Source organism: Vigna umbellata, chromosome 3, assembly GCF_029865625.1.
Source record: "Vigna umbellata cultivar VRB3 chromosome 3, Vumbellata_1.0, whole genome shotgun sequence".
Taxonomy (NCBI): Eukaryota; Viridiplantae; Streptophyta; class Magnoliopsida; order Fabales; family Fabaceae; genus Vigna; species Vigna umbellata.
In genome coordinates this window covers 9,696,056-9,805,995 of record NC_142167.1, presented here as the reverse complement: position 1 = coordinate 9,805,995, position 109,940 = coordinate 9,696,056, and the positions used below count along the sequence as shown (strand labels likewise).

Below are 109,940 nucleotides of genomic sequence, written 5' to 3'. Positions count from 1 at the left end.
GAGAGAAAAGAATGGAGATATACCCAAGTCGAAATTAGGGTAAATTACCTTTTTGATTTCGGAATATGCTCGGTTGGTGAGAGAAGGGGGGGGGGACCGAGGTAGTTGGACAATTTCAAAAAACTACAGGAGCATTAGGTTTCGGTTTTGCTTTTAACCGAGTTAATTTTGCTTTTATGCTTCGGTTCTTTTGTAACCAAGGCGTATAAATTCGTCAAAATTTCAAAAATGCCACCGCCTCTACATATGCTTCGGTTTTCTAAAAACCGAGACGTATAACCCGTTTTCATATCTCTGATTTGCACTAGTGGAAGAAATTAAGATAATTAATTAAATGTGAGATTGGGACAATCTTCAAATTTTGTGGGAGGGTTTAAGAAGCTATCATGTTGATAATTTAAGTCGTTAGAAATTTCTCTATCGCCTTAGGCATGTATTCACACCAAGACGTCTTCACTTATATTTGTTCACTTTAATGGATTTGGGGATAGTGATTGAGTGGATTTGAGAGAATTTAAAATAAATTTTGTTGTTTATTTGAGTGAATTTCGAGGTAAATGAGAGTGAATTTGGAAGTAAATTTTTTTAATCTGTCACATCAATCAAATCCTACATTAATTCTCACAAATGTTGCTTCCAAATTCATTCTCACTTACTTCCAAATTCAAACAAATAAACAACAACAAAATTTATCTTCAAATCCTCTCAAATTCACTCCATCACTCTCTTCCAAATCCATTCAAGTGAATAAAGGGTTTGTTTTTTTATTTAAAATGAGCATTTCACGTTATGTGTCTTGTAAAGTTGGTTTTATTCTATCTTACAGAAAACCACCCAGATCCACATTTGCCATTTTGTTTCTGTCTAATAGAAAACAAATCCAATTTTTATTTCTGGTAACAAAATAAATCTTATTAAATCATATTTAAATTTTGATTTATCAATTATTTAATCAATTTATATATGTATATATATTTTAAACTTTTATTAATTTTATTTTTGGTGCTAGCAAAAAAGACAATAATATTCCACTTAGAAAAAAATATTAATTAATTAAAATTAAATCTTTTAATTTAAACAATAATAATTTTCTGGCTAACAAATATTAGAACACTCCTTAGTGTGTGACTCTATAAGTTCATTACTAAACCGATAATCAATTTATTCATCAAGGTTGGCGTCTAGCAACACTTCTTAAGTATGAAGTATGAAATATTTTTTATTATAAAACCACTACAAGATTAATATAATATTTTTTTATCTTTAACTCTAGAATATGGTATAAATGTCAAATTCCAATAAGTTAATACATGATGAATGACTTAAGAAATTTCTTTCTTTTTTTTATCGAAGGTCTTTATTTATATAGAGCTAAAACTCATTATCAAGATTGATGGATTCTTCCTTGATTAATTGTAAGACCCATGAAAAATATTTACCTTAATAGTAACAATTTTATTACTAGTAGTAGTAAATTTCTTTGTGAATGAAAAATATAATAAGTTTATAAAATGTGAAGTCATTATTAAAGAATCCATTATGAATCCATTATGTAAGTGGTGAATCCATTATGTAAGTGGTGAAATTAAAATAATAAATAATATTAAAAAAAATGATGAATAGTAAAATTTTTGGACTATAAATAGAAAGCATGGGGAAGGCTGAAAATTTGCACCAAAAATTTAGAAAAAATTTGAGAGAAGAGAATTGGAGGAAATTCTAGTTGCAAAGGGAAATTCTGGAAGTTTTCGGGGAACAATTTCTAAAGCACGAGATTAAGTCTGGAACAGAGGTAGGGGAGCTAATCCTTTCTATATATGATTTTTATACATGTTATGATCATGAATATGAGTTATGAATATGTTAAAGTTTTGATAATGGTAGTTATCTATTCATTTGTATAAATTTAGTTTTCATGATTAGAGTTTTCTTATTTTTGCATTACTGTGGTAAAACCTTCCTTTTAATTGTTTTTACCATTGGATTTAGCTAAAAATTTAATATATGAATCCTAAGACCTATTTCTTCACTTTGACCGTTTGGATCATCAATTAGAAGTCTGTACTTGGAGAAATAAATCCTACATGTTTGAGTAAATTAATTACCCCTGTAGTTCTGTTACTGAGTCCTCTCGGAAAAATATAGATTCTGACATATTTGACCGTTAGATCAACCTGAAAATTTTGATATATGATTCTTAGGATATATTACTACACTTTGACCGATCGGATTTGTAATTGGAAGTCTATGTTTTGAGAAATTAATTTTGAAAGTTTGAAAAATCTGATGAACACTATATTTCTATTCTTAAGTTATCATGGTAAAAACTTCATATATATTTCATTTACCGTTAGATTGAGTCCAAACTTTAGTATGTAGTTCATAAGACATATTAAGTCATTTTGACCGTTCAGATTTGTAATTAGATGTCTGTGCTTAGAGGAATTTGTTCCGCATCTTGAGTATAACCGAAAACCACTTAAAATTTTGTCCCTGAGTTACCTCGGTAAAACTTCAATATCTATCTAGTTAACCGTTGGATCAACCTGAAATTTTAATTTGTAGTTTCTAACACATAGTGAATTACTTTGACCGTTCGGATTTGAAATCGGAGTTACAGATTTAGAGATATTAATTTCGTGTCTTCTCAGGAATCTCAATATTGCTTAAATTTCTATTTTTTTGATATCTATATTGAAATTCGATGTTAATTTTATATGCTGTTGTTTTGAATCTGTAAATAAGAAATTTGTTAAAAACTAGTTGAGGAACACTTTGGCTAAGGAAAGACTTGGTACTTAAGTTGTCCATTGTGACGCACCTCTCTTTCCTAGAAGTCTACTCGACGTGTTTTTAACTTAAATCCTATTGAACAGATTTTGTACTGTTAAATTATTGTGCAATATATCTTGTTGGAATGGAAATGTCTGGTGAATTCATGTTATTGTGGTAGATATGAAATTATGAATTATAATTGTGATGATTGTATTTTATTAGATTGCAATTGAATTTATGCGTCTGAACATGATATGAGTATTATGGGGAGATTTTGTAAGTGTATAATGTGAGTTGAGGAATATGAGTATGGTATGAGTCTCATGGAGAGATTCAGTAATGTTATGGTATTTGTGTATATGTTGATGTTGAGGGTCCCGTAGTTGGAAGGTTATCCTGATACTCTAATAATCATCCAGTTTCAAGTTGAGAAGGATGAATTATGTGGTGAGAGGAGCAGGAGGTCCTGGTCTATGTGCCGATTTTGGACATAGTGAGGGGACTAACCTTGTGAATGGTATGAAGTATTTTGGAAGTGTATTTGTAAGAAGAAGTAGAAGTCATTACAAGTGCATAACCTCCCGTGACCGCTCATCAACTTATCATCCGGATGAGTGTCTTTTAGGTATTGTGGTGTTTATTGGGTATTGTGGGACGAGTGTCCAATAGGAATTGTGGTACGATGGTATGAGGGTGTCTGACATAATTATTATATGATGTTTGTATCGAAGTAATTATGCATGTTTTATAAATGATTTGTTGCATGTTAGCTCACCCTACTTGTTTGTGTTTGTGTATGTGCGATGATCGTATAATTCGTTATACGGGAGCAGATGAAGGAATGTTGTCGGATCCAGTGCCGTTGAAGAAAGAAATAGAAGAATAAATTAGAAGAATTTGAGTTTTAATTATAAATTTGTAGTTGAAATCTGAGTTTCAAAAATATGTATAGATATATATATCAATTATAAATTTTCAAATGTGAGATTACGGGATATTACCGTACATGTAATGTTAATATAAATAAATTATGAAGTATTCAGTGTGAAATTTTGGAGATGTTACATTAATCGCTAATCCCACAAAAATTTAATGATAATCTCAAGTTTCAGGATATTATATATTTCTTCAAAAGGATTTCTTATGGAAAATTCAAAGGTAATATTAATGAATATCAATTATCCTTGAATGAGTTCAATGGTCATATATCTCTATATATACCATTTATATGTGTAATTAAAAAAATGTGATCTTTTAATCTTTATCTAATAAAGACCATTTAACATATGTTAATTTATTTGGGTTAATGATGTCTTATCCTCAATAATTTTATGATAAAAACAATTTACATTAAAATTATATAAGAATTAATTTTTATTATTATAATCTCTATTATAATATTAAGGGTTTAATTTTAATCAAGGACCTTATCATATGAATTCAATAAATATCACAATGAAATGAATAATAACAAACATAATTTTATTATTACTAATTGGACAAAATTGATCTACGACATACCTTAAATCCAACAATAAATGGGTTAAAGTTTAACATTAAGTTATAGTTGAGGATCTAAGGATCAATTCTAACCGACCATATTTTCATTCAAACAAAGTACGTTTCTATTTACTTTATACAAACCTTTTTCTCTCAATTTCATTATGGATTTGTCATCAATTTTGATGAGGTACTTAAGAAAAGTAACTCTTTCAACTTGTGTTATACTATATTGAAATTATGTTATATTTGGATACCTTGTTCTTGCTACGTAAGTTTTTTAAGTGCTTAGAGTTTGAAAATTTTGCTTTGGAAATAGAAATTTTATGTTAAGGAAGCTAGATTAATTATGATAGAGTATTCGAATGTAGAAGTGATATGATCGATAAATGTTGATTTTATGAAGGTTTAATGGACTGATTGAAATTTATATGTTTGACTTGTTTGCGCTGTGTTGGGTATTTTGGATAATTTAAATTTTGATTATTTGAGTCAAATTGGTTCAATCTCCTATTGTGCATGTATCACTTTTGGCACAGAAAATGAAGAGAAAAACTCACTTTAAGATAATTTGATGATCAAATATGTCCTTCTAGGTTTCTGAATTATGCATACTCGTTACGCGAGCAAATCTATCTTATTGAGAAAAATTAGTTTTATAAATAACCTAAGAGCTTAAAGAGAATTGATTATTAGTTTAGTCAAGTTTCGTTGGGCAAGCTCTCTTAGTGTTTGAGTCATTAAGCGACCCTTATTCTCACTAAATGAAACAATTTTTATAAAATCCCCTAATGGTTGTTCTTTGGGTGAGTGATGACCTCCCGATTTGGGAGCAATTACACCAACAAGTGCATTGATTCATTTGTAGTATCAAGTGTTGTATCCATAGGGATTTGATCAATTTTTTTAACAAAACACATGATGTTATTTTGGTTTGTGAAATAAATGTTTGGTTGTAAACTGATGATGATCCAAATTCAAAGTTAAAATCGAATGACTCAATGATATAAAATGTGTTGGGATTAAACTTCACTACATTGTTCCTTTGCATAGTTACTATTTTATTGGATTAACAAGGTCCATTCATTGTTCCTAGAAGTACACTAATGTAATCCTAGACCCATGTCTACAGCTTAGGGCCTAAAAGCATTCCAACATAGGGTGGCTTCTCCACGTCCTAGTGAAAAGGCTTTTGCTTTAAGATCAAAACTCTTTAACCAACTAAAACATATAAATGCATGTTTGTCATTTAACAACATTAGATGATTCAATTGAATGTATAAGACAAATTAGATTTCACCTAACTCGAGTTATATATGCAATGGATGATTGGTCAGTTCACCACACGTGAAATGCAAATTGAATCAATGACTTATGAAAGAACACTTAAAAAAACAATAAAACATCATACCAGTATATAAATTCAAAGAGCTACATCCAATCCCAACACTTCGACGTTCAATAACTCATGATGTTTCTAATAATTAATCCTAGGAGTTGTTGCCCAATCTTATGTCTCCTATAATTCGAAAAGATATTACAAATGAAGAGAGAGAAAGTCTAGAAAAAGACTAAGAATTTGGATATCTAAATAGGGTGGTCTACCCCTTAATTTATAAAGTTTTGGGTCTTTGGTTGTAGCTCCAAACATGGGGGATTATCTTGTGAGCTTTCCTTCCATGCATCCTCACAGCTTAAACCCTTTTTGTGATGTTCAACCCAAAAGCTTTTCTTCAATAATGGGTTTCCTCCATGATTGAGCTCTAGAATTGGGTGGGTGCTTTAGATTACTTTATAGTGAAGTTTTCTTCGCATGGCTCAGGCACCATTTTCTCTACTTGATCTTTGGAAGAAAAATTTGAATCTTCTTAAAACTGTCTTTCAATGCTAAAGCAAAATGTGATCCAGAAATGCACTAATTTACCACACATGTTTATATTCAAATACTTTTAATGAATTTTAGGTAAAATAGAGTAAAATCTTAGCATATGCAATATAATCAATCAATATAAGTGTCACAATGCATGTGAATTATAGGTAAGATAATCACTTATAGTGAGTCAAGATTCACTTGATGTTATGAGGCTTTTAGTCGAGCGAACCAAATGTTGTCTGAGCAAAAGAATATTTTACAAACCTCAAAGAAATGAGTTTTCAAATATTTTTAAATGGTAAAATGATTTATCTTTTACTGATTTTTATATTTAATTATTGTGTTTTAGTTAGATATTATATTAATGCAATTGAAGATTATTTTGATTTATTAGTATTCAAATTGAGATGAAGTAATTTATGTGATGAGTTTTGATTGAGACAAGATGTATATGTGAGATGTGCAATGATTTGAAATTCACATGAGAATGATGAAACTTATACGGATTATGATCACACGTATGAGATAATATGTGAATTGTTGTTTGATTTTGATATCAAGTATCGATATTTATGTTGTATCATAGATCATTTTGTTTCATTGGTGACCTAAGTTACATAAGCTAAGATATCATGTGATTAGAAGTTGAGGAAGGAGTTCTTACATAGCGTGACATGTGTAGATATAAGACTTGAATGTGGGAGACAGCGTGATCTGATCATAGATAGTGCAAGGATAAAGAGATTAAAATAAAACATGAAGAAATAAAAAGAGTAGAATAGGTTTTATGGCTTGTATTTTGGCCTTTAGTAGTATAGGTTTCAAATGGCTTGTATTTTTCCTTTTTACTTTCTTTCTCTTAGTTTGGTTGTAAAGAAGCTTACATATTCTTTTTTTCTTTAAGGTGCAACCAATGTGTGACTTCACATAGTTTGGAGTTAAATGAAAGAAGAATAAATAAGTCTCTTCACCTTTTAGTTGCTTGTAATGCAAGTTATCTCATGTGTTGTTTTAGTTTTGATCTTTGGATGAGTTAGGTAGATTCTACCCTTGAGGTTGTAGAATTAAGAGATGTGGGACTTAAAACAGCCTTAAGAGTTGTTGTCTAGACTCATAGGCCTCGAAGTCCCACATCCTTTAGTTTTCTCTACCTACTTCAGCTCTTAGTGCTATATAAGCAACCTAAGGTCTCCTTTTTACATACACCTTCAAATTTTAATATAAAGAGTCTTTTGCTTTCAATATGTGAGCATATATGATGGTAGAGGATAGGAGGAAGTTGGGATACATGCTCCTGTAAATAGGGGTGAACCTGACCTATCATTTTTACCTTTTCCTTAATCTTCTTTTGACTTAACTGATCATTTTCTTATTCAAGGTAATAATATATATCATTAATCTTTCTTCATCTGATGATTCTTTTGACAAAAATGGCATAGGGTATGTGGATAATGCATTGCCGTCATCAGTATCATTGTTGACATCTTCACTTGATGTTTAGAGATCAATTTGACAATTTGTGAGCAATCAATTAAACATGAATAAGTTGGATAAGAAGACTTAATTCCACACCAAAAACAGTTTTAATTTGAAATATTCTTATGAGAAGTTATATAAATTTTGTGAAATATATATATTTATATATATAAAAGTTCGTTAGAACTTTCTTTCATGGGAATTGATTATATAAGTTTCTTTTCAATCAAAATAATTTTCAAATATGTCTGATGTAACTCTACAATTTTCTAATGATCTTATATAACCATTTTTGAGTTTTTGAGAACATCATGTACATGGGGCTCACATTAAATAATGTTTCTATTGGAAAGTAACTCTTTGAAACTCTTATTGGAAATTATAGCATACCATCTCCAATAGAATAATATGAAAGGAATAACTGATTATATATTACTTAAAATATTAAACAATATAATTACATATTCAATCTTTTATAATTTTTTTAGTTAATTTTAATTATAGAATAGTTTTAGATTAACTAAGGGTAGTAATAATAATTGTTAAAAGAAAAAAATATTTATTTTCAAAACGAAAAAATATCATTAAATAACAACATTTTAAAGAAAAAGAAACAATTATTGATTGATTAATTTAGACATAGTTTTTCGTATATGTCTTATGAGGTCCAGACAACAGACTTTCATGACTAGAAAACCACTATAGTTCTTCCGTTGGTTGGTTGTGTTTTGGAGAAAGAAGGAAATGGAAGGAGGAAGAAGGTGGTGGAGGGGTAATATGGGGGAGAAAGCGGAATGAGATGAAATATTGTAAAAAAAATAAAAAATAAAATACTCCAAAAAAAAGGTAAAAATAAAAATTCAAGTAACTCACGTTAAACTACCAAAAGTTAATTTAATAGATGGTCAACTTTGCACAACTTAAAAAAAAAACTGGTATATCTATACGGATACGATAGTTATATTTGAAAAATAATTAAATTTATAGAATTAATTTGTATTGAATGTGCATGCTCAGTTACTAATTAAAATATTAAAACATTATTAAATTTATAGAGTTAAATTTTCATTTAGTGTGTATAAGTCAACAGAGAGACTAATTAAAGAATATAATAATTATTTGTTGGCTTTTTGTGTGAAACTACTTCCACCATTTGAATATAAATAGATGAATCGTTGTGGTTGAATAACATATTGAGTGAACAACATGGGGTCTTCAAGATGTTTCATTGTCAATATGACATTCTTGTTAGCTCTTTTCATCATGACTTCAGGTGATTAATAATGGTCTTTTCACTTTCTCTTTAGTTTCTCAATTCAAACAAATCATTTTCTTCTACACTACACATTTGATTTCTTACTATGAAATCTTTCACATAGTTTTTGTGTGGAATTAACATTATTGTTTTATTTGAAAAATTAAGTTGGCATTGTTCTTAATTAGATTTTTGTGATGCAGATTTGTGCACGATGAAGACAGAAGCAAGAGGAATCATTTATAGAACACCATGTGATAACGATAGGGAGTGTCAGATTGGGTGTCATAATCAAAATTGTGGTTGTGCAGCGGTATGCATTCAACATGTTTGCCAATGTCCACATCTAATTGCAACCCATACTGATATTGTCAAATCACTCCACCTAGCACCACCACCACACCACCATCAACCACCACACCGAGCACCATCACCACACCACCATGGCCCATCACACCACCACCCACATCACCACCAAGCACCACCACCACACCATGCATCCTCAAATTGAGTCATCTTCTTCGGATGAAATTGATGATCAACTTCCTTTTCACATGTATTCTTAGTTCTTAATAAAATGTGATTGTTTCATGTCTCATTATGTCCTTTTATTATATTAGAGCTCATCATCTTTATTAGATTGAATTGATTGATAGAGACAAATTTCAACTAACAATTTTTGAAAAATGAAAATAATATAATTAAATTTCTATAAATTAAAATTAACTTAAGTTAATTTGTATATAAAACAAAGTAATTTAAAAAAAAAATATTCAAAGTTTTACTTCCAACTTATTTAAAAATTAATTCTAATTTGTGATGAACTTTTTTAGCTGTTTAAAAAGACTTGTATAAACATAATCTAATTCGTTATATTTGCTTAATTATAATTTTGAAATGAAAAGGAGTTTAATGTTGCTTTAATTATTAAAAAATTGTAATTACGGTCATAATAAGAAGTTAAGGTATCAATCAATATTATTAATGTGGAAGCAACTTGATTAAAAGAGAAAGAAGAAGAATCAACTTGTGTCTTTAAAACATATGTTCAAGAGTAACAACAATGATGATAAAATAGAAGTAACACAAAGACATTACTCTAAAGACAAACTAAAGATAATCAAAATTAATGTAAATTGTTATATTAAACACCTTTTAAGTGTCACTTCATATGTAATCAAATAACAATTCATTGATTTAGTAGCAAAAATACAACATATTTAACGATGAAATTTAGAAACATAAATATGAAATATGTGTTTCAAGTCAAGGCAATTTCTTGCATGCTATATTTTTTTCCTACACCGTATCACTTTCGGAATTTGTTTTTCAAAACACTAAACAATATTTGAAATTTTTTTCCGAAAATCAATCACCCCTCCTTTTGTGAAAAACATTTTCAGGAACTTTTGATGGGGTGCAGAAAACTTTAGCTTCAATTCAATATGCCAAAGTTTGAATATATGATCCTGATACCACAAGATGTTGATGAGAATCCATTATGGAATTGCAGGAAAATGTTATTGAATTGTTTCTGAATGAATGAAGGTAATGGTTTATGCATGGTTAGGTAATGGTTTTAGGTTTTAATAATAATAATAATAATTTTATACTTTTAAATAATAACTTTAATTTCATTTTATCACAATTTTTACTATTTATATTTAAATTTATCATATATTATTTCAGTAGTAAAATGATAATAATTTATTTTATCTATTAAAACATTTTTTTAATTTATTATACTCATCATATCATATTTTATCTATTAAATCATACTATATTCCTCTTAATCCAAACAATCATCATGACTAACTTTTATCTATATTTAATTCGATCTCACTCTTCATATTCTCAACACACACTCTCAAACTCTAATCCTTATCTTGTTGTCATACCCTTACAACTATCTGATCTTCCAAATCTCAACATTTCATACTAATGAAACCCTCTTCAAAATCTCCTAACCATCATTGTCATCTCATCTATTAAACTTATCATGATCAATACTTATATAAGACTTGGATAGTATTAAACTTATCATGATCAATACTCGTATATTAATTTGTAAGTCTAAGTGTTAGGTGTTGGATCAAATGTTAGTATGGTAAGACATAATGACTCTCAAAATATGTCAGTTGATATTTTGTTTATTAAATATCTTTGATGAATTAAAGTGAATTCCTGCAAAGTTTTAATTAAAATGCATCTATAATATGAATCACTTTGTGATAAATTACATTGTTTTATTGAGATACATTGAATAATTCTTATATCATTGGATAGAAGTAATCTACTAATAATTTGTTCTGTGTGTGTTTTTATGAAAGTGTAGTTTGAGTGGTAAGTGCTTTACGAAGTAATTGATAGGAAAGCAAAATGTGTTAGTGAAAGAACTACAGTTAGAAGTTTCAATTGTTTTAGACTATATGATATATATATATATTTGGAAACTAAATATTTTAATGGTTATTAATGAATGTATGCTACATAGTATTATATTTGCACTACTATAACTAAATTAAATTGGATTTTACATATACAATTAAAATTAAAGGTTTGATGAAAATTACAAATTTTCTAAGCTCTAAGAACTAAAACGGACAAAAAATCAAATTACAATTTAGTTTTACTATCATGTTCTAATTGAAAATTACAATTATTATTTCATATCTCTCCATTCGTAAACCCCATCTCACATTTATATCTTCTCCTTTCACCAGTTGTAATTTCAGCTTCCACTGTCACCAATGTGGGGTGCGTTCAGAAAGGTTTAGGAGTGGAGCGTACGCACGTCGTGGTGGTCGGAAGTTGAAATAAGCGGTGTTGCGGCGGGCTTATAGGGTGATAGATGCTGCAAAGGTATGTTTTATGACTTGTTATTGTTGATTTTAAAGTGGCTTTGCTTTGGATTCCTTATTTGGTTGAGGATACTCTGTAATATCTTTAGTTGTTTTTCACATTACAATGCTTGTGTGGTTAACTTAGTGATTGCTTGTGTCTGCCATATTCCAATTGGTAACCAAATTGGGCGTTTTTTTGTAGTTGGAAACACTGTGAATCCCTAACTGAAAAAGAAACAATATCAGGCAACCCACATTGAGTGGTTTCCAGTGGCTTCCATTGTTGTTTTTCCTTACAATTTCCCTTATTTGTTGTTATACATTTACCTCAACAGGCTTGTCTGACATCTTGCTTTTGTTATTTATACACTGCTTTCCTGCCCTGTGCAATAGAATTAGAGTTTTTGCCTCTCAAATTTCCACTAGTCCCCCAAACCTGCTTTCCCAGGTTCATTCATTTTGCAATGCCTGTATAGTTCTTGGGCTTACTTCTGTGCGCCGTTTAATACTACCATAATTCCATGACCTTCCCTTGCTGCACTTAGTTAATTATGATCTTATCTTATATCTTATTTGGTTAATTATTGTACTATAGGATACCTAATCCTCCAACGGTCGATCAATAACCCGACGACATACGACCACATGGCGTTGTCGACCGCTTGGTGCACGACGTACGACCACATGGCGTTGTCGACCACTTGATGATCGACAATCGAATGAGTTCCGTACGACAAGTCGTCCATTTATGTCGACATGCGAGATGACCGACATATAGAACACGACATCGTGGTCTATCGGTTACAGATAAACAGTTACATATAATTAGCTAACTAATGCCGCGAATCACGGAAATAGGTGACTCAGTATCAGCACACGATCTAGCAGTTATAACTCCTACACAATCAACTTCAATAACTGACCGGATTATCAGGTAACCGGATCATCAGGTAACGGTTTATTTTACGGTTTTAAATACACACAGCATACCAGAAAAAAGGTACGTTTTTCCCTAAGAAGAATTAAGAAAAGATTTCTTGATCTAATCACCCTCACTGACTTGAGCGTCGGAGTGCCTTTGCAGGTACCCAGCCCACCTTTACCCAAAGAACAGAGCGTAGAAAGAGAGAGGAAATATCATCACAGAGTTCAGAAGAAGAGGCGGTCCGGTTTTATTTGGTTTGTATTTCGGTCTCCACATCTCTACTGAAACATTTTGGCGCCCACCGTGGGGCCGAGACTTAACATCCCAGCGACGACCACCGAAGCTATGGAAGACGCCAACACTCGCGCTTTGATCCAGCAACTGCAAACCCAGATTGAAGCACAAGCACAAACTATACGGGAGCAGCAGGAACTCCAGCGCAAGCAGGCGGAGGAGCTGGCGGCACTGAGGGCGCAACGCCCAGAACAATCTGCCTCTAATCGGCAGGATAATAATGGATCGAGTCACCATGGAAAACCATCAGACCACTTCGATGGGGGGAGGAAAGGGCCTACTTCGATGCGCCTCACCAACTTACTCCCTTTCACGGAGGCCATCCTGCAAGCGCACATGCCAGATAAACCTCCCCCTACGTTAGAACGTTATGATGGCTCCGCCGATCCTGACAATCACCTACGCAACTTTGTAGACGCCATGGCGTTCTACACAGACAATGACCCTGTCATCTGCAGAGCTTTTTCCTTATCTCTCAAGGATGAGGCCTTGGAGTGGTTCCACACTCTTCCACGGAATTCTGTAGACTGTTTTGCGACAGTCGAGACGTTGTTCAGAAAACAATACGCAACCAACAGGAAACCGGAGATGACGGCTGCTGAGTTGGTAAATACCAAGCAGGAGAAGGATGAAACACTGAAAGCGTTCATGCAACGATATAACGAGACGACCCGGCGTGTGAAAGATATCAATCACACTTTCATCATCAGCAATCTACCTTCATGCTTGAGGTCAGGATATTTTGCAGAACAATTATATGCTGACCCTCCCGCATCTATGGAGGAGCTACAATCCACAATTGCAAAATTCATCCGCATCGAGGATCTCCGAAACTGTCGGAAGAAACAACAACAAGATACCACCAGTCACGATGTCAAGAAAACCGCAAAACGATCGACCAACGACTACAAACCAGATCGACCGCCCCGAAAAGAATCAGGGTGGACACCTAAGTACGATCGTTATGCAACCCTCAACGCACCCAGGGCAAAGGTGCTAGAGGAGGCTTTACACGCAGAACTACTAACTGTGCGACGACGAGCTACTCCCAAAAACGCGGACAGCAGTAAGGCCTGCCGTCTCCACATGAATCGTGGGCATGACACAGAAGAGTGTAACTTGGTGAAAGACGAGCTGGAACGACTCATCCGAGCAGGCTACCTCCAGAACTACGTTAAGGACAGAATTTCTACCAGAGCCACAACTCCTCACCGAAAGGATCCATCCAGACGGAGCCCTGAGCGTTCACCTCCCAGGGATGACCGACGCCGCAGGCGATCGCGCAGTCCACCTCGACGGACGGAGAGAGAACGTTCGGTTAGAGGTCGAATTGACACCATATCGGGTGGCTTCGCCGGAGGGGGAGTGTCGTCCTCCGCCAGGAAGCGACATCTTAGACAGCTAAAATCAGTCCATATGGTAGATCGACAGACTCGGTCTATTCCCGATATTACCTTCACCAATGCAGATTTCCACGCGCCCGACCCTGATCACGATGACCCTATGGTCATCACCGCGGAAATAGCTCGATACGACGTCAGTAAGGTACTGGTCGATCAGGGAAGTTCGGTCAACATCTTATATTGGTCCACTTTCAAGAAGATGGACCTATCCGAGGACCTCATCGCCCCTTTTAACGAGCAAATCGTAGGTTTCTCAGGGGAAAGAGTAGACACCAGAGGATACCTTGACCTACGAACTCGGCTGGGAACAAGTCGAGAGGCACCTGAACTCCGAGTTCGATTCCTCTTAGTCGAGGCAAATACGTCGTACAACGCCTTGCTAGGACGACCTTGTCTGAATGCTTTTGGAGCAATCGTATCTACCCCTCACCTCGCCATGAAGTTTCCGACAGAGAGTGGTACTATTTGTACCGTGAGGGCGGATCAACGAACAGCCCGACAATGTTATGCGGCCGGGCTAAAGGTTACCCCCTTCATACCAACTCGAAGGGCGAAAGGAGCTGAGACGGCGGCAGTCGACTTGGACCCCCGGACCAATATAGACGAACGTCTTCACCCGCAAGGCGAGGTCAAGCTCCTTTCATTGGCGGCGGATACATCCAAAACCACCACCATAGGTGGGAATCTCACTCCGAGTGAAGAGCACGATCTAGGATGTATACTCCGGAGCAATGCAGACTTGTTCGCATGGACGGCCGCCGACATGCCTGGAATCCATCCTGGGGTCATGGCTCACAAATTGTCCATCTTCCGCGAGGCACGACCTGTCGCTCAGAAGAAACGACGATTCGGGGAGGAGAAGCGCAAGGCCATTCAAGTCGAAGTCGAAAAGTTGATGACCGCCCGGTTCATCAGGGAGTTGACCTACACTACGTGGTTGTCGAATGTCGTCATGGTCAAGAAGTCGAACGGCCAGTGGAGAATGTGCGTCGACTTCACCGATCTCAACAAAGCGTGTCCCAAAGACTCATATCCTCTACCTAGTATCGATCGTTTGGTAGATGGAGCTTCGGGTCACGTTATACTCAGCTTTCTCGATGCCTATTCGGGATACAACCAAATCCCAATGTATGAACCGGATCAGAACAAGACAGCCTTCATTACCGAACGCGCTAATTACTGTTATGAGGTCATGCCGTTCGGTTTGAAAAATGCCGGGGCCACTTATCAACGCCTCATGGATAAAGTCTTCCATCATCAAATAGGACGATGCATGGACGTGTATGTCGACGACATGGTTATTCGCAGCAATTCTGTGGAACAACACCTGCAGGATTTAAAGGAAGTTTTTGGCCAACTCCGACGGTATAATATGCGCCTTAATCCTTCCAAGTGTACTTTCGGTGTCCCGGCGGGTAAGTTCTTGGGCTTCATGCTTACACGGCGAGGCATCGAAGCTAATCCCGACAAGTGCAGAGCTGTACTCGACATGGTTGCTCCAAAAACTCAAAAGAAGGTGCAACGTCTAGTGGGTCGACTCACAGCCCTGTCCCGATTCATTCCGAAGCTGGCTGAGCACATCAAGCCCATCCTGAAGAATTTGAGGAAGAACACCACACGACACTGGGACGATGATTGTGAAACAGCATTCAACACGGTCAAACGCATTCTCACCAGCCCTCCTATTATGGCTCGACCAGATGATGGGTCCGACTTGCAGCTGTATATCGCAGCATCCCCCCATGCTGTCAGTGCGGCCTTGATACAGGAAGCGCCCTCCCTCAAGCTGATATACTTCATCAGTCGTACGCTGCAAGGGGCTGAAGAACGATATTCTCGGATTAAGAAAATTGCTCTAGCCCTGCTCACAGCTTCTCGCCGACTCCGACCATACTTCCAGAGCCACCAGGTAATAGTCCGCACAGATCACCCTATAGCCAAGATCCTCCGCAAACCAGACTTGGCAGGTCGGATGGTTGCCTGGTCCGTGGAACTGTCAGAATTCGGGATCCGTTATGAGCCGCGCGGGTCCATCAAGGGTCAACATTTAGCAGACTTTGCAGCTGAATTGATACACGCACCAGAGGACTTGACTCCCATGTGGCACCTCAATGTGGATGGTTCCTCCAACAAAAGGGGGGAGGAGCCGGTGTCGTCCTAGAAGGACCAGATGGTTTAGTCATAGAGCAAGCCATCACGTTCAAGTTTCCAACTAGCAACAACCAAGCCGAGTACGAAGCCTTAATAGCTGGCCTATCCCTGGCCAGGGAATTCACGGTAAATCGTCTTGAGTGTCGAATGGATTCAAAGTTGGTAGTCGGCCACGTGAACGGCACTTATCAAGTCAAGGATAATAACTTACTCCGCTATTTCCACAAGGCTCAAACTTTACTCCAAGACTTCGTCGAGGTTAGCGTCACCCATGTACCAAGGGAGCAAAACGCAAGAGCAGACCTCTTGTCTAAGTTAACTCATTCTAAAGAGCGAGCGCAACTATCCTCAATCATTAAGATGACGCTCGACCGTCCAATCGTCGAAACTTTTGTCACCAGCACGTCGGCCCCCATAACAGACTGGCGTCAGCACATCAAGGATCTCATGGCGAAACAAGACCAGGGAGAGAGCATCACTGTGACCGACTCCCGACGCATTGCACGTTTTGTACGCATCGGCGACGACCTATACCGCCGCGGTCACAACACTCCTCTGTTAAAATGCATATCGGAGGAAGAGACAGACTACGTACTACGCGAATTGCACACCGGGATATGTGGATTCCATTCAGGTAAGCGGACCCTACGGGCACGCGTTCTCCGTGCAGGTTATTACTGGCCTACTCTCGACCACGACTGTGAGACATTTGTCAAGAAATGTATCTCATGTCAGGCCCACGGTCACGACATCCATGCACCTCCTGAAGATTTACACAGTATTGTTTCTCCCTGGCCGTTCGCTCAGTGGGGCCTCGATATAGTTGGACCGTTACCGATCGCCAAGGGGCAAAATAAGTTCCTTCTCGTGGCGGTCGACTACTTCACAAAATGGATAGAAGCCGAACCATTGTCCATCATTAGTGCCCAACGAGTGCAGAAGTTCATTTGGCGCCTCATCTGCCGGTTCGGCCTCCCCCAGAAGATCATCACTGACAACGGTCGACAATTCATCGAGCGAAAGCTAGAAGATTTCCTTAGTAATTTGGGCATTAAACATGTCACCTCGTCCGTCGAACATCCTCAAACGAATGGCCAAGCAGAGGCCGCAAACAAAGCCATATTGACGGAGTTAAAGAAGCGACTCGGTGACGCAAAAGGTTTATGGGTGGAAGAACTACCAGAGGTTTTGTGGGCATACAGATGCACTCCTCACGGATCGACAGGAGAAACACCATTCAACCTGACTTACGGCACTGACGCCATGCTCCCAGTCGAGGTTGGCGAACCTTCGTTAAGACGAAATATCACTGATATGACACTTAACGAAGAACAGTTGCGGACGAATCTCGATGTACTTCCTGAGCGTCGAGAAATCGCCACCATCCGTGCAGAAGCACAAAAGCGAATGTTATCTCGCCGATACAACACCAAGGTCAAACCCAGAACCTTCAAAACTGGCGATTTGGTTTGGAGAAAACGAGGAGAAGCTAGGAAGAATCGAGCACATGGCAAGCTAGCCGCCAACTGGGAAGGCCCGTTCCGCATCGCCGAGGACATGGCAAATGGAGCATACCGCCTTCAACTCCTCGACGGACAGGCCATTCCCAACACGTGGAACGCTACCCATCTTAAATATTATTTCAGTTAGCATTCAATTTTTCTGAAACATTACTCATTACAGTTTCAAACAACAAGTATATTTCATTATTATTATCATTTCAGTCATATTTAATTTCTAGCGTGTCGAGTCCCAGGATCATCGTGGATTACCATAAGCATTTCCGAACGCATAGGAATTATTCCCGGGTAACTGTTCTCCCTTGAACACCCAATCCATTCGGGACACACTCCCGCGGGTAACTGTTCTCCCATGAACACCCAGTCCATTCGGGATACACTCCCACGGGTAACTGTTCTCCCTTGAACACCCGATATTCGCCCTCGACCGTGGCGTACGACGCTATGTATGCATTCGACATCGACATGTTAGGTATTATTCAACATCTTTAACATTAGCTAGTTCAGACGAATATTCAACATGCAAACACACATCCCATTTTTTCAACACAAATATATTACAACCAAAGTTTATCATTCCAAAATTCATAGACACCTAATCTATTACAATATTGGTGGGGTTGCCCACAACATCTTGGACCGTCTCGGCAGTTACCTCATCCACAGCGATTGTTTCCACGGGTTCCTCGGCCACAACCCCCTCTTCATCCTCTTCACCCTCCAAGACAGCGTCTTCAGGGATTTCATTCAAGGGCTTCAACTGACCCTCATGTACATCTTTTCGGACATCAAATTCAGTTCCCTTGGTTGATACCTGAAGTAAGTGCCCGACTTGCCTCAAGGCCTTCCTGAAACCCTTGTTATGTTCCTCCATGATCGCATCCTTCAGCTCCTCGACCAACTCATCTTTTTCGGAGGCCTCGGCCTTCAACGCATTCCTCTCACGGGCCACTATCAGCATTGACCTCTTCGCTTGCTCCAGATCCCTTGCCATCTGGTCACGTTCCTGTTGGAAAGCTAAACCGGATTCCCGAGTCTTCTTTAACAATATTTCGCCCTCTTTCAGAAGCTCTTCTGCGCTCCTCTGCCTGGCCTCACAACTAGCATAAGCCTCGGCAAGTTCTTTCATTTGGGCACGAGTTTTCTCTAACTCAGCCCGCATCAGACCCCTATCTGAAGCATAAGTCAGATGCCAAGCCAGCGCCTGCGATCGCGTGGTCATCTCCAGCAAGCTATCAGCAATTTGTTGCTCACTCATGTTTTCTATCACTTTCTTCTCCGAGGTATCCATATTCAGGTCCACCTTATGACTCAGCACGAAAGCGGGATCCCATACTCCAAGTGGGATGGAACGTTCAGTTTCCTCGACCACCTCCTTGCTTTTCTTCGATGCTTCGCGGTTGGTGTCGACTGTCTTTGCTTTCCTTTTACGCATCAGAGGCATCTCCGCTGCTATCGTCTCCTCAGCCGACGCCGACACTACGAATGGTAAGGGACCAGCTGGTGCCGCCTGGGGACGTTGTGGCCCCACCTCATGTCTCGAAGATGATCCCGGATGGCTCACTTCAGCCCTCTCGTTGTCAATAGACTGAAACCAATTGCGGCCACTTCCTTTTCTCCCCATTATCTCTGCAAACAACAAAACCCATCCAAAATGGTCAGCCACGACAAAACAATTTACAAAAATGATAAGCAAGGACACATACCAAACACCCTCGCCCCTGCGTCATCGAACTCGAGGCAATCTATAATCTGACGAGAAGAGAAGGGGCGTGGCAACGAGGTCAACACACTCAAAGCCTCCAACTCTTCAATCGTCATATTATCTTCAGACCACGAGGTAAACCTTAGAGGATTCTGCGTCCAATATAAGGGAAATCTGGGATTCCCCTCACCATCAAAAAAGAACCTTCGACCAACATCAGTGATCGATACCTTAAAAAATTTTTCCTTAAATCCTCTATATGACTGCAGGTACAGCTCTAGTAGCGCGTTACCCGGTTCCGAAATCAATGACACCCATCCCTTAGTAGCCGCCGGTCGACATCTAAAGAAGTACAAAAACAAGCCTACAGTGGGCCTAATATCTAACGCCCGACACACTACAGCAAAAGCCTACACATACCCCCAACTATTGGGATGCAACTGACTCGGCGCGACGTTTAGGGTGCGCAAAACGTCCATTTGGAATGAGGTAAATGGCAATCTCACATACAAATCGCCGAACAGGGCAGCATAACAATAGAAAAATTCATCAACAGCATTTTCCCTACCATAGCATACCCTTTCATCATCTCGGCAAGCTATCAACTTTACACAGGTTTGATACCCTGGGGTTCTCAACAGGCAACTATCCTCAATCCAGTTTGTTATTACCTCCCTACTCCTAAACTGACTCCTAAGTTCTTTCACCTCACGCGCCACCCAGGCATACTCATCTCCACTAATCGGAGACATTATGCGTCCCCCTGGACCTTCACCACACACATTTCCATAAATAAATGCCTCCTCACCAAAGGGTATCGTAGTAATTTCAGGGCATTCCGCCGTAGATGACGGCCCCGGAATATCGCCACCGGTGTTTTGCCCTCTTCCTTACATGGTCAGCACTAAACACACTTAGATGAAGAAAATTTTAGGGTTACCTGGCAAAGTCTCGCAACAACGTAGGCAATGAGGATGGAGGGGACACAATCTCGCTCACGGTGCACACTGTCAAACTCTGTTCCTCTGTAAAAGTGACTAAACCCCCTTCTAAATCGTGTTCAAGAAGCTAAACCGTTTAGTCGCCAGGTGCCGTAGGATTCGTTTCAATCTAACGGCCACTAATTAACGTCTCTTCGCTTCCACTCAGGAGCGGGAAAACCCTAAAATTCGTAAAGCCACACCAGCTGTCACCTACGTCTCCTCATTTCCTCCACGTCTCCTCATTTCCTCCACGTCTCCTCGTTTTCTCAAACAATACTCAAAAGTCCTTCGTAACTTTGTTGCCCATTTACTCGGACTGGGGGGGCATGTACTATAGGATACCTAATCCTCCAACGGTCGATCAATAACCCGACGACATACGACCACATGGCGTTGTCGACCGCTTGGTGCACGACGTACGACCACATGGCGTTGTCGACCACTTGATGATCGACAATCGAATGAGTTCCGTACGACAAGTCGTCCATTTATGTCGACATGCGAGATGACCGACATATAGAACACGACATCGTGGTCTATCGGTTACAGATAAACAGTTACATATAATTAGCTAACTAATGCCGCGAATCACGGAAATAGGTGACTCAGTATCAGCACACGATCTAGCAGTTATAACTCCTACACAATCAACTTCAATAACTGACCGGATTATCAGGTAACCGGATCATCAGGTAACGGTTTATTTTACGGTTTTAAATACACACAGCATACCAGAAAAAAGGTACGTTTTTCCCTAAGAAGAATTAAGAAAAGATTTCTTGATCTAATCACCCTCACTGACTTGAGCGTCGGAGTGCCTTTGCAGGTACCCAGCCCACCTTTACCCAAAGAACAGAGCGTAGAAAGAGAGAGGAAATATCATCACAGAGTTCAGAAGAAGAGGCGGTCCGGTTTTATTTGGTTTGTATTTCGGTCTCCACATCTCTACTGAAACAATTATGTTTTAGATTATTACTATATTGGTGCTACTTAGACCCTCAATTTGTCACTCCTAACATGGTTTGGTCCGTACCATGTAGATTGAGACAAAAAAAAAACTCATAAGACCAAAAAACCTCTTATAAAAGAAACTCACATAATCAAAATATTTATAAAAACCTTGTGTGTTAGGTCAATCCATAAACTTTTTCTTAAAAAAAATATTCATTTTAAATACAAGAAAATATGTAATTTATTGTAAATCTAAGTGTTATAAATCAAATGACATTTGATAGAATAAAAGTTATTGCCAAAAACATTTATAAAAGTTTTCTAAAAATAAAAAAGTAACAGTATTTTTATAAAAATGCTTAACTCATTGCCACATAAAACAGTTTAACAATTAACTTTCTGAGACTATATTTCAGTTTAAGAAAGTTGGATTCTACCTTCTTTAAATTTTCTTTTTAGAAAAATATTCAAAAACCATTTTAAAAAAAATTGTTTACTGAAAATGTTATTTATTTATTAAATACGTATCAGAAAAAGTAACAATAATTCACTTAGACCCTCTTTAAAAAAAAAAAATATTAATAACAGTGATCAATAAATAATTAAGAAAATAATCAAATTATGGTTATAAATATTGAGAAATTTAAAAAAAAAAACGAGACCTTAAAATTTGGTCAAACATTTATTATGTTTCATATATTTCTAATTATAGGTCAAGTGACACCTCTAGTGCTAATCTCTTCTTATAAAGTATAGTTATTGCTATGCACAGTTATATACAATGTATTTATTGGTTAAATATATACTACCACTTGCCTACCTCGGTTAACAAGACCACTGTTATTTCACCTCACTTGACTACCTTTTTATTTTCCTGATGAATACTGCAAGAAAAGATGCCAATAAACAATAAATGCAGGGGGCTTTCGTTTTGTGTTGGTCCAGCATCAGCTATACTGACATTCCTTTTTTAATTTAGGATCCACTTAAACGTGGGTTTAACCGACACTGGGACCGTTTTCTTAACCGACACAAAAAGGATGCTACGCATGGATTAGCATCCGCTTTTGATCCTTTGTGTCCATTTTTGGCGGACCCTAAGTCCCCATTTTCTTGTAGTGAACATATCAGAACCAACATAGTTTTGCTATCTGTGTTACCTTGCTCATGATTATCTAATCAATAGAATGTATATGTATATAACATAAGGATTTCGATTCCAAACATGAAACTGCTTCTCAAATGTAGATGAGGCTTTCCAATTTGTAGTAACTTGTAATTTCTTGTACAATCTCAGGATTTTCAAAGCAAAACTGTTATCATGTAATATACACTACCTTGGTAAAATGTTTGACATTGTTACATCATTAACAGAAGGATCCTTGGATCCTTTTGATGTTGATTCTTCTTCTTTCATCTTTCTTCCAACTGAAAATGCAGGATGATTAGGATTGGGAAGGGCCATTGCGTCACTTGCCATCATGACAACAACTGTGGACATGGTTGGTCTATCAGCTGCATCTTCTTGAACACACAATAAACCAATGTGTATGCATTTCATAACTTCACTGGCTTTGTGTGTCTTTTCCAGCATTGGATCCAACATTTCCAAGCTTTTTCCTTCACACCAAAGTCTCCAACTCTGTATGCAAAGAGAAAATTGAAATGATATTATTTAGAGACAGACACAAAAAAAATGATGTTATACAAATTGTTGTATGTGTATCACACTAAAATGTTTAGAAATTCCAAAGAATATCGCTTTACCAGCATCTATTTCTTAATGGTATGATATCAGAAAACTCACATATACAAGAAGGCTTTGACCATGTTCTGAAAGATGGAATCCACTGTTCCTTTTCCCACGTATGATTTCTAGTAGAAGAACTCCAAAAGCGAAAACATCAGATTTCACTGAATACAATCCTTCCATAGCATATTCTGGAGCCATGTATCCACTGTTCAAAATAAAAAAGGATTTAGTACAGCAAATTTGTTTAATTGATTACATACTAGTGTGTCATGATATAGAATAGTTGCCACCAACACATACTAGGTGCCCATAACTCTCTGTGTATTTTCTTGACTCTGGCCTTTTTCAAATGTTCTTGCCAATCCAAAATCTGATATTTTTGGATTCATCTCTTGATCCAGAAGTACATTGCTGGCTTTTAGGTCTCTGTGTATTATTCTAAGTCTGGAGTCTTCATGTAGATACAGAAGTCCTTTTGCAATTCCATTGATAATGCTCAGTCTTAACTTCCAATCTAGTTGCTTTCTTTTTTCCTCATCTGGCATGCAAGTGACAGAGGAAAAGGTTGTTAGCACAGTACATATGGAATAGAAAGCCATAACCAACTTGTCTATGGAAATTGTGTGATTCAGAAACTACTTTTAGACTTGTAGAAGCAATGAGGAAAATAGAAAGTGAAGGCATTTAGCAAAACATACTAAACAGGTGAGAGGCAAGGCTAGAATTTGGCATGTACTCGTACACAAGCAGCTTTTCATTTTCCTCAATGCAGCATCCCAAGAGTCTCACAAGGTTCCTATGTTGCAGTTTGGCTATGAAGATCACTTCATTCTTAAACTCCTCCAAACCTTGATTAGATGCTTTAGAGAGTCTTTTGACAGCAACTTCTGTTCCATCTTCCAAATTACCCTGAAAGAGAATGATGGTGAAAGGAAGAAAGAAACTGTCAAATAAGTAGGCCAAGAAAGAGTCAAAGAAAAACTGTGAATAGCTTGAAAGAAAATCCAAAATTCAGTGCACCTTGTAAACAGGACCAAATCCACCTTCTCCTAATTTAGACAACTCTGAAAAGTAATTAGTGCTCTGTTGAATCTAGATTAAAGGGATTATTGGAAGGTCTGCATTCAGTGCTTCTTCTCTTTGAACATGGCCATGAAAAGATCTTGGGGTGTTCACTGACATCAATCCATCTACGAAGGAAACTAGTCAGTTTTTATTTTGCTTTATTTCCTCAGATGAATGCTTCAGCATGTGAATGTAATGGTAATCACCTTTATTTGTCAAATACTTTCTCCTCAAGTAATAGACAGAGCAACTTAGAAAAACTAGTGCCACCAATACACTCACAATGATTATGATCAATGTTTTTGAGCTAATTGAACCTCCCTTATTAGCTGCAACAACAAAAAAAAATATGAACATGCAAATTCTTTTCTCTGATGTGTGTCTATATATATATATATATATGCATTCCAAAAACACATTTGAAATTTAAGAATGTTTCAACTGTTGTATGGATTCAAGATGAATGAAGGACACTTCTGATAATTCTTTTTGGATATTGTTTTCTATCATCAAAATCCAAGAAAATAAAAAATAAATTTATTAGAATTTAATTTTAATGCATTCATGGTCTCAGCTTTAACGTCTTCAATTAACTACAGATGATCGTCTACAATAAATTGATTTTAAAAGCATATTTATAATATTTGTTTATCAATTAAATTTTGTAGATTGCATAATTTAAATTATTTTAATTATATGACTCTATAGGCTTGTAATTTAAATAATGTGATGATAACATTATTTTAATTAAATGTTATCATTAATTACTAATTAAACATAAATATTTTGTTTCTAATTATTTATATTATTTTTCCATGCTCATGTCCAGCTTTTGAAAAATAATTTCCAATATATTTTTTGTGCATTCGTAGGGTGATTTGACATTTTAGAAAAAATAGAGAAAAAAACAATCTGATGCGAATACTTTTCAGATAGAAAGTGTCAACAAGAATTATTTGCAGTTTAAAAAGTGAAGCTGTCTTTTCACAAAAAAATTAAACTCAAGCTTTCCTTATCAAACACAGGTGTTTTTCTAAGTCATACATGTTCCAGAGTCAAGTCTGTTGAACACTTATTGTCATTATTACAAACTTAATCAAGAGTTTACCGTGATTGTTACACATATAGCAACTGCTTTATTATTACTGATTTTGAACCAACCAAGTAATCAAAGTTGAAAACATGATTGACCATGTTTTCATCAGGACAATTGCACACTTATCTTGATAGTTACACATACCAACTGTTTTATTGCTACTGTTTGAACAAAGAAAGAAAACAAAACTGAAAAACTGATTTTTTGACTAGGTTTAGTGCACAATCTTTAAACTACATTGACCATTAAATCTAAGCATGTTTAGTTTGATAAAAAGTTTATCTAAACAAACTCTTGATGATGAGTGTACCTGAATTAGGCAAAGGAGAAGAAGTTTGATCTATAATCTGGTAGAACATGAAATCATCATACTTTATAAGGCAACTTGGAGCCAAAACCTGCCATGCTCTCTTTGCAGCACAACACTGAGGAATTTTTTCAATCATGGCCTCCAAACACTGGCTGCACTCATCATTGGTGAGGTCCCTACTGCACTGCACCAACCCATACCTTTCCTCACCATCACTCAGATTGAACCTTCCGATTGCATACAACTTGTTAGTCTCCACAGTGGCTTCTCTCTTCAGGCTTTGCATGTAGCTCTCAGCTTGTTGAATCTCTTGTGGGTCAGTGGTGTTCTTGGAGTTCTCCACAATTTCCCATGATGGGGTTGTGGTGAGGTTCCCAAAGAAGTTGTGGTTTGAGTACCTGAGAATGCAGTAGCTGTACCATATCACAGCAGAGGATCTGTTAGGGCATTGCTGGAGAATATTTGAGGCTGCAGTGAAGAATCAAGGATCACGTAGTTCTGGCTGAAAGATTGCTTGTTCAAAATGGATGTTTTTAATGTTGAAAGATTGTTTATTCAAAATGGATGTTTTTAGTTTTTGAAGGTTTTTTCATTTTTGGTATTTTTTATAAAAGAAAGTGGAAATGTTTTTAGCACAAGGACGATGCGAGTGATCACGCGTGTGCTTAACCTTTAAAACATATTTTTGGTATTTTTTATAAAAGAAAGAGAAAAGGTTTGTAGCACAAGGACGATGCGAGTGATCACGCGTGTGCTTAACCTTTAAAACATATTTTTGGTATTTTTTATAAAAGAAAGAGAAAAGGTTTTTAGCACAAGGACGATGCGAGTGATCACACGTGTACTTAACCTTTAAAACAATTTTTGTTATTTTTTATAAGAAAAAGGTTTCTAGCACAAGGACGACGCGAGCGGTCACACGTGTGCTTAACCTTTAAAACATATTTTTGGTATTTTTTATAAAAGAAAGAGAAAAGATTTTTAGCACAAGGACGATAAGAGCAATCACACGTGTGCTTAACCCTTAAAAAATATTTTGGTATTTTGAGAAAAGGTTTTTAGCACAAGGACGATGCGAGCGATCACACGTGTGCTTAACCTTTAAAACATATTTTGGTATTTTTATTTGAAAGAGAAAAGGTTTCTAGCACAAGGACGACGCGACCGGTCACACGTGTGCTTAACCTTTAAAACATATTTTTGGTTATTTTTAAGTATTTTCACAATATAAAAATATAATAATAATAGGTATATAAAAGTCTAATAGTACATTTAAAATGGGGTGAAACCTATAGCTATGGGGGTTGCACAAAAAGAAAACTAGGCAAGCATATAAACATAAAAAGAATAGGGGTGCACCAAGTAAACAAAGCAAAAAAGGAAAAAAACCAATGAGTGAAGGTGTATGGCCTAAAATCGAATGGTGCATCAGGAAAAACTAAGCCCACTATGAATGGGGTGTTTGGAGAAAAAGGTCCAAAGCCTAAACTCTTTTATTAGAGTTTTCAGAAGTGAAAATGGGCTTAAGGCCCAACAAAAAAACGAAGGAGTGTGTGAATGGAATCAGTGTTTCAAACAAAAATGAGCAAGGCTGCCCAAGAGATAGGCCCAAAGCCTTCTTCACGCACATTAGGGGTCTGCTCAAACTTTCTTCATTCTTCCATCTCACTCGACAACCACGAGACTCAAGTCTCTCTACTCCCAACTAGGAACCCTAATGAAGGGTCGTCTTCCCTACGCGCACACTGCCGCCTCTGTCAAACCGACCACCGCGTGTTGCCGCCCTGAGTAGATGAATCTTCTGTTGATTATGAAATCCTATGTGGGTTAAAAAAATCATCATATTTTCTACATTATATATATATATATATATATATATATATATATATATATATATATATATATATATATATATATATATATATATATATAAAGAATGTGTTCCACCTTTATTGAAGATTTAAACGAGGGAAATGTGCTTTTAGCTCTTTAATACTATTTTTTTTAATTTTCTCAGTTCAAAACTATTTTAGTTTCCTATATCTAAATGTTTTATATTGTTAAAATAAATGTTTGAAAGAAAAAAAAATATGGGATGAATATTTATGATAAAATTATATAAATGAACACTAGTACAGAAAGGGCTATAGACGTCCGCTCTTTTGGCCTTTTGAGATCCGTCCTTCGCTCGACGTCTTTGTGGGTGACATTACTCAGACGTCGGGAGGTCGACATCGGACGTCTATATAGATGTCCGATGTGTCAGGCCCGACGCCTATGAAGACGTCCAGTGTACACTCTCGGACGTCCATATAAACGTCCACTTGTGCCCGTCTGACGTCCCTATAGACGTCCGTCCTCTACCTCCCCCGACGTCTACATAGACGTCCGTGGTGTACCCCCGATGACCACCAGCCTGAATTGTTTTGTGGTAGGGGCTGGGGTATTTTTTTAAAAAATTATTTTATTTTTGCAATAAAACCACACCTGAAAAGCAGAAAATTGTCCCAGAACAATTTTGCAATAATATAAATATGCATTTCATATAAACAAAGTTCTACTTAATGTAAACTATAATCCACAACCAAAACTATCAAGATACAACTTAAACTAAAACTAAGCAATGTTCAACAACAAATAAAACTATTCCTAACTCCATCTTTGCAGAAGATAAGCGGTCCACTCCTGCCTTATCTGTTTAATTGTGTCCTCTGGAATAGGCGATGTACTCTTGAAGCGCTGCAAAATTGAAGAAAGATTCATTATTGTTTCATATATGTTTGAAGATGAATTTGATTTGTAATGTATTGAAGGTATACATCATTACCTCATTCCAGTCATCTGTAATGACAGCTCGAATGATGGTCTTAATCCAACACATCACATAGAAGCCACATTCCCATGAATCTAGTTGCTGGTTACACTAAAATGACAAACTAAACAGTTAAGAATTTAGATAATTCAATAACATAGAAAATGAATTAGAACTATAAATGACTTACAACCTTTGGATACATAATTTTAACCAGTTGACCACGAGATTTACCAATAACTCTGTACAGATTGAAAACACAAAGTATAATTAATATGACTATATTTATCATAAAAGTTGAAGGTGAACATCAAATTCAAAGTCATTTTTGGAGAAACACTTACCCTTGAAACATGGTTCTCAAGTCATTTTTCATCCTCCTGTGCAACGAACAAAACCATATAATTTTACATTGTTTGGGAATGATGACCATCAGCTGCCAGTGCGACCTATCACGAAGGACAAATAGTTATTTAACTAATTAAGGAAACTATAATAATGAACTGACCACATATAACAACACCTACCCCTCAATGTATGGCACAAGGTATACATCTCTTTTTGACTCATCCATCCATGTTTGCAAATAATGTTGTCTGTTTTGAAGTGTGTTACCAAACGGTTGAATGGTCTGAGGTTCAACAAATCCGTACATGAAAGACCGACCTTGGTCTACAACGATTGTGTCCATGTACCTAAAACAACAAAGTTAAGTTGTTAGAAACTATAACAATGTAAATAAAAGTAATATGAAAGACCAAATTGACTATCTTACATGCACCACAGCTGAATGATGGAAATATTCAACATCCTGTCTCCCCCAATCACCTCCAATGCATCAGAGAATGTGATATAAACTGGCACATGTGGGGGAAGACCAAATACTCTCAAATCCCAGTATAGTTCTAATGATGCTTTCTTCAATCTGGGTAATTTTGTCATTAGCTTTGATAGAGGATCATCCTCCGCTTCAGCCATCTCATCATCTTTATGTATGACTGTATCATGAATTGGCTGCTTCTAGGGACGTGTGAACTAAAGATAAGAATTTACGTCAAAGAGTTATCAACAATTATTTGAAGAATAAACATAGAAATACTAAGGAAAAAGACATTATACCTGTGGAGTAGCAATGTGGGACATGATCAATGCTCTGGGCCAGCCAATAAATGATCCTATGGCCTCCCCCACAAAGTTAATTTCTGGAGTGGGTACAAGCACCTGAGTCTGGGGTTCCCGAACCTCGTCAATGGTCACACACACGTGCTGGGGTAATATGGCAACACCATGAATAGTCTACCCTCCCTCAAGCACTTGTCCGACAACCACAATGCGTGGGGGATCCCCATCAACCAACAACTCATATTGATCGCTATACTGAGTAGGGTCTACAGCAGAGCATGATCCTCTAGTGCTGACATGAGGTGGTGTGGGAGTTTCATCGGCCCCCATGTTGCCTTGCGTCATGGAATGCATCTTTTCTTCAAGCGCTCTTTGTATTTCTTTTTGTTCTTGTAGCTGCTCCATGAATCGTTGCTTCATTGATCTCATGCTTTGGTTGAGTCTTTCTTCCCACTGAAGATCCATCTGCCTCAGTGTCTCCTAACTCATTGATGGGGCGGTTTTCTGTGTAGGGCCAAAGTAGTCACGAAGACCAATCGCCCCAGGAACTCCACATACACGTCCTGGGTGCTCGGGCCTTCCAATGGCCGTTGTTAGAATGTCGTCCCTACCTTGGCCAGCAAATGTGCTCTGAGTCTGCTGCTCAACCAACTCATCCTGCATATAAAAAAAACAAGTTACTTAGAAGACATGCTGTGTTAGATACACAATCACAGAACTGCTTATAATTTGAACTTACAATTATCTGTGAGATCAAGGCAGCTGAGGAAGATGTCATGTTCCCATCAGATTTAGTCCGAGTAGCCTTCCACAGCTCGTACCAAGCAGGTGCAGGTGCTAGGTCCGGCGGCTCAAGTCCTAAGGCATCCGCTCTAGACTTTCTCAGTTTCCTCTCCAGTTTTGCATATCCACCTCATGATAACAAGTGGGGTGCATCGTTTAGCCTCTGTCTTTCTTGGGCGGCTAACCTTTTACCCTGTGAAACCATGTATATAAATAAGTGTAAAATCCTAAAAACTCAATGAAGGACGATGTTAAGAAACATACCTTCCATTCCTCAGACTCTCCAGATGCACGAAACTGCATCCAATCCTCCTTTGTGAATGTATATTGGTGACAGGGATTTTCATGTTGCCTGTCTCCAAAGACATATAGTCGTGTCAGCCTTGTCTTGAAATCCCTCCATCTTATCACTATATGCGATAACACTTTCTTTCTAACTTATAATGTGTTTGGAATATCAAAATGTTGCTGTTTAAAACAAAAAACTTGTTATTCCAAAAGAAAAGATAAAAGATAAGTATATCACAAATTGCATGAAGTATAAACATACCTGAATATCTTGCCATAAGAGGTTCTTGTCGACCTCTGGGACGTCATCCCAACATGCATGAAGGATAGAGACATGACTTTTTGCTAACTTACCTAGATAACTCCTAAACCTATCAGCATTTGGCCCTGATGGATGACCTGATCTGGGGTCGATGTCAACATGTCTCCTATGACCATCCACGCGTCCGGATGTCACATCTGCCACTCGGGGTGACGCCTCGTCCACGTCTGCTCTTTCCCGATCCTGAGTCTGAGGCCAACATACCTGAAAAATTATACAAGGTTAGTAATAATTCAATTATGATGAACATACATATAAAGTCAATAAAAAACAAAATATCAACCTATTAATTAATTGTTTTTTCCCAAATGCCTTCGTTGTGAACAACACAAATACTGAAGCGAAATTTTATCAATCTTATCCATAAACTCCAATTGACATGTTATTGCAAATTATGAAAATTAATTTTCTCAAACTGTCCAATCGGACAATTCAAAATTTAACACAAACGATTAAAAGATTAATCGTTTGTGTTAAATTTTAAACGGGAACTAAGTGTCACTCAATGATTTCATACTTATATACTAACATATCACAATTATAATAACACAACTAATACATGCTTATTCAAAAGCCAATAACACATGCATACCTTACAGTAAAAAACATGCATACACAAAACCCAATAACATGCATACAAAAATTTATCGACGAACAAGCTAACCTCAAAAGTAGATTCCAAATGAAAGGGAGGGAAATCGAGGAGGGAACGACCTAAAACGTAGCCCAAAAACAGTCAAAGAAGCCGCACAAGAACACACAAGAGACTACACCAAAACGCACCGAACACGGTTTTTAATCGGTTCAAATCAAAGATATTTCGTCACAGGGCAATGTAATCGGATTGAAAGTAAATTTAAACGGTCCAAAAGAGAGAACACGCACCTGGAAAAGCAATGCTGCAGAGAGAGTTCGCGGGGAAGACGACGATGAACAGTGAGCGCAACTGCTCGCGGGTTCGCGATTTAGTATTAATACTATTAGACATCCGTTACTCTGGTGCCCCGACGTCTATAATATTATAGACGTCCGAGCCATCACTAATATGACGTCTTCTGGGATTTAAAATTGATATTCGCGGGGGGTTTTATACGTCCGTGGAAGAGGCTTGGACGTCTATAATATTATAGACGTCCGTCCCCCTCCACAACGGACGTTTAAGGGGCTGAAACAAATGAATACTTCAACTCCCTTGTTAGCCCCTTAAACGTCCTGGTGGAGGGCGCCAGACGTCTATAATATTATAGACATCCGTGGGAGGGGTCCGAACGTCTAAAAGGCTGAACAAATGAACGCTTTAACTCCCCTTATCAGCCCATTAAACGTCCGTTGGGGAGGGGGACAGACGTCTATAATGTTATAGATGTTCGACCCCCTCCACCAACGGACGTTTAAGGGGCTGAAGACAATTAATTCTTCAACCACCCAGTCAGCACCCTAAACGTCCGTTATGGGGGGCCAGACGTCTATAACATTATAGACGTCCGTCCCCCTCCCCAACGGACGTTTAAGGGGCTGAAGACAATTAATTCTTCAACCACCCTCTCAGCACCCTAAACGTCCGATATTGGGGGCCGGACGTCTATAACATTATAGCCCTCCCCAACGGACGTTTAATGGGCTGACAAGGGGAGTTGAAGCGTTCATTTGTTCAGCCTTTTAGACGTCCAGGCCCCTCCCACGGACGTCTATAATATTATAGATGTCCGTCCCCCCACAACGGACGTCTAGAGTTTCACTTATTTACGAATATGCAACCGGTCAATTATTTACGTTGGGACTTTTGTGAACGGACGTCTATGGGGGACGTTAAAAGCCAATTCTGCACTAGTGGAAGTAGATTATTAATTATATTAACAACTTGTAATCGTTAATTACAATTAAAAGTTATTGCTAAATGGTTATAACAAATTATTTTATGTCCTCTTGGTTGCAAATATGTTGGATATAAAAGAATACTAAGAGTAGAGGACATATTATAAAGGGTATTAATTAAATAAAATCCAAATAATTGAGTTATGAATAACAAAGCATTATAATATCATGTTTAAAATTAATTCAAAAAGATACAATTATACAAATTAAAATATATATACTTTTATTAATAAATTTAAAGTAGATATTTTATTTTAATATAATAAAAAATTGCTTAAATATGTTTTTTTTTTCTAAATTATTGACAAGTTATCTTCCGTTTTTACTTTAAAAGCACAATCATGGTCAACATTGGTACCTCTGAGAAAGTTAAAACCATGTTTGGCATGCAAATAATTGAGGTAATGCACCATCCAATGTCTTCATCATGTTTTGGTTAAGATATTCATAAATGCTGAAAGTATATGTTTTTGGATTGATGATCCAAACACTTTATAATTTATAAATTTTTATTTTAATTTTTTCTGGCAGATTAAGTCTACACTGAATCAGACATAAAAGGAAAATAAATGATGAAAGTATTATTTGGCTAAGATCAAGGAAAAATATCATAGTGTAAACTTGTCTTAATCTTATAAGAGAAATGATATTTTAACACACATAAAATTTTACATTTATTTGACACTATATTTTTTACTTTTTATTTTTATTTGGAAGGGTTTCTTTAACATTTATGAGATTTAACATACTCAATTATTGTAACATCCCAAAAATATAATTGTACACTATATTTAACAGTTATAGGAAATAAAGCTAAGTTACAGTTATCCTAAAATAACTATAAATTTAAAACTTTACATAAACCTATACTGAAACAAACCAAAGAACAGACCGATCGATTATACAAGAGGTGTATCAACTGAACGGTCCTACACTAATAATATAATAAGTACCAGACCGAACGATTTTACTTTAATGGAAACCATCCTCTCCTACCAGCGCCTACTCTAGAATACCTTCTGCACACTCTGCTCACACCCACAGGGTGATCATTGCAAGGACAAAGACGACCGAACGGACAACATGACAAGACAGGAAAATAAGGGTAAGTTAGTGTAATTTAATTAACTATGTAAACATATAATTCATACAAACATATAATACAATCATACATTTACAGAAATCATACAAGCATGTTATAACCGACAACTTTTACTCTGACTGTCCGGACTGTATGAATTGTGTAGCTACGACATTTTTGCACTCGGATGGTGTAGTAGCTGGGATGCCCTCAACAGTTGCCATTGGGGTTAGTCCGTTATACCTCGCCCAAGTTACACTTATGGACTAGGACCTCCTGCCATTCTCACACATGAGTTACTCCTCTCTACGTGAGAATGAGTAATCACAAAATATTAGGATAAACGCCAACTTAGTAATAACCACATTCATACTCTACAATTCCATAACCATTCTTGAGATATTCCTCCTTGGAATTCTCTTCCACATTACTTAAAACACCATCATCATTAACTATCAATACAGTCAAACCGAACAATAAAATAAAACCCCATCCTTGAACAAAACCGAAAGAGATATCATCACACCTATGAACAAGACCGAACGGGAGAATACTTTTTAGTGACCACCATGACCGAACGTTATAACCAGGATAAACACTTTAGTTGAACCGAATACTTATTGTGAGACTGAACATTTTCTCGCTACTCAAAAGCTATGACCGAACGGTCTTTACTAGACAGAACCCAAAGAATTGACTGAATACTATAGAACATCTATAATTAGACATGATCAAATACTGAAAGCTTTTAACCGAAACCTAAGAGCTTAGACCAAAAACTACAAGCTTAAACCGAACACTATTTAATTAGGCCGAACACTCTTAGTTTCAAATACAAGTACATAATTGGGTACTATGACGAGACCGAGTACTTAGTGCAAGACCGAACACTACTCAGATCGATTACTTAGTACAAGACTGAGCACTTCTGAGACCGAGTGATAGTACAAGACCGAGCACTATTGAGACCGAGTGCTAGTACAAGATCGAACACTATTGAGACCGAGTGCTAGTACAAGACCGAGCACTACTGAGATAGTACATGACCAAGCGATCAATAACACTTAAAGCCCATGATAGATCGAATGTTGTTTACAATCAAATGTTATGTCTAGACCGACTGTTATATTCACTTGAATATCAACACAAAACCGATCGGTCATTAACTAAGAATCTACAAAAGTAGAACTCAGTTAAGACTGAGTACCGGAGAGAAGCCGAACGGTCAATTAAAGACCCTCAGCGAACTACATAATTCTTCATAATAACTGCAGAATTATGATCAACACCAATTCTTACCAATTTCACTACAATCTTCCAACTTCTAATCCTCCAACATATATCAAATACTTCTTTATACTAGACTAAGATTATTTAATCCTTTCTAAAAAATCATTAAGAGAGTTTCATCATAGATTTGAGAATCAATTCTGAAGAATCATGAACTTAATGACCGAGAATCAGACTTCCTATACAGACCAACTCAAACCGAACACAATTACCCCATTTTCACTACCACACTTCCTTCCAATTTCACTCGGCCACTGAACCATAATCATGCAGAAAGACAATCATCATGAATACAACATCAATAGTCCACACCAACAACACCGATCACCAAATCATTCAGTTTCATATACATGCAACATCATCAAACAACATTTTCATACATCACATCTAAGTAATTAAATTATCTAGCTTCCCTTAACTCTTTGACAGAACCGAAGGAATACCTCTCACTGAAATGGCTATCCCACACGCACAATCACTGCCTGCAAATCTTTGGATGAATGAGAAACAACATTCATCCAACCTAGAACTAAGAATTAGACTCAGAAGAGTAGTTGATGGACACACACTACAAGAAATAATGGATTTATATACAAAAGTTTATATACGGATTTAAATCTATATATAAGCCAGATATTATATACGAAATTTATATACGTAATTTAGAAAAAATGTTATATACGGATATTATATACGGTTATTTATAAACGAATGTTCCGTATATAAGGTTGGTGCGTGATAGCGGGAAAATTACCCAAGGATGGGATCCGTATATAAGTTGTATTATCCGTTTGTAGTTAGAACCAGGTGTTATCTACAAATATTATATACGAATCAGGGAAATAATTATTTTAAAAAAATATATTTCTGATTAAGTGGAAGCTGGGTGTCATTTCTCAACCTCGAGCTTTCCTCTCTTTGTCAAACCCTCGAGATTTCTTCTCTGTCGAACCATAACGCTTTCCTTTCTCTTTCGAACCATCTTCGGTCTTAGTTCGGTGTCCTTCTGTGGAGCCATCTTCGGTGTGGGTGTAGATCGTGCTTTGGTTCTTCCTCGTCTCTCTCTGTCTATTATTGTGACCTTCATCAATCCTTCATCAAACACTATGGTTGTGGCTCATTGTTGGGTGTGGTGCCGTAGTTGGGCGTTGAGTAGCTTAATCATGTAAGTAAATCAAACCCATGTAAATTTGGTTCTTCTCTGCCATTCTTGTCATCATGCGATTGTCATCAATCATAGGCTTAATCTCGAACCATCATCTTCACCGCTCGAACCGTAGGAGTCCCTGCCTGCAATCGTGGTGTTCCAATTGTGGTGTCGTTGTGGGGTAATCGTGATCTCCGTCTTGAACCTTCAGTCACATCTCCTCTCGCACCTCTCTTATCTACAACTGTGGGTCAACTCCACCCCTGTTCTGTCAAGCCTTAAATGTGGTAAGTGATTCTTCTCTTCCCTTATGTTTATGGTAATTTGTAATGCCTAGAAATCTTTAAAGTTGAACCCTAATATGTGTTAATTTTATTTTCATTCCCCATTTTTGGTTCGTCTGGCAAGACGTAGTTGGATTTTCACAAGGCATCGATTGAGGATGCTGTGTTGCGGTTTAAGTTGAGACATAGAACTTGGTGCTGCGAAGGCCGAAGGAACCAGAAAAAGGTGTTTTTAATTTCCTCTCTTCCTCGGTTTGGTATGCAATGTACTTCGGTGTATGTGTGTATATATATATATATATATATATATATATATATATATAAACTATATATAATGTTAATTTTTAAGTATTGTTGGCTGTATTAAGTATGTAAAGTCGTGAATGCTATGATACATGTTAGTATAATATATGGACATGAATTTATGGCTATTCTGCATTGCTAGAGTTGGCTGCCTTGTATTATAGCCTTTTTGAATCTGAACCTGGTGTAATATGTTAATTTGATTTGGTTTAGAATTTTCTGGTGTAAAGTCAAAGAAGTCCTCTGGTTCAGAGGACTCTAGCTTGCTTCCTTCAGATCTTCCTTCCTTTGTTCCTTCATTATAAGGAACTTTTTATTGTAGAGTAGTGCTAACAAATTAAGTATGCTCTCAAGAGGTGTCCTGTTATGGCTATTGTTGTTGTTGTTGAGGTATTGGTGTTGGATTTTACTAAGTTTTTTTGTGGTGGTGTTACTTGCTATAGTTGTGGTTGCTCTTCTACCACTATAACTACACTAGGTTCCCCCATTTGAAAGGGTTTGTCTCCAGGCCAAGCCATTAGGTACAAAACATGAAACTTTGAAAATCTCTTTAGTTATGACATCTGTTATGTCCAACAAGTATCCTCTTTTGATGTAGTATATGAATTGGGCTTAAGCAATGGTGAAGCTAGGTACATGGGAGCTAGGGGTCACATTAGAAATCAGAAAGGTGACCCATATTTGTGATAGTTTTCATGCTTTCCCTTTGGAAGTCTTCGAGTTTGTCCAGACCTCCCTAGCTTAGTGTCACTCCTCTTATGAAATCCTTGAATAATTCCCTTTCCTCATTGGATTTATTTCTAGTGAGCTACAAGAATCCTTGATATTTTTTTATTATGCATTTATCAATTTTCTCCAACTGAAGTAAATCATCAATTGAACTTTTAAATTCATTCAGCACCTCATTACTCTGAATCAAAAAACTAAGTTAAATGAATCTGAACTTTTGGTTCAATGTTGCAGCATGTAACAACTAATAAGATGCCTCATTTGAAAGGCTTAGACATATCTTCCTGCCTGTGTAAGTAGTTTGATGTTTCAGTCATGCCAGAGTTGGGTTAATATATTTAAGTTACCATTTAAGTATAACAAAACATAAAATTGTAGCTAGTGGCTCTGATTAAATGACACAACTTACATTGCCCCTCATAATACACAATGACCCTTGTATTAAAATTTATCGTTAGTTTTTAAATATAGTGGCAAGGCAATTATTATATTAGTTTTGTTTGAAGTTTTTATGTGAATAAATGCACACCAAGTTAAATAATAGAAATTGGACAGTGGCTCTGCACTCAGGAAAGGTAGATAAATGCATATAGTTCTAGAGACTGCAAAACCCTTTGTCCACTTGATTAGTATGCCAGAGTCAATAGATGTCTGCTTCACAAGAAATGAAAAACTGAATCCAATCTCTTTCTTTCTTCTTAGTGAGACATGAAACCTACCCTACAATGAAACTCAACTTGTGTTTGATGAGAAAAAATAATTTGACAGACCTAATCTTTAGGGACTTGAGCAACCCACATTTATCAGACCAATTTAGACTGCTTTACCTAATCTTATAGGCTAAACAAAAGACGTAGGAGTGACATCTTAACTTGAGCAAAATTTCACCACCTTTTCATTTCACCTTTACTCATCATCAACCTCAATTTGTTCTGCACTGCACATCACCTTTCAATATTACTATTAACTCACATATTTAGAAATCTATAAGGAATCATCCACAACATATTTCATTTAGGGTGCTACTTCCATTTTTGAGAATCATAATTAGATGATATGTGTTTATTTTCTTTTGTTGAAATCTATAAGGAATCATCCATTGTGATATGATATGTGTTTATTTTTTTGTTGAAATTGTATTTTGACTTTGATACATGTGTTGAAGTGGTTGAGAAGTGTGGGGTACCTCATTGGGAAGGCTTAAAGTGTTGTACAGTGAAGCAAAAGATCTATCAGAAACTGAAGCAAGGTATGTTTACTCCTGAGTTTTCCCCTGTGTTGTTTTCTTTGTTCCTTGTGTGTATGGTGTGGTTGTGCTGTGTCTGGTCTGATTTCTTAGGACTCTAGTAAGATGTGTTCATTAATCTGTTCTTTTATATGTTTATTGTGGGGTTTTCCCTTCTTAATAATTTGTGCTTTTATCTTTGTATGATCTTAATGTTCAATGTTATGGTGATTGTCATTAGAGAGCTTGATATGATCTTAATGTTCTTTCTTGGTTATTGGTACTCTCAATACCCATCACTGATAACCATTGTTGCCACATCAATACCCATTGTCCCTACCACCACTCCTATAGTTAAAATATGTTCCAACTTCAACACTCTAAATTTTCTTCTTCATTCCAAACTGTATAAGTTAAATTAATTAGATTCTCTGAACCCAGGTTCGAAATGGGGATCTCTAGTGCGTGAGACTGGCGTGATAACCAACTAGAAAACCTAGACCCTGCTGTTACACATTTTTACAATATTAAATGAAAACTACTTTATAATATTATTTTATTTAAAGAACAAAAATGTCATAAATATTATACAATTATAATTATTTTATAAAATTTTTTAAAAGTAATTAAATAATAAAATAATTTTACCGTTGTAATATGTTAGGTTATTGATACCCTCAATACCCAACACTGATAACAACTGTTGCCACATAAATACCCATTGTCCCTACCACCACTCCTATAGTTAAAATATGTTCCAACTTCAACACTCTAAAATATGTTCCAACTTGAACACTCAAAATTTTCTTCATTCCAAACTGTATAACCTAAGTAGAACTTGATAAATGTTTGATCTGCTTAGTTATTGATTTGCATCTGTTACTTAGTGGACGAAATGTTATTAATATGTTTCCTATTGATATAAAAGGATTTGAAATTGAATGCCCCTCTATTACTTTATTATAAATTGATATGTGATGTTGTTTCTTTTGTGGTTGCACTTGGTACCTGCAATCTAGTATACAACAAGCTTATTTTGACAATCAACCAAAGCTCCTAGTAAGACCTTAACCAATAAATAATTGTACTTTTGCAAATGTATGCTTATCCAACTGTATGTAACATATTATGAGAGTTATTTAGTTCTTTAAATGTTGATTTTTTAATTAAAATTATTTAGCTAAACAATTAAACACATCAACCACTGTCTACCCTAATTTGTTTTTTCTTTAACTATGTTTGGTTGTAGTGAAAGTTTTAGCTCAATGTTGTAGGTTGGCCAATATCCTTCTATATTCAAAGCTTAAAACAATATTGTACATAGGGATTAATATAAAACAATAATATTGTACATAGTGATTTACATGTACAAAACAAGTAGTAAGATAGAGACATGTTGAAAAACATTGTAAGATAGAGAGAAGAGGACCTAAATTAATTTAGGTTATTCTTTACGAAGCCATTTGATAGGGCACGTGTCATAATATATAGACGTGTATTAAGCATTGGCTAATTGTTTTATAATCGATTTATGTACAGAACATGGATCGTGCTCCACCAAATCGTGCATGGATGTACGATAGGTGTCATAGAGGAAGAGGTGCTTTGAAAGAGTCTTTTGTATTAGGTGTTGAAGAGTTTATAACTAAAGCTTGTGAACAAGAATGTTATCGCAAAGATGGGGGTCTTCGATGTCCATGTTTAAAGTGCGATTGTACAAAGATTCTGCACGAAAGAGTTGTGAAGGTTCACCTTTACAAGAACGGTTTCAAGTCTAATTATTTCATTTGGGAGGATCATGGGGAAAGAATCCCAGAAGATGATGTACAGAATCATGAAAGTTGGATGGCTGTAGAGACGGAACATGGTCAAATTAACCAATTTCAAACAATGGAAGACATGGTGCATGATGCTCTTAGGCAAAATGAGTCGTGCCAAGTATCTAATTCTAATAACATTGAAGAGGCTCCGAATGAAGAAACACAAAGGTGTTTTAATTTTTTTCTTGGATGCAAACTAACCGTTGTATGAAGGAGCATCAGATTCAAAATTATCAATGTGTGTCAGACTATTAGCTTGCAAGTCAAATTGGAATATTCCTAACCAATGCATAGATTTTATTGCAAAAATGGTTATGGATGGGGCATACAAAGGCTTTTAGATTATATCATGGGGCAAAAGATTCGTGGTTTGACTCCCATCGGAGGTTTTTACTGAATGACCATGCCTTTAGGAGGAATAGGAATGCTTTCAAGAAGGGGGAAGTGAAGATGGATGACGCACCACCATATCTTACGGGAGCAGAAGTTTGGAATATAATCAATGGTTATCCTAAAATGAATGAAAATGGTGCACCAAGAATTGATGGATACGGTGAGTGGCATAATTGGACGAAAAAAAGCATCTTTTGGGATCTACCCTATTGGAAGGATAATTTGTTAAGGCATAATCTTGATTTCATGCACATTGAAAACAATTTCTTTGACAACATCTTTAATACTGTGATGAATGTTGCGTGGAAGAAAAAAGACAATGACAAGGCTCGAATGGATATAGCTTTGTACTGTAGACGAAAAGATTTGGAGCTAAAAGGTCATACCAATGGAAACATGTATAAGCCAAAAGCAAATTATACACTTTCAGCAGACCAAACAAAACAAGTCTGTCATTGGGTAAGAGCTCTTAGGATGCCTGATGGATATTCTTCTAACTTGTCAAGGTGTGCTGATGTGAATAGGGGAAAGCTCATTGGGATGAAAAGCCATGACTGCCATGTGTTTACGGAATGCTTACTTCCTACAGCGTTTAGTTCTTTACCGTCTCATCTTCTGAATCCCATTACAGAGATAAGTCATTTCTTTAGAGATTTGTGTTCTACTACATTGAACAAGGATGACCTAGCGAAGATGGAAGAAAACATTCCAATCATTATGTGCAAGATGGAAAGAATATTTCCTCCCTCATTCTTTGATTTTATGGAACATCTCCCTATCCATCTTCCATATGAGGCATGACTTGGTGGACCAGTCCACTATAGGTGGATGTACCCATTTGAAAGGTGACAATATGACATCTTATTGTTCAATTTACTAGGCATAATTCAAAAATCCTAACATATCAGTATCAAATTTGTATGATTTGGAAATATTCCAATCATTATGTGCAAGATGGAGAAAATATTTCCTCCCTCATTCTTTGATTCTATGGAACATCTCCCTATCCATCTTCCATATGAGGCACGACTTGGTGGACCAGTCCACTATAGGTGGATGTACCCATTTGAAATGTGACAATATGACATCTTATTGTTCAATTTACTAGGCATAATTCAAAAATCCTAACATATCAGTTTCAAATTTGTAGGTTCATGGGATATGCTAAACGTTCAATAAAGAATAAAGCTAGGGTTGAAGGATCTATTTGCGCATCATACTTGCACAGAGAAACAACTCATTTTTGTTCCCACTATTTCAAAAAACTTCATGTTAACACCACAAAGCAGTACAAATGAAGTAGACATTCAAATAGAAAGCTTTACGACAACATTATCAGTGTTTGACCAACCTGGCCGTCATTCTGGGAGGAAATCAACACATTAGTTAAGTGATGAAGAATTGAGATCAACTCATGTTCATGTATTGATCAATTGCAATGAAGTTGAACCTTACCTTGAGTAAGCCTCCAAAATTAATTATATTTCCCAATTCTTTCATTTGATATAATTAATTGTCTTTGATCTAATCTTGTCATACATGTCGACAACTCATTCTTACATACCTATCAACTATCTGAGTCAAACAATTCAACATACATACATGCTAATTTCCCATTGTGGTTCAGGCAAAAAGTACGACTTCCTATCATTCTTACACATTATTTCTTCCTTAATTATTTAATCATTACATTGTTGAATAGGTTCATATCCTGAATGGTTGTAGGTTCATAACGATCCTTTAAGTGTGAGGAACCAACATCTTAGAGATTTATCACTTGCTCCTTTAAGGTGTGTAAAGGAATGACACACCTTCTTTGTTAATGGATACAAATTTCATACCCATGCATGGAGTCAAGGCAAGAGGACAATAAATAGTGGGGTTCAAGTTAAAGGGCTAACAGAAGGAGGTCAAGATGATTTCTATGGTGTCATTAAACACATCTATGAGTTGGAATACAATTCAACAACCACTGAAAAGAAAATTGTATTATTTTATTGTGATTGGTTTGATCCGCCGAGAGTAGGTACAAGGGTGGATTCAAAGTATGGCATTGTGGATATTCAAATGGATAAAAGATATGTGTTGTTTGATCCTTTTATAATTGCACATAATGTACAACAAGTGTATTATTTACCATATCCTACATCACGCACGGACAAATGAGGTTGGTGTGTTGCGATAAATACGAAGCCTAGAGGTCGCATTGATTTTAATGATGTAGAAGCCGATGTGCCATACCAAGCGGAGGAAATGTCACATGTTAATGACGTCATTGAAGTTGAAGAAGTAGTCTAATTACAAGATGTAGAAGTTGGTCTTGAAGAAGTGGACCCTAACAATATTTCATCATTTTAAGGGAAAATAGATCCAGATACAACAGAATCAGAAGAATACAATGCAGAGGGACAGGGTGAAGATGACAATGAAGATGAATTTCATAGTTCTAGCACTGAATAGAGTTAGGGTGTGTTCCTCCTTATTTTTGTTGCATTTATAATGTTGTCCAAAATCTTAAGACTTATCAATGTAAGTCTTAAGATTAAACATTTACTAATAGAGTTTTATTGGAAACCCATCAACTCCCAGAAATATTGCACCATTACCTGGTATAGAGGATGCAGATCCACATTCCAGTTCAGCCGCCAATTACGTGGAAGAATGTTCCAATAGTCGTCCAATGATTACACCGGTTGGAGGAGGGTAAGAAAAAAATTAACTCAATTAATATATAGACAATTCATTGTTGTATTATTCTAATGTTTGAGTTTAATTTTGTTTTAGGTTTTATCCTACAAAAACTGCATCGAAGGCAATCACAGCCACCATTAAGCAACAGTTTGATGAGCCATGGCTAACATGGGGCTCAATCCCTAAGTCAACCAGAGATGTCTTCTTCGAACGTTTTAAGGTACACATTTTTCAATCCCAATCCTGTTACACTGAGCAATAAGATTAATTTCCTGAATTAGAAAATGTTACTGATACACTTTATACTTTTAACTTGTTTACTTATTCAAACCTATTATTTCTAATATAACAGAAAAAGGTTTCATGGAAGCCTGAAGATGAGGAAAAGGTAAAACAAAATTATCACACTAAGGCATCTCATAGACTCTCAGAGATGTATAAAAAAGCTAGAACTCTAGGAAAAAGACTTGATTGGCTGGGGGACGATACTTGGAATGCTCTTTTGAAAAAGTGGAACATGCCACTTTATAGACAAAAGTGTGAAACGAAAAAGAAGATTAGACATCTAAAAAGGGTGGCTTTGTACACTAGAGGATCTATAAACGTGCATGAGCATGTTATTCGTTTGGTATGTAACTTGTACATTTTTTTTCTTATATTTGTAATCATAAACTTTACAAATATTTAGTAACAACTCATTTTGTTTGCAGTCACAGGAGCTTGGTCGGTCTGTGCATGTTGATGAAATATTTCAACAGACACATATTTGTCAATCAACAGGGGAATTTGTGGATGAAAGGTCTAGGCGGATGATAACAGTTGAAAACCTGTTATTTTCATGCTTAAAATTGATACTAAAAGCAACCTTTAACACTTAGAAACTAGCTTGGAATCATGCTTTTGTTCATATTTTTGGAAATAAGTGAGCTGGACAGGTTTATGCTTGATTTCAGTGTTTTATGCAGGTTTTAAGGTGAATTTGGTGAAAGAAGTGAAGAAGGATAGAGATGGAATCAGAAAAGAACTCAAAAAGTGCAAAAGAAGAGAAGCCGCAAGTACAGCTCAACGGCAATTTCCCGCTGAGCGGCACTCAGGAACACCCGTTGGCTCCGCTGAGGGGTGAAAGTGCAGCTGAGGGGAAAATTGACTACGTGTTGGTACCCCTGAGCGGCAGTTTACCGCTGAGCGGTGGTCTTTTGGGCTTAGGCCCATTTTTCTGTAATATTATGAATAATATATAAGCTTTAGGACTTCCTAGGGTTTGTATCTTTGGCTGAGACGAAGCAAACACTCACTTTTCCACCCTTTGGAGGAAGATCTTGGATTCTCAGGCTACCTACTCATCTTTCTAGGGTTCTATCTTTCATTCTTTGATTATTGTTCATCTAGTTTCACCATGAATATGGTGAACTAAACTTTGTATTGTTGTTGGGGAATCAATGTAATCTTTTGAAACTCTCATATATGGAATTTGTGTTTAAATATCTTATTTGAGATACATGCTTTCTTTCATCATTAGTTAAGGTTTTTTCTTTTTGCTCAAAGCATGCATTGTTTAACTCATTCGATGTCAAGATTATTGATTTTGTCGATATGGGAACGTACGGGGAAATCTAGATCCGGGGAAAATCTCCCAATAGCATATTGCCTAGACATAGGAATATGAGGGTTGGTTGCCTTTAAGCTTCTGTGCTTTAGAATTAATTATTAGGGATGCTAGGAATTGTATGAACTCGTAATTAAGGATAGGCCTTCTTGCAAGGTGATTTAGAGAGTGACATTAACATTGATGAAAAGAATGATGAATTCCTAAAAGTATATGAGAGTGGATAAGATGAAATTGATAACCCCAACAACATACTCATCCATCTAATTCGTTCAAGTGTTTGTATTCCTCTTTTCCATTGATCAAACTCATGCATACATGTTTACTTATTGTCTTTTGCATTTGAAACCTATAATCAATTGTTCACAAGTCGTAAATAATCAACAAATTATATAACTAACTAGGCCATGAGTCCTTTGGGAGAACGATACTTGGTCTTACCGAGTTTATTACTTGATACGATTCGGTCACACTTGCCGAGGGTTAAACAAGTTTTTGGCGCCGTTTTTCGGTGTTCATAAATTTGTCATCAGCGGACCCATGTAAGTTTGTACTAACTCTATCACATTATAAATTTTTGGTTTTTAAACCTCATGTTTAATGATAATTTTTATTCATTTAACAGGAGCAACTTGTTGCAAAATTTTCTCAAATAAGAACTGAGACTGCATTTGTTGGTGTCTCAGCATCTTCTCCTCTAGAACCTGCGGAGGAGGAAAGATTGAGAAACCGATGTTGGTTAGAGGCTGCTGGTGGAAAATACAAGGGACGCGTATATGATGGACAAATTTATGATCACCAAAATATGATGTCACAAACTTGTTGAACAATCGGCAAGTATGACCGAATCGTTTCAAGTAATAAACTCGGTAAGACCAAGTATCGTTCTCCCAAAGGACTCACGGCCTAGTTTAGTTGTGTGGTTCGTTGATTAGCTAAGACTTAAGAACGAAATATTTGAAGTTTAATATGCAAAACAGAAAATAAACATGTATGCATGAGGTTTTGATCAATGGCAAAAGCAAAAGACAAATACTTTCAATGAAATATATATATGAATATGTTGTTGGGGGTCAATTTCATCTCATCCACTCTCATATATTTTAGGAATTCAACATTCAAATCATCATTGTTAATGCCACTCTCTAAATTACCTTGTCAAGAAGGCCTATCCCTAATTACGAGTTCATATGATTCCTAGCATTCCTAATAATTAGTTCTCTTAGCACAGGAGCTTAACGACAACCAATATAATATTGGGAGAGATTCCCCGGATCTAGACTTCCCCGTATGTTCCCGTATCGACAAAATCAATAATCATGCATTGAATGAGTTAAACAAAGCAAGCATTAAGCAAAGAGGAAAAACCCTAACTAATGATGAAAGAAAGCATAAATCTTAGATTAAGATGCAAGAACAAATTCCATATATGAGAGCTTCAAAAGATTACATTGATTCCCCAACAAACATACAAGGTTTAGTTCACCATATTCATGGTGAACCTAGATGAACAATAATGAAAGAATGAAGGATAAAACCCTAGAAAGGTGAAGAGGTAGCCTGAGCATCCAAGATCCTCCTTCAAAGGAGTGGAAGAGAGAGTGTTTGCTTCGTTTCTGCCAAAGATACCAACCCTAAGACATCTAGGTCTTTAAATAGGACATAAAAATAATAGAAAACGGGTCCAGGCCCAAACAGATCATAAAATCGCATAAAACTGGCCCAAAACTCGTCTGGTTGACTTTTTTCGTATTCTGGTTGACTGGTTGACTTTTCTGGTTGACTGGTTGAGTTTTCTGGTTGACTGGTTGACTTTTCTTGTTTCTGGTTGACTTTTCAGCATTCCAATCATTCGGTACTTCAATTCTTCTTTCAAATCATTCAATTAGCCTACAAAATCAAGGGAATCTTGCACAAAAACCATTAAATTCACTTTCAACTCTCTCCTTCTTCACTTCTTTCACTAAATTCACCTTAAAACCTGCACAAAAACACTGAAATCAAGCATAAACCTGTCCAGCTCTCTTATTTATGAAAATATGGATAAAAGCATGATTTCAAGCTAGTTTCTAAGTGTAAAGGTTGCTTTTTGTGTCAATTTTAAGCATGAAAATAACAGTTTTTCAACTGTTATCAGTATACGACATTTGAAATGTCACTTCCCAAGATGACTATGTTGATAGTTACATCTAACAAACACATGCATCTTCTACTGCTCAACAACAAAATTCAGAAGAAATTGTTAACCAGAAATTGCAGTTACAACAATATGGTCAGCAGATTGAAAAGTTTGAAGGCTTTATTGGCGTTCTCCTGCCATTCCTTCCGCCTTCAGCAACCGCATCTGCACAAGACTTTTTAAACCTTCAAAATCCTCAAGTTCAAAATGAAGTACCCAATGATGTCCAACCAGAATAGCAACCTCTAGAACAACAACCACCACACCAGCAACCACCAGATGAACAACCACAAGATGGAAATGATTATATGCATTATTAGGCATTTTATAGAACTTATTTCCATTACTGTTGAACTTATTTAGAACCACAACCACAATCCGTTTATGAACTTGCCTAATGTTTATTCTTGCAGTTATATTGATGTAAACAATATTTATGTATTCATATACAATGTTTCCTTTGTGGATTAAGTGTATCTGAAAAGCTTATTGGATTTATATGTCAATGTGCAATGTATAATGTTCAGGTTTGCTTATATCAATTGTGAATGTTTATAATGTCCAGGTCTGCTTGTATATTGTGCATGGGGAACTGCTATATAGAGGGTATTTATTTAGTTCTTCTTAAACCATTATATACCGATTTATCCATATATAGGTTATATACGGATTTAACCGTATATAAGTTATATACAGATTTATCCGTATATAAGTTATATACGGATATATCCGCATATAATTTTCGTATATAAGTTATATACGGATTTATCCGTATATACGTTATATACAGATATATCTGTATATAATTTTTGTATATAAGTTATATACGGACACTACTAGAAAAATGGTATTCATATACGAAATTTTATATACGGATTTTTATCTGTATATAATGTTAATTTTACATACGATTTTTTTATACGGATGTGAACAATGGCAGTACATACGGATTTTCCGTATGTAATTAGGGGAAAGTTTTATATACGGATTATCCCTTTGTAATATCGGTATGTAATTAAATGAGATTAGCACGTGCAATGTGGACTGTTCTCAGACTCTTCTCAGTCTCGATTCTTCTCACTTTGGATTCTTCTCACTCTCCAGCCTTAACCTTCTCCCCCTTACTCTTCTCACTATGGAGCCCTAACATTCTCCCTGCACTTTCTTCTTCCCTCACACTCATTCTCCGTGTCCGAAATCGCTTTGCAACTTTGTTAGTCTTGAGCTCACACTCGTTCTCCTTGACTGAAATGGTAACTTCGCAGTCGTTCTCCGTCGTGGGACGTGAACCCTCTTTTTCCTTCTTCCGAACCATAGTGTGGCATTGGAGGCATCGTTTTCCCTGAGTCGAACCGTAGTTGTCGTTGTACTCGAATCCCAGTGAGTAGTCGAAGCTTTGAGGTTATTTTTTTTGTTTTGCTCTGGTTGTTGTCACATTGACCTATTTTTGGTTGTTGTTGTTTGGAGGTTTGAAATTGCGATTAAGGAAACGTAGGTTGGTTTCGTCGATCTGGAAGATATAAGATTTTGCTGGCATTCTCTTCTACACCTTGTAAGTTTCAATTGTTTAGATTTAGGTTTGTCTTAAACCTTGAGTGTTATTGAAAATGGGTGTTCAGGGAGGGGATGGGATATGGGATGTTGATGGAGATGAGTTTTTGTGTTGAGGAGGTCGAAAAATGCATGAAAGTGTGTATTCCATTTATGTGTTTACTTCTACATCCTGAAATAAGTGGTTATTAAAAGATCTCATAACCGTGACATTGTTTTGAAGTTATTTTGCGTTTAGATATTTGATTTGAAGAGGAAACGGTGAAAGAACTTTTCGGTGTTTTCATCCTTTAATGTACAAATGTTTGAAAACAACTAGCTTCTTTTGTTATCAGTAATAGGACAAGTGATGAAAATGTAAAATAATTTTCTTTACTAAGCAAACCCTTAATTACTTAAGCATTGTTCTTGTTATCATTTTCTTTTGTTGTCAAGATAATAATGTTGTAGCCATTGTAATCTTCTTTCATGATTTGAAGCTAGAAGATTATTATTTTATCTGGTTGCATGATATTCTTGCAGATTGCAGAATTTGTGTTTGGAATGCATTTGACGAAAGCTTAGTATACTCATTGACTGGGCATATTGAATCTGTAAGTGTTTAAGGTTGGTTTTGGTTTCTCTTCTTACTTTGGTTTGATATCATTTTCTTCTTTTGTAAATATAATGTATGATGTCAGATTCTGGCTTTTTATGTGATATGTAACTAAAGCATCTTATCTGATGGCAAGTGTTGTGTTTAAGATTTTGTTTAAGAAGTTGGTTAGGATTTATAGTATAATTTGATTAATGTTTGAAATGATTGATCTTTTTATTTATGATTGATTACATCTAGAAGTATTTGTTTTCTACTAGTTTGGATACAAACATAAACTTCTTTCTTACTGTTAGGATGTGTGCACCTGTGGAAGAGATTTATTGACATATTTTCTGAAATTCATGTTTATCCAGCCTCTTCAAACCAAGTTTTAAGTACTAAACTTAGCTGAAGATCTTGGCAGGAGATTGTTAGCTGTATTCGATACTCCTACAGGTATTACTCAATCATAGACAATGATGGTTGTGTTTTAGTAACTTATCTCTCATAATCATCTTTCTAAATACAGAAAAGGATTGTATTGCATGTTTTTATAATTTAAGATATATTATCTTGTAAGATCTTGTAATATTATCTTCATTTTTCACTAATAAATTTATGTGCTGTTCTGGTGTCTATAAAAAATGGCAGCTCTTGTTTCTTGATTGCCCCAGACCTTACATTTTAACTTTGATTCTTTTCCCAATTATATTTACAACCCTTTAGAAATTACACAGTTAAAGAGGACCTATCAAATATCCTATACATACACTGTATAAGAAATCAAAGAATGATCTTGTGTTGTATTTTATTGTGTATTGAATAAGGCTATTATAAGTCCATAGACTAGGGAAAGACTATAAGAGGGTGGTATAAACCTTAAGCATTTCAAAATATGAGCTTAATCAGATAAAGGGAGCTATATGTGGATGCATATAAAATTGAATACATATATTGACTGATTAGTTCCTATCATAGGAGATGAATTTGTCACCATTAGATAATTACCAATTATAGAAAGATTAAACCAGCACTATAGATGTCGAATTTGTCTGGCGAATTCAAGTGTTTAAAACATGAAACCATATTACGAACCAAAAAGCCAACATCATTACATGATAAAGGGAGCTATATGTGGTAATAGTTGACAAGAAATATTTAACTTGCCATAAGACTGGGGAAAGTGCAGTTGCAACTGGAACCGAGGGTAGTCAAGGAGTTTGTGTGGTCATGATGTATTGCTCTGGTGCAACATATATGTATTGGAAGAATTGAACACATCATAAATTGCCTATAGTGTATCATAGTCTAACAAAGACATGGATTACATGTATTTACATATAATACTTTTATTCTATTTTCTATATTTAGCTTTTATAGATATATTTATTACTCTTTTTGTCTGCTGTTGGCTATCATGCCTTCTGGCATATTTTTTTATTGTAGTTTAGCTACCTATGGTGTTAGAATTTTAATTTTTACTTGATGGGATGTGTACCTCCTTGTATTGTCTCTTAATTTTCTGGAGATAGATGTGGTCTCCCACATTTCAGATTCTTTTAGTGGGCTTTGATTTGGTCACCCTACTTCTGAATTTTTTTTCTTCTATTAATTGTATTAAGAATGTTGCATGCAGCCTGTATAGTGATGCAATAACATTCTTTCCTTTTGAATTAAAAAAAGCAGCCCTTGTTTTCTGATTGGTATGAAAACATGAAACTGCAGACCTCCCAATTACTTTGATCCCTTGAACTACTTATTGCTTTTATACACCAAACATGATTTTTATTGTAGTTTTTTTGGCTCACCAGCATAGGCCGTCATCAACAATTTATAACCTTGGTTCAATTTTGTTTTGTGCTCAATATATGACATGTTTAAAAAATTCTTGCACATTAGAATGAGTGTTGCAAGCAGTACCCACTGCTTGCTTTGGAATCCTTACTTATTACTTTGACTCTTTAGTAAACAATACCCCAAACATTCCTTTTCCAGTTTATAAATTAGAGTAGAAGCCTAGTTTTTCAATAATGTGATATAGGAAATCTCATCTAACTCCATCATATTTCTCATAATCAACCTTTACAACAATTTATTTGTTATTATTTTGTCTTGTTACTTCATCCACAACATCATTGACTACTATCACACTGTCAATCACTTATTTACCCTTTATAAATGGAAACCAATATTGGTCTACTGTTTTATATAGTACACTCTTCAGTCTTTTGGTAGGATTTTCTATGATCTTGTATATACTACCCAACATCGGTATAGGTTTATACTTTTCCAAACCTTAGGGATGACGATTATAAAAGATGTGTTACTTCCACTTAGGCATTTACCAATTGTATGAAAATTATGTATTACATTTAGTAAACCCACTTTGATAAGTTCCTTTACAAACTTCATGAATTTGAGAGACCTTCATGGATTCAGATAGTTCTCTCTTCTAAGTGAACCACAATTCAGATATTTTTATTTTAGTTGATCCTATTTTGTGAAAAAAGTGGTAACATGGTTTCACTTTGTCATCCTCTGTTTGAAGTTGTTTCCTGGTTAGGTCATGTAATCACTAGTCATAGTGTTATCTTATAGTTGTGCAGATGACACTATGGCCCTTATATTAGTTTCTCTCAATCTTTTCCTTAGGCGCATCCATCTTGCAAAGGCTCCTCTGTTTGATTTTGTCTTACATTCATTTTCAAATGTGATTTAGAGGTGGTAGTGTACGAAGGTGTGATTAGGGAAAAGGCAACAAGCAAAGAAGATTGTCCACAATTCCTGAAAGGTATGCTTAATGTTATAATCCTACCATCTTTGAACTAATAAATAGTGTTGTTTGTCTTGACTCTGAACTATGTTAATCATCAGGTAAAAATTTCCCCCAATTTTGTAGTAAAACAGTGACATCAAAACTCAAGTAAGTGGTTCTAACCTTTTATTTGGATTTAGTATGGGGAGGTAAATTTGCCTTGTGATTGTTTGATGTTCAATTGCATTGTGTCATTCTCTTTAGTCTCTGAAATTTGGTTATGGATGTAGTAAAGTATGTTATATATGGATAATCCGTATATAATTTATATACGGATAATCCGTATATAATGTTATCTACACCCTTTTTATATATGGATTTTTGGCCGTATGTAATCCGTATATAACACCATTTTTTATACGAATTTTGGAGGTTATATACGGATTTTGGCCGTATATAATTGCGATTTTTCTTGTAGTGGGATTTATCCGTATATAAGTTATATACGGATTTATCCATATATAAACCTAGCTGCGATAGTATTATATACGGATTTCTGCTCGTATGTAATCCGTATATAACCAAGTATTATATACAAATTTTGGGTTTTATATACAGATTTTTGTTGTATGTAATTCATTTTTTTCTTGTAGTGACATGCAAGCTGAACAGTGCTTGCATGTAACAGAAAATGTAAAACTTCAAAGGATAAAGGAATTTAACCTACCAATTCCAAAATAGTAACTTGATCGGTTTAAAAGAGAGAGCTTGACACCAAGAATACTTAGGTGCTGCCTGAATGATGATCGAAAGAAGGAAAAGGTAAGAGTTTGTAGTGAGAAGGAGAAGAAGTTTAGAGAGAAGGAGGAGAAAACTGAAACTCAGAAACTTTTGGAGAAGAATATTTGCATTTAGAAAATGGCTCGAAGTTTTTGAAAAAGCTTATTATATCCTACCGTCAAAATCTACTTGATCTAATCCGATGTACTCATTTGGATCCCACTTTGTTGCTGAATTTAACTAACAATTATTACTGATGTTATATCTCAAAAGAAATTATAAGTGAAACTTAAATATAAGATATAGTGTTGGAATAGCTTCTTTAACATTTATGAGATAGGATAAACCAAATGGTACGTTGTGTCATTCGTACTTTTAAAAAAAAAAAATAGGACTACACTGAATGAGACATAAAAGAAAAATATATCATGAAAGTATAATTTCGCTGTCTCAATCTTATAAAAGAAATAATATTTTGACACAAAAAAATTATATTCATTTTACATTATATTTTTATTATTACTTTTTTTAAAATATAAAAATTTATTTTTTTATAATTATTTTATTTTTATATTATATTTTAAATTTTAAATAAATATAAAATGTGTTCCTCAATTATTACTGATGTTATAACTTAAATGGAATATAAAATTAATGATGTCAATTTCTAAATAAGATCAAGATATAATTGTAAACTTTGAGATCTATATACTCATTAATCATTGCTAATTTCAATCAAATAAACATTAGAAAAAATTAAGAAAAAAATAATTACCGTAAACTGTAAAGTCTTAGCTTTCAGTGTTATTGTGTCAATTCGTGGAACCAAATTCTATAGTCATTAGGTGGTTTTTTTCTTATTTATTTTTAAATGAGCATTTTACTTATTGATGTGTCTCTTGAAGTTGGTTTTATTCTATCTTATAAAAAAACATCTCGATCCACATTTGCTTTTTGTTTCTGTCTAATAGAAATCAAAGCCACTTTTTATTTCTAGTACACAATAAATCTTATTAAATCATGTTTAAATTTTGATTTATCAATCTTTTATTAAGTCTTACTTAATCAATTTATATATATATATATATATATATATATATATATATATATATTCTTAAACTTTTATTAATTGTATTTTTTATACTTGAAAAAATACAATAATATTCAACTTAGAAAAAAATATTAATTAATTAAAATTAAGCTTTTTAATTTAATCTAATATTTTTCCGTCCAACAAAGATTAGAACACTCGTTAGTATGTGACCCTATAAGTTGATTACTAAACTGATAATAAATTAACTCATTAATTTATTAATAAGGTTGAAGTCTAACAACATTCCATAACAATATGAAGTATGAAGTATCTTTTACTCTAGAACCACTACAAGATTAATACAATATTTTCTTCTAACGTAGGAGGCACCCAATTGTCTCACGACAACCGACTCCGACGGAAGTGTCAATGAAGCAGGCCTCAAACGAGGATGAACGAACAACCAAACACCAATTGGATGGCTGGACCATAGTGGCGAGAGGAAGGTTCAACGACGAGAGCATAGAGCAAGGGGAAGAATTCGCACAAAATGGAATTTAAGGGTGAGAATATCCCAATTTGACATCATTTGATTGAAGTACTAACAACCTCAAATCTGCTGGTAAACGAAATCACCAATACATTATCGATAGAAAATATTCGCTAGTAAATAAAACAACATGATCCATCAGTAATTCCGTTGATATTGATGGAAGCTCCTTCAAGCAAATTGATGGAGACTGCTTGATGAAGTAAATGAAGGAGCTAAAGCATGAAGATTGGAGGTTAAGTGGCTTGATGAATGTGGCATGATGAATGTGGCATGATATGCATCCTAGAAGGAGTTTAGGCCAACCTTCAAGGAAGAGGAAGAAGAAGTTTAGAAAAGAGACAACTTTAAGGAGAACATGGAAAGAGAGGCTTGCAATTGTGGTAAACTTTCATCTATGTCTTTTATCTCTCAATCACGTCAAAAGTAATGGTTTTAATATTGTAGCTAATCAACAAGGTGTTTTAATCTACATGGATATTGATCATGAGTCTAAAGGTTTTTAATTTTGATTGAGAATGCACTTTGATTGAACTTAGGAACTTTCATATGATTGAATGAGTTTTTGCTACTAATTGAAAATGTACTTTGATTAGTGGTAAAAGCTTTAACAATAATTAGTAAATAATGTACTTTGATTAATTAACTTTTAACTTAGTTAGGAGATAAAATAATATATATGATTAAACATAATAGGATTTAATTGAGAATGTATTTAGTTGAATTTATTATGAATAATCTAGAAATGTTTTCCTTTTAATTGAGAATCTACTTTAGTTGATAGGAATATCACCACCAAATTAATTAATAATATACTTTAATTAATTTGAAATAAAAAAATAATCAATTGAACAATAATCTATGGTTAACCAATAATGAATCTATTTTGAAAAAGCAGTAAAATTAACCTATTTTACTATAATTGATTTAAAAGTCTTTTATTTGTTATTTCGTTAAATTCACACTTAAACAATCTTCAATATTAATAGACTTTTACTTTTATCTTTTAGTATTTGCATTGTGTTTTATTAACCTTTTGAGTAAGATTTCATAAGAATCAATTATTGAAAAATAATATTGTATTCGTTGGGAAATGACTAAGGGTAACTTAACCCTATTTAGTTTGTTAACTACTAATTTAACAATAGCGACAACGACAACGACCACACCTCCCACATATCCTCGGCACAACTACATAGAGATAATATGAAAAACTCACCTAGATTTAGCTCAGACGTAATGATGTTCGTTGGTTTAAAAGGTTTAAGGCCAAGGGGAGGGAGTGGGGTGTTGAATTGAACTTAATAAAACATGTTATTTGTTGAAAACTTTCAAAAGCTTTCATTAAATCTAATTGACCAATAGAATTTCAGAACCTTTGTTACTGGATATATGAACATTTTAACCCATTATAATAAACTGAAGCACTAACAAAAAAACTGACTTTTTGTAATTCAAATTACCGACTCTCAAAGTAGTAGTACACAATGCAAAACAAACTGAAACACTAACAATAAAATGATGGTTTGATTTGTGTTTAAACAACTATGTTAATCATATTTGAAGGTGGTAAATGAAAGATCTTGGTTTAAACTAAATGAAAAACAAGAATTTGAATAATTAGCCAAAAATAGACATGTGAATTTTTGTACTAGTTTACTCTTGTGAACAAGAATCTTAATCTTATATGTTACTACCGAGGGTAGGCAACCGACCGAGGCTTGTGTTACTACCAAGGGTAGGCAACCGACCGAGGCTTGTGTTACTACCGAGGGTAGGCAATCGACCGAAGCTTGTGTTACTACCGAGGGGAAGCAACCGATCGGGTGTTTCACAACACAGCCGGTCGGGCGAGCGTGAGGAAAGTAGACTGCAGACAGCCGTTAAATGCTCATGAATGCATGGTTAATGAGGTAACGGTCATTGTCGAGTATTTAAAGTGAACATTGAAAGCCATTAAGAGGTAAATTAATGGATAATATTCCCTGAAATTATATAAATAGAAGTCAAAGGGAAAGGTAAACTCTTTGTTCAATTTTATAGTTATAGACTTGCGATAGCCCATTCTGACTTGAGCGTCGGAGTGTTTGCTGCAGGTCAACCCACTTTGTGACCAAGGACGAGCGAAAGGAGAGAAAGGACGAAGGACTGATCGGAGGAGTGGAGTGAGTGTTTCTGGATGGACGTTGCAGGAGTTTCCCCTGTCTCATTCAGCAGAAACATTTTGGCGCCCACCGTGGGGCCGAAGGAAATAGAAGACAACCTTTACGACCATAAGGATGGATCAAGACCCAGCAGCGTTCATACAGGAGATGAGGAGGAGAATGGAGGCCATGCAAACGAAGATAGAAACTTTAAGGGCTGAGCGTGATGCGGTCAGAGGGGCGCAAGCTAATCGTCCATCCTCTGCACGCGTCCAGTCACCAGTAGTGGAGATGCCGGAAACTGATCCGGAAACTCAAAATTGACCTGTATCAAAAGTTTGTTTTTTTTTTTCAAACCAACCCGTTCCAAACTCGTGATGGGTCAGATTGATGGATTCCAATCCATTTTGATAGCACTATAATAAATATACAGTTTTAAATTAAATTAAATTAAATCCACATATTTATCTTGGTTACTTGAATGCATTATTCCATCTAGTATCCAATTTTGCTATTCATTTTTAATTAAATTAATAAAACTATCACATGCGTGTTTTTATGGGTCAAGTTGTTTGATGTCCTCTCATATTTTTAACTATTGTATAACTTACTCAACATCAGCATCAAAACACAAGTACAAATCTAAATCTACGAAAAAAAATATGTTACTAAAATTCTCAAACTAAAGAACATCACTTCATAAACTATATCTTTTCGAAAAAATAACTGCATGATGTGATGATGAATTTATATTGTATATTAATTATTTTAGGGATAGAAGTTAAATCGACTAATATACCATTACGTTATAATATTTGGACAATTAGAGTTTTGGAAAAATGTGTTTTTGTAGTTATTATTAGTTATAACTTTTATTCTAATAATAAGTGAAAACGTAAAACAAAAGAAGAAGCAAATAGATCTTAAAATTAAAAAGCATAACTTTAAAATATGTGTTTCCAACAAATTTTCAATAGCTATGAATTGAGTGGTAAATAATAAAAATAAATAAACTTAGTATACTAATGAAAACTTAGTAAGAATCAAATAAAGATTTATCTTTAAATAAATTTTACTTTTTTAGGCAATAAAATAAAATAATAATAATAAGTGAATAATATACCGAATTATTGCAAGCCAAAGTAGTGTTGATCAACAAATTCCAAACTCTCTGCGGAAAAAAAGGGAATGAAACAAAATTAGCCGGTGCATATACAAACTATACAGAGTAATATTTGAACTTATTCAGACACAGAAGTTGGTACCATAGTTTCCTAAAGCATCAATGATGCGAATATTTAGTATCAACAGAATGTTCTCATCTGATTTTTTTCTCCATGGACATATCTCTTAATAAAAAAAATTATCAAGATTTGTGAACATCAACATAAGTTAAAGAAACAATGTACATCAGCATAGCATAATCCTTACTTGCAGGCTATATGTATAATCTTAGCAGTCTTTTCTCTCATAGCAGTACTGCCAACAGTACAACCTGTAGCCCCAACAATTAAAAACAGATTCTTTGAATCTTCATTCATTCCATTTCTAGAGTTTGGAACAAAGTCAGGCAAACATGAAAAAAGTCCTTGCAATGTTGATTCAATACGTAGGAGAGTCACTTTCAAGTGCTCTTTCTCATCCCTGCGTGACTCACATTCAATATAACAATTAAGAACTTCCTTCATGCAACACTACCATCCCAATATCTGCATCATGATCACCAGATTTTAACTATGTCATGTCAAAAGGGAACTCAGATAATTTATCTTACTCAGGATGACGAGGTAAAGTATAAACTACTTGAGACATGGGTATTTCTCATACCTTGGTCTGCATGGATTTTAGACTGACATATTTTCAATTGATCATCCAAAGCTGACTCGAAGTGAATGTCTATTAGCTCATTTGCAAAATGAATTTCTTCATCACATGGAATATGCAATTTTGGGATAAAGCTTTCCTTAGTCAAAAAACCTTTTGTGCTAATCCATTCTTCAAGGGCAACAACGTCAGGGTGACTAAGAACACACCTATAAAATAAAAAAATTAACATTTGAATTTCCAGAGAAAGATATAAAACCAGAAAATGAGGGCAGATTGCAAAATGAATTTCTTCATCACATGGAATATGCAATTTTGGGATAAAGCTTTCCTTAGTCAAAAAACCTTTTGTGCTAATCCATTCTTCAAGGGCAACAACATCAGGGTGACTAAGAACACACCTATAAAATAAAAAAATTAACATTTGAATTTCCAGAGAAAGATATAAAACCAGAAAATGAGGGCAGAAAAAACTAAATAAACATAGTCAAACACTTATATATGCATACTTATACTAATCAATTGGATAATAATGAAAGATCCATAAGTGAAAGATCCATAAGCTGAAAAACATGAGAGATCAGTGTTAATACACTCAGACAAGTCCATTAAAGTAAAAATATCTACAATAGCACATCAAAAGTAACAAAACCCTACGTACCTTCTTCCTCGTATGAAAAGCTTTACTCTGTTCACCAAGTTCCTCCATGACACTACACCAAAACCAAACAAGGATAAACAATATATCAATAACACCCATAAAATAATAAAACCAATAAATGGTGAAAAAAAGTAGAACAAAAATAACACATACCGAACAACAACTAAAGAGTTCCAAACAAACAGTCAAATGACTACGGAATCGTGAAAACGCTCACTTTTTCGGTGGTCATTGCAATCAAATCTTCGAAGGACGAACAATGTTCACCCGGTGAGCGGCGCCGGTGAGAGAGAAGTCCTTTTCTCTAGAGTTCTCTTTATAAGGTTACCTCAGAATCCAATTTTGAAAATGACAAATGAAACCCTAACACTTGAAACTCTGTGAAATTTTGACACATGACCAGTGTCAAAATGTTGTTAAAGTGGTTGTTAAAGTATCATTTTTCATTACTCAGTGCTACTTCTGCTTCTACTGTGCCTCTCTGGTTAGATGGTAGCAAATCATACTTCCACATTCCACGTTCAATAAAGTCTTCAATTCTTCATTGTGATGGGTTGCAACTTAAATACGGTACCTAACCGTTTTCCTCAATTACGTCTTGCGCTTCCGAGCTGTCAAATTTGCACAATGCATCATTTTGAGGTTAATTAGGTCTTGTTCATTTACCCAGCGATACTGAAATTTCTTCACATCCGCCGTAACAAAATCCTCGTAAGCCAACAATGAGATAATCGACCTCAACCTGAAAGGATAATGATGAATACCACGTTCGTCCATAGAAACCTCTTCATAATGTAACCACATGTGATCTCTTCTAAAATCCATTGGAATTTCTTCATGGTCTAGACGAAATATTACGCAACACAAAACACCAATAAAATTATTGTCATGCGGAACGGGAGGTGGATCAACGGTTATGTTTTCTTTGTCCAGGTATTCTATGTCCACGTTCACAAACTCATTGTTGAACAAGCTCGGTATTTGACTTCCAGGTATAATACTTTCTGGGAATAGCCATCGGTAGGTCGCCTGGTCGTAGTAGGTCGCGTAGTGGTAGGTCGCCTGGTACCAGAAGAGTTATTGGTTAGTAGTTGTTCTCTTAGACAAAAGAAAAATTAAAAAGCAAGAGGAAGGAAAGAGCATCCACACCTCAACAATTTGAATTGCCCATGAAAAACTCTTTGTAATGCACAGTTCATTCTCAACTAATTCTGGGCAGCCGAAAATGATTAATCCTGTACTTTTACAACTCAATAAATAAGGCCAAACAAGTATTGGAGCTGAGACTCTCGACAGCTTGAAATGTTCTAAGGGCAAGACAGTTCGTGAAGGGAGATCAGGCAAGTATTTCAATCGCTTGCAATCCTGTAGGTTTAAAAAAGACAGTCTAAAAAGGTCCTTGAGGTTAGGCAATTTAACAAAATTGTTTCCCTCTAAATTTAGGCTCTCTAAGCAACGTAACTTTCCAATGTAATCAGGAATTTCAACTAAGCTACAGAAGCTTAGATCGAGTTCACACAAACAAGAGAGAGGAGAGGAGGGCGACAAACAGCTGATCAAGTGCTCTGTGTTCCTTGTTTCATCTAGTAAGACATCCAGATATTTAAGAGAATTCAGGCCCAATATAATATTGGATAAGATTACTAGTTTTTTGCAGTGTCTCAAATTCAAAACAACAAGCTTTCTCAGACTCCCAATCGATGGATTGAGTTTTTGGAGCTTTACGCATCCTTGAAGATTTATCCGTTCAAGATTTAGGGCCTCTGCTACATCTGGCATCTCAACTAAACTTTCGCAAAAAGAGAGATCCAAACGCTTCAAATTGGGTAACGGCTACATAGATGGGCAAAAAAAAAAGAAAACAAAATTAATAATGGCACTTGGGTTTTCTTTAATTTCTTTTCTCCATAAATTAATCAAAGAATAAAGGAATTAAAAATAAAAAGTTTGTCATTTATTTTCTTTATTTTAAAAGAAGTACAAATAAATTAATTTACACTACCTTTGTGCCTTCCCACAGTCGTTGAATACTGCTCTTACTTAAGATTAACTCAACTAGTTTGTGTGGCTGAAAACTTTGAGGCAAACACTCATACGGATATCTGTACCAAACAAGATATCCTAGTTCATTCGAAAGATGACTGAGACTTCCCGAAAAGTTCACGTTCGCAACATAAAGCAATTTCAGGTGTTTAATTTTTGATAGACCATCCGCCTTGATTCTTTCGTCTGTAAACCAGTTGCATGATTCCGTAAATTTAGAAGCAGTTTTGTAATTGTTGAATTGTCTATGATAATATTAGGCAGTTTCTCATTCAACAAAACACAGGAATTTCTTCTTTCACAATACAACGTTTACATACCTATAACATCATCGTCCCATGTAAGAAATATTGCCTCAAGGTTTCGAGTTGCCTATAACATGACACATTGTTAGATGTATGTTTTGAAGTATTTACAAATTCTAAAATAATTGCAATCTAAAATTTATAATCAAACACGTAAATTTTACCTCGTTCTCTGACATAGCATCATGGAGATCTTTGCGTGTCCACAACCTACTCCACTTTATAGGCTCTTTAGGTGATACTTCCCGAACAATACACCTGCCCAAATCCACTAGCAAGCTATGCATTTTTATTCTCATCCCATCATAGAAATCTCTGGTAATGAGTGATTTATCAATGAGAACTTGTATGCTATCTTCAGGATGAAATCCACGGAAATTTAGAATTTCCTTCAGACGTTCTTCGTTATAAAAATTGAAGAAGCAAGCAATATCCAAAAATGTTTGTTTGTATTTTTCTTCCAGTTGAATATAACTTATGCGCAAAATATCCATAATATTTTTACTTTTATTTTCTTTTAGCCCTTCCAATACACTTTTCCATTGTGACAAACTTCGGCCAAACAAAGATGACCCAATTGTTTCAATTGCCAAGGGATGGCCTTCAACATGTGATAGTATCTCACGTGCCAACTTTTCATAATCGCTCAAAATGTAATTAACTTTGAAAGCATTTCTACAAAATAGTTGGATAGCATCATTCCGTTCCAACGGTCGAACTTGATAAATATCATCCACTCCGTGTATCTTCAATATTTGTTGATCCCTAGAAACTATGATGATTCTGCTCCCTCCACCTAAGCATTCTCGCAACAAATTGTCTCTGTTTCCGCTAAATATCCTCAGTTGTTGAACTTGATCAACGTTGTCAAAAACTATGAGTGCCTTAGCATTGTTCAGTTTGGACTGCACCAAACATGTTCCCTCGATAACATTGCAAATCTCTACATTTTTCTCATTTAGAGTCTGAGAAATTAATTGCTTTTGTAAGCCCATCGAACGAGAATCTAGAAATATTTTGCTTACATCGTCAATAAAACAACGATATTTATATTGATGACAAATTCTTTCGTATAAAGCCCGAGCAACAGTTGTCTTTCCTATGCCAACCATCCCACTTATTCCGACAACTCGAACATCATTGAGGTCGAAACGCAAAATATTTCCTAAGTCTTGAACTCGATCCTCTATCCCAACTAGTTCATCCCTTGGAAGATTTAAAAGTTTTGGTCTCAAATTATTTATTATCTCTTGAACAATTTTTTCAATCTGTTCATTTTGTGGCCTGAAAATTTAAATGAAACGAAGGCAAGACATCGTGAACAGAACATGAAAAAGAGTATATACATTTTTAGGATAAAATAATAACGTAAAAAATTTTAACTGTCAAACTATTATGTTCATTAAACTAGTATATATTTGGACTCAATTACCTCTGTTTTTATATAATGACAACACAAATCATAATTACCATAAAGAAAGTCTTAGAAAACTATAAGATATTGTGATTAGTCTATAAGCAAAAATAGCTAAAAAGATGCAGAATACACCGCAGTTTAATTTTTGTGAAGCACTTCCAAATATCAATAAGGATAGATTTGTCACCAAATCAATTGTTACTAATTATTGAATTGAGAGAGAAGAGTGCTCACTTATTTCCGATTTCCGAACCAGAGATATCGGCCACTTTTCTGAGAGCTTCTTTCCATCTTTGAACTTCCTCCATCTTCACCTTATCTTGTCTGAATCTATTTTCGTGTTCTGCAAATGCTTTCTCATAACATCCTTTCTGGTTGCGCACCGTCGTAGGCTCAACATCATAAAATATAGGTATAACAGGTCTTGGTGAAGTTTCACTGCAATTAAATATCTCTACGAGTTCACGTAAGCACCAAGTGGAGGAAGCATAGTTCTTTGAAAAGACAACAACGAAAAGTCGAGAGCCCCGAATGGCTTGTAGAAGCTCGGGTGCTATGAAATCACCTTTTTTGATACATTCGTCATCTCTGAAGGCAACAATGCGTGCTCGAAGGAGAGCTCCAAAGAGAAAACTAGTGAAGTTGTTGCGCGTGTCTTCACCACGGAAGCTCACAAATACATCGTATGGATGAGAGGAAGAAGGGGTGTGATGGATGATGGCGTCGGACACGACGGAAGGTCCGATAGGGGCTGTTGGGTCAGACACGGTCATACCCTCGGACATGATACGGAATTTGAGATTTTAGTGGGAAAGTGAGAGATAGTTGTTATTAGGGAGTGGCCTGACTTTATGGAGAAAGGAGAGAGAGAGGTAAAATGAAGTGAACACAATATCTTCGTACTATTGTCTCTGTCGTGGAATTATAAAGTTAACGCGTTTCATTTTTGCAGTCTCTTTCTCTGATTTTTTCCTTGAACCTTCTTACAAAAATCTTTTGTATGGATTGTGATTATTATAATCTCGAAATCGTATTTAGGACTTCTTATTTATTCCCTCTAATTAAAGCTAAAATTAAAGCCTTGTCTCTTTACCGAGTTTCTCCACAGACAATAATGAGTTAAAGATTTTTTTAAACTATTATTATTATTATTATTATTATTATTATTATTATTATTATTACGCAATATCTTCGTGTGTTATATAATGCATAGGTATAACAGTTCTGTGCTTCGTAGTCATTAGTGAAAGCAGAAATTGCTGCGAAAATGCAGGCAGACGGTCAAGAAATATAGATTGGAATCCTGCGGTTGGTGGTGGAATTATAAAGTTAACGTGTTACATTTTTGCGTTTTTTCGTAGAAGCTTCTCAGAAAAATCATTCTAAGAATTGTGATTATTACTGTACAGCAGGCAAACAGTCAAGAAATATAGATCCGAATCCTGCCGTTGGTGGTGGAATTAAAAAAACTCAAATAAAAGCCTTACCGTGTTTCTCCACCTAAAAGAATAATGAGTAATAGATTTTTTATAAATAATTATTTATTATTAGTATTATTATTATTACTCTGAATTCCTGGACAAGTATAAGTCTCGCTAAAGAATGATTTATCTGTCAACCGACATCACTAATAATAAAAAGCTACTTATGTTCCTCACTAATAATTAAAAGCTAGTAAAGTTCTTCTTAAGAGAGTTTCTTTGCAAAGTAATTGTCAATGGGTTTCACTCTACTACACTCACAAAGCTAGTCTGTTCCATGTCTTGGATCATACTGGAAGCACCCAGGACTAATACCCCTACTATTCTCACCACATATGTCAAACCTCTCTGTTTGAGAATATATGACCACTAGAGTGTCAGAAAAACCCCCAAGACTAAACTACCTACATTCATTCTAACCACACTTGAAACCGCAACAAACATTTCCATCTTGGAACTCACTTTCACAACTTTGAAACACTTTGAAACCATATACATAAATTCCTTCACTTTCATATTGTATAACACCATATAGAAACATTAATCATACTTTAAAATATCATAAACACCCAAACAAGTCACTAAAATTACACAATAACACAATTTTCTTCATAGCAACTTGATTGATGGAGGACCATCTAAGCTTAACATAGGACCTTTAACAAGACCCATGTCCAAGAGAATTCAAGAGGAAGAGGGAGCACTCACTACCTTACTCTTATGGAGTATTACTTACTAAGTTCTCTTTCTCTTTGCTAAATACTTTTACATTGCTTTTGTAGAATATTAATAAAAGGGAGGAACCATGTCTATGCAACTTAAAAAGGTTGCCACGTAAGAAAACCAAAGAAGCACAAATGGATGGTTGGTGCTCAAGGCATTTCACTACGTTCAACACCAAAGACAACAACTCCATCTTCTTCAATTGCTTTGCTGAGTTGGCAATTAAAGCTTGCTTCCCAAGCTTCCTTCCCAAGCTTCCTCCATCTGTTTTACAGCATGTGCACATTTAAAATAACTTGCACAATACGTTTTAGAAGCTCTCCTTCTTCTATAAATAGAGAGCTTCATCACTTGTAAATGGAACTTGATTTGTAGTAAAGAAATGCTGCCAATTTTCAGCTTTCACTCTCAAGTTCAACCTTGTGCTTTGTTATCTTGCACCTCCTCTAGCTTCTTTCCCCTTTGGAAAGCTTGCTGAGCTAGAATTCTACCAAACACAACCACTCAAACACCTCCAGCATATTATCAAACACCTACCGTGCATCCAGAAATTCCACTGCATTCTCTCAATCCGCTGCCACTTCTCTGAGTTTTGGAGCTTCTTCTGCATATCCTGGAGTAGCTTCCATCATTTGGCATCAAGAGCCAGGTTCTCCACGCAAGTCTCCAAGAGATAAGTCACTTTTTCAGTCATCTCTCACTTTTGTCATGTGTTGTTCCAGTATTTGCCACTGTTTGAATTTTTTTTTTCTCACCTCTATTGTTTGATTTCGTGATTGTAGTGGATGTTTGTCCTCATTCACTGTTCCTTAGTGTTTGTTTTCCATTTTAATCGGTGCAACTTCTTTAATTTTCGTTTGAATCCAGCTTAATCATCATTCCAAGTTTTGTCCAGTTTTGTGCAAGTGTTTGCTGTTTTTCACTGTCTAATTGGTTTACTTCTGTTCCAGCATTATCTCTTGTTGTTTAAGTGTGTTCAATGCATTGGCTAGCTATATGTTGATCATATAAGCAATGGCTTAATGTCCACCTTTGATCATTGGAGCTACTAGCAGTGCAAACTTTGTTTCCAGTTTCAAAAATCCACATCAAAATTCTTCACTATTTCACAATTCTGCATCAAAACTTAATTTCTGGTTTGATGTGGTCAATGTTGTTTCTGTCCAGATTTCTTGTGGTTTCAAGCCTTGTGCACGTTTGTCTACTGTTTTTGAAAGTGTCTAAAGCTATTACAACTCATATGCATCAAAGAAAAGCAAAATGAGTGGTTGAGTTCCTCATAATCTGTTTTTAACTTCAGCAGCAAATTGCATTTCTGGTTTGATGTTGACCACACTGTTTCTGGCTAGTTCTTGTGTCTCTGAACCTTCCTGCAAGTTAGTTTGAAGTTTCTAAACTTGGTTTGTTTCAATTCAGATTAACCACTGATTTTTGAAAATCATATTTGAGTTGTTTCAAAATGCATCAAAACAGTTTTGTCAAAGTTTTTACCAAGCTTTTTGCACTGTGCTTGTAGTCTTTGTTTGGTATTAGGTGCTTCAATTCTGCTATCTGTTTAACTGCAGTTAGATCTAGTAATTTAGGACTTTCTCCAGCTGTGATTGAACCAGCCAGCTTTGCTTCTGTTGTACTATTAAATCTGGTCCAGTTTTTGCTTCAAAGTGCTGCATAATTTGCAACTCAATCTGTGATTTGAAGCATTTGGTTGTCTCTGAACAGTTTAACCATTTGTGCAAGTTTATTTGACCATTTGAAACTTGTGTAAACTGTTTCCTTGGTCCATTTTCATTACATCTGCAAAATCATAGTTTGACTTCCCATTTTTACTTCAAATTTGGAACTCAACCAGTCATACTCTGATTCAGTGGATATTGGCACAGTTTGGTTGTTTCTATACATGTATTTGGTGCATCAAAGTTCATCTTTACTGTTCATTTGGTCACGTTTAAACCTTTGTGCCAAAACACTTTCTAAAACATCAAATTTGCCTAAATTGGGAAGTGCACTACTGATTTGCTGCAGCAGTGTGTTTCATTGCTGCCTAAGTGTTTGTACACATCAAAATTGATGAGATAGCACATATATTTATTTAAAATCTTAGGTTTGAATTTTATATTTTTAAATTTTTTTTTATAAAGACTTTTATTTTTTAAGCACTTACAGGGAAAGTATCTAAATTACCTTTTTACTCAACAATTCAATGGTCTAATGTATTTTATTGATGCACTAAACAACACCCATGACCATTAAACTCAGTCATCCATCCAAAATAACAAACATGAAACAATAACTTGATGGGTTGATAGTTATAACTTGATGGGTTGATAGTTATTTGAAAACTTTTGAGTCTAGATTCTAACAAAACAAGAATCAACTCATTTGGAGTTCGGTGAAGAAAATTAAGAGCAAAATGACCACCAAAGGTCAGAATTGACATGAATATATAAAGCATTAACTTTAAAGAATAAGTTGTACTTACTCAGATGTCCAAATCACAAATTAGTTGTCATTGAAAAGAGTTTTGAGTCTATTTTCTAATAAAGAAAGAATCACATCATTTGGAGGTATGTAAAAAAAGTTATGATGAAAATAGTTAGGATAGATCAAAGTTGAAAATATGTTATCTCACTCAAATTGCCTTTGGGAATATAGGCCATACAGTCCCTTATAATCTATTACAAGGGCCCCTGCAAATGATTATACGAAAAAAATCTGATTTTGTACAAAAACTTGTGCTGCAAAACCCGGGTACATAAGTAGCCAAAGAAATTTTTTGAATGGATGAAACTTTTTTTAGTGTTTAAATGTGAATAGAGGCTGAAAACCGAGGTTTGGACAGTCCATGGTGAAGGAAAGACTCAATATTGATGTAATGATCATGTTAGCTAAGTCTTGAAAGAGTTTAAGCCAAATTGACCATTATCCATGTAAACGGTTACACAAATAAAAATCTGATTTTGTAAAAAAATTTATGTTGTAAGACATAGCTGCGGGCACATAAGTTGATTCCAACAAAAACCTACGTTATGTTATCTGCGTAATATTAAATGCATTATGCGCTGTGTCGGAAAAAAAAATCCCGAAGGTGATGATTATGATACGTGGTCGACCCTATGGAGTTACAGTGGCAGGCTTGGTGGTGGTTACAATGGAGGGCCTCAATTTCTCCTTCTTCTTCTTCCAAAGTTTGGTGATTAAAGGACAAATTGAGGACGAGATTGAAATGAACGGAAACAACCTCGTGGGCCAACACCTATGCATCGTCTCTACCTTCATTTTCCAATGGAGAGTCCTCAAGCCATGTCATACATCCCATGAGTTAGGGTTTGTTGCGAACCCCACGGAACCTCTCGTGCACTTTGCACGCCAAAACCGCGCAACCCACTCTCGAGGTTCCAGAAACGACATTTTTTATAAGGAAAAGGTTTATTCGACAACGCCTGTTTGACAACAAATTGACAACGACACGTGGCGTGCTGTGATTTGCTGTTTTAACTGGAAATTTGAAAAGCAAATAACCTTATTTGGAGGGCACTTTCGGAATATTTTATTGGCGCCCATACTCTTCCCGAAACTGTCTGTGTCCAAGTTATTCATTCGAAAGTTTTCCTTCCACCAAATCAACTCCCTGCGTCCACCATTGTGAACTTTGGGCACGTCACCGAGATGGTCTTTGTTGACCTACGAAATCGTGTTTGGAAGTATTGAAGTCCGGCATTGAAGTCCTTTGTCTCCGTCCACCATTGAAGTGTTAGGAGGAAGTGTATTGAAGGGGCAAGCGTTGTCACATTTTCTTCAAAGGAGAGGTTTTTTTACCGTCGCCGTTGTTGCTTGGATAGTTGGGGTGAGTGTTAATCGCAAGGTATTTTATATGCCCTTGTTCGGTTTCGTTTTTTGGAGTTTTGACGCTGGTTATTTGTTGGCGAACCCTTGTTATCCCATTTATTCCTTTCGCCATTTATGTATGCGGTTGTTTGGTTTTCCCATTTATTGTGAGTTTGATTGTGTAATCTATGTTTTAAAGCTGAGTTCAGGATTCCTGACTCCATGGTATGGGTAGTTGCGTTTTGGAAGGATTTTGACTAATAGTAAGTTGATCAGCTTTTGGTATTGTAGGTGAATATTTGACAGACGCTATTTTTAGAGTTGAAAATGGAATCCTCTAATAACAATGTAAGTAGACCGTAAAGAGGAATGTTTTCTTTGTTGTTTTGGAGAAGCAAATTGACTGTTATAATTTTGAACTGTTTTATAGTGGCGGCTGCGAGCTTGGATAGATACATCGTACATTGCCAACATGAACTCGTTACTGGCAGCGACACATAAGATGCGCATTTTACAAACTCTGTTTAAGTGGTGTTTAGAAATTGTAGATCCTTTAGAGGTGAACCTAAAATTGTTGAAAAAGATGGTTCGTCGATGGGTTCCCCACCACCAATCGTTTAGAGTTAGCCAACATCTGGTGCCTTTCAATGTGCAGGATGTGTTCATGACTTTAGGGTTAGGAGTAGGGGGTTTGGATGTTCCTTTTGATGAATCAGTTGTGGGTAAAGTTGGTGAATCCTTTAATTCAAAATGTACGAAATTGAAAGACCTCATAGATATGTTCAATGTGCTTGTAGGTAATGATGATAGTGAGGTAGATGTGGTGTGTCGGTTGTATGTATTAGTTTGTTTTGTGGTGTTCTTTTTTCCTAGGAAGGCAAGATATGTGTCGAACATGCCTTGTTTAGTCTTAGACGACTTAGACAGTTTGTCTAGTTATGATTGGAGTAGTGCTGTACATACATATCTTGTAGATAGTCTAAATAGATGTAATAAGAAACTACTTTCTGGATGGATTGCTGATTCATTAAGCATAAGTGGGAATGTTGTTGTTTTGCAGGTATGATTTATATTGGTTGTTTGTTGCATTAATTCAATCCATAGTAATAACTGTTGTGATTAGTTTGATTGTTTGAACTGTAGCTTTGGGCGTATGAACGGCTTCGTTTGCATGATGATTGTTCTGCCAAGGAATTTCCGCGCGTTAGGCGATTTTCTTCGTTAAATTATACAACAAAAAAAATAGATGTTATGTTTAAGACTGCAGAGGTAAGTAACTTTGTTATGAAGTTATGTTGTTATGTTTTTATGATTTTTGTTGTTGTTATGTGATTGTTGTATATTTATTGTCATTGTCAAAGGTACAATTTGATTGGTACCTCAGTGAGAATGATTGTTTAAATCCCATCATACGTCGTGCTTTGAATTTGGACGAGGGATTGAGGCGTGAAGGTTCCAAGCGTGAAGAAAAACTAGCTGAAAATGAATATGATGAAAATTGGCTACTAGCCACTTTGGAAAAACTGAGAACAAACAACGCCAAGATAAGAAAAGTCAGAGATGAAATTGCGGCTATTAGGAAGGTACTTGGTGATCGTCTAAAGTATCGAAAGGTGGAACAATCTCCTTCATTTCATGAAGAACCTGCAGATGAAAAACATGAAGAACCTGCAGATGAAGAAGATGAACAACCTGCAGATGACAAACCTGCTTCTACAACCGTTGAAGAAGACGGAGTACCCCTTCAGCATGCAGAACTTTTGACTGACATTGGCGATGGTGTTCATCATGGGGAAGGAGATGTTGTTCTACAACCATTTTGTTCAGGTGCTGAAGGTGTTGGTGATGTTAAAGGTGAGGGTAATGAAGGAGGTCCACATGTAGATGAAGAAAATGAAGAACCTGGACATGAAGAAAATGAAGGAGCTGGAGATGAAGAAAATGAAGAACCTGTACATGAAGAAAATGAACAACGTGCAGATGAAGAACCAGCTTCTACAATGGTAGTAGAAGAAGAAGGAGTAGCCGGTGACCATCCAATAGTTGTCATTGAAGTTGGCGATGGTGTTGATGACGGTGAAGGAGAAGTGGATGTAGAACCCTTGAATGTACTGCCTTTGTGTGCTTTTGTTGGTGATCCAAAAACAGTGGTGGATTTGGATATGTTGTACCACGCAGTTACGCGAAGAGACATTCCACGGAGGTTAGAACATAGAAATTTTTTATAAGTTGTTGTTATCGGTAGTTGAATTTATGGTCAATGATATTGGTAGGTGATTTAATGATGTTGTTTTTTCAGGTACGTCTCTGAAATTATGTATCAACTGTTGAGCACAAGTGAATGTAGCTCTTTAGGGCCAAGGCAATGTGTAGACAACATGGTAATTATACAATTGACTTTAATTACTGTTGTCATTGAATTTACAAAGTTCATAAATTTGATGTTGAAGTTGATAATTGTTGTGCAGGCTTTAATTTTTGCAGCAACAATGTTCATGTACTTTGAGAGAAGGTTGACTGGAGTCATAAAGAGGATTGTATTCAGTCCTATGTTTGGGGTAAATGGTTTAAGTAGATGTTGTTGGTTTTTGGTAGGCTAGAATTTTAACATTGACTGAGTTGTTTAATGATGTTTTATTTTTATATTGAAGACCCATGTCCTGCACGACTATAGGAAACGACCAGTGAATCAACATGTGTGGCAACTTCTTGACTACCAGCCATATTTTCGATATGATCTGGTTCGACTTCAGGCCTTATTGTCTGCTGATTGGGTGAGTAAGATGTACTTTGTAAGAAGATACTTGTTTTTTAATGTGGGTTAGTATTTTGACATATTCCAAACAATCTGTAGGTGTTCATCCCAATTGTAAGTGATGGTCATTGGTGGTGTTATGCACTGAAGGTCTGCACTTTTCAGTTTTATGTCATAGACTCACTTGCCAATGGTATCAAAGGACGTTGTCGGATTGATAGAAGCATTGTAAGGTTTACCTTGATTAAAAATTTGTTTGGAAAATGAGTTCTTAAATCGTACTTAGTTTAAAGTCATTGTTTTCGTTATTGTAACCATACAGGCTCAAAATATTCAACGTTTTTGGGGTTTGTTGACGGATAAACTTGAAGTTTCTAAGTGTCCTTTGTTAGTTGAGAAAGCCAACATCCCAGTCCAACCAAACACGTAATTATATTTCACCAATGTGTTAAAAAATGTTGTGATTCCATTGACAAAATTAATGCATGTCTTTTTTAATTTTAACAGATACGATTGTGGTGTAATCATGATGAAAGCTATTGAAATTTGGGATGGAGAGGAGAAATATGATGGGAAAAGCATGCCTGATTATACAAATGTATGTTAAATTATGAATTTGTCAATATTACATTATTAGACCGTTGACATTGGTTATGAATTCCAATGTGTTCATTTCAGGAAGAGTTGGCTGCGTTTAGGAAAAAGTATATATGTGACTGGATCCTGGACGACGACAACGTGCGAAGATTGGAGACGCTGCAACATTTCGAATTACTATAGCATTAGAAATGTGTCCTTCGTTTAGATTCTTCATCACTAGTAAAAGAATATACATTGTAGACAATTATACTATTGGAAGTGTATTACTTGGATTTATGTACATGTGAACTTCTTCGAGTAATAATGAATACAGGTGAAGTATTCGTAATATTCAGTTTGGTTCTGTTTATTTTGAGTTGGAGTGAGTTTATTCATTACCGTAAGTGCATCGCTGCTCCCCTATTTTGATTGAACAACTCCACATTTAGTAGGTCAGATTGATTTGTTCGATTTCATTGAGACAGCCTTACCTGGTAGGTGGTTTTCTTGGGAAGTTGTAACTGTGGCTGTAGTTATAAGGCAATGAGAAGGCAGGGGTGGGAAGGCAGTATTGAGCTTCATTAATTGATTACAGTGACGCTGTAATCGATTACGATATCGATGTACCGAAAGTGCGTGGCTGGTACCCTGTTATTATTGAGGTGCTCCCCACTTATGGACTGGACCTAATAACTTTGGATTCCTTGACACAGCATGCCATGGTTGGTGTTTTTGTTGGAAACGTGTAGGTGTGGATGCAGTCATAAGGGAATGGGACATGGTTAGGGTGGTCCCAACATTGTGTTTTGATGACTGCATGAAGGAACTGGGAAGGCAGGGGTGGGAAGGCAGTATTGAGCTTCATTAATCGATTACAGTGACGCTGTAATCGATTACGATATCGATGTACCGAAAGTGCGTGGCTGGTACCCTGTTATTACTGAGGTGCTCCCCACTTATGGACTGGACCTAATAACTTTGGATTCCTTGACACAGCATGCCATGGTTGGTGTTTTTGTTGGAAACGTGTAGGTGTGGATGCAGTCATAAGGGAATGGGACATGGTTAGGGTGGTCCCAACATTGTGTTTTGATGACTGCATGAAGGAACTGGGAAGGCAGGGGTGGGAAGGCAGTATTGAGCTTCATTAATCGATTACAGTGACGCTGTAATCGATTACGATATCGATGTACCGAAAGTGCGTGGCTGGTACCCTGTTATTACTGAGGTGCTCCCCACTTATGGAGTGGACCTAATAACTTTGGATTCCTTGACACAGCATGCCACGGTTGGTGTTTTTGTTGGAAACGTGTAGGTGTGGATGCAGTCATAAGGGAATGGGACATGTTTAGGGTGGTCCCAACATTGTGTTTTGATGACTGCATGAAGGAACTGGGAAGGCAGGGGTGGGAAGGCAGTATTGAGCTTCATTAATCGATTACAGTGACGCTGTAATCGATTACGATATCCATGTACCGAAAGTGCGTGGCTGGTACACTGTTATTACTGAGGTGCTCCCCACTTATGGACTGGACCTAATAACTTTGGATTCCTTGACGCAGAATGAAGGAACTGGGAAAGGGAGGGGTGGGAAGGCAGTATTGGCCTTCTGTAATCGATTACGGTGACGATGTAATCGCTTACTATTGACATGTACCGAAAGTGCGTGGCGGGTCCACTGTTATTACTGAGTTGCTCCCCACTTATGGGGTGGACCTAAGTACTTTGGATTCCTTGACACAGCATGAAGGAACTGGGAAAGGGAGGGGTGGGAAGGCAGTATTGGCCTTCGGTAATCGATTACAGTGACGCTGTAATCGCTTACCATTGACATGTACCGAAAGTGCAGTGGCTGGTCCACTGTTATTACTGAGTTGCTCCCCACTTATGGGGTGGACCTAAGTACTTTGGATTCCTTGACACAGCATGAAGGAACTGGGAAAGGGAGGGGTGGGAAGGCAGTATTGGCCTTCGGTAATCGATTACAGTGACGCTGTAATCGCTTACCATTGACATGTAGCGAAAGTGAGTGGCTGGTCCACTGTTATTACTGACTTGCTCCCCACTTATGGGGTGGACCTAAGTACTTTGGCTTCCTTCACACGGCATGACCTGATTGGTCGTTTTGTTGGAAACTTGTAGGTCTGGATGTAGTGGTAAAATACAAGAATGCATGTTCAAGAAGCATACTATTTTCCACAGCGTAAGAGTGCTACAAAATTTAAACCGACGAAATGAAGAAACATTACTTGGACAATTAAAACCATATACTTGATTCCAAAGAATGTGATAGTCATTCTGTGCAATACAAAGTACGGTCTTTTATAAACACGAATAAATTATTTTGTTTGAATTTTTATTAATTACATTAATTTATTCAAAAAGATTTATTCATTATCAGTTAATGTTGTTGTGACTTTGAAGAGTCATAATGAAGCACTGTGGTGCATACCTGTTCCCGCTCTCCCATGAAATTGGTAATCATTTATCATAATTAATCAGAGTTGCATTTAATGTGGGGAAATGGGATGTGACTGCAACACTCCACGTCTTGCCACCTGCTACGTACTCTATGACAATGCATTAAATGCTCCTTCCTTAAACACTATAATTCTTACCTTGTGCATAACTTCTGCTCCATCATGTACTTTGCATTAAATTATCCAACCTTAATCCCTAGCATGTGCATTACTGGTGCTTTTTCTTCCCCATTAGGAAGTCCACTTTCATTTGTCTTTCTTCGAACTTTGTTAAACCAAACATTAAAGGCATTGTTTCCAGGTTGGTAAGAAGCACAACAAGATCATTAAAGACGAAGTAAATTTCTTCCAACACCTTGTCTGTAAGTATACATGGTTATAACGTCCTTTAAAATATTTCTTCAATCGTCCTTTTCAGTAGGGGAAACCCTCATTAGTGGTCGTCTTTCTTACATAACGATGTATATAACACGTCTGAGTTAAATAAACAACATCAGACACTTCATTAACACTGTTAGTGATGTCTGTAGTGTAATAAGTTTGTTTATATATTGTAACAAAACTGCTTTATTATTTGCAATTGTATTCATTAACCAATGTTTGCAGGGAATAAATTATTTTGATGGCCACTTATACCAACAACGTCAGTGTGGTTGGACAAACCATTCACGATGATGACAATTGTAATGAGTTGGTTCCTACTTTAAACATGTGTTTTGACACAATGGAAGAAGCAAAGATATTTTATTCCAATTACGGGAGAAGGTGTGGTTTTGGCGTCCGAACCAGAACTTCTAAAAAGGATGACAACAACGAATTGTACTACTTGAGATTGGTTTGTTCTAGGGAAGGTAAATATGTTTCCACCCTTCGTCCAGAGGTAAAAACTCTGCCTAGTCAGATTAATCAATGTCCTGCTGGAATAAGCATTGCACGAAAAGAGGGGAAATGGTTTGTAAGGACTGTGGTTGTAAAGCACAGTCATGCCCTGTGTCCACAAACCTCCAATCTTATCCGTTCTAATAGACAATTGAACATGCATGCCAAACACACTTTGGGGGTGAATGATGATGCCGGTGTACGTATTAATAAGAGTTTCCTTAGCATAGTTAGTGAAGCTGGTGGATATGAAAACATGGAATTTGTGGAGCGGGATGCAAGGAACTTCATTGGTCAACGTAGACGGTCACTGTGTAAGGAGGGTGATGGACAAGCATTGCTACATCACTTTTCAAATATGAGACAACTCAATAATGAATTCTTCTACGAGATACAAATGGATGAATATAATAGAATTACTAGTGTATTTTGGGCAGATCCTCGTACCCGAGCTGCATGTGAAGAATTTGGTGATGTCGTCTCTTTTGACACCACCTACTTGACAAACAAGTACGACATGCCGTTTGCTCCATTTGTAGGAGTTAACCATCATGGACAATCCATTCTACTTGGTTGTGGATTGCTCTCATCTGAGGACACTTTGTCATTTGTATGGTTATTCAAATGTTGGCTAAGATGCATGGGAAACAAGGCGCCTCACAGTATTGTAACCGATCAATGTAAGGCGATGGCAAATGCAATTCAAGATGTGTTCCCTAAAACAAAGCATAGGTGGTGTTTGTGGCACATCATGAAAAAGGTACCTGAAAAATTTCAAGGGTATAACAATTATGTTGGGATCAAGTGTGATATAAAATCCCTTGTCTATGACTCTGGTAATGCAGGAGACTTTGAAATTGGCTGGAAACGACTACTTAGCACACATAGGTTAGAAAATAATGAATGGCTATGTAATCTGTATGAAGACAGACAAAAATGGGTCCCTTGTTACTTGAAGAATCAATTTTGGGCTGGTATGTCCACAACTCAAAGAAGTGAGGGAATGAATGCTTTCTTTGATGGATTTATCAATTCCAGTACCACACTTCAACAGTTTGTAGTGCAGTACGATAATGCTCTTAAATTCAAGGCCCAAAAAGAAATTGAAGCTGACTTCTCCTCTCTTAATACCAATGTTGCATGTGGGTCTCAATCACCAATTGAGAGACAATTTCAAGTTGAGTACACACATGCAAAATTTGAGGAAGTACAGATTGAGTTTCGGTCCAGGATGAATTGTTTCATCAAGAACACGGTTAAGGACTGTATTTTTAACAACTACACAATAAAAGAAGAGTTCATGTCGGATGGGAAATGTGAGGCAAAATATTACCATGTTGAATTTGATCCTGTTACAAACGATACAAGGTGCTCTTGCCTACTGTTTGAGTTTAGAGGCATCCTATGTCGCCATTCGTTATTGGTTTTGGGGCAGGAAGATGTACAGAATGTCCCCTCCAAATATGTTCTTCGTCGTTGGAGCAAACTTGTTCGAAGAAAGCACACACTTATTAGAGCATCTTATAGTCAATTGCATCAGGAACCGAAGATGCAAAGATACCAATCGTTGTGTAAGCGGTTCTATGACATAGCTAAGGCTGCGTGTGAATCTGAAAGTGCTTCTAATGACTTGGAGAAAGAATTGGAATGTTTATCTAAAAAATTGGGTTTCACTTCATCACTGAAAAATAACATCATAAGTGAGGAAGGACAACTAAGGTATGAGAATCCTTTGACCGATACTCCATCGAGCCATACATGTGGAAGCACTGATGTACTTGTTCGAAGTCCAGTCGCTGTTAAGCGAAAAGGCAGACCGAGAACTAATAGATTGAAGTCAGCCGTTGAGAGTAGAACTAAAAAATCAAAATCGGCTCGAAGGAAACATTCTTCAACAACAACTGTTCAACCACCGGTGAGTACTTGAAATATTGTAATACACGTATTATTGATTACTTTTCTTATATGTTGGTAATATGTGTTCCTCTGTGCAATCAGGAAACCACAACAAGTACTGTTGCACAACTGCAACAACGCGAGGAACATAGAACCCAAAGCCATGAAGTTTCCCAAGTATCTGAAGTTCCTCCAAATGGATTTATGTCATTGTTATCTGCTGTTCATAACAATTTACATAATACACAATGTTGATATATATGGGTTTCGGATGATATGGTTGTACATTATCTGTTACTGGAATGATGTCCATAACCTCCACAGGTAAAACCTTCAATATCAAACACAGCACATGCAAGGCAGTAGTAATCGATTACAAAAATTGTGTAATCGATTACATGACTGGTTTTGACATTTAATTTGCTTCGTGACGGTTGATAACAAAATTTTTTCTGTTTCGGAGGACAATGCGCTGACAGTTAATGCTGTCACCGGACAGTTACTGCTGTCACCCACTACCACAATTTCATATTAAATACAACTGTAACCTACATCAGTCCTTTGATAACCCTCTACCACAAACCATTTAACTTGCTACCCCCTTTGGAAAGCGTGGTAACCCAAATGGCAGATCGGGCTCACAAGAAAATGAGGGCTTCTTCTTCGACACGGGGGCCTCCAAATCGGCCACCGCCATCCCCACCACTCTCTCCACCACTTACGAGTAATGAACTGTTCTCCAACGACGACCAATATGAAAGGTTCTCTACACATTTCTTTGAGCGTCCAATCCTACAAGGGAAGTATCTTGATGTTGACTTTTTCGGTGATGGTACATTCGAATTCTTCGACATCTTGACAAAAGCTGGGCTAAATGATTTTGTCGCTTATAGACGCCACTACTACCCTGAATTAGTCCGTGTTTTCTATAGCAATATGCGGGTTTCTGATTCCGGAGTAATAAGAACTGAGGTGAAAAAGGTGAAAATCACAATCAAACCTTCACTTTTTCATAAACTAACTTCCATCCCTTCTGTTGGTGCTCGTTTTGAAGGAAATCTTGTTGACGACTGGAAAGATGAATACAATTATGTTAGTGCTAGGCAATTGATCTGCAAACCGGGTTCAAACATACAAGGTAGAATACTGGCCGACACTATGAAGTTTCAAACTAGGATACTACATTATGTACTTTGTCGTATATTAGTTCCTCGATCAACGAATGTTGCACAGGCAACAGAGGAGGAAATTATGTTGTTGTGGGCACTAATGAATTCTGTTCAGATTAATTTGGGGCATGTCATTCGAAACAGGATGAAAAGGGCTACCAGGGACAATGCCCAACTACCATATCCCCATCTAATAACCACATTCATGGAACACTTTGGTGTGCCTACAGAAACTGATCCTTTTACCCAAGTTAAGAACAAACAGAGGATTGGTTTGGAAGTTCTATCATCATTTGGTTATCACAAAACTCATGAAGGAATTTGGGTACCCAAAGTTGACGTTGGGAATATACAAGAACAAGTAGGGATTGAAGAAGATGTGGAAGTTGGTAATGAAGAACATGAAGTCGGACAAACCTCTGACAATCCACAACCAACCTCTTCTCAGACATTAACTGAAGTCATCAATCAAATACAAGAACTCCGCACTTTTGTGGGCGACAGATTTGACACAATTGAAAATCGTGTTCGAGTCCTTCACGAAGAAGTCATTCAATTCCGCAATCAACTTGAGAGACAACCACCTGCTTAGATAACATTTCTTTCTATAATGTTATGTCCCTTTTAATTTCAAAACTTGTTCTCTGATGTAATCTTCTTAACTCATTCTCTTAATGTACGTGGTTTTTATTATTGTTATCAAGTACTGGAACAAGTTCTTACGTCACTGAATAGGTTATTTATTTATTCAATATTCACGTATTCCAAGTTCAAGTTATAACTATAAAGATCCTTCCATGTCTGGGTACAGCAAACACTACTGGGGAGTTATTCAACCTTCTGTGGGTAGACCAGACACACTTCTGGTACAGAATGATATTGGTGTTATATTAATCGATTACGACTTCCTGGTAATCGATTACACCACCGTTAGTTATTCCCAGGTTTCCCTGCCATGATCTGTGAACCTGCCAAACAGTGAAAAAAAACTACTGGGGAGTTAACCAACCCTGTGTGGGTAGACCACAAGTACTTTATGTACACTTATTCAAATGTTGGTATATTAATCGATTACAACTCCCCGTTAATCGATTACACCACCGTTAGTTATTCCAAGGTTTCCCTGCCATGATCTGTGAACCTGCCAAACACTGAAAAAACGGTTCCAGACAGTACTGGGGAGTTATTCAATCTTATGTGGGTAGACCACTCAGAATTTTGTTACACAATGACATTGTTGTTATATTAATCGATTACGGGTCCTGGGTAATCGATTACACCACCGTTAGTTATTCCAAGGTTTCCCTGCCATGATCTCTGAACCTGCCAAACAATGAAAAAACGGTTCCAGACAGTACTGGGGAGTTATTCAATCTAATGTGGGTAGACCACTCAGAATTTTGGTACACAAAGACATTGTTGTTATATTAATCGATTACGGGTCCTTGGTAATCGATTACACCACCGTTAGTTATTCCAAGGTTTCCCTGCCATGATCTCTGAACCTGCCAAACACTAAAAAAACGGTTCCAGACAGTACTGGGGAGTTATTCAATCTTATGTGGGTAGACCAGTCAGAATTTTGGTACACAATTAGATTGTTGTTATATTAATCGATTACGGGACCCTGGTAATCGATTACACCACCGTTAGTTATTCCAAGGTTTCCCTGCCAGGATCTCTGAACCTGCCAAACACTGAAAAAACGGTTCTAGACAGTACTGGGGAGTTATTCAATCTTATGTGGGTAGACCAGTCAGAATTTTGGTACACAATGAGATTGTTGTTATATTAATCGATTACGGGTCCCTGGTAATCGATTACACCACCGTTAGTTATTCCCAGGTTTCCCTGCCATGATTTCTGAACCTGGCAAACACAAAAAAAAAAATATTGGGGACTTAATTATCCCTGTTTGGGGAGACCAGACACACTTCTGGTACACAATGACATTGTTGGTATATTAATCGATTACGATTCCCCGTTAATCGATTACATCACCGTGACTTTGTCCCATGTTTCCCTGCAATGATTTGTGAACCTGGCAAACACTCAAAAAACGCTACCATACACTACTAGGGAGTTAATCAGCCCTGTGTGGGTACACCAGTCATACTTTTGGCACACAATGAGATCGTTGTTATATTAATCGATTACGATTACCAGGTAATCGATTACAGGACCGTTAGCTATTCCCAGGTTTCCCTGCCATGTTCTCTGAACCTGCCAAACACTGAAAAAATGGTTCCAGACATTACTGGGGAGTTATTCAATCTTATGTGGGTAGACCAGTCAGACTTTTGGTGCAGAATGAGATCGTTGTTATATTAATCGATTACGGGTCCCTGGTAATCGATTACAACACTGTTAGTCTGTCCCAGGTTTCCATGCCAGGAACTCTGAAGCTGGTAACACCTTCGTTTCCTCGTCCAAACGCATACATCTCGGACTCTTTGAAATATGGTTCACAAAACGTTGCACAATGACGAAGACGGTGCGACCCTATAAAGAACGCTGAAAAAACATGACCAAACACTACTGGGGAGTTATTTACCCATTTTTGGGTACCGCGGACATACTTTTGCTAAACATTCCCATTTCTGTACTAGTAATCGATTATAACTCCCCTGTAATCGATTACAGCTTCCTCAGACCTGGACATTTCATATAACTACCACAATTTCAACTTCCCACTACTACCAAACAACAAATGGAATTATTATAACATTCAAAACTGAAACAACCACTTTCTTTATCAACAATACCAAAGAAAATTGTTCCAAATACAACTATCCATAATTAAACATCATCCTAATACTGGAATAATCACAAATTACATTAATCAATCAAGTTTCGGACTATATCCAGTGTAGGGAGTTCTACAAACATGGCTTTTGTAACGTTTTCGACGTACTCTTTCCTTCATAACGGTTTCATGGCTGTAAACTCCTCCCTCACAGTCAAAGTTATTGTAAAAATCATGTTGGTTACACGGTGTACTGTAACCACCTTCATCTTTATTATTCCCTTCCAGCAGCTCAGCCTGCAATCTAGATAACTCTTCTTCAAGTTCTTCAATTACACCATCTTGTTCCTCTAAAGCATCATTAATACCTTTTATCAGTTTCATATTGATTGTTGATTTGTCTTCTTTATTGAATTCCTCTCCATTTGAATTAACTGATGCTTTGACACATGTTTCACTGTTTTCTGTCCTTGATGCACCATAATCATCAAGCATCTGCAATTTCATCACAATTACCATTACATAAAACATTCATTCAAACAAATGTAATAAAACGATAAAGTACATACCACACCCGTCTCCATTGCACGTTTAATGAACTTGTCACCAACATTTATATTCATCCAATGCAAAAATCTTGGATATTTATGTACACAAACATTGGAAGGAATGAAACGATCACAAAACCATACCTGAAATACATCATAGACATCATAATTAGTCATCTCAATTCACAAACAGCAAACAATCCATGGAACAAATTTACCTGGAACACGTATACACAACCATCCACATAAACAGTGGTTGCACCTTTTCCTCTATTCCACGCTGTACAAGCTTTGCACAGACTGCTAAGTAGATAATGGTACACTATACGAGCCCAACAAAAAGTTCCCAAATCACTGATTCTATCAACAATTTCAAACAAAATTGGGAATATTGTTCTGCTGCGATTAGGAAACAGTACCTCACTAATTGCTACCAAAATGTACAACCTACAAACATCTATTGAAGGCAACATTTTGTGTTGCTTAAAAATAAATTCATATACCAAATCCAATTCATAATTTCCATCACCAAAGTACTTCCGACAATGACTTTCACTGAGTTTGTTTTCATTCAATTTAATCTGCTCACCAACCAAACCCAACCCTAGGCTTAAGCTGACATCTATTTCCTTGAATTCAACAAATTTATCTCTAAAACTAAAACCACCTCTGTCATCATCCCATCTAATCAGTAAATCGCTCAGAATATTCCTTCCAATCTTAATATTACCATGTAATTCTAAAAACCATCGAAAGTGAGTCTTGGAGATTATGGACTTCTGCTCCTCACTCAAAATGTCATTCAAAGAAGCAATACGTTTCGTTTTCAATGAGTGACGAACAAACAACTGCAAAAAAAATTGTATTTTGGTACAAATAACCAACGTCAGTCACAACCCAAAAGCAACACACACCAAAAAAATTACCAACACATGCAACATCAAAATCCCCTCCCCAAAATACGAATACAGAGACACGAAAAAGTTCATACCTTGTTCGAACAACCATTGTCACCGGACGAACCCATTGCACAAAAAAGGTAACAACTTCCACCAAATCCACACCCAACGACACAACGCTAATCTCTAACTCAAACAAAGAAGACGAGTTCACAAAGACACCGAAGGAGACAACGGTGATCTACAACTCAAACAAACAAACCCAATGTCCACAGAGATTCAAACCAAAGAAATGGTCACGGGGAAGCGGGACAGAGAGATCTTCAAAACAAACGAAACCCTTACAATGGAGGACGAACAACAGTTATGAAGAGAGAAGTTCAAATGAATTTCAAATCCCTAAAATGGAGAGAGAATAGGTTGATAACGACAGAAGTTACAGTTCGAAAATGAAGAGGGCACTTTCGGAATCCTAACTTCTGCCCCTCCAAATCAGATTTTTAATTACAAATAACATTCAAATTACGTCCACTTAAAAGTTGACACGTGGCGTTGTCAAATTTTTGTCAAATTTGCGTTGTTGGAATATCGCGATCCTTTTTATAAAGCACAGGACAAAATTAATACATACAAGTAAGGGCAAAATATAATTTTAATAATAATTTAGGGATGAAAAATGTATTTGACCAAAAAAAATACAATCTTAAGACAACATTTTTAATTTGATCATTTGTTTAAATTCCATTAATGTTTAAAATAATTAAACTCATGTTTGACCTATAGTATTGTAGCTTGTATTTATTAAATAAAGAAATAAAGTTAATATAAATTGGAGGGTTGAATATTAAGAGTAAGTATTAATTATATTTTTGGTCTTCCAATTTTCTTAAAAAATAAAAAGAAAAAATTGATAATTTTGTTTAATGCAATTAAGTTATTTAGTTTTTAAAAATGATCAAATTAAATTGTTTTTATTACATTTTGTTAAGTCATACCTGTATATATGTCACGTGTTAGCTTTATCATCTTATAGAGATAGATTTGTTGAATTTATATAGAGAAATCCATACAAATTTGCTAAATTTGGAGCCATTTCTACAAATGTTAGAAATTGAGAAAACAAAACCCATATAAATTTGTTTTTCCTTGAACTTTTGCAACTAAACTTATAGACCTAATTAAAATTCACATTTAGACTCATGTTTACTTTAGATTTTAATATATATATATATATATATATATATATATATATATATATATATATATATATATATATATATATATATATATATATTCTAAATGTGTTAAACAAAAATCATTTATAATTTTCAGGTTGTTTCTTAATCTCTTTTCACTCTAATGTTGTTTTTACTTCTTCTCTAAATTTCATTGTGTGACCATCAATAAATAACTAACTTTTCAAGATCAGTTCACATAATCAAGATCAAACAAGTTAAATGGAATTTTGCATTAATCGTTAAACGTTTTGAGTTTGATTTCTCTTCTATAATTTCATTTTGTACTTCATGATTATAATTTCCATTTCTAATTTTAGAAATGAATTGAATCTTGATAATTGAATATATATTAGATTGAATTACATTTGGATATAATTTGTATAACTAATTTAATTGATTAACTGAATTAGTTAATTGTTGAAATTAAATATAAATTTTTGAAGAACTGTGATAAAAAAGGATTATTTAGTTGGTGAATATGTGACTTGAATATTTATTCTCTTACTTATCATAATAGATATACATGTGGAGTTAAGGTTCCAAAGAATGTATGATTTATTTTTTATATACACATTGCTTTAAATTGTCATTGCAAGGTGCGGGAATGCTTACAAAAATAGTCTAGTTATAATATTTATCTATATAAATTTTCTTTGTAGAAGATTCAGTTGAACTTTTGAATTCTGAAATTTTGAAAAAAAAATAAGGATTTAAATAGTTTTTGGGTAACCAGGACTATATAGTTTAAGAATTTTTTTTTTTTTAAAATAGCATTTATTTTCTTGATTTCCGAGATGAGAATAACAAAATATGTGTTCGATTTTAACTATTTTTAATATTTAAAAAATTATGAAATAATTTTATCAATTTTGAATAATAAGAATATATTTGTATTTGTATTAAAAATTTTATTAAATAACTTATGCTAAATGGTGATAAAATAATCTAACAATCATAATAGAATCCATCTTCTCCATCTCCACATCTTGATAAAGGGTGGTGATATTTTGAATCCTCTAAATAAAAACTTCTCACTTAACTACTCAAAATAATAATAATATTTTAATAACATTTATTTTACTTTTTAATTTAAAATTTCAATAATAAGGGAATTGTGAAGTGGTTCTATTTTATTTGAAGGATGTCAAAGTATTACTTTTCCTTGACAAACTATAACCAACAGTAAAATACAATCCAGAACTCAAACATGTAACTTTTGGCTCAGAATCTGTAAGTTGTCATGTATAATTTTGTTCCATACTGTACGGCTCATAAGATTTTCTCTTAGCTTCTTTACCAAATTAAGTGCTTTATATAATTCATATATTAATTTGTAGCTTTTGAAAATCTTAAAGAGCTCATTACAAGTGCCTCTCTTCTTTATGCTTTTGAAAACCTTAAGTACATATCATACTACAGCATATTAAATAAATTATCCCAGAAAAATAAAATCATAAGAAAATGTTGCATCCAACTGTTGCTTGAAAACTGCTTCCATTCCAACACAACTTCTGACGACCATTTTTTGTGTAAAATGCAACCTCCTCATTGACACCTGTGATATTACAACAGAATAATTAAAATGCTAGAACGAATAGAAAGCAACACCATCCTATAAAATGTGAACATCACAAAGACCAAAGGCGTAAGCATTTAAACAAAGGGAATGAAGTGGAATAAAATCCAGAGGTAAGCATGACATAATATTATAATATGCCTTTGATTAAAATGAAGTTCTCACATGGCCACCTATATTATTGTAAGCCACATAATAACATTTTCAGTTCCAAAGTCAATGACACCAACTTGAAATCACGACAGCAACAAAATCACTAGCATGAGTGGATACAAACAACCAAAAAAATGTTGCATGTTTCCCCTTCAAGCCTTATCATGTCAATGATAAATTAACATTATCAGTAGTTTGATTGAGGATTTTTCATGTAGGATACCATTACTTCCAAACTTCAAACTAACTAGTGAACAAATCAACCTGTCCCAATTTAATATCTTAATGGTTAAAAGATTGCAGGCCAAATTGATATCTTATGCAAAACTATACATGTTTAGAGAGTAGGCTATATAGATAAGTCCACATGGCATGGTAAAATCCATCTTATTTTGATTATTCTACAATGACACAGCCATTATTTGTACATAATGGCCCTTAATAACCCTTTCTAGCAAAGGTTATGTGTGGTTTCTGATAGTGTCTTAGATTTTGGATATTAACCATCTCAAGGTGCTCGAGTCAAAATAGCTTAAAATAATTCATGCCATACAGGGAAATTCATTGCAATTTACCTAAACATCGTGTATTTACTTGAAAATAGTGTGATGTAGAGATATGGTGCAGATTTTAGTGATGCTCCAAAGGAGAACATTTTGTCTTTTATATAGGGGCTAAATACCTGACTTTCTTGATCATAATGGCTTTAAGTTTCTTAGCAAGATCCTCAGATCGAAGCCTTCGCTCCAAGTTCTTTCGGGCTCAAACACGCTTCTCAGAGTTTTTGATGTGGAATCTTAATCCCACTTCCTTGCATCTTACGCTGCATCAATGCCAATGCCATTTCCAAGTTCCCATTTGTGACCCTCACTCGTATGCCTCTGCATTGCTGAAGCTGTTGCATTTGATTATGCCCAGTATTGAAGGGTTTTAGTTGTGAAACCTGAAGTTCTGAATAAGCTTGATAAATGCCTTGCCTAGGAGTTCATATCCTTGAGATACAAATGTGCTTACTCCTTCTCTTCCTTTTACAAGCACTAGTAAAAAGCAAGGAGAAAAAAAATATTCAATTAGAAAAAAAAAATCTAGTTGTATTGTTGTTGACACAGCACCATGAATAAAAAACGAGGTCAATTATATTTCTTTCATAATTTTTTTGGAACTTTTGAATATCTTGTTTTTGGGTGTCAACAAGGAGGACTGATTCAGTTTTGCAGAAGAAAACCCAAATCAATCCATTTGAATAGTTTTGGTTTCCTAAGTAAAAGAAGACCAAAACAGTATCAATTACGAAGACTATGGGCATAAACTTCAAGCCTGTGACTGAAAAGACATGACATAATAGAAACAATTACATCTGGATCTTTCAAAAGACATTACACAAGCAAGAAATCGAATCCAAGAATAGATGATATCATTACACATGTTGAAATTTTCCCAGGGCTTCACATATATTGAATAATTCATACCAAACTGTGCATCAGCCATGTAACTTCCAAATAGAAAAATATACAACTCCAACAACATGGCACAAAACCCACTTGCTAAGAGACCCAATATGAATGAGTTTCAGCGAATCAAAGGATCGAGGAAGAATCTGAAGCAGTTCGACCAAGAGAAAAACAAACCGTGGTACAAAAAAATATTTTTTTTTAATTTGTGTGCAACGGGAATTAGAAGAAAATAAGGTAAACACAAAAATACAGAGGGAAAAGGTAACTTACAGATTCAAGGTTGAAGGTGAGCAAGGAAGGAAGACTGCGAAGACTGCGAAATGATAAAAAAACAGTGGCAGAATTCTGATCCCACAAACTCAGATATGAGATTCTGTTCGGACTCTACTCTCTCTTCCTGCTCTTCCTCTCTAAGATTCCTTAACAAAAAGATTCAATTGAAAATGAAACCCTAATTTGCAAAAGAAGGAAGGGTTCCAAAAGTGAAAACTGAAGTGAAATGGAATGTGAAACAAATATAAGAAATTTGGAGAAGAGGGAGACAAAGGAAAAAGGTTTAATGTCCATGTAGGATGGGTTCAAAGTTGTCTTCCTTTTTATCAAAAGTTCACTAACATCTTATATTTTGCAAAAACGGTTCATCTTAGTCCTTTTTGCTTACGACAAAAAGTTGATAACGTGTTCACTTATTATTGACGTGGCACTGCCACATAATTTGAGGTGTACATTTTGAGAATAAAATTAAATGACGTGGAAATATTCAATGTTTGGTACATGCGCAGTTGATAACAGTTGAAAAACTGTTATTTTCATGCTTAAAATTGATACTAAAAGCAACCTTTCTACATAGAAACTAGCTTGAAATCAAGTTTTTCTTCATATTTTCAGAAATAAGAGAGCTGGACAGGTTTATGCTTGATTTCAGTGTTTTTGTGCAGGTTTTAAGGTGAATTTAGTGAAAGAAGTGAAGAAGGAGAGAGATGGAATCAGAAAAGACATCAAAAAGTGCAAAAGGAGAAGTCGCAAGTACCGCTCAGCGGAAGTTTACCGCTGAGCGGCACTCAGGAGCTCACGGGAGGACCGTTGAGGGGCAAAATGACCGCTGAGGGGAAGAAACGACTCACGCACTTACCGCTGAGCGGCAATTTACCGCTGAGCGGCAATTTACCGTTGAGCGGCACACTTATGGGCTTGGACCTAGATTTTTTGTAATTTTAGAATAGTATATAAGCTTTAGGACGTCCTAGGGTTTGTATCTTTGGCAGAAACGAAGCAGACACTCTCTCTTCCACCCCTTTGAAGGAGGATCTTGGATGCTCAGGCTACCTCTTCACCTTTCTAGGGTTTTATCCTTCATTCTTTCATTATTGTTCATCTAGGTTCACCATGAATATGGTGAACTAAACCTTGTATGTTTGTTGGGAATCAATGTAATCTTTTGAAGCTCTCATATATGGAATTTGTGCTTGCATCTTAATCTAAGATTTATGCTTTCTTTCATCATTAGTTAGGGTTTTTCCTCTTTACTTAATGCTTGCTTTGTTTAACTCATTCAATGCATGATTATTGATTTTGTCGATACGGGAACGTACGGGGAAGTCTAGATCCGGGGAATTTCTCCCAATAAGTATATTGGTTGCCTTAAGCTCCTGTGCTAAATAAACTAATTATTAGGAATGCTAGGAATCGTATGAACTCGTAATTAGGGAGAAGCCTTCTTGAAAGGTAATTTAGAGAGTGGCATTAACAATGATGAATTGAATGTTGAATTCCTAAAATATATGAGAGTGGATAAGATGAATTTGATAAACCCCAACAACATATTCATTCATATAATCCATTGAAAGTGTTTGTATTTTGTTTTAGCCATTGATCAACCTCATGCATACATGTTTATTTTCGTCTTTTGCATAGTAAAATCCAATTATTTTGTTCTTAAGTCTTAGCTAATCAACAAATCACATAACTAAACTAGGCCGTGAGTCCTTTGGGAGAACGATACTTGGTCTTACCGAGTTTATTACTTGAAACGATTCGGTCATACTTGCCGATTGTTCAACAAGTTTGTGACATCATATTTTGGTGATCATAAATTTGTCCATCAAGTTTTTGGCGCCGTTGCCGGGGACTCTGGTTTAACTGGTTAATTTGTGTGATTATTGATTATCTTTAACTTTAAATTTGAATTTCTGTTTTTATTTTTTCTGTTTTTATTTTATTTTATTTTATTTTATTTTATTTTATTTTATTTTATTTTATTTTATTTTATTTTATTTTCTGTTTTTATCTTTTCTGTTTTTATTTTTATTTTATTTTATTCTCTGAATCTTATATCTTCTCCTATATCTTTTTGTGCTAACCAAATATTCTAGGGTTTTTTTCTCTTGTGTATGCAGGAGGCAATTCGAACAAGGAACAAGATAACTGCAGAACCTCTTCTTGAAGGTTTAGACGAGAGTAGACGGAGGAGAAGAATCCGAACATCTAGAGAACTTTTCCCTCCTCCGGAAACTCTGTTGCAACCATCACCACAAGGTTCTGACCATAGCACAGAAAATATGGAGAACAATAATATCAGAAGAACTCTTGCTGATTACACCAATACAGCTGGACCTCAGCACTTTAACAGTATAGCTAGACCTAGAGTCAATGCAGCTAATATGGAGGTCAAACCAGCACTGATTCAACTGGTGAAAAGCAACCAATTTAATGGGTTATCTCATGAAAGCCCATATGAGCACCTCACTACCTTCAATGAGATTTGCAACACAGTCAAGATTAATGGGGTGCCAGACGAAGCTATCAAACTTAGCTTGTTTCCTTTCTCATTGGGAGGCAATGCTAAGCTTTGGTTGAATTCTTTCCCAGAAGAAAGTTTCACAGAGTGGGAAGCAGTCGTCACAAAATTTTTAAACAAGTACTTCCCACAATCTAAGGTGACAAAAGGCAAGCAAGAGATTTCTTCATTTAAGCAGGGTATGGAAGAATCACTGGGGCATGCATGGGACAGATATAAAAGCCTGTTACGAAAAACTCCCATGCATGGTTTCAAAGAAGAAGAAGTAGTCCTAACTTTCCTTGGAGGTCTTGGTTCACAAATTAAGATGATGCTTCATGCCTCAGCAGGAGGAAACATTAACTGGAAAACTCCAGAGGAAGCAACTGAAATTATTGAAAATATGGCTACTAGTGACAACGAACTCAACATTGAAAGAGGATATCTTAGTCAGAAGGAGTTGTTACAATCAAATGATGTTTTGCTTATTCAAAATAGAATTATATCTCAATAGCTTGAAGAGGTAATTATGAAGCTTTCTCAAATACCACAGGAAATACAACAGGTCTCAATGGTTCAAGTGCAACAACAAAAATGGCAAATGCAATCTACTCTAGTTGAGAAAACAACAAAACTTGAAGAGACTTTCCAAAGATTCTTGAAGACGAATGCGTCTTATTGTCAGAATGTGGATGCTGCATTTAAAAATATGGAGGTTTATGTTGAGAGAATAGTTGACAAGATGAAACATGATAATCTCATAAAGGAGTGTAAAACTGTTGTGACCAGAAGTGGTAGAGTGTTAGAGAAGAGAAAAAAAGAAAGAGAGGAGAAAGAAAACGAGAGTGAGAGTGAAAAAGAAACATGTGAGTGGAAAGAAAGAGTTGAGAGAGAGAAAAAGAAAAAAGAAGAAGAGGAGAGGAGAGAAAAAAAAGAGAGAGAAGAGAGAGAGGAGAGACAAAAAGAAAAAGAGTATGAAAAGCCACTTCCTTATCCAAAGAGTTATTCAAGGAAGGAGAAAGAAAAGCAGTTGGAAAGATTCATGGAGTTGTTTAAGAAGCTGGAGATCACTATACCATTCTCTGAAGCATTGCAACAGATGCCAGCATATGCAAAGTTTTTGAAGGAACTCCTCACAAAGAAACACAAGTACATTGAAAAGGAAACTATCAATGTACAGGGTAACTGCAGTGCAATCATACAGAAACTACCTCCTAAACTTAAAGATCCAGGAAGCTTCACTATTCCATGCACCATAGGAGATGTGAAAGTTGGAAGAGCATTGATTGATTTGGGAGCTAGCATTAATCTAATGTCGCTATCCATGTGCAAAACAATTCAGGGGTTAGAAATTAAACCAACCAGAATGGCTCTTCAATTGGCAGACAGGTCTCTTAAATATCCATATGGAGTGGTTGAAGATGTTCAGTGAAGGTTGACAAATTTGTATTCCCAGTGGATTTTATTGTGATGGAGATAGAAGGGAATAGTGATGTTCCTCTTATTCTTGGGAGACCTTTTATGAAGACTGCTAGAGTTTTGATTGATGTAGAGAATGGTAAGCTTAAAATGAGAGTTGATGATGAAGAAGTCACTTTTGACGTATCCAAGGCCATGACATATCCAAATGATGACAAAGCATGTTTTCAATTTGATGAACTTGATGAAGTTTGTATGGTGCAAGAAAGGATGGTGCGAAATATTTCTCCATTGGAAAAAACTCTCATTGATGCATGTGAAGATTTAGATGAAGAAGAAGAGAAATTGATTGATGAATGTCTGATGGACTTGGAAACATTGAAAAAGAGTCCGGAGGAAGATCCAATATTCGAAATAATTGATAAGGAAGAAGCAGTCAAAGCATAGACACCAGAATTAAAAAGATTGCCATCACATCTGAAATATGTTTTTCTAGAAGAAGATGGAACAAAGCCAGTCATCATCAATAACACTTTATATCTACAAGAAGAAGAGCAGTTGATAGAAATTCTGAAAGCCAACAAAGAAGCAATTGGGTGGTCAATATCAGATCTCAAAGGTATTAGCCCAACTTATTGCATGCACAAGATTTTTATGGAAGAAGATTGTAAACCAAGTGCTCAACCACAGAGAAGGTTAAATCCTGTTATGAAGGAGGTGGTCAGAAAAGAAGTGTTGAAACTGCTAGAAGCGGGTATCATCTATCCAATCTCTGACAGTGAATGGGTGAGTTCAGTACAGGTGGTTCCAAAGAAAGGTGGGATGACAGTAATTTATAATGATAAGAATGAACTTATTCCTACTCGGACAGTTACTGGCTGGCGTATGTGCATTGATTACAGGAAGCTGAATAAAGCTACTAGGAAAAATCATTTTCCTCTTCCTTTCATGGATCAGATGTTAGAAAGGTTATCAGGGCAGGCTTTTTATTGTTTTCTAGATGGATATTCTGGATACAATCAAATTGTGGTAGATCCAAAAGACCAGGAGAAGACGGCTTTTACTTGTCCTTTTGGTATCTTTGCATATAGAAAGATGCCTTTTGGATTATGTAATGCTCCAACTACGTTTCAGAGGTGTATGCAGGCAATTTTTGCAGATCTCTTAGAAAAATGCATTGAAGTATTCATGGATGATTTCTCAGTTTTTGGAAATTCTTTCCAAAGATGTTTGGCTAATTTGAACACTGTCTCAAAAGATGTGTTCAGACAAATCTTGTTCTTAATTGGGAGAAATGTCATTTCATGGTAACTGAAGGAATTGTATTGGGGCATAAAATCTCTGCTAAAGGAATTGAGGTAGACAAAGCTAAAGTAGAAGTCATTGAGAAACTACCTCCACCAACAAATGTAAAGGGGATTAGAAGTTTTCTTGGTCATGCTGGGTTTTATAGAAGATTCATCAAAGATTTCTCAAAAATTGCTAAACCATTGAGTAATCTTTTGATGAAGGATGCTCCTTTTGTGATGAAGGATGCTCCTTTTGTGATGAATGAAGACTGTCTGAAAGCTTTCGACACATTGAAGAAGAAGTTAGTGTCAGCTCCAGTAATTGTAGCTCCAGATTGGAATCAAAATTTTGAATTAATGTGTGATGCAAGTGATTATGCAATAGGAGTTGTCCTTGGCCAGCGGAAAGAACAAAAGTTTCATCCAATTTATTATGCTAGCAAGGTTCTGAACGATGCTCAATTGAATTATGCTACCACAGAGAAAGAATTTCTTGCCATTGTGTATGCTCTAGAGAAATTTAGACCTTATCTTATTGGGTCTAAGGTGACTGTCTATACAGATCATGTAGCTATCAAATATTTGTTGACAAAACCAGATTCTAAGCCACGTCTGATTAGATGGGTACTACTATTGCAAGAATTTGATGTAGAAATCCGTGATAAGAAAGGAAGTGAGAACTTAATTGCTGATCATTTGTCACGGTTAGTCAACAATGAGGTCACTAGCAAGGAGTCTGAAATCTGGGAATCTTTTTCAGATGAATCACTCATGTATATTCAGCAGAGGCCCTGGTTTGCTGATATGGCTAATTTCAAAGCTGCAAGGGTCATGCCGGAAGACTTAACTTGGCAACAAAGAAAGAAATTTCTGCATGATGCCAAGCAGTTTGTTTGGGATGATCCTTATTTGTTCAAAATTGGAGCAGATAATCTTCTGAGGAGATGTGTTACAAATGAAGAAGCAGAAGGAATTCTCTGCATTGTCATGATTCACCTTATGGAGGACATTTTAATGGAGAAAGGACAGCAGCAAAAGTCCTTCAATCAGGGTTTTATTGGCCAACTTTATTTAAAGATGCCCATAATCATGCTAGAAATTGTGATAAATGTCAAAGAGCAGGGACAATAACTAAACGTCATGAGATGCCTTTACAAGGTATTTTAGAGGTTGAGGTTTTTGATTGTTGGGGTATTGACTTTGTTGGACCCTTCCCTCCATCTTTCAACAATGAATATATTCTGGTAGCAGTGGATTATGTGAGTAAATGGGTGGAAGCATTAGCTTGTCCTAAAAATGATGCTAGCACGGTAATTAAATTCCTGAAGAGGCAGATATTCTCACGTTTTGGCACTCCAAGAGTGTTGATCAGTGATGGAGGATCTCATTTTTGCAATTATCAGCTAGAGAAAGTACTCAAACACTATGGAGTAAAACATAAGGTAGCTGCACCTTATCATCCACAAACCAATGGACAAGCTGAGGTGTCTAACAGGGAGATAAAAAGGATCCTGGAAAAAAACAGTGACTTCATCAAGAAAGGATTGGTCTCTCAAATTGGATGATGCTCTTTGGGCTTATAGGACAGCAATGAAGACGTCTATGGGATTATCACCGTTTCAATTAGTCTATGGGAAAGCATGCCATTTGCCAGTAGAATTGGAGCATAGAGCATTATGGGCTTTGAAATTCTTGAATTTTGATCCTTATGAAACTCAATGCACACGCAGAAGGCAGATTTTGGAGCTTGAAGAAATGCGATTACATGCATATGATTCATCCAAGGCTTACAAAGACAAGATTAAATTTTATCATGACAGGAAGTTGGTGAATAGAGTTTTCAATCCAGGACAACAGGTACTATTGTTCAATTCAAGATTGAAGATATTTCTTGGGAAGCTGAAGTCAAAATGGTCAGGACCATTTGTGATAAAAGAAGTGCATCCGCATGGAGCAATTGAAATATTTAACCCAGCTGCTGATGATCCACAGAGAAGTTGGGTGGTGAATGGTCAACGTCTCAAACCCTATCTAGGGGGAGAGGTGCAACAATTTTCCACAATGATGTTGTTGGTTGATCCTTGAAAGTTTGGGTCAGGCTCGTGACGTTAAACAAGCGCTTACTGGGAGGCAACCCAGTATTCTGTAAGTATTTTACGTTTTTAGATTAGAATTTGATGTACGTTATTGGAAACCTGGTTTGTGTGATGGTTTGCTATTAACTGTGATTGTTTGATAAGTAATGCTTGATGATGATTATTGATTGATTGATGTTGAGATGATGTGCACATTAAAAAGCTTATATAGGTAATTCACAAGCTTTGTGAACAAATGCATGATATTATGATTGTGATTGTGAGATTAAGCAGGATGTGTATGTCAAATGTGGATGAGCTTATATGTGAGGTTTTGAGCTCCAGAGTTGTTATTGTTAAATGCTATTACTTTGAAAGCATGAATGACTTTGCCCAGGTTTTCTATGATTGAATCAATTGCTTGTTTTGCATCATATGATCAAGGCCGTTTGTTGGAACCCTTTTTATTGGCCAAATTCATAAAGTTAGCCTACTAGAAGAGAACACTTTGTGTTCTATCCTTTGAACCCTTAGCCTTGAACATACACTGAAAACCCTTGATTGAAAATCTTTACCTTGAGTTAAGTAGAAGATCTTGTGTGGTATGGTTAAATGTTCAAGTTTGGGGTTGTTAGGAAAACATGAAAAAGGAAAAGCATTGAGCTAAGAGCTAAAAAGTAAGAATATGCAAAGAAAAAGAAAAGAAAAGAAAAAGAAGCAAAGTTCAATGCAAATGCAAAGGCAAGTTGGGAAGAATAAGAAAAATTGTGTTGTTATGATTCTCTTAACTAAAGGATTTTGTGATCCAGAAAAACCAATTTTCTTGTTAGCCCAGCCACATTATAAGCCGTTGAAAAGTCCTTGTGATGATGCATGCTTGTGAATGTTTTTTATTGTGGTAAAATGAAAGGCAAAGTTGATTCATGTAACATTGTGATAGTAGAGTGAATGAGTGATTACCTCGTATACACTTGAGTGTGAGTGAAACACTTTACCTAGTGAGAAAATATTCCATGAACACATGAACATCCATGCTTAATTGATTGATCATTCATAAAAAAATAGCATTTGTTGGAATTTAAATGACTTTGTAAACACTAAAGCATGTGCACATCTTGATTGAACTATTGGTCATAAGTTTGATTGACGTTTTTACTTATTTTGAAAAGAAGATTTTTGAATGAGTGAACCATCATATGAATTGGTTGAAGATTGAGTTACATCTTGTTTGCTTGAGGACAAGCAAAGTTCTAAGTTTGGGGTTGTGATAATAGTTGAAAAACTGTTATTTTCATGCTTAAAATTGATACTAAAAGCAACCTTTCTACATAGAAACTAGCTTGAAATCAAGTTTTTCTTCATATTTTCAGAAATAAGAGAGCTGGACAGGTTTATGCTTGATTTCAGTGTTTTTGTGCAGGTTTTAAGGTGAATTTAGTGAAAGAAGTGAAGAAGGAGAGAGATGGAATCAGAAAAGACATCAAAAAGTGCAAAAGGAGAAGTCGCAAGTACCGCTCAGCGGAAGTTTACCGCTGAGCGGCACTCAGGAGCTCACGGGAGGACCGCTGAGGGGCAAAATGGCCGCTGAGGGGAAGAAACGACTCACGCACTTACCGCTGAGCGGCAATTTACCGCTGAGCGGCACACTTATGGGCTTGGACCTAGATTTTTTGTAATTTTAGAATAGTATATAAGCTTTAGGACGTCCTAGGGTTTGTATCTTTGGCAGAAACGAAGCAGACACTCTCTCTTCCACCCCTTTGAAGGAGGATCTTGGATGCTCAGGCTACCTCTTCACCTTTCTAGGGTTTTATCCTTCATTCTTTCATTATTGTTCATCTAGGTTCACCATGAATATGGTGAACTAAACCTTGTATGTTTGTTGGGGAATCAATGTAATCTTTTGAAGCTCTCATATATGGAATTTGTGCTTGCATCTTAATCTAAGATTTATGCTTTCTTTCATCATTAGTTAGGGTTTTTCCTCTTTGCTTAATGCTTGCTTTGTTTAACTCATTCAATGCATGATTATTGATTTTGTCGATACGGGAACGTATGGGGAAGTCTAGATCCGGGGAATTTCTCCCAATAAGTATATTGGTTGCCTTAAGCTCCTGTGCTAAATAAACTAATTATTAGGAATGCTAGGAATCGTATGAACTCGTAATTAGGGAGAAGCCTTCTTGAAAGGTAATTTAGAGAGTGGCATTAACAATGATGAATTGAATGTTGAATTCCTAAAATATATGAGAGTGGATAAGATGAATTTGATAAACCCCAACAACATATTCATTCATATAATCCATTGAAAGTGTTTGTATTTTGTTTTAGCCATTGATCAACCTCATGCATACATGTTTATTTTCGTCTTTTGCATAGTAAAATCCAATTATTTTGTTCTTAAGTCTTAGCTAATCAACAAATCACATAACTAAACTAGGCCGTGAGTCCTTTGGGAGAACGATACTTGGTCTTACCGAGTTTGTTACTTGAAACGATTCGGTCATACTTGCCGATTGTTCAACAAGTTTGTGACATCATATTTTGGTGATCATAAATTTGTCCATCAACTTTTTGATTAGTTAATTGATCATTCATGAAAATAGCATTTGTTGGATAGTATGTGTTTGAGTGATCACTAAAAGCATGTGCACATCTTGATTAAAGTCTTGATGATGAGCTAAATTGAGTATTTACTTGTCTTGAAAGAAGGATTTTTGAATGTGGTGAACCATTATATGGATTGATGGAAGATTGAGTTACATCTTGTTTTCTTGAGGACAAGCAAAGTTTTAAGTTTGGGGTTGTGATAACGGTTGAAAAACCGTTATTTTTATGCTTAAAATTGATACCAAAAGCAATCTTTAAGACTTAGAAACTAGCTTGAACTCATATTTTTACTTTAGTTTTGTGAATAAGAGAGTTAAAAGTGAATTAATGGTTTTTTGCAAGATTCCCTTGATTTTGTAGGCTAATTGAATGATTTGAAAGAAGAATTGAAGTACCGAATGATTGGAGTGCTGAAAAGTCAACTAGAAACCAGAAAAGTCAACCAGTCAACCAGTCAACCAGTCAACCAGAAAAGTCAACCAGTCAACCACAAAAGTCAACCAGTCAACCAGAATACGGAAAAAGTCAACCATACGAGTTTTGGGCCAGTTTTCTGCGATTTTATGATCTGTTTGGGCCTGGACCCGTTTGCTATTATTTTTATGTCCTATTTAAAGACCTAGATGTCTTAGGGTTTTGTATCTTTGGCAGAAACGAAGCAAACATTCTCTCTTTCACCCCTTTGAAGGACGATCTTGGATGCTCAGGCTACCTCTTCACCTTTCTAGGGTTTTATCCTTCATTCTTTCATTATTGTTCATCTAGGTTCACCATGAATATGGTGAACTAAACCTTGTATGTTTGTTGGGGAATCAATGTAATCTTTTGAAGCTCTCATATATGGAATTTGTGCTTGCATCTTAATCTAAGATTTATGCTTTCTTTCATCATTAGTTAGGGTTTTTCCTCTTTGCTTAATGCTTGCTTTGTTTAACTCATTCAATGCATGATTATTGATTTTGTCGATACGGGAACGTACGGGGAAGTCTAGATCTGGGGAATCTCTCCCAATATTATATTGGTTGTCGTTAAGCTCCTGCACTTGATGAACTAATTATTAGGAATGCTAGGAATTGTATGAACTCGTAATTAGGGAGAAGCCTTCTTGAAAGGTACTTTAGAGAGTGGCATTAACAATGATGATTTGAATGTTGAATTCCTAAAATATATGAGAGTGGATAAGATGAAATTGACCCCCAATAACATATTCATATATATATTTCATTGAAAGTGCTTGTCTTTTGCTTTTGTCATTGATCAAAACCTCATGCATACATGTTTATTTTCTGTTTTGCATATTAAACTTCTATTATTTCATTCTTAAGTCTTAGCTAATCAACAAACCACATAACTAAACTAGGCCGTGAGTCCTTTGGGAGAACGATACTTGGTCTTACCAAGTTTATTACTTGAACGATTCGGTCATACTTGCCGATTGTAAAACAAGTTTGTGACATCATATTTTGGTGATCATAAATTTGTCCATCAGCAGCTAGATACGGTGAACCCGTAAACGGTGAAGTTCGCCTCCGCGCTCAACCTTGAACCCATGGTCAATGTCGAAGGCGTTGTTTTAATTCCCGCCGCTCTCAGCCGCTCCCATCAAAGGCGTTACGGAGCAGGTTTGTGTAGTTATAAGGGTATGTAAAGTTTGTAAGTTAGGTTGGTTCCTCTCCTATTCAATGTTGTCTGTAGTGGCAGGTGTGCAAACCATGTGAAGAACATAGTAAAAAAAGAAGAAGAAGAAAGAAACGACACTATTCAATTATCCTGCCCTCTTTCTTTTCTTGTTTTACGGAGTAAGAATATGAAAAAATCTAATATTTAGACACCAAACTAATAAGGTATAAAGACTTACATAGAAAAACACAAGCCTTTTGTCATTATTATTCAACATTTTTTTGTAAGAAAAGTAAAACAATAACAGCGTGTATTTTCAATCACCTCATCACAATTGAAATCGTCACTACAAATAATGCTTCTTTATCTGTCAACCCAAGTATGCTAAAGCAGCCCCCACATCAAATAGCTTTCACACATAACTAATTTTCTTTGTAAGCACACGGTCCTACCATTTTTCTTAGTTTTCAAAAGTATCCATTACCTTATGGCCTAACATCCTTGGTTTATCCTGTAATCAAACTAAACTCATTCTCCATGGCTTAAGCTATGGTTATTTCCATGCATTCCATCTATCAAATTACATTCAGCCACTCCATATTAATTTTTAAACTTTTCCTATCTAGAAACATCATTAACCAAGTCTCCTACCATACACCCACTTTCAAGAATTTATTCAATTTCTTAATGGTTGTAATACCCATACTTTTTACTGCTGGAACAAACAACTACAAACTTAAAACAACCCCTAAAACTATGAACCATGATCTCATATTTCTAAGAAATTTTTTTAAAGACTTAGGCCACTTAAATTACCAAAATTTTGCATCATAAAAGTTTATGACGAGACATGGCTTCTTTCTTTAATTGAAAGAAAAAACAGAAAACAATATTTCCATAAGATCTGCTAAAATTCTTTCATTGACATTTTAAAGTTTCCTGCATTACACCAGTGAAACAACTAATGTGCATGCAGTATCTGAGTTCAACACCTTTTTAATGTTTCTTTGGGAGGACAGAAGTAAAATGCAGAGAGCATTATGTACATATTTAATGACTTGGTGGAAACTATGCATTTTTCAAACTCCATGACGCCAATGAAATAATAAATAATAACAATTATTTAATTAAAAGAAGGATTGTTGTCCGTAGGTAGAAATGTAGCATGAAATTGTGAAAAAGCACTATGTGAAGGAGTGAAGAGTGCAAAAGTTCTGATCAAGGCCTATTATAAGGGAGTCGAAGAGAAGGCCTACAAGGTGAGTTAACTTTCTGTTGGACACTCAAAAAAACCTATTTTTGGAAGCTGGAAAAATATAAGTGATTCTTTTCTAAGATGCCAAACTTGATTGATTACATTGTTAGTCTTGAACCTATTTGTTAGAAGGGCTGAAATTTGCAATAGGTTGTTATGTGCTCTGTTAATATGTTCCTTAATGTGATCAAATTTTCATTTACAAATTTCCAAATCGGTATTATCTAGTTCTGATTAAACATTAAACATTAGGAGAATAGTTGTGAAATGAAAATAAGAATAGTTGGTGTCTAGTCAAAGGCTAACAAGTCACTAAATTTACATTTGCATAAGTAGTACTACTGCAATTCAAAACTCAGTTGTAATCTCCCTCCTCTCTCTATCAATTGCAGTGTCAAATTTTTTGCTTGAGTTCTCTACCATACTATTTTTTCTTTCTGAAGATGAAACTTCTTCAAGACACCTTTTTCTCATTTTTCGTCATTTCCACTGTCATCGTGAATTCCCTTTTCCTTGCGATCTGAAAGCACGAGAGAAACCTTCGTTCAACCTCAATTTCCTCTTTCTTCAACCTCAATCACACAATCTGCACAAAAAACCCTAGAATCCCAAATCAGGAAACTCCTAATATGTAAAAACCCAAATTGCAGCATCACTCCATCATGTGAGGAATGTGAATATCCTTTGCCCCATGTCTTCGAACCAACCACGCTGTTGAACAAACCATGATGTTGAACAAACCATGAACTCAATCTCAACACAAATTGAAAGCAGATTGTTGAACCCCAAATCGCTCCAATTCTACAATTGATTTTATTCTAAAGGTACTTTCACGTCTTTAATCCCTAAATTTCACGCCCTAATTTTAACGCTCTGTTTTACATTTTCCACATCATTTTAATCCTAAATGTAATTAACACCTCAAATTACGTGTTAGTGCCACATCAATAATAAGTGAAGAAGTCATCAACTTTTTGCCCACTGGGCAACTCTGCCATTAACCTTTTTAACGCCTAAGCAAAAAGGACTAACGTAAACCGCTTTTGCAAAAGATAGGATGTTAGTGAACTTCTAAAAAAAAGGAGGACAACTTTGAACAAACCCTACAAACCGATGGACCAAAATAGGTATTAAACCAAGGAAAAACAAAAGAAAGAGATGGTGAGAATGAAATACCTTTAATGTTAGATTTTAATTTTTGGAATTTTCTTAATTTAATTTTAATGGATGCTAATTAATATATAATGAATAAATATTTCTGTGTTCACTATTTTTTTTAACTGTGGATAATTACTTTAAAATGCGAGCAAAAAATAAAAAAAATAACATCTCTTCACTATTTTTATTATTTCTTAGGCTTAATAACACTATTGGTCCCAATTTTTGTCAGTTTTGTTCGAAATGATCCTAATATTTTAAAAATGTTCATTGTAGTCTTAAAGATCAATTTGTGTTCAATTTAGTCCTTTTTTCGAACATCGTTTTAATTGTTAACAGCCAAATGTCCAACGGTGCAATCAGTGAATGAGATGTAATTTATTGGCTAACACGGACACTTTAAGGCATAATGAGGTTAATTTATGTTTTTTTTAAATGTACTTTTGATATTTAATGAAACTCATCACTCGCCCTCTCTCCCTTCAAGAGCCTATAAGAGCCTGAGTATCATCCTCAACAGAACAAATATGTGTGGAGCTATGAGAAGCCCAAGTAATGTCATTCACACTCCCATGATGCCTCTCTAATTCCGCCACAAGAGTAGTGGGGGATCTAATATCCAATATCACAACTTTATTACTATTCATCAAAATGGTAGCCATGTACCTGAGATCATGCTTGTTCCAAGCCAAATGAAGCAAAGGGGTATCAGGGTAGGGGCTTTCATAGATAATGGTGGAGTGTTCTTTGTTACACAAATCGAAGATTTGTACGGAGTCGTCAGCGGACACAGAGGCGAAGACTCTTGGCTCGCCCCAGGCAAAGTTGTAGACCTCCTTATCGTGGGCGATGAGCTACATCTTGATGATGGTGTGCTTAATGTCCCAGATGGTGCAGGTGGTGTCAATGCTGGAGGTGTCGATGCGGTTGTGATCGATGTCGTTCTAGTGGAAGGAGGTGAGGGGCACACAAAACTCGTTGATCTTGCTGTTTTTGAAGAGGGATAGGGGCTCGACGGAGAGTGAGAGGTTTTTTGGGTGGAAGGAGAGGATGTGGACACGGTTGGTGTATTCTTCAATGAAGCTTCCAAGGGAAAAATGGTGGGCGTGGGAGGATGAGAAAGCCATTGCGTAAATTGGGTATGGTGATTCATTGGTGACGGAGTTCTCCGATCGCAAGAGAGAATCTTGGGTGGAATTGTCCATTTTCTTTGGAAGGGAATTCGATGTGGGATTAATGATACTGTTTGATGTTTTTAATGATTGGGATGTAAGGTTTGTGGTGTTTGGTTTTTTATGGTGTCGGAGGAAGGTGAACTGAAATGTTAGATGAGAGTGGAGCGGAAGAGACCGAAGGATTGGGGTTTGGTGAGTACAGGGGAGAGAGGGAGAGTGATGGGTTTCATTAAATATCAGAAATACATTTCCAAAAAAACATAAATCCACATAACTATGCCTTAAAGTGTCCACATCAGCCAATAAATTACATCTCATTAACTGATTACACTACTGGACATTTGGTCGTTAACAATTCAAATAGCGTTTGCAAAAATGACTAAATTGAACACAAATTACGATCTTTAAGACTACATTGAACATTTTAAAAAAATTAGAACCATTTCGAACAAAGCTGACCAAAATTGGGACCAACAATGGTATTAAGCCTAGTTTTTATAATAAAATTATAATTATAAAAATAAATATAATAAGCATGGGTTTATCACATGGTATTCATGTTTTTACTTGTTTATAAAGAAAAATTCATAAAATTTTATTATTGCCATTTTATTTTATTGGGATCTTGAACATGAATATGCGAACAAATAATAAGATTCTAGCGGTGTTATTAATAATCGGAATAAGATTCTTTGATGCTAAAAGAAAGGATGATTGTTAGGGGTATTTTTCTCTGTCTAATCACAATAAAAAGTGTTATTCCTTATATACCCATACTACCCGCCCTATTTCTCACCGCTTCACCGCTAAGGCAGTTAAGCCTTCTTTTTCTTCCTTCTTTCATAAACTATCCAACCCCTAACAATGATTCATTTCCAAAAGACACTTTAACGCTTAAGTCAGTGAGAGAATTTAGAATCTCCAAGTATGAGTAAGAGATCATTAAAATACCAATTGTATTTATAGGATCCACATGGGTCGTAGACCTATGTTATCATTGAAATAATACTTACTTTGGAGATATAATAACAGAGCAGTTAATAATAATATAATATAATGATATTTCATCATAAGTAATAATCATTATATCAAACTGTCGATATTAGTTATGATATGTGGATATTGTCTCAATAGACCAGATTTGGACCGTTCCAAAGTGGAGAGGCTTAATGGATCTTGTTGGGACTGCTCTTTAGTATGTTTATTGGGTCGGGTAGGAATATAAGTCCCTTGGTCTTAGTTGTTTAATTTGGTATCGGACCTTGGTTGACTTGTATAGTTTGCAAGTGGATTGACCATTTGACCGAGCTCATTTGAGGATTGGCCCTCCGGCCGAGCTTCGCTGGTAGATTGACCATTCAATCGAACTCCTGTGTGGATTGGCCTTTTGACTGAGCTTTGCAGGTAGATTGACCATTTGGTCAAACTCACATGTGGATTGCCCTTCGGTTGAGCTTCGTTTTGATGCTACTGACTTTAGGCGAGCTTCACTTTCATGTGGTTGACTTTAACCCAACTTCACTTTGATGTTGCCGACTTTAGGCGAGGTTTGCTTTGATACAGTCGACTTTAGGTGGGTTTCATTTCAATGCGTTGACTTTAGACGAACTTTGCTTTTGATGCAGCCGACTTTAAGAGGGTTTTGTTAAGTGGTGTCAGTTTGGGAAGGTATAGGCAAGCTGATGATTTTAACTTACTTCGATACTGGATTTCTTTATCGTTACTTCACTTCAAGCAATCATCGTCGCTTTTTGAGTCCCATTTGCGCTTGTCCTCGTATTTTTTTTCCACTAGTGCAAAAACAGCGTATAACATCACGCGTTCAACGTTCAACCACTGAATAGCCAACGTTAAAAATGACCGGTGACATTTTTGTAAATAAATGCAATTATTAGACGTCATTTAGAATTGTAATTCGACGCCAATTTGTTATATTGTATAAATTTTGTGAAAATGTTTGGCGCGAAGTTAAAAATGTATTTTCATATGACATCGAATTCCTTAAAATTAAACCTCAAAAGAATATAACATGTCGAATGCCCCAACGTTAGACGTTAAAAGGTTAGTGAATTCAATAAAAATTTGAGCGGGAGATTGAAAATTCATTCACTTTATCTTAGCGCGCGATACCCTTTTCTCTGCTCAAACTTTTTTGGAATGAAGGTTGACGATCTTCACATGTAATCATTCTTTCATTTATTATAAATGCATGTTAATTAACTACTTTAGGTATGATTTTCGTTTGTTTTGACCGATTATTTTTGTGTTCTTGTCTTTCATAGGCGTATTTTGCTTTCTCTCTCAATGGTGGCAACACTTTATTCTGACAAATCCACTTTTTGAAGGTTAGTTTTCGCTTTTATTTTGAAGAACTTATTTGTTGAACTTGTTTGTTATTTTTTTTTTGTTGAACTTGTTTGTTATTGTTGTTTGGTTGAACTTGTTTGTTGTTGTTATTTGATTCAAGTTGTTTTTGTTTGTTATTGTTGTTTTTTCTTGACACCTGATGACAAATTTATGAACACCGAAATACGACACCACAAACTTGTTGAACAATCGGCAAGTGTGACCGAATCGTTTCAAGTAATAAACTCGGTAAGACCAAGTATCGTTCTCCCAAAGGACTCACGGCCTAGTTTAGTTATGTGATTTGTTGATTATTTAAGACTTAAGAACGAAATAAGTGGAGTTTAATATGCAAAACAGAAAATAAACATGTATGCATGAATTTGATCAATGGCTAAAACAAAATACAAACACTTCAATGGAATATATGGATGAGTATGTTGTTGGGGTTGTCAATTTCATCTTATCCACTCTCATATACTTTAGGAATTCAACATTCTTTTCATCAATTGTTAATGCCACTCTCTAAATCACCTTGACAAGAAGGCCTAGAGTTCATACAATTCCTAGAATTCCTAGTAATTAGTTCTTAAGTGCAGGAGCTTAACGGCAACCAATATACTATTGGGAAAAATTCCCTGGATCTAGATTTCCCCGTACGTTTTCGTATCGACAAAATCAATAATCATGCATTGAATGAGTTAAACAAAGCAAGCATTGAGCAAAGAGGAAAAACCCTAACTAATGATGAAAGAAAGCATAGGTCTTAAATATAAGATGTAAAAACAAATTCCATATATGAGAGTTTCACAAGACTACATTGATTCCCCAACAACAATACAAGGTTTAGTTCACCATATTCATGGTGAAACTAGATGAATAATAATGGAAGAATGAAAGATAAAACCCTAGAAAGGTGAAGAGGTAGCCTGAGCATCCAAGATCCTCCTTCAAACGGGTGGAAGAGAAAGTGTTTGCTTCGTTTCTGCCAAAGATACAAACCCTAAGACGTCCTAAAGCTTATATATTATTCTAAAATTATAGAAAATTTAGGCCCAAGCCCATAAGTGTGCCGCTCAGCGGTAAAGTGCCGCTCAGCGGTAAGTGCGTGAGTTGGTTTCTTCCCCTCAGCGGCCATTTTGCCCCTCAGCGGATCCACCGTGATCTCTTGAGTGTCGCTCAGCGGTAAACTGCCGCTGAGCGGCGATTGCGGCTTCTTCTTTTGCACTTTTTGATGTCTTTTCTGATTCCATCTCTCTCCTTCTTCACTTCTTTCACCAAATTCACCTTAAAACCTGCACAAAAACACTGAAATCAAGCATAAACCTGTCCAGCTCTCTTATTTCTGAAAATATGAACAAAAGCATGATTTCAAGCTAGTTTCTAAGTGTTAAAGGTTGCTTTTAGTATCAATTTTAAGCATGAAAATAACAATTTTTCAACTGTTATCAACACCACACTACATGTTCATAGTTCATGCTTTATAAAATACCAAAAACTAAAAAAAATTAGCTTTTCAGGTCTCGAAGATAACAATTAATTAAAAAAAACCAAAAAAAATTGATTAACAACGAATATTGACAAATTTTGGCATAACTTTCCTTTACGTCAAATTGTTTTATGTTCAACGTCAATTTAACGTCTCCCGATATGACGTCGACCTCGAATTCAACGTGAAAGGCCAAAAAACACCAACATTATACGGTGTTTTTGTACTAGTGGTCTTTCCTTTCCAATTTGCCTTCTCTCAAAAGAAGTGAAGGTACTTGAGCTGAAGGTCAAGTGGGACATCCTAGCCGACTTTTGTACTAAGGTCAATCGATAGCTAACGAACAAAGACCTAAAGTTAGTACAAGGTTTTAATCATGTTGTTCAGCTGACCTCTAAACTTCCAACAACCAAGGGACGAGAAGGTGGCCTTGAGCAAAGGTCAAGATGAGTGTCACTGATCCGCCTAAAAAAAGGTTTGCCAATTTTGAGGCTAATGTTGCTTGTCTAGGTCGAGGAGAGCGCTAATTTTATGCCTAGCAGGTTGACGATCTATGCTGAGAGTTTTGAGATGGTAAAGAGGTGGGTCACTTTTTTTAGACTCGATTTGGACTTTGGTAGTGGACAACTTGTGTATTTTGGTGTTTGAAAATTGAGTTATTCTTGCTTCTATACTCAGGTATCATCATGCAGAATTATTTTTTGTTTTTGTACTCTAGTCGAGTTATCCATATATTGGAATGTCGAGTTGTTCCTGTACTCAATCATTGAAAATGCTGAATTACTTTTTGTGCTCGGGCACTAGGATGTTGAGTGATAGAGGACTATCTCCTGAAACATATATGTTGATGGGGGGAGCAATATGAGTGTTAAACGTATTCCATGATGTGTTTGTTTTTTATGATGACAACACATTGATTATAACAACACATATATGTTTTCATGACACAACAGAAATGTGTTTTTGTGATTGATACATATGTTGGTATATAAATGCTTTGTTATAGTTTGATTGGTCTGCATATTACTGTGATCATAATTGTGTTTATATCTTCTGTATGCATACTAAATGTTTTTGTATGATAAAACCACAAGCACAAAGCAACTCTGTATGAAATAATCGATTACAGTGATATTGTGATCAATTAAGTTCATCAGATAGTTTATGTTTTAAATTGTGGCAAAACAACAAGTTTTAACCGATTACATTAAGTGTAAAGTCGATTAAAACTCGTGTCTTTGCATATATCTTTTTGAAATATGTTGTGATGAGTTTTGAAGAGAAAATGTTTTCAAAATGCCTAAGTGTTGTGCTTAATCGAATACACTATTCATGTGATCAATTAAGTTTATTATTATTTGAAATTGTTTTCATGCTAAGTCATAACAGTGTTAACGGTCATATTTTGAAATATGTTGACTAGCATTGATTGGAAATTGATTACATTAAATGTGCATTCAATTAGAACTGTTTGAATTGTAATTTTGTTACATTTGTTATTAATGTAACTGATTACATTACTAGCGTAATCGATTAGTTTGCGTCTGATATGAGAAAACTATAAATTTACGCACTACACACTGTTCTAAAGACTTTTGATCATTTCTATACTTTCATATATGATATTTTTGAATTGAGAAAAGAGATACAGGTGTGATAAGACGTTCTAAGAAACAAGATATACAGAAGTTGATAATCTTGAAGGTTTCTTGAAGAACAAATTCTAGTTTTCACTGTTAATCAACTACTGCACTAATGAGGTGTACTCTTGAGTGATCAGACTTCGTGTTTAGCAATCTTGAATTGTGTTGTTCGTTGTGCGTGCGACCAAGAAGAAGAACGAGGAGTTCTTTAGACTTTGAGAGGTGTCTCAAAGGGTGACCGTAGGAGAGGATTGTTCTTGCTGCAGTGTTTTGTTTATTACTATATTATATTAGTGAGTTAGAGAGGTGGTTACACTTGAGAAGTGATCTTTGTACAGGCCTTGTTGTAAAAACTCAGATCTTTATAGTGCAATTGGCTTTCAATCTAAGGTTGATTAAAAGGACACTGGATGTAAGTATTGAGGTCGAACTAGTATAAACCCTCTGCTTGTATTTATTTCCCTATCTCTTTTACTTTCATTGCATGTGCTTAATTGCTTGAGTTTCAAGATAGATTAAAGATCATTCTAAATTTTTGAAAAGATTTAAGAAGCAATTATTTTTATTGATCACCATTTCAACCCCCCTCTTGGTAAGAGAAACAAGTCAATTCTTTTCTTATAATATATGAGAAGAATTTAAAGAAGAACATTTGTAATTCAAAGGATCTATGACAAGGTCAAAGATCAAAACATGTCTCTTTAAATCTTATAGTGTTCCATGAAGAAAGGAATTTAAAGAACATGAAGATCATGAGCACAATTGAAAAGTAATTTAGGAAATTAAACAAATTGTAATTTTATTTTAATTGTAATCAATCTTAGGTACCTTAAACATTTGTACTTATACGTAAGGGCACCAAATACATATGTAGACACTTTTGAGTCATAATATATGCATTTTCATTTTTTAGAGAGGATTCTCTTGGTTCTTGGATTAGAACTTTGATTCTTCTCAAAGATTAACATCTTTGTGGCGAATATTCACTTGACTTAGCAATCTGCTAGATTGTGGCGTTTCCATCTCTATGTTATTCCACATTATTCTCTGATTTATTTTTGTTGTGCCCCTTTAGGATTCAAATTCAGAAAAGATTCTACTATTTCCTCGACAAGATCGTATTATCAAGTTATTGTTGTACTCAAACACTATAACATCGAACTTCTCTTGTAATCGTGTATTGGGATGTTGAGCTTCTTTTGTACTTGGTCTAATG

At 35.9% G+C, this 109,940-nt stretch overlaps 6 protein-coding genes, 3 long non-coding RNA genes and 2 pseudogenes across 30 annotated transcripts; 5 read left to right on the top strand and 6 right to left on the bottom strand.

Annotated features, from left to right (window-relative positions):
* The first annotated feature begins 8,816 nt into the window (after window positions 1-8,816).
* On the top strand, window positions 8,817-9,477 carry LOC148201608 (uncharacterized). The gene is made up of 2 exons (XR_015785027.1): window positions 8,817-8,897; window positions 9,083-9,477. It is a non-coding gene; the product is annotated as an uncharacterized LOC148201608 (long non-coding RNA).
* A 2,006-nt stretch (window positions 9,478-11,483) lies between these two features.
* On the top strand, window positions 11,484-23,426 carry LOC148201607 (uncharacterized). The gene is made up of 2 exons (XR_015785028.1): window positions 11,484-11,741; window positions 23,095-23,426. It is a non-coding gene; the product is annotated as an uncharacterized LOC148201607 (long non-coding RNA).
* Window positions 21,632-26,376, bottom strand: LOC124843459 (cysteine-rich receptor-like protein kinase 10). Of its 3 annotated transcripts, XM_088109913.1 has the most exons (7): window positions 25,879-26,376; window positions 24,679-24,801; window positions 24,428-24,597; window positions 24,106-24,316; window positions 23,708-23,945; window positions 23,462-23,612; window positions 21,632-23,296 (listed from the first exon to the last, which is right to left on the bottom strand). In XM_088109913.1, the coding sequence occupies exons 4-7, from the start codon at window positions 24,137-24,139 to the stop codon at window positions 22,988-22,990; spliced, it is 732 nt and encodes a 243-aa protein (XP_087966039.1). In that variant the 5' UTR covers window positions 24,140-24,316; window positions 24,428-24,597; window positions 24,679-24,801; window positions 25,879-26,376; the 3' UTR covers window positions 21,632-22,987. The 3 variants fall into 3 exon arrangements, with proteins under 3 accessions (XP_087966039.1, XP_087966041.1, XP_087966038.1); XM_088109915.1 differs by having other exon boundaries at window positions 24,428-24,801; XM_088109912.1 differs by lacking the exons at window positions 24,106-24,316; window positions 24,428-24,597; window positions 24,679-24,801; window positions 25,879-26,376 and having other exon boundaries at window positions 23,708-23,953.
* On the bottom strand, window positions 25,847-32,193 carry LOC148201606 (cysteine-rich repeat secretory protein 38-like). The gene is made up of 2 exons (XM_088109445.1): window positions 32,091-32,193; window positions 25,847-26,346 (listed from the first exon to the last, which is right to left on the bottom strand). Exons 1-2 carry the CDS (start codon window positions 32,191-32,193, stop codon window positions 25,847-25,849), a joined length of 603 nt encoding a protein of 200 aa, XP_087965571.1.
* Window positions 32,194-43,750: 11,557 nt separating this feature from the next.
* On the top strand, window positions 43,751-46,305 carry LOC148201605 (uncharacterized). The gene is made up of 6 exons (XM_088109444.1): window positions 43,751-43,819; window positions 43,913-44,055; window positions 44,137-44,263; window positions 44,396-44,671; window positions 44,754-44,842; window positions 46,275-46,305. Exons 1-6 carry the CDS (start codon window positions 43,751-43,753, stop codon window positions 46,303-46,305), a joined length of 735 nt encoding a protein of 244 aa, XP_087965570.1.
* Window positions 46,306-54,954: 8,649 nt separating this feature from the next.
* LOC124830455 (disease resistance protein Roq1-like) lies at window positions 54,955-64,357 on the bottom strand. 19 transcript variants are annotated; one of them, XM_088108622.1, is made up of 12 exons: window positions 63,703-64,357; window positions 62,216-63,335; window positions 62,067-62,118; window positions 61,706-61,932; window positions 60,853-61,536; window positions 59,857-60,765; window positions 59,704-59,755; window positions 59,552-59,605; window positions 59,046-59,443; window positions 58,650-58,927; window positions 58,342-58,389; window positions 54,955-55,380 (listed from the first exon to the last, which is right to left on the bottom strand). In XM_088108622.1, exons 1-6 carry the CDS (start codon window positions 64,251-64,253, stop codon window positions 60,295-60,297), a joined length of 3,105 nt encoding a protein of 1,034 aa, XP_087964748.1. In that variant the 5' UTR covers window positions 64,254-64,357; the 3' UTR covers window positions 54,955-55,380; window positions 58,342-58,389; window positions 58,650-58,927; window positions 59,046-59,443; window positions 59,552-59,605; window positions 59,704-59,755; window positions 59,857-60,294. The 19 variants fall into 19 exon arrangements, with proteins under 19 accessions (XP_087964748.1, XP_087964742.1, XP_087964746.1 ...); XM_088108616.1 differs by lacking the exon at window positions 54,955-55,380 and adding an exon at window positions 57,031-57,543 and having other exon boundaries at window positions 58,484-58,927; XM_088108620.1 differs by lacking the exon at window positions 54,955-55,380 and adding an exon at window positions 57,031-57,543.
* A 6,399-nt stretch (window positions 64,358-70,756) lies between these two features.
* Window positions 70,757-72,371, top strand: LOC148201604 (uncharacterized). The gene is made up of 4 exons (XM_088108686.1): window positions 70,757-71,700; window positions 71,797-71,878; window positions 71,966-72,055; window positions 72,149-72,371. Exons 1-4 carry the CDS (start codon window positions 70,790-70,792, stop codon window positions 72,320-72,322), a joined length of 1,257 nt encoding a protein of 418 aa, XP_087964812.1. The 5' UTR covers window positions 70,757-70,789; the 3' UTR covers window positions 72,323-72,371.
* Window positions 72,372-76,035: 3,664 nt separating this feature from the next.
* Window positions 76,036-78,341, top strand: LOC148201603 (protein FAR-RED IMPAIRED RESPONSE 1-like). The gene is made up of 2 exons (XM_088109443.1): window positions 76,036-78,105; window positions 78,189-78,341. The coding sequence occupies exons 1-2, from the start codon at window positions 76,036-76,038 to the stop codon at window positions 78,339-78,341; spliced, it is 2,223 nt and encodes a 740-aa protein (XP_087965569.1).
* A 4,095-nt stretch (window positions 78,342-82,436) lies between these two features.
* LOC148201602 (uncharacterized) lies at window positions 82,437-83,639 on the bottom strand. Its single transcript, XR_015784876.1, has 4 exons — window positions 83,541-83,639; window positions 82,768-82,871; window positions 82,571-82,693; window positions 82,437-82,496 (listed from the first exon to the last, which is right to left on the bottom strand). It is a non-coding gene; the product is annotated as an uncharacterized LOC148201602 (long non-coding RNA).
* Window positions 83,640-86,231: 2,592 nt separating this feature from the next.
* LOC148201601 (uncharacterized) lies at window positions 86,232-87,404 on the bottom strand (annotated as a pseudogene). Its single transcript, XR_015784960.1, has 2 exons — window positions 87,098-87,404; window positions 86,232-86,241 (listed from the first exon to the last, which is right to left on the bottom strand). The product of XR_015784960.1 is annotated as an uncharacterized LOC148201601 (transcript).
* Window positions 87,405-102,553: 15,149 nt separating this feature from the next.
* On the bottom strand, window positions 102,554-103,276 carry LOC124821568 (protein TRANSPARENT TESTA GLABRA 1 pseudogene; annotated as a pseudogene).
* Between the last annotated feature and the right edge of the window lie 6,664 nt (window positions 103,277-109,940).

Excerpts from the sequence above, each read along its gene's own strand:
- LOC148201606 (XM_088109445.1), bottom strand. The coding sequence starts at position 32,193 with ATGTCTAATAGTATTAATACTAAATCGCGAACCCGCGAGCAGTTGCGC. Across the intron at positions 26,347-32,090 it reads CTGCAGCATTGCTTTTCCAG|CCTCAAATATTCTCCAGCAA; the intron begins GTGCGTGTTCTC and ends TCTTCACTGCAG.
- LOC148201605 (XM_088109444.1), top strand. The coding sequence starts at position 43,751 with ATGCAGAGGGACAGGGTGAAGATGACAATGAAGATGAATTTCATAGTT. Across the intron at positions 43,820-43,912 it reads TAGCACTGAATAGAGTTAGG|AGTTTTATTGGAAACCCATC; the intron begins GTGTGTTCCTCC and ends ATTTACTAATAG. Across the intron at positions 44,843-46,274 it reads GGGGAATTTGTGGATGAAAG|GAGCAACTTGTTGCAAAATT; the intron begins GTCTAGGCGGAT and ends TTCATTTAACAG.
- LOC148201603 (XM_088109443.1), top strand. The coding sequence starts at position 76,036 with ATGGAAGAAGCAAAGATATTTTATTCCAATTACGGGAGAAGGTGTGGT. Across the intron at positions 78,106-78,188 it reads CAACAACTGTTCAACCACCG|GAAACCACAACAAGTACTGT; the intron begins GTGAGTACTTGA and ends CTGTGCAATCAG.
- LOC124843459 (XM_088109915.1), bottom strand. The coding sequence starts at position 24,139 with ATGCCAAATTCTAGCCTTGCCTCTCACCTGTTTA. Across the intron at positions 23,946-24,105 it reads CCTTGCCTCTCACCTGTTTA|ATGAGGAAAAAAGAAAGCAA; the intron begins GTATGTTTTGCT and ends CTTGCATGCCAG. Across the intron at positions 23,297-23,461 it reads GTCAAAGCCTTCTTGTATAT|AGTTGGAGACTTTGGTGTGA; the intron begins GTGAGTTTTCTG and ends CTTTGCATACAG.
- LOC124830455 (XM_088108622.1), bottom strand. The coding sequence starts at position 64,253 with ATGTCCGAGGGTATGACCGTGTCTGACCCAACAGCCCCTATCGGACCT. Across the intron at positions 63,336-63,702 it reads GGTTCGGAAATCGGAAATAA|GCCACAAAATGAACAGATTG; the intron begins GTGAGCACTCTT and ends TTAAATTTTCAG. Across the intron at positions 61,933-62,066 it reads ATGGGACGATGATGTTATAG|ACGAAAGAATCAAGGCGGAT; the intron begins GTATGTAAACGT and ends ACTGGTTTACAG.
- LOC148201604 (XM_088108686.1), top strand. The coding sequence starts at position 70,790 with ATGTTGTTATGTTTTTATGATTTTTGTTGTTGTTATGTGATTGTTGTA. Across the intron at positions 71,879-71,965 it reads GGCAATGTGTAGACAACATG|GCTTTAATTTTTGCAGCAAC; the intron begins GTAATTATACAA and ends ATTGTTGTGCAG. Across the intron at positions 72,056-72,148 it reads TATTCAGTCCTATGTTTGGG|ACCCATGTCCTGCACGACTA; the intron begins GTAAATGGTTTA and ends TTTATATTGAAG.